Source organism: Lygodium microphyllum, chromosome 25 (genome assembly GCF_053477565.2).
Source record: "Lygodium microphyllum isolate KBCC chromosome 25, Lygodium_microphyllum_v1.1.10, whole genome shotgun sequence".
Taxonomy (NCBI): Eukaryota; Viridiplantae; Streptophyta; class Polypodiopsida; order Schizaeales; family Lygodiaceae; genus Lygodium; species Lygodium microphyllum.
In genome coordinates, this window is record NC_141159.1 from 103960557 (window position 1) to 104104735 (window position 144179).

Sequence of the window (144179 nt, forward strand, 5' to 3'; positions counted from 1 at the left end):
AAATCGACTAAGTTCTGCAACTCTGCAAGTCACATAAGTCTGCAACTCTGCAAGTCAGACTAGTCAACTGGAGTCTGAACTGATTTGTGCTCAAAACTCCTAGAAGGACTGTTCCTGCGCAGAAACTCCAAACTGCAAAGTTGTTCAGTGGAAGGTACTCTACTCATACGCAGGTTTGTTAAAGCATTTTCAGCATACGAAGAAGGATAAAACGCAGATTTTTTGAAGATTGTGAAAACTATACCCAAAAACACATAAGCCTTGTATTTCCGAACTTGAGCTACGCTCATCCCGCTAACTTGATTTTGAGTGAGAAAGGTCTTTTGAGTTTTGCAGGATGATGGAACCACATATGGATGATCTTATGGCTGAAGGCGACTTACCTAAGCCTACGATGGAGCAAAAGCTGGACTTAATCATGATGCAATTGGAAGAAGAATGAAGGGCTAGGCAAGCATTGCAAGTTCAACTGGCAAATTTACAAAGAGCGTCTACCGACAAAGAAGAACCTCAAGCTGAAGATCTTATTCGACGTACCATCGACGCAACTCTTGAAACTCAAACCATCCGCAAGAAATCAAAGATAAGTAAAAGAAGTTTCAAATTTTGTACTTTCAATGGCATACGTGAAGGAAAAACGGTTCTAGCATTCATTAGTCAGTTTGATGACTATTTCCATGAGGAATATGCAGAAAAAGATAAAATCAAGTGTATCACTAATCATTTAGTAGACAGCGCATCTCTTTGGTGGATTGTAGTACGCAAGAGCATAGATTGTCCTGATACTTGGAAGAATTTCAAGAAAAAGTTCATGCAGAATTTCCTTCCACCACAATTTCATGAGAAAGCTATTAAGCAATGGGATCTTCTTCAGCAACAGGATCATGAGCCTATTCCTCAGTATACAGAGCGTTTTTGGAATGCACGACTCCAGCTACGCATGCTTGAAGACGTACCTGAAGCGACACACAAGCGCAAGTATATGTCTGGACTCCTTGGGCATTACTACGCTGAAGTTAACATGTTCAAGCCTGCTACTCTTGAAGACGCCATTTCACGAGCTCACGATACTGAAGATAAGCTACAAGGTAGAGACAGACGTCCACAGCAATTCCAAGCCAATGGTAATTATGGATCTAAACAATTTAATTCCAATTTTAGAAGATTTAATCCAGGTCATTTCTCTTCATCATCTTTCCGCAAAAATTGGGCAAAACCACCTGCATTACCATCCAATGTCAATCAAAACCCTAAGCCTATTCAACAGCCAGATCCTAATGTCCCTAGACTTCCCGCCATTGCAAACAATGTAACCAAAGCCAAGCCAATAGTATGCTATAAATGCCACCAGCCTGGACATCTAGCAGCAAACTGTCATTCAAAGAAGCCACCTGCCCATATCAACTACCTTGGAGCAATGGACAAAGACGAACATGAAGATATGCCTGATTTCACTAAAGATTAGGATGATACTACTACTACTTCGGATACTTTACCAGGTATGCCTACTCCACATTCTTTATTGACTATGAAATGTTTGGTGCATGGAAAGGAAAAGATTATTTTGCATGATGATGGTAGTACTCATGATTTTATTTCAGCAAAATTAGTAAAAGAATTGAAGTTACAGACTGTACCTACGCATTACCGCATCAAAGCTGCATTCTTAAGCACTAGGTATAATGGTACACAGAAAGTGCATGATTTAGAGATTCAAATTGGTCAATACACTGAAAGAAGAAATTTCCTAGTTGTTCCATTACAGTTGAGTGACATTATTTTAGGTATGCCTTGGCATCACCAGCATAACCTAGATATAGATTATTCCACATACTCAATGAATATTAATTTTCAAGGAAAACCTATTACATTGTATGGTATGCATGCATCTAATGTTTTTCCATTGCTTTCGCATACTCAAGCTAAATGCGCATTACGCAAGAGTAGTAAATCCTATCTCATTTGGGTAAATGAACTGCAAGTTAAAGAAAATCATATGCATCCTAGGCATAAAGAATTTCTTGCATATTTTAAGGATTGTTTTGTAGAAGATCTACCACCTGGTTTACCTCCTTCACGTCCAAAAGACCATAAGATAGATCTGATCCCTGGCACACAACCACCTTGCAAAGCACCATATAGGCATAACCAGATAGAGCAAAAAGAAATTCGAAGCCAAGTTGAGGAATTACTAAATAGAGGATTGATTCGATCTAGCAGTTCTCCATTTGGTGCACCTGTTCTGTTAGTCAAGAAAAAGAATAATACCTATCATATGTGCATTGACTATCGAGCTTTAAATAAGATCACTGTAAAGAATAGGTATCCCATTCCTAGAGTTGATGACCTTATGGACAAACTGCAAGGATCTGCTATATTTAGTAAAATAGACCTTAAGTCTGGTTATCATCAGGTGAGACTAGATACGTCAGACATATTCAAGACTGCATTTAGGACACAGTTTGGTCATTACGAATTTTTAGTGATGCCATTTGGATTGACTAATGCACCTACTACGTTTAGTAGAATGATGAACCGTATATTTTTGAAATATCAGTATTGTGTAATTGTCTTCTTTGATGATATTTTGGTGTTTAGTCAAAATGAGAAAGAACATTATGAGCATTTGTCATTGGTTTTTCAGTTATTGAAAGAAAATCAACTGTATGCAAATCTTGAAAAGAGTGAATTCTTTAAAACAGAAATTGAGTATTTAGGTCATATTGTATCATCTGATGGAATTAAAGTTGATCCTAAGAAAATCGATGCAATATTGAATTGGCCTGTACCTAAAAACGTGCATGAGTTACGCTCATTCCTTGGTCTTGCTAGTTTCTATAGGAAGTTTGTACGTAATTTTTCATTACTTGCATTACCATTAACCAAACTTCTAAAGAAAGGTATTGTCTATCATTGGTCCGAAAATCAACAGAAATCCTTTGACTTACTGAAACATGCATTAACCCATTCCCCTATCCTACAGTTGCCTGATTTTAATAGACCATTCTTTCTAGTAGTGACCGATGCTAGTGGATCAGGAATAGGAGCTGTACTTATGCAAGACAATCATCCTATAGCCTATTCTAGTTGTAAGCTGAAACCTTCTGAACTGAAATATTCCACATATGACAAAGAACTATTAGCAGTTGTACAAGCATTAAGACAATGGAAACACTACTTAATGGGTTCAGAATTTATGATTAAGACCGATCAGCAAAGTATTAGACATTTACTTAGCCAACCCCAAATCTCTGACCGTCATATCAAATGGGCCTCCTTTATTCAAAGTTTTCATCCTATCATTCAATACCAACCCGGAAAAGAAAATATAGTGGTGGCTGATGCATTGAGTAGAAGACCTGCCATTCATAATATTTCTATTATATCTTTTGATTCTTTGATTGCTATGAAAGATACTTATCATCAGAATATTACTTTTCATGTTGATTGGAATAAATTAGTCCAAAATAATTTGATTCCTATTGATTCATTGTCATATAATGATGGATTTATGTTTTATGAAAAGAGATTGTGTGTTACAATTCCATTCCGATCTTTTGTTTTGAATGAAATTCATTGTCCCCCATATCAAGGTCATAGAGGTATCATATCTACCTTAGGTACATTAACTGAAGATTTTTATTGGCCGCATATGGACACTGATGTATCTAATTTTGTTTCTGAATGTTTGATTTGTCAAAGAGTTAAGACAGGAGGCATATTTCACAGTGGATTCCGTGAGGTTTTACGGTGGATTCCATAAACTTTGATGACCGGGGCTCATACACAAAGTGGATTCTTTGTGTGAGAAGTTGATGGGGACGCCTGTCCTTTTCGGGCGTTTCATTAATTTAGTGTGTACATGGGTGATTCCATAGCAGGTGATTCCGCAAAACGCATATTAAATTAATAAACGTTTATGAGTTTTGAGTGCGCACTCGTAATAAATTAAGGTTAGGATTTATTTCTAACCAATTGATTTATTTATGTAGCTGAAGACTACTAGGTATTCACTTTTGTCGGTTTAATTGTATTATTTTACTAACGATTATGAATGCTTCAATTAATGTGTAGAGATAGCAGCAGTAGCGGAGGAAAGCATTGGAGGATAGCGAGTATTCAATTTATGGATTATATTTTGATAGGCGCCACGCCTATATTTTGTCATGCCTATTTATTGAGGCAACGATTATTTATTATTATTTTGTATGCGCATGGGCGCATGGTTATGTTATTTCTATTTGGACATTGTATTGGGTGTGCCAGACTCTTTGGGCACTGTCCATTAGCTTTATTCCTATTTTTGTATAAAAGCAAACTCAAAAGCTAAAAGCTTGCTATTTTGTAATTTGGGCTATTATTTGAGCATGAAGATGAAATATACATAAAATACATGCTTTGTGGAGCGCTCACACAAGGCATGGGGGGAGATTGCACCCAATTGGTCTCTTGCTCTTGTCGTTCATGCTTTTTACCTTGTAATTTGTGCAAAAAGTAGAGTTCATTCTTCTTGGGGACCTTCTAGCATTCACTAAGCGAGCATACAACGTCTTCTGATCTGCGCACTAAAAAAGGATGTTGGGATTTGGTAACAAGAGTAGAGGCTAAACCCAAATTGCCTACTAACAGGAATCCCACTCTAGATCAGCTCTGAGAGCTCATAGAGCTTGGACGGAAAGAGCATGCAGGGTTCTACATTGGTTGTCATTACGTATTTCAAATGTTATGGTAATGCATATTATGAACTGTAGCTTTCCGAAGGATGCATGAAATACCTTGATCAGGTACTATGGCACTACCACAAGTGCAAGGAAGATACAACTGAAGCGTAAATTCAATAATATGGAGAGAAAGGGTAGGTCTATTCAGGACTATGTCACTGAAATCAAGACCATTGTGGACTAGTTAGCATCCATTGGCACACAAGTGGAGGATAAAGATATGGTTGCAGTTGCATTAAATGGCTTGGGACCTGAATATAAATCTTTTGATACTTCCATGTCTATGCATGGTAAAATGCCATATTTTAATGAGCTTATGGCATTGGTCATTCATGAGGAAGTCAACTGGGATTGGCTGTTGGTTCTAGCAACTCTAAGAGCAAGGATGTTGTCTTTTACTCGAATCAACGCGGCCGTGGCAACCATGGTAGGGGATTTGCTTGTGGTAGAGAAGCACCACAGAATATGTCTCATGGCAGTAATACACAGCAAGGTTCAAATGCACGAGGAGGTGGCAGTTTTAGAGCCAAGGGGAGATCTAGCTTTAGGGGCAGAGGCTCCTGGAAGCCACAGCATATCTCTAATAATCCTAACAAGAATAAGGATTGTCATTACTCTGGCAACTACAGACACATTACTAAGGGCTGTTGGAAGAAGCAAGGTAATCGCAAGGGCAAGCAGCATGGACATTATGCATCATCCAGCCATATTAGAGGATGATTTCACAGATTGGTCGTTTGCCATGACTTATGTGCAGAATAGGGCTGCTAAGAAGACGAACGCATATGATGTTTGGTTTATTGATTCAAGAGCATCGAATCATATGACACCTCATGGTGATTGGTTCACATATATGGTACATAACAAGAATGGCTATGTATGCATAGGTGACGATACGGAGCATAGCACTGAGAACAAAGGCATAGTACCTCTGGCAATTCATAATGGCAAGAAGACGAATGTGCATGATGTGTTTCATGTCCCACCCATTACAAAGAATTTGTTGTCTGTGGGTCAGATGATGTATTGCATGTCCCATCCATTACGAAGAATTTGTTGTCTGAGCAAAATTTGCAGGTATGTTTTAATAAGTATGGTTGCTTCATTGAAGAGGTTGATAATGGCTGCAAATTGATTGCTCGTGGTCATAGACATGGCAGGATGTTCACATTAGATGCCACTTTACCACAGCTGAATTCAACAATGTTTGCTCATGGTTTAGGCAGAATTAAAGACCTAGAAATATGGCATAAGAGAGTGAGGCATGTAGCTATTCAGTGGCTGCAATTGATCCAGAAGAGACAGCTTGTTACTGGCTTACCGAAGTTTACTTACAATGATCTTGGTCGTGTATGTGATGCATGTCAATTTGGTGAACAATCACGATTGCCTTTTGCCAGGCATGCATGAAATAACACGAGACCTTTGTAGTTGGTCCATTCTGATGTGTGGGGGCTAGCCCATAATGCATCTATGGGAGGATCTAAATACTATGTGACCTTCATAGATGACTTTAGCCGCTATACTTGGGGGTTTTTAAGTAGCTCAAGAAGCAGGTTAAGATAGAATTTGATTGCTACATCTCTTGTCTAAGATCCAACAATGGTGGGGAGTATGTATCACATGAGTTTGACAAATTTTTTGGCTGAAAATGGTATTCGTAGGCAACTTACATGCAGCTACACTCCACAGCAGAATGGAGTAGCTGAATGAAAGAATATGGTATTGATGGAAGCTACCCATGCTATGATGAATGAGAAGAATATGCCGCTTTACTATTGGGCTAAGGCTGTTATGACAGTCATGTACATTTTGAATAGGACTCCCACTACATGCATTCATGATGTGACACCCTTTTAGAAGTTGTATGGCTACAAACCTAATGTCAGTCACATGAAAGTATTTGGTTGTATTGCTTATGTCCATATTCCTGATGAAAAGTGAAGGAAGTTGGATTTGAAAGCACATAACTGTGTCTTTATTGGTTATGTGCAAGAAAAGAAGTCATATAAATGTTTTGATCCCTCTACTCAGGAGACACTTGTGAGTAATGATGTTATATTTGATGAGATGGCTACTTGGTATGCATCACCTATAGCAATACCATCTGACATGCCTTTTGCACATGCTTCTACAGTTGGTTCACAGCAAAGTATTGCATTGACAGTCCTAGTGTTACAAATGTATCATCCTCTGTATCTCCATGGATAGGGAGATTGCAGAGTTCTAGCTCATTGTCCACTGACACCACTATGTCAGTGAGAGCCAAATATGACATGATGGACAATAAAGGGAAATAAAAATTTTGTGATGATACACCTGGCCTGGTGACTTCAACCTATGATTCGACTGATAGTCTTGATAGTGAACTTGGTATACCTACTGTGTATATGCCTGGTAGTCAGCAGACCAAGTACATTCCACCTCATGAGAGAGAGAACCTAGTAGTGATTTAGGTGAGCTGAAATTCTTCTTGGGTATTGAGGTGATAAAGGTAGATAATGGTTTGTGGAGCTGATGCAAAAACACTATGCCATGGAAATGCTGAGAAAAAAAGGCATGGCTAAATGTAAACCACTTGATATACCTATAGATCAAAATGTTAAGTTAGACATAAACACTAGAGCTGAAATTGATGATGTAACTATGTATGTGCATATAGTTGGAAGCTTGATCTACTTGACCATCACAAGACCTGATTTGAGTTATGTTGTTGGGCTCATAAGTTAGTTCATGCAAAAGCCCAAAAAGCCACACTTGGATGCTGTTAGATGGATTATGCAGTAATGTAAAGTCCATTGTAGATCATGGGCTATTCTATGAGAAGGATAAGGCACTGAAACTCATTGGTTACACTGATGCGGATTAGGCAGGATGTTCATATGATCGCATGTCTACGAGTGGTTTTGCATTTAGCTTTGGAATTGGGATGATCGGCTGGAGTAGCAAGAAGCAACCGACTATTGCATTGTCTAGTATTGAGGCAAAGTACAAAGGTGTTGCTTTGGTAACCTATGAAATTGCATGGTTGCTTAAGTTGATGGTGGGGCTAATTTGGATATGTAGGTGGATGCTTTAGTGACAATCTTAGTAGTATACTTATGGCAATAAACCCAATTTACCATGCCAGAACAAAGCATATTGAGGTACATTACCATTTCATCCATGAGATGGTTCTTACAGGCAGAGTGGATCTTATGCATGTGAAGACGCATGAGCAGGTAGCAGATATCTTTACCAAGTCTTTAGGTAAATATAAGTTCAGTCGATTCTGACAGCTACTTGATGTACAGGTGTTATCTTGAGCTTGAGGGGGAGTGTTAAGGCTTCAAGCTCTATCTATCTGTCTATGGGTGAGACCGACGGTCTAATTGTATGTCTAGTTGTACATAGCAAGTGTGGGACATTTAATAAGTTGATGGTCTCTGACTTAACCACGGTTAGTACATTGGCTAGATGACCTAGTTGTAATTGTTCAACACAATGAGTTACGTGTGAGAATAATGAAAGATATGAGAGGAGCTGACTGCTCACTCTCAGTTGCTCCAATCCTACTCTGTCATCTAACAACTATGTGTATACGCTACTCAAAGTCTTATTATATGGGCTAAAGCACACACCAAGATCATGGCATGATATGATAAGAGTATCTTTCCTCTATTCATTTTTCATGCTAGAACTATGATCACTCACTTTATGGGCATCGTAGTGATAGGAACATTGTTGTGATCACCTTATATCTAAATGATTTGATAGTTGGGTTGATAATGTACAAGAGGTGGAGTATATGAAGTCTTCTCAAGCAAAAATTTTACATGAAAGATTTGGAAGAGCTGAAGTACTTTCTTTGCTTGGATATGTTGACAAAGTATGGTATAGTTGATTGTAAGTCAATCTCAGTGCGGTTGAGCCAGAATGTGAAGCTAAATAATAATATGAATGAGATATATCGAAGGATCCCATGCTGTATAGGACAATTGTGGGAAGTTTGATCTTTGTCACTATCACCATGTGAGATTGTAGCTACACATTTGGCTTGGAGAGTAAGTTTAAAAAAGTGCATTGTAAGTCTCATTTGGATAGTGTGAGATGTACCTTGTGGTACCTTAAGGCCACATTGGATTATGGTATATTTTATGAGATTGACTTGTGAAAGGTAAAACCTTAGAGGAAGCACACAAGCAGAAGCAAGAGCTATGGCTGATGGAGCAAGATAGAAAGAGAGAGAGATACTGTATGTGGGAAATCCAATAGTCACCATGTGTGAGTGACCTTCCCTTATTCAATAGTCATTGAAAGAATTAAGAATAAAGTGATAGTGATGGGCGCCTACTACCTACATTGTATAATATGCGGTCACAATGTGTATAGTAAATACAGGGCACCATAGGCACATGACCCTTCACCCCCAACAACCTCCCACTTAAAGGAAAACATGTGTCAAATGGGGAGAGAACAAGAAAAAGGTGACAAAGTATAGATATGCATAAAGTACAACAAGTTGAGGAATAGATATCATCTCATCTAATGCATATCCTCTTCCTACAACCTTTTTAGAAAAATAAAAACTCAATAAGGTAGATGAGTGTCTCTCTCCAAATTCATGCTCTGTGTGTGCGTGCACGTGTGCACACACACACGTGCATGTGTGTGAATTCAAATATGCATTGATTGCATGCATGTGAGTTACTTTATGAAGAGAGAATTCAAATACACATTGACTACATGTATGTGGGGTGCTCTAAGCCAATTTGAAGATGGAGAAGTAGGAGCAATGGCAAAATAAGAAGAAGGAGCTATAGGGACATACTCTCTCTCTCTCCTCCAGCCAGACCTCCGGGCTCACACTACAGCAGGCTGAGGACCAGCGTACTCGACGCCGCACGAGGATCCGTGGGTTTCGGACCCCACAGCCACACCGACAGGAGATCCAGAGGATTCTTGATCTACATCGACAGCAGACTGAGATCCGACGACACTCGACACATTGGATCTCAGATCTCCAGTTTGCTCTTTCTCCACCGCTGATGTACCACATCCTGCATCCAGGAGGGATCGCCTGCTATTAGCAACTTCGACGACTGCTACTACATCCCAAGATAGTATATCTCCCTGCATCTATTACATATACACATTGCACCACTTTATCACAGCCGACAGTTGTTCCCCTATCATAGCTGACATTTGTTCCCCCTTTGTAGCCATTATTTGGAGTACCAGAGCTACATACGCACATACACATACACGACACTTATCACACTCACAGCACCGTATTTTCAGTTTCCAATTTTTAGCTTTTCATTCAGCACTTTTATTTTGGATAGCTGGACCTCATCAGTTGTATCACAGTTTGTCTCATAGGCCAGTTTTGGTCTTTAGAAGACGTTAATATAACTTTCTTTCTCTCTCTCTCTCTCTCTCTCTCTCTCTCTCTCTCTCTCTCTCTCTCTCTCTCTCTCAATTCAAATATGCATTGATTGTACACTTGTGGGTTACTCTATGAAGAGAGAATTTAGATATGAATTGACTAAATGTATATGGGGGGATCTGAGCCAATTTAAAGATGGAGAAGTAGGAACAATGGCAAAAGAAGAAGGAGCTACAAGGACACACACACACACACACACACACACACACACACACACACACACACACACACACACACACACACACACACACACACACACACACACACACACACACACACACACACACACACACACACACACACACACACACACACACACACACAATTGGGTTATTGGCATGGCTTGTCATTATGATGGATGAGGTGCTAAGGTGTAAATAATGATATATTTTAGGGCCTTCCCAACAAAGCAAATGGATAGGTGATAGGACTGGTATATTGTATGCACACCTATTCTTGAGTAAGGAGTTCAAGCAATCCAAGCCTCCACTCCCCCTTGGCTAGTGGGACACATGCATAAGGGACCTTTGAGTAGAGAGGCAAGAAAATCCCTTGCTTAGGGTGGCTAGGTTGCCATCAATTTATGCTCAATGGAGGCATTCTCTAGGGGGTCATCAATGGTGTAGCTTAGTGATATTTGTGCCCCTATGCAAATAATGTAGAAAACTTGTTTGTGACTTCAATCCAATATGCCAATATGATCCAAAGTGGTACCAAACATATGCAATTGATATATTCACTCACCATGCCTTTGCAAATGCCTTGAACTACATGCCTTCTCCCACAATGGTAGCCCAACCATGGGAGCCATTTTGCAATATTTTGTATGAAAATCATTATGTATTTGTACCTAGGCATTTTACTAGACATGTGCATCAAATGTTAATGTCCAAATTTCCCCCAAGGTCCATCTTTGATATCAATAGGAGCATACGTAAACTTTAAGGAAGAGAGTTGTGTACACTCTTTCATAGGATAATGCTCTCTCTCTATCTCTCTATCACACACACACACACACACACACACACAAAAGAGCAATGAACCATTTTACCATTGCAAGTCTTTGATTTGTATATTAATTACAAACTTAGAAGTTAGTATGATCTTTTGCACGATGGGGCTGCATGACATTAACAATATTTAATTCTATAATTTTTGCACTTGAAGAGCACCACATTTTTCATATAAGAAACTTACAATTTTGATGGAGAGATTGGAGCTTTGTTTGTGTTTTTAACATCTATAATAATCTTGAATATTGCTTCATGTGACTACAGGTTTGTGGTTAATGTGGTTATATTGTCAAACTTATCTACTAGATGATGGAGCATTAAGGATGGTTCAAGTAGTTAAAGTGTGTGTTTTGTAGAGGAGGTAAATTGAGTGGGACTATTGTAGTGTGACATCAGAGCTTATATTACTCTACGTGAGATTAGAAACAAAAAGAATTTTCATGTATAATTTCCTATTATGAGCATGTTTACATACAAGAGTCAGTCACCAATAACATAGCAAGCCAAATGTTTAGAGAGTTTGAGAGAAGAGTTCAAAAACCTAGTAAGGAGATCAATGTGTTTCTTGGATGTTATAAGAACAAGCAATAAATCTCAAAGTGCATTTTAGACTCAAGAATCTTCTAAACCCAACAATTGGAGTGGAGAGAGAGAGAGAGAGAGAGAGAGAGAGAGAGAGAGAGAGAGAGAGAGAGAGAGAGAGAGAGAGAGAGAGAGAGAGAGAGAGAGAGAGAGAGAGAGAGAGAGAGAGAGAGAGAGAGAGAGAGAGAGAGAGAGAGAGAGAGAGAGAGAGAGAGAGAGAGAGAGAGAGAGAGAGATTACAAGAGGTATCTTGTGTTGTGATACTTATGCTTCATGCAAGCTTTAGTGAAGTCGAGCAAGTATCATTAAATTGAGCATTCATGATAATGAGTAAGATGATGCTTCTTTGTTCGGTAATAATCTAAACCATGACTATATCTATTTGCCTTGATTCTTTGGGCTCAAGATGCACTTTTAAGCAATCATACCTATTTGTTTTAAATTTTCAAGAGGGTAAACATGAGTGAACAGTAGGAAAAAATTGTAATGCATTGTGTAAGCATAAGTGCAAGCCCAATATAATGTATCAACCCAACAAATGTGAAATGGTGGGTCTCTTTGATGGCTTGCCTTTTTTTATGTGGAAAAGAGTGCCCTAAAAGTTGCACATTTATATTTGCAAATCATAGTGTTCCTTATATTATTGGCTGTGACACTATCACCAGGAAAGAGGTTTAAGATGACAAGGATAAATGCAACAAAACATGATACTAAAGAAGGAGGGAAAGATACTAGCAAGGTTTGTGTTTGATGCTTGGTGCACAACCCTTCCCTCTCCTTAAGGTTGTTTCACCTATTGTTGAAAGAGGTACTAAGAGCCATTAGCAAATTTATGGCCATTGTCTTTGAATGGTTGTTACATTTGCTTATATTTCATAGGATATGATCCTCCTCTCAATCTCATTGGTCCAAGAAGACAGATAAAAATGGTTCTTATGATTGATGGACTTGAGACCTTGAGGGTTCTCAAATTATCCACTATCAAATACTTGCATCAACTTAACTATGTTTTGTTTTATGCAACTAACGGTGCATCTTTCACATCAACTTTGACAAATGGAGTCAAGCATTTGCAAAATCGACGGACACTTTGCTTTCAATATTCCAAATTCTTAGTTGCTTGTGACTACTCTCTATATACATAACATTAAATGCTATCCTAACAAAATGTTACCCCACATGAGAAGAATGCATCAATCAACCTCCTTCTTGCTATAATAATTTGTAATCTCAATACCAATGGTAGTGAGATTATAAGAGGAAGAAAATTCCTTGGTCATGCATATTTATTTATTCGGATCTTTCATTGATGACGATTCATGCTTTAGTACCATTGGTAATTGGTAATGTGAATGAACAAGCTAAAATCGTGCATGTGTGCATGTAGGTGCATATATGTAAGTTTGATATGGACATCGGGCTTATTATGCCCATAGTTGTTGGCTCATATATCCATTGGTGCACAGAGAGAGAGAGAGAGAGAGAGAGAGAGAGAGAGAGAGAGAGAGAGAGAGAGAGAGAGAGAGAGAGAGAGAGAATATAAGTTGAGGGTGAGGAGTATATTATTTATAATTATATTTATGATTTATTTTTATTTTTATTTATGTACATTTTTAAATACTATAAATTTATTATTACTATGTATATTATTTTATTATTACATATAATGTTATTATGGTACATTAGATGCACATTATTATAATATTATTGTATTATACATTATATATATAAGATAATATACACTGTGTAATATATATAATATGTAATTTTGTAGATGATTTTTATCAATTATATAGAATCTACTATGTACTATTATTATTATTATTATTATCAGAAGCTTTTCCAAGGGGCCATGTGGTGCACATGAAGCCCCTCCTGCAAAAGCTTCAGCTACTTATGCCATGTGGCATTGCAACTCACCCACACACACTCACAACCTTGCCCACCGATTGCGATCAACTTCGGAGTCCCACTTGTGATCTCGCCCATATGCAATAAACTATTGCCATGTGCTTACCCTCTGGCCTTATGCAGATTAATATATTAATACTTATATTACATATAATTAACTTGGAAAGAGAGGTTAAATTTTTTTGGAGAGAGAAAATGAAAAAGAGAGAGAGAGAGAGAGAGAAGAAGGAAAGAAACACATATATGCAGAGACATAATAGACATTTGGAGAGAGAGAGAGAATAAAAATTTGAAGAGATAATAAAAGATGTTCAAAGCACGAAACTAAAATCAAATGTAAACTATTGGCGTAACACCCATGTGAAGCACTAGCAAAATACAAAGAAATCCTCCTCAACTCATAAAAAAGCATTGGGATTTCTCATAATTGGTTTCTTTGTGACTCTAAGCATGGATGTACTCTCTTGCCGTTTGAAACAGGCCTTTGAATCTCCATGTAAAGCAGCGAAGCATACCAGTGCTTTGGGACTACCGATGCGAAGCACTAGGAGAATCTAGGCATAGAGCACCTAGTTGAAGTGTAGAGAGAGAGAGAGAGGGGCATGGAAGCACACCAGCGCTTTGAGCATACCGGCGCGAAGCACTAGGAGAATCTAGGCATGGAGTGCGAAGGTGACTGCTTCGGATTCTGAGTCTTTGTGACTTGCTGAATGTGGAAAATTCATATTTTGGCACAGGAGTGCGAAAAGCTGATTACTAGAAGGGAGGAGGAGAGCCCGAACCCAAGCTCGAAGGATCAAATGCAGAAGCAGGAGGAGGAGGAGGAGGAGGAGGAGGGGGAATGTGGAGAGGGCAGCTCCTCGCCTGCCCTCAACTTCGTCTCAGTACGTTCTATCCAGTCGACCATTGCACGTCTTTACAATCAAACTTAAATCAATATTTGAGTCCTTTGATTCTCTGCTCCCTGCACATCAGTGGCGTCATCAATAATTTTAAGAAAATTCAGCGTGTGTGGATAATTTTTGAGTAAATTTGTTGCCTGCTGTATGTAGCCCCAGTTTGATGCATTGAAAGCTTTGGAAGCTGAGGATTTGCAACCTCCAGATGCAGCTGCGGAGCCATTGAGCAACCTTGAAGCATGCAGATCAATTCTACCGGAGGTGCAGTGTTGACCTTTTCAATCATTTCACAGCCATGTGCCGACTGCATCTTTTAACTGGATAAATTCCCAGTTTTTTTCACAAGATTCAAGCAAACTTTTTCATACTACGGTATCTTACATTTCTGCATCTTGTTAGGTGTTGTATGATGAACAGTCAGCACCAAAATTAGAGCTTCTTTAATTTTCTCATTTCTGCAATCGATACTTTCCTCAGTTTAAGCTGTTCATGCCATGCCTGAAAAGATGAGGCTGTGAAACTAGTAGTATGAAATATGATGGATATCGCTTTAACCTAGACCCCAATGTGCTCTCTGGTATATGAGATCACCATGATGTAAGAGAATCATCTGCCAAATGTTTAGACAATTGAAGACAACTAATGAAGCGCTTCCATTTGTTCAGTGATAAGGAATTTGAAAACAAACGTCATGGTTTCAGGAGTCCTATTCTCTTTTGGATGGTGTTGTAAAGGAGGATAGTGCAAACAAGGATATCGGGCGGGCCATAGAAATTGTAACGATGCAAGAAGAAGGTAAGGACATGAGGTGGTAATTGAATGGCTGATTTACATAATTTACTGTATGAATATTTATAATTGCAGACTTAGTAATGCTTTACATGAGGTGACTGAATGGCTGATTTACATAATTTACTGCATGAATATTTATACAGCAGCCTTGAAAGTTTTAAAGTGCTCAAATACATTATTCTTTTTCTCCATGAAATACATCCACAACTTCCTTGAATAATCGTCAATAAACGTAACAAAATATTTACTATCACCAAGAGATATGTTTTGCATAGGCCTCCAAATATGTGTATGTACAACATCAAGTATATTTTTGCTCACATCTTTGTTATGCGAAAAAGGTTGTCTTGCTTGCTTCACACACTTTATGAAATTTTGCATGCGGCCAACTCTTTTTTTTGTGATCAACTTGTACTTATCATTAAAGTCTTTTACAAAACAATCTTTTGCATTAAATCGAACATGCAACCCTTGCTTTACCATTTGGCCAATAGACACTAAATTCTTTGTGATTGATGGCACATGTGATACATTTGGAAGACTCTTTGTGTGGCCATCATGTAAGGACAAGGAAACCTTTCCAATGTATAAAATTGGGTGACATGAATCATTACCTGTTTGCACATAACTTGGATTGTTTGCCATTTTATAGCATCTAAAGAGAACATGTGGCTAACTGTACTTCCTTTTGCGACCAACTTACACTTATCATTAAAGTCTTTTATAAAACAACCTTTTGCATTGAATCGAACGTGTAACCTTGCTCTACTATTTGACCAATAGACACTAAATTCTTTATGATTGATGGCACATGTAATATATTTGGCAGACTTTGTGTGGCCATCATGTAAGAGCAAGGGAACCTTTTCAATGTGTAAAAGTAGGTGGCATGAATCATCACCCATTTGCACATAATCTGGATTTTGCAAATCTTGCATCTCTCCAAACCATTTAGTATGACATATGATTAGCTACATTTGAATTGACATACCATACATCATTATGTGTCCCCTTTCCTGTAATAACATTTATTATATGTTGCATAACAAATAGACGTTCAGTTTTGTTTTCATTGTCATAAAGAGAATGCATAATTTCCTTGTTACAATTTACCATTACGAATATCATTCTTCTTAGTATAACAATGGACTACAATCTGACCTGTTTTGCTATAATAATGACAAATAATATCAGAATTGTGAGAACCTCTATTTTTTCATTCACCTTTTCCTCTAGAGCTTCCCCTACCTTTAAAGTTTTCACGGCCTCTTGAAATCTACATTTTACCGAATTGCTGATGCAACTTGTTTTACTAGTTATTACCAGTATGTTCCATACCACGGCCTCTCGAAGAGGATATGCCACGTTCCCTTCCTGAACTTGAGTAAAATGCTTGCACATGTTCACCACTTCTTTCGAATGATTCACCTTGCATATTGATCTCTTTGGTGATTATGAGAGAGGCCAACTCATCAAAATTTGGAAATGACTTCTGTACATATACAAAAGTGACAAATGATTTTCAAACCTTCTCATTATTAAGGCCATCCAAAGTAGATGAAACCAAATCATAATCATTAGGCATTGTATTAATTGTTGCCAAAGCATTTGCAATGCTTCTCACCTTCAAAATATACTCATCGACAGACATTTTTCCTTTCTTAAAAGTATTCAACTCTTGCTTGAGTTGAATCTTCCATACCTTTGTATTTACTGAAAACATGCTCTAAGAGATTGTCCAAGATGGATGTGAAGTTTTTGCATTTTTAATATGCCCAGCATAGTATTATCAATGACTACAGATAGTCAATACATCATCCTTTTGTCCTTTGCATTCCATTCTTTCCACGTATTTAATTCATCTGAAGTCGTAGGGTTACTTAGCTTTGGTTTTTTTTCTTTACTTGAAACAAACTTGTAAAGGCATTTTTCAATAAGAAATTTGGTTAAACGGAACTTTCATGATGGGTAGTTATTCTTGTCTAGCTTCTCTATGATGGGTTTCCACTTTTCTTTGCCATTATTACAAAAATGATACAAAATAGCAAGCAAGTCTTCTACAAAATTTCACAAGTGCACAATAGTACACCAAGTAACCTTTTTCACCAATTGCTCAAGAGTATAAGTAATTTGCAATATGTTTGCAGATAAAACTTATATTTGCTTTCTAGTAAACACCTCAGATTTTACAGATTTCAAATTTGTAACCTGTGCATCCACTTTCAACCGACACAACTAAAATTGCAATATGTCTTGAAATTGCTATCCGCAATCTATGTGGCCCGAAATGGCCTTAGATGGCCAAAATAGCAGCTGAAAAGTCCTATAAGGTCAATCTACAGAATATGCAGTGCTTTGCTCGCACACAAAATCTCATAGCAATTTGAAATTTTTGCTTTGCTTTGCTTCCGGTGCCTCCATAAGCACTTTCCAAGAAAAAGATTAGAAGAATGTGAGAGCTTTTTACTCGTTGCTTGTTAATAGGCAAATAGTGCATAACTGACTTTACTAATCAATTGTCGCTAACTATACTAGTTATAAGTAGGTGCAACAAACTAAATATAATAAGTGATAAGTTAGTGATCATGTGAGGATCATAACGACCATCGACGCGCTAAGTGTAGACATATGGGCCCATCTAGCTAGGCAGTCGATCTCATCAATGTCTGTCTGCATGTGCTGAGCTTGCCATCTCAATAGTATAAAACTAGAGTGTAATTAGAGTATACTTAGAGAAATTGGAGTATAACAAATGAAGTTTGAGTATATGTAAAGAAATTAGAGTATCATTAGAAAACTTAGTGTATAAGTAGCCTATAATTAAGAATTAAATAGTAAAATCAAATAACTAGAGAAAGAGCTGTATGATAGTAAAATTAGAATTTATTTAGAGAAAGAGAAAGAGGGTGTAATCAAAGTATAATTAGAAAATTTAGTGTGTGATCGGAGTGTAATTAGTGAAAGCTATGAATGTATTTAGTGGTTGCTTAATGCTTTTTATTGTGTTAATTTTTGTTTTGCCGTAAATAATAGGGACCATGATAGAGGGAGGGAGACTAGGGAGAGGCAGGGAAGGGGGAGAGGGAGGGATGGGGGTGGGAGATTGGGAGAGAGGGAGTAAGGGGGGACCAGGGAAAGGGATGGGGGGGCAAGAGAAGGCCGGGGCTCAAGAGAGGGAGGAAGGATGCATTAATGTCTACTAGAAGCCCAATTGGCCTATGAGGCATTCATATACAACAATCCAAGAAAGAGTAAGCCTAGTGTAGTCCATATCATGTCTATGTCTATCTAGCATATGCTATAAGTCTACAATCATGATGAGCAATGAGCAACCTATCACTAGCTTCATCCAATGTGTATAACAAGATGTAATATGTCATATGTTAGGTAGGGGGCAAGAAGGGCTTTCATATCTACACTTCCTTGTTTTAGTTCCTCTCATCTCTCCTTCACTCTTCTTTGATGTTCAGCTTGGATGTGAAAAAACTATGCTTGATGGGGTCGTGGTGGTTTGCATCCATGCACTATGGGTCTCTTAGTTGCCTTGATATTTGATGCTCTTTGTACTGAGCCTTCATTGTTGTGAAATGGATAATTTGGGAGGAGGGGGGATATGCTAGTGGAATGTATGGCTTCTATATAGTTAGTTATAGCATTCGATGCCAGCTTTTTTGGGACTCGGAAAAAGTTCCTTCACTTTTAGATGTAACATTTTGGTCTCATACACCGATTTGGCCGTTTGTAGACTTTAATATAACTTTCTTTCGTTCTTTGTTTCTCTCTCTCTCTCTATGTGTATAGATCTCCTCATTATGTCTTTGTAGCTCCAAGAGGAAAACACCAAGGCATTTTAGGTCTTTGTTGGGTTTGACTTTGTGAGTGTTGATGATGTGCAGTAGGACACTTGGGCACTTTTTACTCTCCTTATAGGAGGTTTTTTCCCCTAGTTACATTATTTTCTATTTTATGTGTTTATGCTATATAATTCGGTCACTTGTTGTGTTTTACACCTTTTGGGCGTGAAGACACATTAATAACCCTAAGGTCTAAGGGTTGTACTTTGTACTTTCATTATATACTTTTGAAATTACATCGGGAGTCATGTTGTGTCTTCACTCTCACTCACTCTATTGTCAATTGTGTACTCTTAGCTGAGAGCTTCCATCTCCATTTTCACATTTATCCTTTGCTGGTCATTTGTCTTTATGTAGATGATCTTTTGCTCATAGGGACACATGCTGATCAGATTTCAACATTCAAGAAAAATTTGCAGCAAACTTTTGAAATATTAGATTTGGGGCCTTTGCATTACTATTTGGGCATTCAGTTCATTCATGATGCTAGAGGCATTGGATTGCCATAGTCGAGGTATATTGGTAGACTCCTTGAGAGGTTTGGTCTCCAGGATTGCAAGCCAGTTAGCATAGCGATGGAGAAGGTGTTAGCAGTCATGTTTGTCATGCCTTGTCATCTCCTGCCTATGAGCCTCAGTCTGAGTCAGACGAGGACATTAGGAGCTCTGACATGTCTGTCATGTGTTATGATGGGGGAGGCTAGTCACTCTTGAGACTGGCTGTCTTAGGATGTGTATTTCTTTTTGGCCTCTTTTAGTGGGCAGCCACTGGCTGCCCGGCCACTTTTTTGGTCACTGATGTGGGGCGCCCATTTTAGGGCATTTTTAGGGTTTGTCCTTTTGCCTATTTATAGGCAGCCCCCCTCCCCACTTGATCACTTGTCTTCTTGCAGATTCCGACACTCCTTCTCCCCCGTGGTGGTGCTGCCATCTTCATCAGCCTGATCTGGTGCCCTCACTGATGCTGTGGGCTACGTGCAGGACTGATCAGTCTCTTCCGCCTTTCCGTTTGTATTCAGCATTCATTTCAATCAGTGCAGATTTCTTTTCCTTATTTTCTGCTTTCTCTCTCTCTCTCTCCCTCCGTGTTCGTATTCCTTCTTCCGCAGCGCACTCTCACATGGTATCAGAGCCGAAGGAGAGTACACGGAGCTGAGATTTATGCGGGAGAACATCCACAACCTTGCGTTTGCTGGTCAAGATGTCTCCAACAGCTAAGGCGTCACCTTCTGCACCATCTCCTTGATCAAGGCGGCTTGTTTTGGTGTCACATCTTTGCGTTTGCTGCTGGCATCATCCCCAACAGCCAAGGCGGCCCTTCCAGGAGGTCCCAAATCTTTGCGTTTGCTGCTGGCGCCTTCTCCAGTGGCTGCCACGTCATCAACAACCTCTTCCTATTTGCGTTTTCAGCCTGGCCGGCCCTCCTCCAGCTGGACGACACTTCACCAAGCTGCGTTTTCAGCTTCTGTGGCTGCGTTCAACCTCTGGCGGCACTCCTCCAAGTTGGTGACCTCATTTCTACTTGCGTTTTGAGGCCAGAGGTTGTTTTTTGTGGTGATTGCATCGCTAACACTTGCATTTGACATCATCCTTGCGTTCTGTGCAAGGCGGCCAGCTCAGGAGCTTCTGGTGTTTGTGTTTCGGCACCGGCAACCTTCCCTTGTTGTGTTTTGGTGTTTGTAGATATCGAAGATGTCTTCTCATCAGTTTACGCGCTTTGATGACTCAGATGATGAGCTTTTGTCTCGACACTTATCTGAACGGAGACGTGATTTCTATCACGAGGACCGTCGTCCGGAGCTCTTTCCCGTTCCCCTTCTATTCATGTATCTCGGCGAGCCCCTTCCAGTGGGCCGAAGATGCAGCCTTTGGTACCCCCTGTACAGGTACTCGTACTTCCTCAGCTACCCAAAGAGGACCGGTTGGATGGCTCCAACTTTTCTCTCTGGTCCTGCAAGGTGGAGTGTATCTTGGACTCCTTCGATCTTTGGGAGCTTGTTTCTGTTTCTATTCCCCAGCCTAAGGTGGATCCCGCAGATGGGACATCTATGGATCGTGCAGCCTTATGGGATCGGCTTAATTCTAGAGCCAGATCTTTCCTCTTTCTGAGTTTGCAGGATTCTGTCCTTGTTCATGTTCACAGGTTGAAGACTGCAGCAGACGTGTGGAGAAAGCTCACGTCTCTCTATCAACAGAAGACGTTTGTCCACCGGATATTTCTCGAAAAGAAGTTGCAGATGCTCTCTATTGATGATAGTCCTTCCATGAAGGACCACATCAACAGATTACAGGATATGAGGGATGAGCTTGCATCCCTCGGTCGGACGATATCTTCTGAAGACATGGCTATGATTCTCTTGACTCAGTTGCGATTGCCTCGGTTTGATGTCTTCTACACCAGCCTTCTTACTTCGAGGACCTGTGCCCAGCTTCTATGGGAGGAGCTATCCCCGCTTGTCTTGGAGCATGACGAGTGACTCAGAGAGGTTAGTGCTAGTGGATCCGACTCCACTAGAGCCTTTGTTGCAGGTTCGGGAGGACAGAAGAAGAAGAAGAAGTTAAAGGCTACGAAGAAGGACAGTTCTTCAGGCTCTGACTCAGATTCAGAGAGACCGAAGTGCCCACACTGTGGGAAAGGGACACATCCGGAGGAGAAATGCTGGATGAAGTACCCTCACCTTCGTTCGAGAGCGAAGGGTGGATCTACGTCGGAGCCTTCTTCTGCCTCTACACTAGCTGTTACCCATGAGTTAGTGTTCCTTCATATCCATGCTTTGGAGGAGGATCCTTCTTCCGTGGCTGCAGTGTCTTCTGCGCAGCCTTGGTTAGTGGACAGTGGTGCTTCGAGTTATATGACTCCCCGAGGTGATTTGTTACAGGATCTCCGTCCATCAGAGGGTTCAGTCACTATTGGTGACATTTTATCGGTGCCTATTAGTGGTGTTGGCACATTGCCTTTGTTTACCGACCGACCTTTGAGCTCCTTTTCACAGGCCCTACATGTTTCAGATTTGGGCCTTCCCCTCCTCTCAGTTTATGGCCTTACGAGGCTTGGCACACGAGTGATCTTCACCGAGCATGCCGTTTGTATTGAGGATTCTTCTACAGGAGCTGTTATTGCGACAGGTTGGCAGGAGAGCGGGCTTTACAAGCTCCATTCCCCTTCTTTGATGCAGGGTCCTCCGCGGCAGTCTATTGCTACACCCGTTCTCGCTTATGCACCTTCTATTCCACAGGTTCCTTCCCATCCCCCACCTTCTCCTTCGGTGGTTCCCTCGTACCCCCCATCCCTTTTAGCGGGGGACGATCTCGGTGATGCGGCTATGGATTCCCTGGCCCCTAGTGTTTTAGAGGGGGATTCCCAGGATCGTGAGGAGCTCCTTCAGCGGCAGTCTACATCGACGGACTTCATCGATATTGGCATTCCTCTTGCCACCCCAGGATCTATTTCTTCTTCGGCCTTCAGCCACATCCAGGATCTGAGAGGGGGTGTTAGCAGTCATGTTTGTCATGCCTTGTCATCTCCTGCCTGTGAGCCTCAGTCTGAGTCAGACGAGGACATTAGGAGCTCTGACATGTCTGTCATGTGTTATGATGGGGGAGGCTAGTCACTCTCGACTGGCTATCTTAGGATGTGTATTTCTTTTTGGCCTCTTTTAGTGGGCAGCCACTAGCTGCCCGGCCACTTTTTTGGTCACTGATGTGGGGCTCCCATTTTAGGGCATTTTTAGGGTTTGTCCTTTTGCCTATTTATAGGCAGCCCCCCTCCCCACTTGATCACTTGTCTTCTTGCAGATTCCGACACTCCTCCCCCATGGTGGTGCTGCCATCTTCATCAGCCTGATTTGGTGCCCTCATTGACGCTGTGGGTTGCGTGCAGGGACTGATCAGTCTCCTTCCGCCTTCCCGTTTGTATTCAGAATTCATTTCAGTCAGTGCAGATTTCTCTTCCTTATTTTCTGCTTTCTCTCTCTCTCTCTCCCTCGGTGTTCGTATTCCTTCTTCCGCAGCGTACTCTCACAGAATGGACTCAAGCTGTCTTTGCATGGTGACAGTGATTTGTTTGACATTCATATATATGCTCAATTGGATGTCTCATTTATTTATGTAACACATGGCTAGATATTCAGTTTGCAATTTCAGCCCTGAGTGGATATATGCACAGCCCACACATGTCACATTGGTAAGCTGTGAAGCGTGTTTTTGGTTACTTGTAGGATAGTAGGACTCTTGGATTGCTTTATGCCAAGGGGGAACCACTGCAATTACATGCTTATAGTGATTTAGATTAGGCTGGTGATTTTGATTCACGTCACTCTCTACGAGTGGAAATTGTTTCTTTCTTGGCTCATCTTGTATCTCTTGGCTTAGCAAGAAACAATCCGTTGTTGCTACATCATCTTGTGAAACTGAATACAAGGTAGCTTTCACTACCACAATTGAATGTGTATGGTTGAGACATTTGTTGGCTGATCTTGATGTATCTGCCACGGAGCCTACTCCTTTGTTTATTGACAGTTAAGAGTGCCATTGCAGTGGCACGAAACCCAATGTTTCATGCACATACAAAACATGTAGAGATCCACTATCACTTTGTCAGAGAGAGGCTACATGTAGAAGATATTAGCCTTGTCTATTGTCCTACCACCAACAATGCGGTAGACATCTTTACCAAAGCTCTTCCTCGCGACAAATTTGAAGCATTTCGCAATACTTTGAATTTGATCTCCTTTGGTGGATGATCCTTGTATGCTGATCACTTTTCACTCGAGGGGAGTTAGTTGGGTTTGACTCATGCCTATGCTCATAGAGGAGTATTGGTGATCCGCAGTAGGGCGATAGATTTTTTCCCCTAGCTACATTATTTTCTATTTTATGTTTTATGTTACACAGTTTGGTCACTTATTGTATTTTACACCTTTCGAGTGTGAACACCCATTAACAACCCTAAGGTCTAAGGGTTATACTTTGTACTTTTATCACACTTTTGGAATTGCATCGGGAGTCCTACTGTGTCTTCACTCTCACTCACTCTATTGTCAATTGTGTACTCTCAGCTAAGAGCTTTCATCTCCATTCTCACAGTCATGATAGTCTCTCACTTGACTAAGTGGGCCAAAACTCTTTCCAAACAAGCAATGATATCTCACCTTGATCTCATAGTATACTGGGCATCCACAAATGTGGTGCTCCTTTGACCCCATTGTATAGCTTGCATATCTTGTCCTATCTATCCACTTGTGCTGTAGCCAGCTCTACCTCTCTTGTGCTACTCTACCTATCTCAATTTGGAGGGTCTGTGATGATGCTCTGATCTGGCCAATAGCAACCCTCATAGCATGGAACATGCACACATCTTATGTAGCTTGGTTGTTAGACCCCCATCATCTGTGAGTCTAAGAGTGATCTTTGTAGTGTTGCATCTTGGTGGATAGGGGGCCTGGATAGGGGGCCGGCAATTAGACGAAAACGTCAATTGTCTATAGAACACGTACGACGCTTCGGTGAGTTTCAATCTGAGATCATTGATCAGGTGATCTTAGATTTTGAGCAAACGGTAAGAAAATTTTATATCAATTATGCATTGTATTCGCAAGCTAATTGAATACCATATACAAAAAGATTGGGTGTGGCTGGCAAATTTTCTATCCGGGGAGGTGACGTCTCGTCCCAAGGAGGAGTGCACCCTTTGCGGCCAATTAGAAGAGTTCGTGGGCGTGCAATGGATGGAGTGCCTGAGCCAATACAATGGCTTAGACTTCTTCCCCATGGGAAGTCATGATACCTTCTCCGGTTTCTCCATCATTGTAGGATGTGAGGAGACATTATGGCCTCAACGAGGTGGACAATGCATCATCTTTATCTCCATCTTTACTAGATGTAGGGCTCATAATGAAAGCGGAGTTTAGTGAATTCATGTGTTGTCGGAGGGGTTTTTGTCGAAAGGTCGTATCCACCGGGGATTAGAGATAGAAGGAAGTAGAGGATAGGAGATGGAAGAGAAGAAAAAGAATAGACAAGAGGTAAACATGATAAAATACAAAGCACAATGAATCGAATCACTCTGTATTGACAAAACCTGAGGTTCCTTATCTGGCACTACTCAGAAACAATCTCCAAGCATTAGATCTCCTGGAGTTTCCTTGTAGACAAAAAATGTGTAATAAAAAAACAGCTTCCTCTTTGCTGCTCAGAATCCAAATCTGATGGCTCCGTTGGCTGCGAAAGGAGAGGTAAAACCCGAGGACGCTTGGTTAAGAATCTCCTAGTTCACTCCTTCTTCTTCTAGTTTAAAGTGTAGTTTGTTGCCTATCCACTTTGCAATCGCGACACACATGATTTTGCCCATCTTTTTTTTAAAATGAAAAATCCAAAACTAGCTGAAAAAGCAACTTGCTTTTTGCATGTCACCCTATTCTCGAAGTTTCTCTAGCTTTTTAGGATATTTACAATAAATAATATCCAAAATATACTAAAATTATTCAAAAATCTAGTATTTTTGAACCATCCATGTCACCGACACTAGTACATTGACTCTCTAGATCAATAAGAAAGTCGGATGATGATGCACTCCAGAGTTTTTTACATTGTGTCTGCATAGTGGCACGACATCCATCTCCTCTCAACCTGTATATCCTCCGGTATGTGCCACCGATGCACCACCCCGATCAAACACCCATAGAGTCAACTTGTCGCTTATCATGTATATAAGAAGGTATTCCCTTGAATCATAGATTAAAATACTTAGCATTTGCATAACTCTTGAGCCATACCTAGTACCCCCTCTAGGGTCATAAGGCCTTGGGTGCGCATCATGCACTAGAGGTTGTTGAATCTCTATATACATGCTATCAATACACCCATCAATAAATACATAGCAACATGTGTGCTCTTTCAAAGTCCAGCGCGCATAGAAATCTGCTTATATAGACAATTGTGTATCTCATCAAACATAAACTGAGCTTCACTTGCATCCAACACATTCTCACCATCACCAAAAATAGTGAAGCAATCCATATCTTGAAGCATCTTAGAGTTGTCTATCAAGGCCTTTGACAAAGCATTCAAAACATTTTTCAACTGCGGAGCATTACATCTAACATCCTCTAAAGGCATATCCTTGAGCTCATGAACTGTCTCAAAAACGATAATTTTATATTGCAAATCATATGCATCCAACAAGTAACTAATCTCCGTTACAGACCCTGCATCAAGTAAAACATGATCTTTATAAACCTCTTTAGATACATTAAGAAAATCTGGAGATGCAATGGCTGACTTTTCCACTACAAGATCTTCCAAGGCATCTGTGCCTGTCTCAATATTAGACTGCAACTTATATCTTAGTTGTTTGCCCTTTTGCTTGCTATCCTGTTTTTGCTCTTGCCCAATCTCTTCCATAACATGCTTAGGAGGTGGTTGATTTGCAGCTTTAGACAAATCCACACTTCTTCGTATCACTTCCTTAGATATCCCTGCATTATCTTCATCTCTCTTCTGTTTCTCTTCCACAAGTACATCCGTGTTTTGTTGCCCTTTTGTTGAATATGCATCCACTGAATATATGCATCTACTGGTGATTCCCAACCAGTTATGCGATGAATGTCTTGCCCTACATGAGACATTTCACTATCAGTAACTTTTCTCTTTTCAACAGCATGCAAAGCATGCGTCCATATTGCAGCCTTTGGACCAATCATCACTTGGCCATGCATTCTATCCAACTGTAGACCAAAAGTAAAAGCATGTACAATCGCTTAAGCATTTCGAACAGCCAAGTCTTCCAACAACTTCTCCATACCTCCCTTTCCAACATTCAAAGCAAGAGGCAATCTCGTTTCTTGTGTATGAATCTTGCCATCTTTCCAAAAGATGAGCTGCCGTGCCAAGGCCTCCTGATAAGCAACACAATCTTTTCTCTCACGCTGCAAACTATCACACCACATACATCTTTTTTCTAGTTTAGGGATTGCTGCGTGTCCCCTTTCCTCTTGTTCTTTTCCATCCAATTTTGGAAATTTCAATTGAAGATCCTGCACGCCTTTAACCAATTCATCTAATACATCTTCCCTAACAGTGAGAACAATAGCCATAGGTTTAGCCACAAAAGTGGTTGGCTTACTGGCTACATCAATTGTTTTGCCCGTAACAGTGGGCAAAGCTAGAGACATGCAATCTTTCTCTTCTTCTATGCTTTTTCACAAGTGCAGTAACAGCTTGCTTGACATGTCTCCACTCTATTTTAAGATCTGTCTCTATAGTCAGATCCTCTAGCAAATCATCAAGTTGTACTTGAAGCTCAGGATCTGTTGCTTGTAGAAATAATTTAATTTTCTGACTTACAAGAGCTTGTTGTTTTGCAAGATCTAACTGCTCAAATCGACTTTCAAATTCTCTTAACAATTTTGTAGCCACAAGACCCGTATTGGGTTTGTAAAATCCACTCTTGAAAAGTCTTGCGCGTAATCAAACTGGTATCTTCAATGTAAAATTATTCCCTGAGTGTCTTCGTGAAAGCTACCCAGTCAGCATCCTGCATGTATAATTCAGTAATTTGCGCTTTTACTTCATGTACAGTAATCCGTACAAAATACCGGCTCCATGCAAGTTGAGCCACTCCAAAGAATTTCATTTTTGGAGCATAGGTATGTACATATGTAGATACATTCTTGCCATCGAACAACTTCATCTCACTCTCAATTGCTTGTAGAGGATTCATCACAACCGTTTCTGTTTGAGCAGAAGCCTGCATCACCTGTTGCTGTTGTTGTACTTGCATAAGCATGTTCATATTCTGCACTAACTGTTGGAAAACATCACTGGAAATTGTGCTCGAAGGTTCTCCCATATTGTCTTTCCTTTTGACGACCTTTCACGTCAGGTTCACCAATGTCGGAGGGGTTTTTGTCGAAAGGTCGTATCTGCTCAGGATCAGAGATAGAAGAAAGTAGAGGATAGGAGATGGAAGAGAAGAAAAATAATAGACAAGAGGTAAACATGATAAAACACAAAGCACAATGAATCGAATCAATATGTATTGATAGAACTTGAAATCCGTTGTCTGACACTACTCAGAAGCAATCTCCAAGCATTAGATCTCTTGGAGCTCCCTCGTAGACCAAAAACGTATATAAAAAAAATAACTTTTTCTTTGCTGCTTGGAGCCCAAATCTAATGGCTCCGTTGGCTTCGAAAGGGGGGTAAAATCATAGGACGCCTATGGATGCCTGGTTAAGAATCTCCCAGTTCACTCCTTTTTCTTCTAGTTCAAAGTGTTGTTTGCTGTCTGTCCATTGCAATCGCGATGCGCGCAATTTCAACCATATTTTTTTTCATGAAAAATCCAAAACTGGCTGAAAAAGCAACTTGCTTTTTGCATGTCACCCTATTCTCGAAGTTTCCCTAGCTTTTTAGGATATTTATATTAAATAATATCTAAAATAAAATAGGCTAAAATTGTCCAAAAATCTAGTATTTTTGAACCATCCATGCCACTGACACTAGTACTAATGACTCAGATGACATTGACTCTCTAGATCAATAAGAAAGTCGGATGATGATGCACTCCAGAGTTTTTCACAGGGTGCTTGCGTAGTGGCACGATAGCATGTCAAATATTTTCATTACTCTCAAGTCACTCCTAGGAGCCTTCTGCATTAGTTAGGATCAATTGGTGAGGCTGGCTACCTCTCCACTCAAGAAGGACATTTTGTATTCTAGATGATTGGTGACAATCCTTTTGTATTTCTTCATCTAATGTCCAGGATCCAGATCTTGATAGGCTTGAAAATGTCAATGTCAATTGAGGTGGTGCTTGAAGTAGACATACTCCCATAGATATACCTTACATTGTATTATTTGTTTCATTTAAGCACAGAGTTGATGGTACTTATTCATAATTCTCTCCCTCCTGTCCCTCCCTCTTTTGTTCCTCACTTAGAATTTTCATCTGCTTACAAAAACTTAGATTTTATTTCATTTGCCTTCAATAGCTTTAGTTTAGATTCCACATTTGCATCAAGCATAATAGGATTAGTATCATTTGTTTCCATTCTAGCGCTTTTTCTTTTTCAGTTCTACATCTTAGCTATCCACCAGTGAATGCCACTTATTGGGAATACCTCCCATTAACACTGTTCCTTACACACACTCACAAGTGAGCACATTTGTCTATCTTGGGATGGCTATGTTGGGTATCTCCCTCATTCCATCTAGACATGCATTACCCATTCTATCGGCCTCTCAGGCATATGATCGTTTCCATGTGATCGAGGGTTGTTTACCCTTCGGGATCACATAATATAATGTATGATTTCAACAACGGAGTTTACTCAATGTTTTTCCAATCCAACTGTTACTATTGATATTTGTTTTGTTGAAAAAGTTTAATTGTCTAATAATCAATGTAATTTGATTACTTTTAATAATAATCTTAATATAAGTTTAAATATAAATAAATGTATGGATTTGATATTACATGAGTATGCTGATGTTTTTTTGTCTGAGCTACCTGAGCGACTTCGGTTGTTCTGTAGAACCTTAGACCATAGAATTGAAACTTGCTTAGTAGCCATCTTGTCTCTCAGCAACCTGATAGTTTTAGCCTGAAAAAGGAGGACGAGATGCTTAGGCGGTCTGGACGCGTAAAGATTAGCTACTAAGAGGAAGATGTTAGAACAGTCTTCTATTTAAAATGGACTAATTTTTAAACAAGGTAAAGTGTGTCAGGATATTTGCAAGAAAACTTTATATGAGTGTCATGATGTGTCGAGCGCTAGATACCCTGGCATACACTGGACTTTGACCTTCGTTACTCGTTATTTTTACTGGCCGCATATTAAGACTATGCTGGAGTCTTATGTATGCGAGTGTCCGCAGTATCATCTTAACAAAGCTGAATGGCATAGATAGGTGGGGATGTTGCATCCTTTACAAATCCCTGATAGGAAATGGAGTAGTATTTTTGTGGATTTTTTAGTAGGATTGCCTTGTACGAATCAAGGTCATGATGCAATCTGGGTTGTGGTTGACTGATTGATGAAAATTGCTCGATTTATTTCTACAAAGATGATTGTGAAAAGCCATGAGTTGGCCAGTCTCTTTAATGAACAACCTTGTAGACTTTATGGTTTACCCAATGAAATAGTCAGTGATTCGGATCCTAAATTCATTGGCCATTTCTAGCAAACTGTCTTTCAAAGTTGGAAACTTGATTGTTATTGTCATCCTTGGAACATCCAGAAACCAATGGGTAGACTGAACGGACAGATCAAACTATGGAGAATATGCTTTGTGCATATGTCTCTTGTAGACAATTTGATTGGGAGCGTTATCTTGCTTAGATTGAGTTCCCTTATAGCCCATTTATGCTTATATATGGTTATGAGCCGAAACCATTGATTGCCACAGAGCTTAGGGGGGTGAAAATGCAAATTGTAGTCGACTTTTTGCACCATATGTAGGAGATGTTGATGATTGCAAGGGAAAGCATTAAAACAGCCTAGGATCATGCTACGTTTTATACTAACCAACATCCTATTGCTAGAGAGTCCCAAAGGACTCCGATTTAGTGACTACCAGCAAGTGCTATAAATTATGTTTGAGGTATTGCGGTCCTTTCCAAATTACCAAGAAGATAAGTAGCATATCCTATGAGTTAGATTTACCATCAGAAATCCGAGTTCATCCTGTGTTCCACTTGAGTCGTTTGAAAGAACGATTGGGACAAGGTGAGTAGATTGTTCCAATTGAGGAAGTCCCATGACTTGAGGATACTGCTCGTTACATTCCACTTAAACCCACATTGGTTTTTGGCCTGAGGACTAAACAATCTTGTTGGATTGCTCATCTCGAATATTTGGTCAAGTGGAAAAACCACCTAGAGGTGGAGGCTACTTGACAGTCTATACGTTCATTGAAGAGTCGTTTTCCTCACTTCGTTCTTGAGGATATTGCTGAGGACAACAATCATTCATAAGGAGGGAAGTGTTATGTGCCTGGACATCCGGATGGGTGCTAGTAGCAGTGGTCACAGTGATCATGAGGTGACTTAGTGCGAATGCACTAAGGGTACCTTGGGGTTAGGGCTGATGAGTCCTATAAATAGGACTCAAGGCCCTATTGTGCACATTCATTATTGATGTTGGGGCACAAAGTGGCAAGTTTGGCAATGGATATATGTAGCACAATGTGTTTGGGACTCATGGTATCAATGCTAGTTATGCAAATGCTCCGTATAGTGTTCGTCATGAGGAAAAGTTTTGCTAGTAATACATGCAATGTATGGAAAAATGTATCTTGGTATGACTAGTAGTGCGCAATTTCCCATGCACAGTCATTTCAATGGTCCAAAGTATGCAAACAAAAATGTTTCCTAATGCATCTGGTGCTGCTAGTATGTCAAGTACACATGAGGGGCTAGTCAACTGGATGCAATGTTGCATATTAGTTAAGTTGTAATTGCAACAATGTGAAAGTATAAAGCATTGCAATGCTTAAGGGGAAGAAAGGCCTACAACCTAGTGGAGATTTGAGGCAAGTAAAACTAGAGGTAAAGTTTCCGTATTTTTATCGGTGAAGCTTCAGCATTGTTTCACCAATAGATGCAAAATAGATGGAAGAGGATGACTTGGTAGACCATCCTTAATGTTGTAGCATTACCTAGATGCCTTTCAGTTAGAGCCAACTTCATTTCGGGCTCAGTCAGGTTTAGTAGAGTGGGAATCCAGAGTATTGCCTGATGCTCAAGGGAGAGGTAGCACTTCCACTCCTCCAGTTGTGGAGAGCTCTTGTTTGTAGTGGATCTCATATGTATTTAGCATGCGTCCGAGGTATTGTGCTGATAGTATGCTTGCCATGGGGTCACTACTCTGTGTACTAGTCACAGTGAGATGTATGCAGATGAGTATTACTGTAGCTCTGAGACTATACTATAGGATGATGTCGTTGTTAGGGAAGGTCTTCGGGAATAGCCTTGCATTTGTCCTCATGGCTCCATTACAATTCCGTAGTGTGAACTTCAAATGTGTCTCATAGGCCGTGCCTCGTCATTGGCGCTTATTTGTGATAATGATATGCCCGTCTCTGCATACTGCCTATTTACCTGCTTTGTGGGCCTCCATAATCTATGGCATGCACTCCTTGCAATGGGCTACTTGGGCGGGTGGGAGATCATCCTCAAGTTATACTTTTTCTCCTTTGAGAGCCTTCCCTTTGGAGAGAGAGGCTCGTTGTGACTCTAAATCAGCAAATTTGATGATAAGGGGCCGGCCCTTTCTAGATCCTTCCCTACATGCCATGCGCTTTCCACTGTCAAGGGGTTCTTCACTCCCATTTTTCCACATATGCTCTTGGCATCTTTTAGAGGGCTGTCTCCCTCTTTCCATCTGACCACCCAGATGTGCATGGCTCTAATTTTCTATCTCTTCTCCTCTTCAAGTGCTGCATTTACGAGCTCTTTCTTCTTTGTTGGCGTCTTCTTTGCTACCTCAATCTATTTGGAGTTTTCAACCACCTTCACTTGTGCTTGTTTCACTGTGGTCGCCTATGTATTAATCTCCTTCGTCATGTGTGTCTTCAGCTCATCTATTTCAGTTTACTCATTGTTGGGCATTGCTTCTATGATTTCCCTCTCCTCCCTCTTAAGGAGGTCAAGCTGGTTCCAATATTCTGTGATCTCATGTCGGAGTTATTCAATTACCCTATTTCTCTCTTGGAGAGACACTTAAATGTCAGTTTTCCAAGAGGTGAAATATGCTGCAATATCCTCACGTATTTCGCTTTTCCATTCTTGCACCTTCTTAGCCATCTCCACTATGATTTGTTGTATGGATTCATCACACATTGCTGCCATCATCTCATATATGTGTGTGTGGGAAGAGAGAGAGAGAGAGAGAGAGAGAGAGAGAGAGAGAGAGAGAGAGAGCTGTGGGGCATTTGCACTATCTGCATAGGGAGCCACCTTGTGAGCTTGTGACTAGCTGCCTATTGCACGGTTTGAAGGCTCGTGCCTTGTCCTATTGTTTATGGCTGCATGAGGCAAGGGCTCCTACCCAACACAGAGGTACCTTGCATTGTGCTTGATTTGCGTGGTAGCTCCACTGCCTTGCTTAGTATTGACTGTACCCTGCCTCCGTTCTTAGCTGTGCTTTGTGCCCTTGCCCTTTTGGAGGGTATTGCTGTGCCTTCTTTATTCGGGGTTGATGCTACTCATGGATTGCATTGACTTGCTTCTCGTGGCCGAAGACTCACCGGCCATGGATGTTGAAGATGGTGTAGCTGAAGAAGATATGGTCCCTTGTATTGATGAGGTGGCTTTGTCACTCCATGATGATTGGCCTTCTATCAAGTATAGCAAGCATGATGAATTTTTTGTTGTCCCGGAGGCCCTTGATCGGGGCAAGTTTCCACTGTGCTCATATGCACAAGTGCCCTCTCCTTTGCCAGATTTGCAAGAGCCAAATTGGGAGTAGCTGTTAGAGTTTGCCAACTCTCTTTTGGAGGAGTTTTCAAAAGATGACATACCAGCAAGACAGTAGGGTTTGCGGGGAGGAACACGGAGTGAACTCGGCAAACATGGAGAAGAGAAGAGAAGAGAAGAGAGAGAAGAAACTTTGATGAATGGAATGATGAAGTTCTGAATCATGGAGTGAATGTGATACAAGGGAACAAGGGTACCATAGCACAAGGAAGATGATGATGACAGCCACGCACCACGAACCGCAATGTCCTCCTGAAGGGGTGTGAGGGTAGTGGAGAGGCTGGAGAGAAGAGGTGACGGATTGAATGAATTAGCCGTAAGGAATGGATGAGAGAGTGGCCTATAAATAGGCACAGTTAGTCTAGGATGGCGCCCCTTTTTGGGACTGCAAACCCTAAACGCAAAATGCAGAAACGCAAAAACACAAATTGCGGATGAAGGGTTTCTCAACACCCCCTCTCAGGCCCAAAAAGGGAAAACAAGAGGAGTGAGGTGGAGATGCAATGCTACATGCTGAAGAATGCTCATGTAGTAGGTGCCACTTGGATAGTGTCCCTCGTGGGAAAATTGTTCACTTGCCCAAGTGCTCTAGTACAAAGATGATGAAAACATGCAATGTATAGGAGGAATGTCAGACTTTGTGTGGTGCCGAGAACCATAAGGATATGTGCGTACTTGATCACGGGAGGTGGCTTCATGCTAACCAAGTGACCGAGGCAAGAAGAGAAGAGGAGGAAGAAGATGTAGAGGATCCCTAAGATCCAAGATTTCCATCAGAAAGGGAACCTGTAGTAAAGACGAGTAGATAGAGTGAATTGGAGAACCCGAAACACAACCTCGGGAGAGAAGCCACTAGCTCCATGCATCCATGCTGGAAGGAATACAAAGGCCTCATCACCAAGTTGCGGCTGAATCTCCGAGGTCCCGATCTAGGTGGTACCTGAAGATCCTGGGTATTAGTAGAAGAGATGACTGGTTGAAGATAGCCACCCCAAGAAAGTAGAGGATGGGTGAAGAACTTCATGTGGAGTAGGTTCCCCCTCTGAGGTGGGAGATGGAGCGGCCTCCGCTGAAGTCGAAGAAGAAGTAGATGCCCTCTCTAAGGGCAAAGAAATAACATCCCCCTTTGAATCCCCCTCTAAAGTAGAGAGGGAATTCAAAAACTCATGGATCATAGACTCCGAAATGTCTAATGGCGAAGGAAGCGTTGCCGGTTGGGCCGAAGAAGGTATTTGGGGTGCCGAAGAGCTCCCAGAGGTTGCCTCTCGAACCTGAGTAGTCGAGGGTGGGCAAGGGTAGGGCTCAGAATGAGTAAGAGGTGGGCAACAGCTGCTGTCTCTTAGTGGAACAGACTGGGTAGCCGAAGAAGAGGAAGGAGTCGAGCAGTCACTGTCTCTCGAAGGAGCAAATTGACAAGGAGACGGTATCAAACAATCACTGTCTCTCGATGGAGCGGACGACAGATCCGTAGGTCGTGGAAGCCACTGTACCTGAAAATAAGTGGGAGAAGACTGCCGCTGGCATTGCAACGATCTCCAGGAGGTCCTAGCGCCAATCGATCTTCCATGTGCTCGAAAGGACTTAGTGCGCATCGGATGCGTCTCATTGCCTTGAGCATAATACTCTGGTAGCCGATGCAGAACGATCTGTGTGGCCCAAAAAGGAGAGGTGGCACAAGGAGGGCCTGGTGGAAGACGCATGTACTCCGGAGGGGTGGGGATCAATGGAGAAGAGAAGAGAAGAGAGATGAAACTCTGATGAATGGAATGATGAAGTTCTGAATCATGGAGTGAATGTGATACAAGGGAACAAGGGTGCCATAGCACAAGGAAGATGATGATGACAGCCACACACCACGAACCGCAATGTCCTCCTGAAGGGGTGTGAGGGTAGTGGAGAGGTTGGAGAGAAGAGGTGACGGACTGAATGAATCAGCCGTAAGGAATGAATGAGAGAGTGGCCTATAAATAGGCACAGTTAGTCTAGGATGGCGCCCCTTTTTGGGACTGCAAACCCTAAACGCAAAACACAGAAACACAAAAATGCAAATTATGGGTAAAGGGTTTCTCAACAGGAGTATGTTTAGCATAATCATCGAGAGATTCTTGCTTGTACGAAGGAAGGGATTTTGGATGCATAGGTGAATACCCACAAGGTTCTTTGCTCCTTTTCTGCCTTTCATGAGCGAGGTATTATTCTCTTCTTTACAAGCTAGATCCTTGTCATCATCGGATTCATTAGTGGTTGGTGTCTCTTCTTCAGATTGATGGTGTGGAGGAGATTTTTGCTGGTCCGTGTGGCTTCTATGATGTTGTGCTTTGCTCTCCCTCAGCTCAGGATTTTCTTTTCCATCAATATCCTCTCTTTTTTGATAAATAGTTGGTGCATATTGTTTCTCGGCGTTCAATGGTGGATTTCCAATGTATGCTCAAGCAAGCATGTCTGGTATGGGTGGAAGTGGAGCGATGCCTGGCTCTCTATTGGACCCTCCTCAAGGATGCTATGGTTGCTATCAGCCATGTGTTGGTGCCCCCTAGTCTGAAGGCAGCCAACAGAAACAGGATGTGCATGCTTTGGAATAGAGCCAGAAAGAGGTCCAATTGGTTGTGCTTCAATTGCAATGGTATGCGGCCTCTTTGGATTTGCCTCAAGTGGGGTACTTTCGCTGGACACTGCTTCTCTTGTGGTTAGTTGGGTCACTTCTTCACAAAGTGTCCAAAATAGAAAGACTACCTTGGTAGACAAGCCTATTGATAAAGAGCAAAATGTGCCCCGTCTTGCTGAGCAACATTAAAAAAACCAGCTCCTCCTTCAGATCTTGGAACACAAGGGTGGACGGAAGCCCGGCACAACAAAGGAAAAGCCAAGGAGACTTCTGTGTGTGCAGCATGTGTTGGCCCTTCTTCATCATTGGACCAACCCTCTTTGCACTTATTCGTGTTATCGAGATGTGCTGACAACTTCTGTCTCTACTACTCCCAAGGATCTGCAGCCCCCCAAAGAGCAGCAACAACAATAGCTTGCATGCGATCCACCAGCCCTATTGGCCTTTGATGTGGATGGTTGAGTGATTACTCCGTGGGATTGCAAGTACTTAGGTTCTACCTCCCACCCTGTAGATGGACCTTCCTCCTCAAGGGCCAATCCGTAGAGGCCCAATCCTTTTGCAGTGCTAGGAGACTTCTTTGAAAATGGTGTATTGGAGATATTGGCAGTGAAGGCCCAGGCCCATGCGGCAAAATCTCGTCAACACTCTTGATCTTGTGTCTATTGAGTCCGAGGGTGCCTTTTGCACACTCGTCCTTATGTGTTTGTTGAATCCATTGTAATTGGTTTATACATGATGGCCGAGAGCCACTCTGAACTTTGTAATCCTGTGGTCCTGCACCTTTTTTGTAATTAATATAAACAACCCATTGCAGAGAGAGAGAGAGAGAGAGAGAGAGAGAGAGAGAGAGAGAGAGAGAGAGAATGTGTGTTTGTGTGTGTGTTAAAGTACATCATGTTGGCAGATTCTGGCCGAAACTGGGATTCTCTCAACTTCTTTTCTGTGAGTATAAAAATTCAGCCAATGATTATGGCAGAGATCTAAGTTTTGATGCAAGGTAAAGTGGTAATTGGGAAAATGTATAATTTTTGCTGTGCTGGCCTGATTTGCTATGGTGCTTGGTAGCCAGAATTCAATGCTCTTGAGGCATTGTATGCAAAGGATTTGACTCCTCCAAATGCAAGAGTTCGACCTTTAGACAATTTGACAAGATGTCGGCGGATCTTACCACAGGTTTCCCTTGGGCAAATGACTAAATTGACTTGTTTAACGTATGTTTGTTTCGTTTAATTTTCATGACATGTTGTCACACACAGTCCATTGTTGATCTGCCACAGGAGATACCTGAATCTATGGCTAATGTTCCACAAAGACCACCAAGATCTCTAGAGTCCATTTCAGCACAAGAAAGAGCCAAGGTGTTTGGTTGGATTTTATTGCTGTTGCATTTCCATGGCTTGGTGCTTCTTTGTAATCTCTTAAGCTAAGGAGAACAATGCTAGATTCATGTTGTTTTAAATGAAGAAACCCATGGCTTCAAAGATTGCAAGGGTGTGGTATATTGAATTATGGAAAATTTTTAGGTTATAGATCATCTACTGTTAAAAATGAGTAAGGGTACATTAGGCATGAAAAGAGCACTTAATTGTTCATGTGTGTATGTCTGGCTCTCTTAGTGCCTTTATGCCATAGCTACACAGATACCTTAGCTAACAAAATAGGAAGATTCTGGTCTCAGGTTACTGGAAATTTTCAAATTTTGTGGTGCAAGCCTATGTAGACTGCTCTTTCTTCTTACCCTAGATGATGAATGAGATATATGTAAGTTTTTCTAAATCCGAAATCTTTTCCTTTAAAGCAAGCATATTTGCCGTATGTACTAGGTGTGATAATTCAATCTGAAGAGTTGTTTAGATATTTTGCTCACTTAATGTGGATTACTAATGGCATACAACAAGCAATCCAGAATTTCAGGCACTTCAGCATGAGGAAACAGAAAAACAAGGAAGGATTGTGTTCTGTATGTCTAGGGCCTCATAAGTACACAGATTGCTCAAAATGGCAGCTAACAACATATTTTTCTTGACACATGCATCAGCCTGAATCCCAAATGTAATAGCAACTTAATTTCTCTTGAACTGTGTGGGTAGTCCAGGAGCAGAAGAAGCCTGATCCTATGGGAATCTACTCCAATTAAGATTTCCTAAGATTTGATTAGAAGTTCCTTCGCCATCTTCGATTACCAATTCCAACAAAATTGCTTTGTAGTTTCTTTTGCACTTGAGGGGTGAAGGGTTTCTTTTAGTTTTAGATTTGCAGAAATCTAGGAATATGTTTTGGCTTTTCTTAACTGGCTCGCAATATTATCTGCACATTTCTGCCATGTCATTGCTTTTCAGCCATAAAGCACCAAGCATCAGACACACGCCTGTGGTCATCTGCACATTTCTGCATTGTTGCTGCTTTGGTGAAGAGGCAAAGTTCGGTGGACTCCAAATTTTCTGTTTTTGTCTTCTTCACACAGTTATGTCAATTATTGAGCACATCGCAGTTCTAGACGAAGACTTGATGCCACAGGTTGAAATCAGCTTCTTGAATTTTGTTGTTACATAAGTAGGCTGTTAGATTCAAATGCAAAGCATAAGTTAAAAGAGAGAACACTACCTAAACATTACACACAAATGACACAAAATGTAGGAGAGTTTATATATCGTGAGTGCAACAGCAATATGCCAAGCACAAATGAGTTACAACCAAGAGGATGTTACAATGGCAGATGATTACAATGATAGCTGATACTTCCCAGCCTTGCCCTTCTGTTTGGAAGCTTCGATAGCACATAGAAAACAGGAGAGAGCAAAGGCTGCATGTGCAAGAAAGTGTGGTTGAGGCTTGTAAAATGAGCCACAAACTGATACACTAAATAAAGTGTTGTACTCGAGCCTCACATCTCCACAATTTAGCTAAATACTTTTTTTGAGCATGCAACCAAAATTGACCACTAAATGTGTATAATTTGGTAGGTCTATGAATCATGGATGGTATAATGGCCCTTTTTTCTAGGAGGGATTGCCCCACCTGGACCCTTGTAGAGGGGGGCTTCTCTCCCCTTTGTATGTCCCCTTTGGTGGGGAAAGCCCCCCTATGACAAGTCCTCCAAATAAGGACGAAGTGTAGGAATGACTCTACACGTGCATGTAGCCAAGTTGACAATGTGCAAACCCTTGTCTATCGTTTGTCTCACAAGGGGCCCAATATGTGAAGCTCTATACTAGTAGCAACTTCCTATTACACTAAGAAATCCTCTCTTTCAAAAGATGAGGAAATCCATCGATCTTTCAACCAATCTCTACAAAGATCCTATCTCATGCGGCTTCATCCTTGTCCAAATACTCATCCACCAAAGCCCAAATGTTCCATGAGAGAATCCTCATGGAGAGCATCTAGGTCTCTTAGATCCATGTGGCTCCACAACCCGCGCTTGACTCTTATGCCGCCTAGTGTCTATTCTGTCCTATCTCATCTCTTTGTAGCCTCATGAAGAGAGGGAAACTCGAAGGAGTCAAGGGAATCATCAAAATTGGTACCAAGCTCTTCCTCACTCCCTCCTGCCTCCCTTGATAGCTAGCAAGTATCTGTGTAAATCCACCTCTCTCCACGGAAGGGATCTCTCCCTCTCCTCTTGAGTGTCGTGAAGCTATTTGGCTACACTTGGTCACCATCTGATCTTGAAATTAAGACCTACTAGATAAATGTGCTCTGCATAAATGCCTTCTCCTCATGTGGGGGGCTCATAAAGGTAGAGTTAGCAATTTCCTACATAGTTATATGAAGGGTGAAGCATTGATCTCCAATAGGTAGACTATGCTAGTATCAGAGCTCCTAACGTCCTCATTTGATTAAGATTGAGGCTCACAATGAAACAAGACACATAATAACATGTTTGCTATCTAACTAAAGAAGAGAGAGAGAGAGGTAGAAAGGAAAGAGAAAGGCTACAGTACTGCACAAAAGAACATTTAGGATAGATTTTTGATTCAATATACATGAGATAGGCCTTAGTTAAATAGATCCATGTTTACACCAATACCCTTGACCTCATTTAATGTTGGATGGTTAGGTGGCATAGGAGGTGCACACCCACGCACACTTAAGTCTCTTAGAGTACATTCACACAGAGGATGGTAAATAACTAACCAACCTCCCTTTAAGTCAAGGGTGGCTGAACTTGTGACATGAAATAGTAAAGCAAATAGGAAGGTCTTACCTTAGAAGAGGCAATGTCTAGTCCTGTACAATAGATTCTTGTTAGTAGAAATAATATTTGTAACTAGAGCTAGAACATGGTCCTGTACAATAGATTTTTGTTACTAGAAAGAATATTTGTTACTAGAGCTAGAACATGGTACAAATAAGCTTAGGGACTGAAATTTGGCACTCTTTTATCCATTCTTTGATGTGCCAGTTGTAAAAGCATGAGTAATGACACTTGCTTCACTTGAACTTGTCTCCTCATGATGTGCATCTTGCTCTAGAATCATCGGCACTAACTCCAACCAAGGATGATATGCATCGTGCTCCACTTAAACTTGTTTCCTTATGATGTGTATCTTGCTCTAGAATCATCGGCACTAAGTCCTACCAAGGATGATATCTTGTGGACATGATGTGAGGAGGTTGGTGAGAACATTGTAATTGAGTGAGGGGAGATATGACTATGTCACAACCGTGTTGTTTGACTAGGTAGTCTTCCTAAGGGATACTAAATCATTCTGGATCTCCTCCATCTTGTCGGTGTGGTCCTTCATGGTGGTGGAATTTGAGATAGATAGCTGTCTTAAGCTCATCTTTTTTTTTAACCCCAAGAAAAGAGAGCTCTATTAATAACACCTTGGAGAATAGTCCCCCAAGGTAGATACAAAGGACAAGGAACTATGTGAAGAGTGACTAAGTACATAAAAAAAACAATGGTTGTGTGAATAACAAATTTGGTGGGCTAAAATTCCAGATCATCTGAGGGATAGTATGAAAGAAGGTTTCCGAATCCCAAATCTCCAAGAAAGCCTCTCTTTTCTTCCTTGTCCTCTCAGAGCTGCCTTGCATCCTCTCCCATCCCCTATGGAGCATCTGTACTATCTTTGTCCAAATCCTTGATAAAGACTCCCCAGTGGATGTTGGGAATAAAGGCTCACTGTGCCTTTTACCGTGTTCGAGTGTGAACGCACCCTTACACTTTGTACTTTATATATATATTCAAAACCTAAAATGTGGTACATTCGTCATTGTACTGAATACCCATTGTGTCGTGCTCGCCCACTCACTCTGCTGCTCTTTCAACTCTCTGCACCTTCACTCTCAGCTTAGCTCATGCACAGACTCCACAGCTACAAACTGGTATCAGAATAGGTGATAGGCGTGAGGTGACACGCTTGAGGTGATGAGTGATAGTTAGGGCGTGCGTTGTCAGGGCATGTGACAGACAAGTCACAAGTCGGTTGGATAGGCAGGTGTGATAGACAAGTCGCAGGCAGGCTCATGTGCAGACAAGCACTCCCCAGACGGGACGGACATGCTGCAACTTGGCAAAACAGGCAGACGGGACAAACAATGCTGACGTGACGTGCTGATGGGACATGCAGGTAGGCATTGACAGCACATGCGAGCAGGCGTTGACGACTCTAGGATAGGTCAACACGTCGGACGGACGTCTTCTTTTTCGTCAAAATTTTGTGAAATTCCTGAAATTTTTTCTTCTCCCCTTTGCCGGGCGTTCATATGCACAAGCAATTGCCCGTGAAATTTTGAGCCTTTTCATATTTCAGTGAAATTTCTTCAATTTCAGTGAAATTTGTGCACAGCGGACCCGAAAAATTTGGGGCTTTTGCAGAATTTCATCAATTTGTGCAAGAATTGCTTGGTATATGCTCTTGGGCACTTGAATTGATGCAATTTAAATAGATTATCCTCTTAAAAATTTGGGGCTTTTGACCCAAATTGTCAAATTTGGGTCACCGAACATGCCTTTGGAGCAGAAATTGCAGTGAAATTTTGGGGATTTCACATGTAACTGTTGGCTTGGTCTCTAATTGTGTCAGAAATTGCTTGAGGAGTGCAGCAAACGACATTTTTTAATTCTGAAAATTCATTTGCAGATCTGAAAATATCTGCAATCCTGGGATTTTCATTGTTGGTTGGTACTCTTGTGCAGTGTGGTCACTTGTGTCATATTTGGGCTTGCCTTTGGTGACTGGCTAGTCAAATTGGGACTGCAAATTATGGTTGGAAACAGTGATTGCAGTAATCTTTTGCACATGAAGCTTGAGGGTGCCCATAATTTTGCAATTTGGCAGAAACAATGCTGTAATGTCTTGGTGCAGAAGAAACATGTAAAGCCCATCAAAACAAAGGGAATCAAATCAACAGACATGGAACAAGACGAGTGGTATGACTTGGATGAGCTTGCTTGCTCTACCATTGAGCTCTCAGTGTCAGTCAACTTGCTCTTCAACATTGAGAAGCTGAATTCAATATATGCAATGTGGCAAGGACTTGAAGAATTGTATGCTCAGAAAAGTGCAGCCAGCAAGGTTTATCGGCTGAAAAAACTGATGGACTTTTGTACGAGCCATATCTGTACATTTGAATGAGTTTAACTCAATTTTCAATCAGCTAATTGCTTTGAATTTTCATATTGATGAAGAGTTCAAAGCTACCTTCTTTCTATGCACTCTACCTGAAAGTTGGGATACTTTCAGGACAGCTTTGAGTAATTCGAATGCTCAGCTGTTATACTCTGATGTGGAGAGTTCTTTGCTGATGGAAGAACTCAATAGGCAGAATAGCTTAGCAAACAAGTCTTCAAATGCATTAGACACTAGAGGTAGATTTCAGCATAAGAGAAGTTCTAAAAGTAGAGCACGCAACAAATCTTGTGGAAAGAATGTGGAGTGCCTATCATTGTGGCAAAAAGGGGCACTACAAAAGGGATTGTTTTCAGCTAAAGAAAAAGAAGGGCAAACACAAAAACAATAAAGCCAACGAGGCTGAAAACAAGGACAACCAGCACGCCAAAAAGAGCAATGTGAAAATAGAAGAGGTTAATGTAGTCACTCATGATAATGACAGTGACGGTGATGTACTTTTAGCTTCTTCTTTGGATGCATATGCATTGATTGCAGATTCTGAGGATGATATTCACACTTGGATACTTGATTCAGGTGCGTCATTTCATGTCACACCACATCATGAGTGGTTCTCTGACTACAATTGTGCAGTATGTGGTGTTGTCCACTTGGGGGATAACTATGCATGTAAAATTGCAAGCATTGGCAATGTGAAATTGGAATTTCAGCATGGCTCCGTGTTTGTTTTGCATAATGTGAGACATGTACCTCAACTCAAGAAGAGCTTGATAAGCACAAGGCAACTAGATGATGAAGGCTATCACACCATCTTTGGGGATAGCAAATGGAAAATATGTAAGGGCTCTCGCATTGTTGCTAAGGGGTCCAAAAGTGATACTCTGTATCCTCTACATGTATCTAGTGTGCGTGACCATGTTGTCACCATAACTAAGCAGGCAAGTGTTTCTTTGTGGCATAGCGAGTTGGGACACATGAGTCAATTTGGAATGAAAGTGCTCTCTTGTTTGGGTTATTTGCCGTCTTTGAGGTATGCTGATTTTGAACAGTGTGATCATTGTATTTATGGTAAACATGCTCAAACGTCACACAAAAAATCTCTTTCTCTAAAGTCTTCACCCTTAGAGTTAGTACATTCAAATGTATGTTAAATGCCATGATTATCTCTAGGGGGGAATAAGTATTTTATTACCTTTGTTATGATGCCACTGGCAAAGTTTGGGTTTACTAATCCGTTGCAAAGACGAGGCCTTGGATAAATTTAAAACATTCATGGCACTTACTGAAAATTAGACTAGCAAGACGTTAAAATGCCTTCACTTTGACAATGGTGGGGAATATGTGTCCAAAGCCTTTCAAGACTTTTGTGATAGCAAAGGGATTAAGAGGGAGCTTACTGCTTCTCATAATCCGCCCTAAAACGGTATTATAGAGTGTATGAATCGGATCATTCAAGACAAGGTCCGTACAATGCTGTCACATGTTGCTTTACCCCATGGTTTTTGGGCAGAGGCTGTTATGACAGCCGTACATGCGATTAATTGGTCACCAAATAGGTCTTTTGGGGGGGGGGAGGGAGTTCCCCAAGAAGTGTGGTCGGGCAAGCCACCTTCGTATGCACACTTGAAAGTATCTAGTTGCGTGGCATTTGTGCACATATTTAAGGAAGAACGCGGCAAACTTGAGTCAAAGTCATGTGAATGTATTTTCCTAGGATATGGTGATGAAGGTGAAATGGGGTATAGATTATGGGATCCCAAGAAAAGAAAAGTGGTACGCAGCAATGATGTCATCTTCTGGGAAGATCACATGCACAAACAGTCCGAAAGAACATAGGAGGTCCGAAGGGTTGTATTTCGGGAGGATATACCAATAGGACATCAAAGAATGCCCATTAGATAGCAGTAAATACTTGCTGCAAATGTCCCTGAAAATGTAGGGAATGATGCTATAAATGATCAACAAGATCTTGCCCATGATGTCCCATAGATCTAACAAGAACATGTGCATCTGGAACAACTTGAACCAGTTATACAGCAAGCTGTACCTGCAGAGCAACAAGCTGTTAATGCAGATTTACAGGCTGAACAGCCAGCAAATATTGACCACTGGGTTTGTAGGTCGACTAGAGTGCAAAAACAGTCAAATAGATTTATTCCTAGAGTAAACTATGTGGTTGATTATGTCATGTTAACAGATTGTGGTGAACCGTCGTGCTTCCAAGAAGCAATGGACAGACAAGATAGTAAGAAATGGCAAAAAGCAATGCTATCAGAGATGGAATCTCTCATGAAGAATGGCACTTGGGATTTGATACTTTTGCCAAAAGGACAAAAAGTGCTACCCTGTAAATGGGTTTACAAAATGAAAGTCACTTTTGGTTCTTTGCCCAAGTGTAAGGTATGGTTGGTTGCTTAAGGATACAAGCAAGAACATGGAATTGATTTTGATGAAATCTTTTCTTCTGTAGTCAAAATGACTACTTTGCGAACCATCTTGGGCTTGGTTGTATCTGAGGATATGAAACTCATATCGATGGATGTAAAAACCGCCTTACGTGAGGAAATCTATATGTAGCAGCCTGACGGTTTTGTTGCAAAGGAAAAAGAGCACATGGTATGTAAACTCAACAAAAGTCCGTATGGGCTGAAGCAGGCACCATGTGAATGGTATCACAAATTTGATACATTCATGCAATCTCAGGGATTTCATCGTTCTCAAGTTGATCATTGCTTATATACGAAGAACGTAGTAGATGGCAGCCTTATTCTCCTGGTTTTATATGTGGATGACATGCTAATTGCAGGCAAGGATGTTCATGCCTTGGACTCCTTAAAATAGAGTCTACACAATAGCTTTGATATGAAAGATCTTGGTGAGGCAAATCACATTCTTGGCATGCGTATACTCAGAGACAAATAAAAAAGTTTTCTTTATCTGTCACAACGGAAGTATATTACGAAAGTTCTGCAACTTTTTAATATGGAGGGGGGGAAAGCTATTAGTGTACCATTGCCTTCATATGTGAAACTTAGTACAGACGACAGCCCTACATCAGATGATGGTAAGGCTGAAATGGCCAAGATACCTTATACTTCAGCTGTTGGTAGCTTGATGTATGCTATGGTTGCTACATGTCCTGACATTGCATTTGCGGTGGGAGTAGTTAGCAGATACATGGCATATCGTGGCAAAAAGGAGTGGGAAGCAGTGAAGAGTATCATGAGATACCTTAAGGGCACAAAGGATTTGTGTATCTGCTTTGGTAAGCAGAAGTCATCTGTTGTTGGTTTCACGGATGTAGACTATGCTGGCCATCCTGACTGTAGAAAGTCTACTTCAGGATATGTGTTTATGTTCATAGGAGGAGCAATCTCTTGGATATCTAGGCTGCAAAAGTGTGTTGCACTGTCTACTACAGAGGTAGAATATGTGGCTGCCACAGAGGCATGCAAAGAGGCTTTATGGCTTTCACGTCTGGTGAGAGAGCTTGGGATTACAGAGGTTCCTATCCTCCATTGTGATAGTCAGAGTACTATCATGCTAGCACGAAATCCTGTCTTTCACGCAAAGACAAAGCACATACAGGTGAAGTATCACTTCATCAGGGATGTACTTGACAGCAAAGGCATTGAGCTTGTCAAGGTACATACAGATGATAGTCCTGCAGACCTTCTCACGAAAAGTCTTCCAGTCGAGCGGTTTGCTCATTGCCGCTAGATGATGGGGGTTGGATAGTATATGTGTCTTTCAGCTTTGTACATACATACACTTAGCTGATTCTTTCCTCTACCTTCAGGCACGTTGCCTTTAGGTGGGAGGTTGTTGGGAATAAAGGCTCACCGTGCCTTTTATTGTGTTTGGGTGTGAAGTTTGAACACACCCTTACACCTTGTACTTTATATATATTCAAAACCTAAAATGTGGTACACTTGTCATTGTATCGAATACCCATTGTGTCGTGCTCACCCACTCACTCTACTGCTGCACCTTCACTCTCAGCTCAGCTCACGCACAGACTCGACAACTACAGTGGATATATCATGAAGATCAATGACCTGATTACATCTTGCAGTCCATATGAACGAAGCTATAATGCTGGAAATCAGCTCCCATCTATGATGACGCCCCTGAGTCCATTGTGTCTGTGAGTAGTCTGGGGTAGGGATCCTACTCAGACGCTGTCCAATGATGAGAAAAGAAGTGCTCCCTTGAACGTCGTCATAGCTGCACGCTGGACCTCTGTCTGTTGCCCAAGCTACAGCCCCCCATGTCACCACCATGGACCCCCCTAGTGCCATGAAATACTATATCCTGAGACGAAGAAGGCAATGTTGAGAATGGATGGGGCAGCAAGTGCGATGGCTGATGGCTGCTTTTTAAGGCAGCCACCACAAAATCTGGCTGGCTGCTGCCCAAGTGGGTGGACTTACTGTCCATAAGGGCTGACATGCAGGTCAGCAGAAGACCATCAAGTGCTGCTTGGAAAATGCCCTAAAATGCATGATTAATGCTGGCATAATGATTGCAAGGTATTGTGTGAATCAATCTGAAAATGCAATGGAAAATGACAAAGTTAGACTGCCCAAAGTTCCTTTCAGATTGTGGTGAGGGCTCACAAATAGGAGATGACCAGCAGAAATGCAATGAGTGCTGACATGAGAGAGGGTGCTGGCAGTCATGTTTTGAAAAATGTCTTTTCTATATGTTATTTTCTTGTTGTGAGTCTTGTCTGAGTCAGATGGAGACGATTGGAGCTGTGGCACTGTCTATCCTGGACATTTTTGCATGTGTATGTCCAGCCAGGCATAGCACCACCTGTCCAAATATCATGGGGATGCAAGTCATTTTTTTTGGGCTGCCCAAGTGGCATCTTTTCCTGAAGCCAGTTTTATAGCTGTTTGCTGGTCCAACTAACATTTATGATCAGATCAATTCCCAGATTTCTGACGCTAGTCCTTAGGGCAATTCGCTCGTTCAATCTTCATTTTACTCTATAATTTCCTTATCTTGCGACAACAATGGGTAACTCAAATGCCATGCTGTTATATTCAGACGTGGAGAGCTCTTCACTCATGGAAGAGCTAAATAGGCAAAATAATTCAGCAAACAAGTCTTCCAATGCACTACATACTAGAGACAGATCCGAGCAAAAGGGTAATTCTGAAAACAAAGCACGCAACAAGTCTCGTGGGAAAAATGTAGAGTGCCATCATTGTGGCAAGAAAGGGCATTTTAAGCGGGATTGCTTTAAGTGGAAGAAAGAGAAGGGCAAGGACAAAAGCATTGATGATAGCAAGGATGAGAAAAAGGATAGCCAACATGCAAAGAAGAGCAGTGTTAAGATAGAAGAAGTCAATGTAGTTAGTCACAAGAGTGACAGTGGTTGTGATGTATTCTTTGCTTCTTCGTTTAGTGCACAATCATTGAGATTTTGATGATGACATGCACACTTGGATTCTTGGTTCGGGTGCTTCATTCCATGTAACACCACACCGTGAGTGGTTTTTTGACTAGTGGTGGTAGACATGGTGTTGTCCACTTGGGCGACAATAATGAATGTGACATTGTAGGGATTGGCAGTGTGTTCCCATTGGAACTTATCTTTCCTCAATAGGGGATATAGGTCCTTCGTATATGTGGCAATGTTGGATGCAAAGGAATTTACCCAATTTAAGCAACCTAGAAATTGCTGTAATTGTTTTACTGAGTTTAAGCTATTTGACATATCCACAAGTTTTTTCAAGACATGGTCTTGAAGTCTGATTTGTCCCTGAGAAATTTCAATACCAAGAAAATCAATGGAAGATTGGAACATGAGGGACTTGGTTGGTGATAGAATCATTCTGGCGGCTTCAATTGCAGTGGCAACCTGAGATAGATGATCTAGATGTTCTTGAATAGTTTCAGAAAATACTAGAATATCATGTATGTATGTTAGACAAAAAGGAAAATTCCCAAAGATTGCATCAGTCCACTCCTGAAATTTAGTGGGTGCAACCTTAATGCCGAAGGAAAGAACTGTCCATTGGTGGTGTCCATGGGGGAACACAGAAAGCTATTTTATACATTTCTTCCTTTTTTAAGGGCAATTGCCAAAAGCCAGATTTGAGATCAAACTTGCTAAAAACATTAGCCTTTTTGATTCTTTTTAGCAGTAGGTCCTTCAAAGGAATAGGATGACCATGACCTATGAGATACTTGTTCAGAGGTTTATAATTGATAACCATTTTCTTCTTGTCTCGTTTCTGCTATGAATGCTTATTGACATAGAATGCTTGACAAGCCCAAGGGGAAGTTGTTGGTTCGATCAATCCTTTTTCCAATAGGGATTGTATTTCTTCTTTGCAGAGCATTAAATCTTCTTCTTTCATGTCTTGGTGCACAGCTTTTGTGGGGATAGCATTTGGCTGAATGGATAGAGAAATAGCATATTTTTGTCGTTTCTCCTTGTACATCATGGGGTCTTCATGCATGAACTGTTGAAGTCTGTTCTTCATGTGTGATTTGATCTTTATGCTTTTTCATTTCTTGCTGTATCCAGAATTCTCTGGCAACTGTTTTGCCTTGGCCAGTGGTCTCGGTGATTGAGTAGATTGTTCTACCAATCCGAGGGAGTAGAGGAAGTTCTGCCTTTCGGTTTCGATAGGTGATGCCAAATTTAGTGGACCAGAAGGTGTATGGAACAAGATACTGTAGGATATTTGTGCCAATCAGAAGGTCATACCTCATTTGCCACATGAGCTGAATTTCAATGGGCACTTTGATTTTATCAAACTGAAGATATGCCTGTGTAACATGGATAAGTGTAATCTTCTTATTGTTGGAGAGCTCTACTATAATAGGTGTAGTAACCTTTATACATTTTTTGGGGAAGAGCTCAAAAGGGGCAATGGTAAGACTTGATCCTGTGTCAAGTAAAGCGTCAACATTCAAAGAGAATTGTGGCATGTTTTTGAGTTGAACACATACCATAGGAATGGGTCCACCAGTGTCTAGGGCATTGACTTTGAATGTGCGTGCCTTTTGTAATCTGATTTGGTTTACTGGAGTTGTAGGAGTAGGCCTTCCTTGGGAAGTAGAAGGTAGTTATTGTAGTTCTTTTAAGATACTAGTTGTATCTTCTGCTATATCTTTCTGACTAGAAAGAATTCTCCTGTAAACTTTGCATAGTGACCTAACTTCTTGTTGCATTAGAGAAAATGCTTTTAGCATTTCTTCACCTGTATGCTGAGTAGCAATGGTTGTTGGTGTCAAGGATTGTAACAATTGGGATGCAGTTCTTGGTTGATGTAGACTTTCCAGCTTATGTGGTATGAACATGTTTCCCTGATTCTTTGTTTCTGGGGCCAAAGTACTTGGTTTAGGTAAATCATAAGGGTTAGAGAAAAACTCTTTTCTTATTTTATCCTTAGTCTTTTTGGTTTTGGAAGAGGATGTGTCAGTATCTGAAGTGTCTGATGATTCGGAGGAATCATATTTCTTTTGTTTTCCTTTTAAGTCTTTGGGGTAGGAACGAAAAGCTGAAGCCATGAATTTTTGTTTTTTATCTCCTGGGAAATAAGACTTGTGAGCATTTACTAGGTGAAAGTTATATGATATGATTGTATCCTCATCCGAGACTTCTATTGCACAGAAACAGTGTCTCCTTGTTTTGCCTCTTCTTCCTCAGCTGTGTGCCAAGAATTTGAGGAGTCTATTGTAGCAAAACCTTCTAAGTTATAAGATTCTGTCTCAGTAACAGAATCAGTGTCATACTCACTATCATGAGAGTATTCAGTGTCCGAGCTGTCATATGAGTAACAGCTGTCATAGTCAATGTGATGTTGCAACATATTGACTTTGGCGGCATTTGCTTGTTCTTTCTTCTTTGGACATTTGTTAGCCGAATGAGACGGAATTCCATAAATGAAACATTTCAGTTTCTTTTTCTTTAATTCATTCATATACTCCTGGCTGTATTGTGGCTTTCCTTTTGGGTGTTTGTATGGCTTTCTTGAATGCCTTGAGTACCTAGGTATTGTATCATCTTGTTTATTAAAAAAGGATTTAGCATAAGAATAAGTTCTATGACACCTGGAGAGATGGCGATGTCTGTATCTTGGTACATTGTCACATCCGAAATCCATGTCAAATTTATGTGCCTGCTTGCAGATGGATTGGGGAAACCTTTGGTTTAGCTGAGTCATCTTCTGGTGGTGACAAACTTCTTTGATTGTTTGTTCTATGGTCTGAATAATCTGTTCCACACTATCTGTAAAGTCTCTATTTTCCGTCTTCATTTTCTGTTTGCAGTAAAATGGAATGGACTCTGGGAAGGAGCAAACAAGGTGTTTCTTCATGGTGTTATCATGAGCTTCTAAGCCTTCATATAAAAGATCTCGCATATAGATCAAATAATCTTTATACATGCGGGGGTCGCAAAGCTTGGACTTAAAGAATGCTTCACGAGCTTCTAAAACATCATCAAGTTTATTGCCTACTGGTTCTTCTAGTAGTAATTTAAAAAATATCTGTATAGGATCTGGGTCCCGTACAATGGCGGCTTTTACATGGGGATGGATAGATGTCCACCAATGCTTGATTTCACCGACAAATCCATGTATGATAGCATTTAGTTCATCAATTCTGTTGGTTTGTGGCTTATCAACTATCTTTTGTCCTGCATATGCATACATCATGTAGATGAGCAGTTTAATCTCTTCTGGTGTCTTTCCATCAGTAGACCAAATAGGAAATGGACTGACTTTCTCTAGAACGCTAATCTTTTTGTAGAAATTGTTATGGGATGGTTTGGATGTAGAACCAGAAGTAGTTGCATTCAATGAAGCAATTGGAATAACAGAATGATGTGCATTCATTTATGCACGAAGAATGCTAGTGGGAGATTTGGACCTGTGAGGATTAATGGGTGTGAATTCCTCCTCAATCGCACTATCACCATCTTCATCCGAAGATGTGAGGGTGTAGGCTATTCTTTCTTCAAAATAAGTCTGATCCCGAGCAGACCATGCAGGTATTTCTACAGAGGGTAGATCTGGTGGAGTCTGTTGAATACTCTCACCCATGTGTCTGGAGTTCAGTCTGTTATGAACATGTTTGGTAAGATCATCGTCATCCTGTTGCTCAGGGTCTATGCACAAGGGCATGTTTTCAAGAACTAGATTTTCTTTTCTTACTCTTCTGATCTTTTCCAGGTCAAGATCAATATCATCAAACGCTAATTTGTAGTCAGACTCTGACCAATCAGGGAACATGAATTCCAAGTATTCTTAGAGTTCTAATGCTGTTGAGCATGGTTGTATTGTTTTCTGGAGCAATGTTGTCCGCAACAGAACCTTCACTGCTCCAGAAAACAATACAACCAGGCTAAACAGCATTAGAACTGTCAGAATACTTGGAATTCATGTTCCCTGATTGGTCAGAGTCTGACTACAAATTAGCTTTTGATGATATTGATCTTGACTTGGAAAAGATCAAAAGAGTAAGAGAAGAAAATCTAGTTCTTGAAAATATGCCCCTGTGCATAGACCCTGAGCAACAGGATGACGATGATCTTACCAGACATGTTCATAACAGACTGAACTCCAGATACATGGGTGAGAGTATTCAACAGACTCCACCAGATCTACCCTCTGTAGAAATACCTGCATGGTCTGCTCGGGATCAAACTTATTTTGAAGAAAGAATAGCCTACACCCTCACATCTTCGGATGAAGATGGTGATAGTGTGATTGAGAAGGAATTCATACCCATTAATCCTCACAGGTCCAAATCCCCCACTAGCATTCTTCGCGCACAAATAAATGCACAACATTTTGTTATTCCAGCTGCTTCATTGAATGCAACTACTTCTGGTTCTACATCCAAACCATCCCATAACAATTTCTACAAAAAGATTGGTGTTTCAGAGAAAGTTGGTTCATTTTCTATTTGGTCTATTGATGGGAAGACACCAAAAGAGATTAAACTGCTCATCTACATGATGTATGCATATGCAGGACAAAAGATAGTTGATAAACCACAAACCAACAGAATTGATGTACTAAATGCTATCACACATGGATTTGTCGGTGAAATCAAGCATTGGTGGACATCTATCCATCCCCAGGTAAAAGCCGCCATTGCACGGGACCCAGACCTTGTACAGATATTTTTTGAATTACTACTAGGAGAACCAGTAGGCAATAAACTTGATGATGTTTTAGAAGCTCGTGAAGCATTCTTTAAGTCCAAGCTTTGCGACCCCCGTATGTATAAAGAATACTTGATCTATATGCGAGATCTTTTATATGAAGGCTTAGGAGCTCATGATAACACCATGAAGGAACACCTTGTTTGCTCCTTCCCAGAGCCCATTCCATTTTACTGCAAACAGAAAATGAAGACAGAAAATAGAGACTTTACAGATAGTGTGGGATAGATTATTCAGACCATACAACAAACAGTCAAAGAAGTTTGTCACCACCAGAAGATGACTCAGCTAAACCAAAGGTTTCCCCAATCCATCTGCAAGCAGACACATAAATTTGACATGGATTTCGGATGTGACAAATGTACATGTGACAATGTACCAAGGTACAGATATCGGCATCAGAGACATCGCCATCTCTCCAGGTGTCATAGAACTTATTCTCATGCTAAATCCTTTTTCAATAAACAAGATGATACAATACCTAGGTACTCAAGGCATTCAAGGTTCTCAAGGCATTCAAGAAAGCCATATAAACACCCAAAAGGAAAGCCACAATACAGCCAGGAGTATATAAATGAATTAAAGAAAAAGAAACTGAAATGTTTTATTTGTGGAAGTTCGTCTCATTCGGCTAACAAATGTCCAAAGAAGAAAGAACAAGCAAATGCCGCCAAAGTCAATATGTTGCAACATCACATTGACTATGGCAGCTGTTACTCATATGACAGCTACTCGGACACTGAATACTCTTATGATAGTGAGTATGATACTGATTCTGTTACTGAGACAGAATCTTATAACTTAGAAGGTTTTGCTACAATAGACTCCTCAAATTCTTGGCACATAGTTGAGGAAGAAGAGGCAAAACAAGGAGACACTGTTTCTGATGCAATAGAAGTCTCGGATGAGGATACAATCATGTCATATAACTTTCACCTAGTAAATGCTCACAAGTCTTATTTCCCAGGAGATAGAAAACAAAAATTCATGGCTTCAGCTTTTCGTTCCTACCCCAAAGACTTAAAAGGAAAACAAAAGAAGTATGATTCCTCCGAATCATCAGACACTTCAGATACTGACACATCCTCTTCCAAAACCAAAAAGACTAAGGATAAAATAAGAAAAGAGTTTTTCTCTAACCCTTATGATTTGCCTAAACCAGGTACTTTGGCTCCAGAAACGAAGAATCAGGCAAATATGTTCATACCACATAAGCTGGAAAGTCTACATCAACCAAGAACTGCATCCCAATTGTTACAATCCTTGACACCAACAACCATTGCTACTCAGCATACAGGTGAAGAAATGCTAAAAGCATTTTTTCTAATGCAACAAGAAGTTAGGTCACTATGCAAAGTTTACAGGAGAATTCTTTCTAGTCAGAAAGATATAGCAGAAGGTACAACTAGTATCTTAAAAGAACTACAATAACTACCTTCTACTTCCCAAGGAAGGCCTACTCCTACAACTCCAGTAAACCAAATCAGATTACAAAAGGCACGCACATTCAAAGTCAATGCCCTAGACACTGGTGGACCCATTCCTATGGTATGTGTTCAACTCAAAAACATGCCACAATTCTCTTTGAATGTTGACGCTTTACTTGACACAGGATCAAGTCTTACCATTGCCCCTTTTGAGCTCTTCCCCAAAAAATGTATAAAGGTTACTATACCTATTATAGTAGAGCTCTCCATCAATAAGAAGATTACACTTATCCATGTTACACAGGCATATCTTCAGTTTGATAAAATCAAAGTGCCCATTGAAATTCAGCTCATGTGGCAAATGAGGTATGACCTTTTGATTGGCACGGATATCCTACAGTATCTTGTTCCATACACCTTCTGGTCCACTAAATTTAGCATCACCTATCAAAACCGAAAGGCAGAACTTCCTCTACTCCCTCGGATTGGTAGAACAATCTACTCAATCACCGAGACCACTGGCCAAGGCAAAACAGTTGTCAGAGAATTCCGGATACAACAAGAAATGAAAAAGCATAAAGATCTAATCACACACATGAAGAACAGACTTCAACAGTTCATGCATGAGGACCCCATGATGTACAAGGAGAAACGACAAAAATATGCTATTTCTCTACCCATTCAGCCAAATGCTATCCCCACAAAAGCTGTGCACCAAGGCATGAAAGAAGAAGATTTAATGCTCTGCAAAGAAGAAATACAATCCCTATTGGAAAAAGGATTGATCGAACCAACAACTTCCCCTTGGGCTTGTCAGGCATTCTATGTCAATAAGCATTCAGAGCAGAAACGAGGCAAGAAGAGAATGGTTATCAATTATAAACCTCTAAACAAGTATCTCATAGATCATGGTCATCCTATTCCTTTGAAGGACCTACTGCTAAAAATAATCAAAAAGGCTAATGTTTTTAGCAAGTTTGATATCAAATTTGGCTTTTGGCAATTGCCCTTAAAAAAGGAAGAAATGTATAAAATAGCTTTCTGTACCCCCCATGGACACTACCAATGGACAGTTCTTTCCTTCGGCATTAAGGTTGCACCCACTAAATTTCAGGAGTGGACTGATGCAATCTTTGGGAATTTTCCTTTTTGTCTAACATACATACATGATATTATAGTATTTTCTGAAACTATTCAAGAACATCTAGATCATCTATCTCAGGTTGCCACTGCAGTTGAAGCCCCCAGAATGGTTCTATCACCAACCAAGTCCCTCATGTTGCAATCTTCCATTGATTTTCTTGGTATTGAAATTTCTCAGGGACAAATCAGACTTCAAGACCATGTCTTGAAAAAACTTGTGGATATGTTAGATAGCTTAAACTCAGTAAAACAATTACAGCAATTTCTAGGTTGCTTAAATTGGGTAAATTCCTTTGCATCCAACATTGCCACTTATACGAAGGACCTATATCCCCTATTGAGGAAATATAAGTTTCAATGGGAACACATCCATATTGTGGCCGTACAGCATATTAAGCAGCTAATTAGCAATCTTTCCCCTTTAAGATTGCTCTGTGGTCATCCGCTGATTCTCTATACGGATGCATCTGACTCCGGATGGGGAGTGTGTCTTTGTGAAGAAGAACAAGAACCTACTACACTGCACCCATGCAGATATGCTTCCGAGATTTTCTCACCTACCCAGAAGAATTATCCTTCGTACCAAAGAGAAATTCTTGCCATGATTAAAGCCATCAAAGCTTTTAGGTTCTTTGTGGAATTTGTTCCTTTCACTATTAGAACAGATTTAAAGCATGTCCCAAGCTACTTAACAAAAAAGGCACCTAATGAAATAGGGAACAAAAGGCTCCTTCAGTGGTCATTATTCTTTGATGCTCTGGATGTCACCTTCGAGCACGTACCGGGAATCCAAAACACTGTGGCAGATTTACTTTCCTGAAAACCACCCTGATAAAACCACCAGACATGTTGTACAATATTCTTTTTTACTTTGCAAAGCCCATTTGTTTGTTCCCGCCTAAAGGCATCAATGTAACTTTATTAGATTCTCTCCGCTCCACTTCTTAGCGGGAAAAAAGGTTTTGTCCCTCTCAGTTTGCCTATAGAGGGCTCTCATTTGTAACTCATAATACAACTTAAAGGCATAGAGATCCAGAGAGCAAGTTTCAAGCAACACCAAGTCTTCTCAGTTTTCGCCTTGACTCTTTACCTCCATCACTGCATCAGTGTTTACTGGATTTACCTTGCATCTCTCGTTTATACTCATCGCTCGTTTATACTGTGTTCACCTTGCATAATGTGAGGCATGTACCACAACTGAAGAAGAGCTTGATAAGCACAGGATAGCTAGATGATGAAGGCTATCACACCACTTTTGGGGATAGCAAATGGAAGATATGTAAGGGATCTAGGATTGTTGCGAAAGGCTCTAAGAGTGACACTCTGTATCCATTATATGTATCTAGTGTGTGTGATCATGTTGTTGCCATAACTGAGCAGCCAAGTGTGTCTTTGTCGCATAGCCGATTGGGGCATATGAGTCAAACTAGAATAGTGCTTTCTTGCCTAGGTTATTTGCCGTGTTTGAGGTATGCTGATTTTGATCATTGTGATCATTGCATATTTGGTAAGCATGCTTAAACATCACGTAAAAGTCTCTTTCATTAAAATCTTCACCCTTAGAGTGGGCACATTTAGATGTATGTGAGATGCCAGGGTTGTCTATAGGGGGAAATAATTATTTTATCACATTTGTCGATGATGCCACCCGTAAAGTATGGGTTTATTCAATCCGTCATAAAGACAAGGCATTAGATAACTTAAAAAAGTTCATGGCACTTCTTGAATATATGACTAGCAAGACATTAAAGTGTCTTCACTTTGACAATGGTGGAAAATATGTGTCAAAAGCCTTTTAGGCTTTTTATGACAACAAAGGGATAAAGAGGGAGCTCATTGCCCCTTATAATCCACCCCAAAACGGTGTTGTAGAGCATATGAATAGGACTATTTAGGAGAAGGTTCGTACTATGTTGTTTCATGCTGCATTATCTCATGGATTTTGGGCAGAGGTTGTTATGATAACTATACACTTGATAATCGGTCAAATCCTCAAGAAGTGTGGTCGGGCAAGCCACCTTCGTATGCACACTTGAGAGTGTTTGGTTGCGAGGCTTTTGTGCATATATGCAAAGAAAATGCAGCAACTTGGAGCCAAAGTTTTGTAAATGCATGTTTCTAGGATATGCTGACGAGGGTGAAATGGCGTATAGATTATGGGATCCCGAGACAAGGAAAATTGTAAGCAGCAATGATGTTATCTTCCAGGAAGATTACATGCATAAACAGCCCAAAAGTTTGAGGAAGTCAAAAGGGTTGTGTTTCGAGAAGAGATACTTGTAGGACAGCAAAGAGTGCCCGCTGTACAGCAGCAAATACTTGTTGTAAATGACCCTATAAATGTAGGGAATGATGCTGAAATTGATCAACAAGAAGTTGCCCATGATATACCACAGTTTCAGCAAGAAAATGTGCCATTAGCACAATCAGAATAGACAGGACAGCATGTTGAACCATTGGAATAGCAAGATGTTAATGCAGATTTGTAGGTTGAATAGCTGACAAACACTAATCATTGGGTCCGTAGGTTGACTAAAAATACCAAACAGTCAGATAGGTTTGTTACTAGTGTAAATTATGTTGCTGATTATGTCATGTTGATAGATTGTGGTGAACTGTGATTCTTCAAAAAAGCAATGGACAAAGAGGACATCAAGAAATGGCACAAAACTAGACTGTCAGAGATGGAATTTCTAAAGAAGAATAGTACTTGGGATTTGGTGCATTTGCCAAGGGGCAAAAAGTCCTACCATGCAAATAGGTTTACAAGATGAAGGTCACTTTTGGCTTCTTGCTAAAGTACAAAGCACGATTTGTTGCAAAGGGGCACAAGCAGGAATATGGGATTGATTTTGACGAAATCTTTTCTCCTGTAGTCACGATGACTACTTTGTGAATCATATTGGGCTCGGTTTCATGTGAGGGTATGAAACTCATACAAACGGATGTAAAGATTGTTTTCTTACATGGTGATACGCATGAGGACATATATATGCAATAGCCAAAAGGCTTTTTGGCTAAAGGGTAGGAAAAGATGACATGTAAACTCAAAAAATCTTGTATGGGTTGAAACTGGCACCGCATGAATGGTATTGTTTTGAGCGTTTCAATATGGAGGGAAGGAAAGCAATTGGCATACCATTGCATCCATATGTGAAATTCGGTGCAGAGGATAACCCTACATTTGATGATGAAAAGGTTGAAATGGCCAAGATTCCATATGCTTCAGTTGCAGGTAGCTTAGTGTATGCTATGGTTGCTATACGCCTTGACATAGCATTTGCGGTGGGAGTGGTTTAGTAGGTACATGGCATATCTTGGTAGAAAGCATTGGGAAGCAGTGAAAGGTATCATGAGATATTTTAAGAGCAGAAAGGATTTGTGCATCTCCTTTGGAAAGCAGAAGGTATCTGTCTTTGGCTTTACGAATGTAGACTATGCTGGTCATGTTGACTGCAGGAAGTCTACTTCAGGGTATGTATTCGCCTTCATAGAGGTGTTGAGCTAAAAATGCATTAACTTGACTTAAATAGCCCCAAAATATGCTTAATTAATGAAGAAAATATCTTATTTTAAAGAGGAACGTGATCTTAAAGAGTTATCCCACATGCAAAACCCTAATTTAGGTGTCCCAAACTTTCTATAAATAGACATGCAACCCACTATTCTTTCTTAATCTCGTTTTTGCATGCTTGAGGAGTCGTATCTTTATTGCCCACACCCCGTTCGCGGAGGACATCGCGATTAGAGCTTCTACTAGCCACCTGCTACCATCTGGTGTTTGATTCCAGCCTTCCATACCTATTTGCAGTTGTTGCCAGGTCCCAGGAGTTATCATCTATAGTTGGGTGTTGTCGCCTACAGTTGGTTGCTGTCGCCATTAGTTGGTAGCTGTCGCCATGATTTTCTCTCTCCTTTGAATGATGCGTTTGCAGTTTCTAGTTGTTGCCTTCATTATCTCACCTTTGTCTGCTATGTTTGTATCTAACAACTGTCGTGTAGATTTTCTCTCTTCTCAGGTACCTTCGTTTTTAGTCTTACTCTCTCATGCACTGCCATTTGCATCAGATTGAGCCTTCCTCGGTTGTGTTTATTGGTATTCGACACTTAGAGATCGCCTTTTCTACGATTCGATAATTGTTCGGAGTACGACATACTTTATAGCTTACAACCTCTACCTTGATCCCATAGGTACGAGAGTTTGAGGTTCAGTATTCATTGCATAGTGTGTTTGCTGAATGAGCAATGTACACTTATTATTCATTCACTTTATTATTCATTGTGTTGACTGTCTCTGAGTTACCCTAACTCTAACCCTAATTGTGTTTTGAGTTTATTAGTTAGTGCTTTGTCATACGATTGGTTTTATGCTTTTTGCATTTAGAGCATTTCTTCACATGGTATCAGAGCTAGGTACTCTTTGAGAAAACCTTGGCCTTTGATAGGAAAGCTCATTCGCGAAAGCAGGAACAATAGAAGGGTTAGATGACTTTGAAGACATTCACAAAACCGCTCTAATCTTTGCAGCGAAACATGGATAGAAACGATCAAGAGTAGACCTCCGAGCTTGCTATTGTTCGATCTGACATGGGTGGAGAACCATTGGACTACTACAGAGTCCACAACTATATCAAATTTCTATCGTTGAGTATGATCTTGTATCCTTATGCATAGGGCTTAGCAGGAGATTGAAGGTAAGCTTGAGTTTTCTCCTTTAGATTCGGTACACGGAACTAATGATCTTGCAAGACCATCAGAATCTCCCCTATAGACCGGCCATCCGCAAGTCAAACCTGGCTCCGGTTACACATCACTCCCATAGTTGCCTTTTCTCCAATGCCAAGTACGAACCCTATTATTTCAGATTCTATGCCAACTGATTCTGTATTTTCTGTTGGATTGGGAGATACTTATCAAGAAGGGACTCTTCAAAACAAGCTTTGGTTTGTGAGTAATGAGGAAGATAGGTATTTCTTCATGAACTCAAAACTAGGTAAGAAGCCAAAAGAAGAACTTGTAAGTATTCCTACCCTTCCTTTTCCTTCAAATGATTTTACACCTCATGGTCAATATGGAGTATGTGTATCTTTACCTAATGCATTTAATGGACAAAAGGAACCTATGATGTTTTCCACAACAACATCCATTACAAATCCATTTGGCCTATTCATCCCTCGTCTTCGTTGCATCGTCCTTTCCGCTTCCATTAAGTGCACCACATTATCCATCGTCACAGCCGTTAGGACCTCTACATATTCATTTCTAGTTGGTATACCTATGGCAAAGGTTTGATCTCCCACACACACACTTTCGGGCTATTTCTTTGGGAGTGCATGCCAGACATACTCAAGTTTGGATTGTTTGGTACTGCAGTTTACCTCAATGGCATTACCTAGTGAACCATCCAATCATTGCATAGTATCCCAGCCAACATTTGGACAAGGCTATGATGTCCTAGTGCCTCTACCTACACCTACGGTATTATGTGGACCTATGTCTATTTCGGTACCTCCGCAACATTTGGTACTCAGTGGACATCAACAATCTATTTCTTCCTATTCACCTTTACCCCCTCCTACTTATCCACCACTACCACCATCTTATCCTCCATCTTATCCCATCTATCCATCTTGTACTTCGAGACACAGTGATTCAATGGGACGAAAATTGATTCAAAACCATCACTTAATGCTAAATCTTTTGAACAGATCACGCCAACAACCCTAAAAAATTAAAATTCACAAAGTCCATTGTTGATTGCATCCGCCTTTGTAGGACTTGGTAGACCCCTAGGTAGCCGACGTTGAGTACCCTTGGTTCGATGCCTTGGCCTCTCTAGGGTGATCACTTGGGCTTCCTTGGTAAGATAACCATTGTCTCTATAGTCTTGGTAGGTCACTAGGCAGCTGGTGTGCACTCTTTGCCCGATGCCTTGGCTGCTTTGGGGTGGGACTCCTTGGGATAAAGAAAATATATATCAAGGGCTGATTTCTTATGGTTTAGTTTTGGGCTTGAGAGGGGATGTTGAGCTAAAAATGCATTAGCTTGACTTAAACAGTCCCAAAATATGCTTAATTAATGAAAAAAACCTCTTATTTTAAAGAAAAATGTGATTCTAGAGAGTTACTGTGTCCCACATGCAAAACCCTAATTTAGGTGCCCCAAACTTTTTATAAATAGGCAATGGGCATGTAGCCTACCACTCTTCCTTATTCTCGTTTTTGCAGGTTTCAAGAGCTATATCTTTGTTGTCCACATCTCGTTCGCGGAGAACATTGTGGTTCGAGCTTCCACTAGTCACTTGCTACCATCTAGTGCTTGATTCCAGCCTTCCATGCCTATTTGCAACTGTCGCCAGGTCCCAGGAGCTGTTGCCTACAGTTGGGTGTTGTCACCTACAGTTGGTTGCTGTTGCCATCAGCTAGCAGCTGTAGCCATAATCTTCTCTCTCCTTTGAATGGTTCGTTTGCAGTTTTTGGATGCTGCCTTTACATTCTCTCACCTTTGTCTGTTGCGTTTGTACCTAACAGTTGTCCTGCAGATATTCTCTCTCCTCATGCATATGCATTTTTAGTCTTTCTTTCTCTTGCATTGTTATTTGCATCAGATCTAGCCTTCCTTGGCTGCATTTGCTAGTATTCGACACTCAGAGGTTGTCTTTGCTGCGATTTAAGATCCGTTTTGAGTATGACACACTCTACAACTCATAACCTTTGCCTTGATACCAAGATACGAGAGTTCGAGGTTCAATATTCATTGCATAATGTGTTTGTTGCATGAGTAGTGTATATTCATTATTCATTCACGTTATTATTCATTGTGTTCATTGTCTCTAAGTTATCCTAACCCCAATCCTAACTGTGTTTTGAGTTGATGAGTCTGTGCTTTGTTGTACGATTGATTGCATGCTTTTTACGTTCAGAGCATTTCTTCACAAGGGGGAGTAGTTTCCTAGATTTCCAGGCTACAGAAGTGTGTGTTGCATTATCTACTATACGGGCAGAGTATGTGGCTGCTACTGAGGCATGGAATGAGGCTTTATGGCTTTCACATCTGGTGGGAGAGCTTGGTATTACCGAGACCCCAATCTTCCATTGTGGTAGTCAGAGTGCTATCATGCTAGCACTAAACCCTGTCTTTTATGCAAAGATGAAGCACATATAGGTGAAGTATCACTTTATCAAGAATGTACTTGATAGCAAAAGCATTGAGCTTGTCAAGGTACATATAGATAATAATCCTGTAGCTCTTCTTACAAAGGGTCTTCTAGCAGAGCGGTTTGCTTATTTCCAATATATGATAGGAGTTGAATAGTATATGTATTTCAGCTTTGTACATACTCAAGACTTAGCTGATTCTTTTCTTCAACCTTAAGGCACACTATCTTTAGGTGGGGGGTTATTGGAAATAAAGGGCCGCTGTGCCTTTTATACGTGCTCTGGTGTAAATGTACCCTTAGTACTTGTACTTTACATGTATCTATCACAAAAACCTAAAAGAGGTACAACTCATTGTATCCATACATTGTGCATCTCTCACACTCTCTACTCTCTACTCTCTACTACTGCTCACACCTCTCTCTCTCTCTCTCTCTCTCTCTCTCTTTGACGGGATGCTGTGACGTGATGCCTGACAGGATGCTGTGACATGACGGGAGCTCTCTGACGCCTAACGAAGGACGCCTCTCTGACGCTTGACGAATGACAGACTCCCTCTCTTTGACGAATGATGCTTGACGCCTGACGAATGATGCCTGACGGAAGATGCCTCTCTGACACCTGACGGATGACACTTGATGCTTGTACTAACTATTGACAGACGTGTCGTGAGGACCTGATGCGATGTACCTGGCGTGACGTCGGACCTATCGTGAGGCAGACCTGTCGTGAGGCAGACACCTCTCTAGCATGAAGCAGACTTGTCGTGCGCAAGAATGTACCTGGCGTGAGACAGACCTGTCGTTAGCAATATAGTGTTGCAGAGATGTATTGAATGCATTGACGCAGGCGTACTGTATGCAGTAATGTACTGACACAGACCCAGATGCCAATGTACTGAGGTTGTAGATGTAATCAGATTGATATGACACAAATGTACTCAGAATGACATGAATGCAGACCTAGGTGAATGTACTGATGCACTGGCTTGTGGACCAGGGAATGATGCATTGACTTTGATTTGATCATATCCTGGAGTATGCAGTAATACACTGATTGGGGCTACAATTTGTATTTCTGCAGTGACTGTAAACAGTGTGAAAGCATTTGGGCTTGTAAAAGATTACTGGGCTTACAAAAATTTAGTGAGGGGTTCGGGAAACCCTGGAAATTTGCAGGAATCACAAAAATTGCTTTGATTTGACAGTACAAAGTACAAGTTGAGTGGCTTTGCACAGTGTGTGAGAGATGGATAATTAGACAAATGCAAGCATCAAACCGTGGAAAATGAATATCTGGGAGACGAATCTGATCAAGAACTAACACAACCCTCTATGGAAGCAATGTTCAACACCCCTTCTAAGAACACGGTACAAGATGTATGGCTGTGGGGTCCGTCTCCCCAGCATCTACAGTCATGGAAAGACCTCTCGCACTATGAATGAAAAGAAATACAAAGAAATTCACCTCATGATTCGCTCTGAACTATGAACTATGAGACAAGAATTGGAGAACGAAATACGAGAGCAGATCAAAGCTGAACTGATGGTAAATCAGAGGGCAGAAATGCAAGACATGCACATAAAGATTAAGAATGACTTATAGGCACAAATGCTGTCTGAGATGCACACGCTGAAAACTGAAATGCTGAATGTTGTAGATGCCTACAAATCTGAAATCTTAGAACTGAGGGAAGAATTGAATACATTTAAGAAAAAAGAAATGAACGTGCAAGAAGAATTACAAAAAGAGAAAGAGGCTTTGAAGGGATGTGAAAGGGAGGTTCACTCATGGGCAGAAGTGGCAAAGACAACACAGAAGTAGATAGAAGAAGCTAGCCCATGGATTGAGGTAGTAAAAAAGAATAAGGGAACATCAGTGAACAAAACTGAAGTAATGAATGCTACCTTGGAAGAAGAGGCTAGGAGACGGGCTAGGGTTTTACATATATGGGTAGTAGGATGGGAGGAGAAGAGCAGCCCGCAGGAAGATGCTAAGACACTTGCTGACAAAATTGAGGCTTCTGACGTACCTATTGTCAGTGCTTGGAGAGTGGGGAAAGAGGATTCTAAGTCCAAGGCTCTAATTCTTCGCTTTGGAGACAGTGAAAAAAAGGCCTTCCTCTCCAAGAGGAGAGCCCTCAAGGGTGAGAAGATTTATTTGGATGAGGACCTTACCCCAATACAAATAGCGCATCGCAGAGAACACATGCCCAAGGTATTGGAGGCTTGCAAAGAGGGAAAGTGGGCTGTTTATAGAGATGGACGAGTCATCATCACTGACAAAAGGACTTCATGACGGTATGAGGCCTATGAGACACTTCGGATGTCAATATGGAATTGTAATGGAGCCCTACGCTTGGATGCTGGTTACTTTGAAGATAGCTTCCGAAACATAGATATAGCAATGTACACAAAAACACACCAATGTAAAGGCAGCCGACTACCAAACGTGTGGGGATACAGGTGGGAAAGTGCATTTCGTCAAGCAGCTAGAAAACCAGGAAGCACTAGGGGTTCTGGAGGTGTGGCCATACTATATCGGGAAGACCTCAAAGGGATAGTGCAAGTAATGAAAAGAGACGATGATGCACGATATTTATGGATTAGGATACATGCAGGAAGACCACAGGATATATTCATCGCAATATGCTACTTTCCTCTTGCAAATTCTACCTATGCCACACGAGATGGATCACCCTTTGATGTACTTTATGAGGATATCATGAGATATGCTAGCATTGGGGACATATTATTAGTAGGAGATTTCAATGCATGCACTGGAGATAGATAGAGTAACTTTTATATGCATGATAATGCCATGTTCAAAGAGATCGACATAGATGAAATAGGCCTACGCAAGAGACCCAGGATAAAGAAGTGAGTACCTATGGAACACACCTATTGACTTTGGGAAGTGCACATAGACTAGCCATCTTTAATGGTCTGCCACAATGGCCAGGATCTGACAATTTGACATGTTGGAATCACAAAGGAGGGGCAAGTACTGTGGACTACTTGATAGGCTCACCAACATTGATACCAGACATCCAAAACTTTAAGATATCTAAGAGACCAATTGGCATAGCAAAAGATCATGCTATTTTGACACTCGTGCTCTCTTGTGTACATATGAAACATGAAACACCATGCCTCCCTAAATTTCCCAAGTACTACTTTATAGAAGACACCTCACACGTCTACAGTGGTTCTCTGCAGACCAGTTTACATACATTGCACTTGAGTAGATCGTTGGAAGAATGTACAAGGGATTTGCGCAAGAGACCCAGGATAAAGAAGTGAGTACCTATGGAACACACCTATTGACTTTGGGAAGTGCACATAGACTAGCCATCTTTAATGGTTTGCCACAATGGCCAGGATCTGACAATTTGACATGTTGGAATCACAAAGGAGGGGCAAGTACTGTGGACTACTTGATAGGCTCACCAACATTGATACGGGACATCCAAAATTTAAGATATCTAAGAGACCAATTGGCATAGCAGCAGATCATGCTATTTTGACACTCATGCTCTCTTGTGTACATATGAAACATGAAACACCATGCCTCCCTAAATTTCCCAAGTACTACTTTATAGAAGACACCTCACACGTCTACAGTGGTTCTCTGCAGACCAGTTTACATACATTGGACTTGAGTAGATCGTTGGAAGAATGTACAAGGGATTTAGCAGACAAGGGATTTAGCAGAGGCCATACATGGATCAGCCATGTATGCATTCCCACACACCTTGCCCCGATGTAGACCCACACGATCTACTGCTCCCCAAAATAGCTGGTATGATGATGAGTGTAGAGTCACACGAGCTCGCCTATAGAGGGAAGTGGAGCTAGGCACTCAGACACATCGCCAAGCAAAGGTGTTCTTCAAACGCCTTGTGCGGAAGAAGAAACGAGACTACTTAGCGAAAGCAAAAGCAGAGATATATCAGCTATTTTTGGGGCGGGATAGCAAAAGCACATGGAAGATGTTCCATGAAAGATAGCCCCCCATACAGATTACATCACTAGATGCGTGGCTTGACTATGGGAGACATTTGTATAACCTGCCAGGACAGCCACCTATGCAGCCCCCACAAGCTTGTAGGCCAACACAATGGTCATTCTTCACATGGAAAATGGTTAGGGATGCAATTTATAGATTACAAAATGGGAGGGCACAGGATGAAGATGGACTAGTAGCAGAACATTTCTCACATGCTTGTGACATATTAGCACCCATATTAGCACATATATTCAATAGAGCAGTACGTGAACGTTTCCCTATGAGTTGGTCAGACAATACTATAATCCCGCTATTTAAAAATGGTGATCCCCTGATTCCTAGCAACTACAAGACTATTATGATCGGTCATACTTTGGCCAAGATATATAGATCTATATTGGAGCATGAACTCAGTGAATGGGCTGAAATGCAAGGCAAGAGAGCACAAGGACAGGCAGGTTTCAGACGAGGATATACCACGCTGGACCATATTCTCACACTTAGAGCCATTATTGAGGAGGGTCGAACCCGAGACAAGAGGATTTATTATTGCTTTGTAGACTTTCGCAAAGCTTTTGATACAGTGCCTCGTACACACGTCATGCAGAGATTGCAGGACATTGGAGTACCAGAGGGTATACGATGGGGTGTCTATGCATTATATGAGGCAGTGACAGGTCATATACGAGCACTTGGGGGGCTATCAGAGAGGATTGACAGTACCATAGGAGTGAAACAAGGATGCCCACTTTCACCCACATTGTTTGGTCTATATATAGATGAAGCGTCTGATTACATAGACCGAGGAGGAGGAGTTGGAGCCAACCTGGCAGGGGTGCTGATACCGATATTACTTTATGCAGATGATATTGTTCTCATTTCAAATTCACCGGAGGGATTGCAGTGCTATCTAGATGCTTTGCACATCTTCTGTAGAGATAAAGACATCACAGTGAACCTTGGGAAGACCAAAACCATGGTTTTCAATACCTCAGCAGCATGGGTGACTAGATCTATGTACCAGTTTACATTGGGGGGAGACATACTGGAGCATGTGAGGGAATATGTCTATTTGGGAGTCACCTTCTCTGGCCCACGTTTTTCGTTGAGAGGGGCATCAGAGGCACGTCCGGCACGTGGATATACAGCACTAGGGACACTCGAGAGTCAATGTGCTCACATACAATTCCAAGAGCCCCGCACCAAACTCTCGTTGTTTGACACCCTAGTCACACCTACATTACTATATGGAGCAGAGGTATGGGGTTGCAGCTTGTACCACAGGTGTCTTAGCCCACTCACTAATCAGATTGGAATAGAGAGGGATTATTATGATGGTTGGGACAACGTGGAAAGGCCATTGATCATGATGATAGCACGCATGATTAGGAGTAAGTCCACTCCACATCCCATTGTCAGAGCAGAGCTAGGGGCAACACTATAGTTACGGAGGCACTCTTCAGGGCAGTGACCTTTTGGCATAGACTATGGGAACTTCCACGCCATAGATACTCTAGATTGGCACTAACCTCATCTAGACAACTAGCAGCCGGAGGCGAGAAGAATTGTTGGTTTTCACAGATGACTATTTGGATGATCCTACATGGTTTGGATATTGATTGTCTTCCACCTTTGGATTATAGCCTTGACTACCCTAGATCCATCCATCACTCCCTCTAGGATCAAGGATGGAGTTCTACAGGAGTCATTTCTTATATCTCTTTGAAGATGGCTTCTCTATTCGGCCAGCATATATGGACACTTATCTCTCCCATAGCGTATGGGTTGCTATCGGACAGATTCGCACCTCCTCACATAGACTTCAGATGGAGACAGGTAGATGGAAAAATACCCTAGCAGAGGATAGGACTTGCCAGCTTTGTGGTCGAGAGCATGAGACGGAGGAGCACTACATATGCAGATGCACAGTATACTATGACATACGAGGACGGTACCACTCCCTCTTCCGTGATGGATTTGAACCCCTTTGTCACGTCATGGAGTACGAGGACCAGAGATGCCTAGGTTTTTTCCTCCTAGAGCTCGAGAGGCGCCGAACTGCACTACTACGAGACAGGAGGCCAGCTCACCCAAAGGGACACACACAGAGAGCAGTGAAAGACTTCTTCTACAGAGCCGACCCTACTGACACTACCAACCTAGTAGAGACAGAGCCACCCCTCCAGACACCTTACATGCCACACCGTGGTGTCACATTGGATAGAGCCACTTCCCTTCATCGAGCACGACAACCCCGTCTACTAGGACAACGTCCGAGGAGGCCACACCACAGTCGGATTAGAGCCATTATCACGAGACACCGTAGACTCACCACTAGGCATATCAGTGAAGCAGCTAGGGACCGCATCATAGCTGAGATCATGTGCAGATCTTGAGATCACCTACAGCCTGAGGAGGCCACACCACAGTCAGATTAGAGCCATTATCACGAGACACCATAGACTCACCACCAGGCATATCAGTGAAGCAGCTAGGGACCGCATCATAGCTGAGATCATGTGTAGATCTTGAGATCACCTACAGCTCATGTCCCACCACACTTTTGTACATGGTTCTATCAGATCTGGTTCTCCTTTCCTTTCCTTTTCTTTTCTATTGATGGAATAACACTACACATGGTTCAACCCTAGTATAGTCCCATCATATAGTTATTTTCAGTATTGTTTCATAGGCCACCCACTTATTTGTAATGTTATCTTTACCTTACTGATGAGATGACATTAGACATGGATGTACTCTGGATTTTGTCTCATAGGCCACATTGGCCTTATGTAGACGTTAATATATCTTTCTTTGTTTCTTTCTCTCTCTTTGTCTCTTTGTGTCAGCTGGAGCCAGAGACAGAAGAACATTACATATGTAGATGTCCAGTGTACTATGAGATCAGAGGCCGCTTCCACTTTCTCTTTAAGGAGGGATTTGGGCCACTCTCCCAAATACTAGACTTCCATGACCAGAAATGCCTCAGGTTCTTTCTCTTGGAGCTATGCCGACATAGAGACCACCTTCTATGGGTCTGGGACCAAACAACCGGAAACACACAACAACACACCCTCCAAGAGTTCTACAGACCCTTGGCCACCCCCTCTACAATGAGGACTGCAGCCAATCGACTAGTGGCTCTACCTTGAGGAGTCACCTTGGATAGAGCTACAGAGAGAGGCAGAGCTCGCCGCCCACACCCAGCAGGCCCATGCTCCTATAGGTGATATCACCTATAGATACAACGGATACTACAACACCACTAGGGAGCCATACCCCGCCGCTTCAGCCTCTCCATGCTAGACAGGCCCATGCGGGACATCTTAAGATGACCACGCTCCATGAGCAGTTCCACATTGCACTTGAAGTGCATCTAGATTGTATTGAGTCTGTATACCATTTTGTACCTACTCACCTAGTTCACCATAACACTAGATAGTAGCTTTACTGGGACTTGGAAAACTTCCTAAACATTTTGTATGTAACCTTTTGGTCTCATAGGCCAACTTGGCCTTTTGTAGACGTTAATATAACTTTCTTTCTTTCTTTCTTTCTTTTCTCTCTATGCCATTGCCATTGCTGACCATTGCATCTCCATTGTGTATCTGACACTTAAGTTTGCTTGAAGAATTGACATTGAAATCGACTGGTTGGTCTCTTGAATCTCCTTGAAACTTTTCAATTCCAGTTGTTGGAATTCAAGTCCTAAGCCTTGAATTTTGATCACACATCCCAAAATAGTTGTTAAAATTCTAATTTGTGCTATTGTAAATTAGGATTATAGCTAAGATTGAGTGAAGTCTCTTCCTTCGATGGCTCAAGCTGTTGAAAAATGTTAAGATAACTTGAGAGATGGTTGGAGGATGAGAGAGAATATTGAAGAGAGAGAAAATTAGACTTCCATCACGAGAAAATGAAAGAAATTAGTTGGTTGCCTTATCTAAACAACCATGAAAGTTGTGTTCATTGATGAAACACCCGGAATATGTTGCCTGACTGAAATAGCTCTCGAACCATTGTCTCCTATTATTGTAGTCTGTTCTGAGCATGTCACCAGCTCTTGGAGGGTCTCTTACTGGTTGGAAATGGCCTATCAATTATTGCAGCAGTAATGGTAGTCTTTCTCCCCCCCCTCTCACACACACACACACACACACACACACACAGCTTGTAGAAGGTTGGAATGATTCTCTCTCTCTCTCTCTCTCTCTCTCTCTGTGTCTAAAAAAAGCAACAACTTTTTAATCCCATTTTTCAGCAATTTTCAGAATATTAATTGTAAAAATTAATTTAATAATTATTCTAGTGCTTAGAAATAAATTTCACTAGCCAATAATTAAATTGGCTAGGCTAGTTTGTCTCGCAAATATCCCTGAGTAGTTATTGATCCTTAGGCTGGCATCAATTAATTGATTAATGCCTAGTGTCCATACCACCTAGTGCCTATCAAGCATAACTTATTACAACTTTTTCCTTTGGCATCAACAATTGATATGTCGGGATCGTGGGTCTCACACTGAAATAATGAATGTGAACCTCACATGTGCAAGTCACATTTGTACATTTGATTAACTTTTAATCAAATGCTAAGTAAAGCAATAAAAATTCATGTTCTCGTTGTCAAACCTTATCGTGATTTTATTCAAAACATGATAGTCAATGCACATACTCCATGAACCAACGTTTTTCTGCACCAAAAGCACTGGAGAATAAAAGGGAGATGGGCATGCCCGAATTAGCTCTTTTTCCTTTAGCTCATTCACTTGACTCATTATCTCCTCCTGTTGGGCTGCCCTTACCCTATAGGATGGCTTATCAGGTGGGCTACTTTCAAGGATAAAATCTATACCATGATCTTTTGGCCTTGTAGGTGGTAGTTGCCTTGGAAGTGAATGAGAGAAGCAATCAATATACATTTTTAGAAATGCAATGTGATCCTTCTTTAACTTTGATATGTTCCCAACATTTTGATTATCGTTCTTATCTTAATAAAAACCAAGTACGTTGAAAGGTTATTTTTCATTTCTTTGAAGATGGCACAATAGGGATAGGTTCCCCTTTCAACTTTACACCCAAAGTATGAATCTTACCCCTATGCCGAAAAGTGATCACTTTAGTATGTGAATCAATCACTGCATGCATATGATGGCACCAAGGCATACTAAGCAAGACATTATAACCCTTAAGCAGTGTAATGAAAAACTCTTCGCTGTCCACATATCCTTGAATGTGCAAACAAAGCTTTTCAATGAGTGGTGTGACAGGCTTGGTATGGCCCTTGCAAGCCATATCGACTTCTCCCATGGGTCCCATCTCATCCTCTCTGATGCCTAGATGGGATGCCATGTCCGTAGAGATAAAATGGGCTCATGATCATTACCAAAGAAAATCAAATCATGTTGATCTTTGATTCTGCCCCATGCTCTGCATAATGTAGTAGCATTATCATTGGGTTGATCACTAACATCATCTTGCATCAATCCAAGTAATGTTTTGGGCTTCTTATACTTGGGAGCTTCTTGATTTTCTAATTTTCCAACTTACTGCCTATTGGGATAGTCCTTAGCCACGTGACCCTCTTGTTTACAAACGAAACATTTATTTGCAACTCTTAATTTCCTATGTTGTGCAATAGATTTCCAGCCCTTTTCTTGCTGTTTTGACCTCTTTTTAGGCTGATTTTCAGATCTACCCCTTTTCTCAACCTTTGACAACTTCTTATTCAGTTTCTCCCCACTTTCTTGGAAACCTGAATCTTTCCCACGCAGCAATGTATGAGCTGTAGCAACAGTCTTAATGAGTTGAGACATGCTAGACAGGATGGATTCAATGCAAAAATCCCTAATTTCCTTAGGCAGCACACATACATACTTTTCCACTTGCTCATGAAGAGGAATTGCACGATAAGAAGTTACTAGCAGCAAGGCATTCCGAAAATTCTTATTATATAGTTCCAAGTTTTTGGATTGTGTTGCATCAAGCTTGTTCCAAGCTATCATGATGTCCACCTCAAAGGTACTAGTCAACCAATTCGATGTGAACATTTGCTTGAATTGTACACATGTTGACGTTGCTTTGCCTTGCATTAAGGGCATGGACCACCATTGCAATGCATTCCCCTTCAAGAAAGTGGTTGCCTTCCAAATCTTAGAGGATTTGGTGGAGTTTCTTCTCGAATAGGCTGTATCAAACTACCAAATAAAAGTCAAGCTTTTCAATCTATCTTATGCACCACTAAAGGACTCAAACTTCACCTCTTTTCTAGCCTCATCATAGTCTTTTGCAGCCCCTTTGAGAGTCAAGTTGCCATACATTGTTTGTTGTAGAAAGGATGCAGTTCACCCCTTTTTCACCCTCTTTTGCTACCCCTTTGAGAGTGAAGTTAGCAGACATTGGTTGCTGCAAAAAGAGTGCATTTGTTGTATTTGCATTATGACCAATACCAAAAGAAGTATTTGCATGACTGCCACTCATTCATTGAGCCTCAAAAGCATATGGGGTTGTAGATGCATTATTAAACATGCCACTTTGTGCCCCAAGCATCATGTCAATGTTGTTATGCATATTACTAGCCATACCTAGAAACATTGGGTCTTGCACACCATGTACTTGTTGTTGCATACCATAAGGAGTTGTGCCATACATTCCAATATGTGGTTTCTCTTTATCTTTTATTGCAAATGGATGGAGTACTACTGAGATTCACCAATCGCCTTCACTAGTCTAAGTGCTACTTGCTGTCGTTTAATGACCATCAAGTCTTTAAACCAATTTGCCCTTTGGTTTGCTTAGGGAATTGACCTTCACTCTACTCCTTGTGAGACAAATTTAGTCCTAAGTTGAAATTGGCTGGGTGGTCTCTTGAATCTCCTTGCAACTCTTCAATTTGAGCTATTGGAATTCAAGTCGTCCTAGTCCTTCAATTCTAAGCATGCATCTTGAGGTAGCTGTCAAAACCCTAATTTTTACTTTAAATTTGAGTTTACAATAGAGATCGATTGAAATCTCTTCCTCTGATGGCTCAAATTATTGCAAAATGCTGAGATAACTTGAGAGATGATTGAAGGATGAGAGAAAATGTTGAAGAGAGAGAAAATTCAAACTTCCATCCCGAGAAAATGGAAGAAATCAATTGTTGCCTTGTCTAGGCAGCCATGAAAGTTCTCTCTTGATGGAACACCATGAATGTGATGTTGCTTAGTTGAAATAGTTCTCAAATTGCTCTTCTATTAATGTAGTCTCTTTTGGGCATGTCACCAGCTCTTGGAGGGTCTCCTACTAGCCAGAAGTGGCCTGTCAATTGTTGTAGCAGAAATGATAGCCTTCTCTCTCTCTCACACAACTTGCACAAGGTTGGAATGACTCTTTCTCTCTCTCTCTCAACTTGCAGAAGATTGGAATGACCCTCTCTCTCTCTCTCTCTCTCTATGTGTGTGTGTGTGTCTCTCTATCTTTTGGCCTCATAAATGTCTTTTCCACTTGCACGGGCAAGTTTTGCAAAGTGGCAGCCTTCTAATCTTGTTTTTCAACATTATCCAACTTATTAAATTAATTTTCACAATATTAATTCTGAAAATTAGTTAAATAATCATTGTAGTACTAATAAATTAAAATGACTATCCAATAATTAAGTAATCCACGCCAATTTGTCTCCCCAATATCCTTGAATAGTTATTGACCCTTAGAGTTGCATTAATATATTAATTAATACAGTCTCTAATGTCCACTGCTATTAGTGGCCAATAAATTGGTCTAGGCCGAGATTTGACACCAGGTACCACCTAGTACCTATCAAGCATAACTTATATAACAAATTTTGCCTTTGGCACCAACTAATATCTTGGGGTCTTGAATCCCATACTGTGAAATAATTGATGTGCACCTCACATGTGTAAGTTACATTTGAACATTTGATTAACTTTTAATCAAATGCTAAGTAAAGCAATAAAGTTTCATGTTCTCATGAGAGTTCCACTACCTCTTCTATAGGGAAGGATGGTTTCATGGTTCCATTGTGAGGATACATCAACTCTCTCAAGTAGGTGGACTCGTGGAACTTGATTTGTAGGCTAGGATTACAAGCTATTCGTTGAAATTCTATTCAATTGTTATAAAGTTCAGCAAGCATGTTTGTTCTAGCAGTGAAGAATTGCATTATGTTGATGTTTTATCCGAAAAAGGAAATAACCTATTGCTTGTGTTAGAAATTTATTCATCCCCTGGATAGGCATTGCCAGGCTACTATTGTACAATTAGTTCTCTCGGGCACAATTACACATTTCTTTTTATCAAGTTGGACAATTCTATGGAGTTGATAGATGCTTTCCAGCTTTATTGGGCAGTTGACAAGGCACATGATGTTATGTAGAGTGTCATCTGCCAGTTGCTATGCTGGCCGACCTGGTTATTATATTGAATTTTATTTCTTAAGGCCTATTTATAGGCTGATTGTTTGTTTTAGGTGGAGAGAGATCGGCTCGAGGAGATACTCTGACAGCTTGTTCGTACATCTACCTTCTTCATTTCAGCATTCATTCACTCCATTTTTCTGGGTTCTACTGTCTCTTTTCTCTCCCTCTTCTCTTGTGTTCATTGTCTTTCAGCCTTGTCCATATGCTTCCGCATCTGTTGCACTCTGACATGGTATCAAAGTAGTGTTGAAGGGCTGATTGATTGTGGGCAGACCTGAATGGGAGATTTCAGTGCAACAAATGTTTATGTTTTCAGCATTCAGAGGCTGAGGTGAATAGATGAAGCGCAGGATAGGAGTGAAGTTGTAGTTTTTTGCAGGTTTTTCCTGTTCGTGAAGAAGAAAAGGTTGTGTTTTCAGCCTTTTGGAGCAGATTTTGAGTTTTCATTGCCTCTGGTAGTTGAAACATGCACCATGTGTGGAGTCAGAGGGGGCTGCCCTTGTTTTTGTGCAACTTATTCAGGAGACAATGTCTTTCAAGATTGATGTGGAGTTTTAGGCTATTATGGGCCGTAAGGTCCCTATTTTACCGGCTCTTCTTTCAAATCAAAAGCTTGATGTCCCAAGCATTAGTGCATCTGGCAAGTAATGAATTGGGATAAATTGAATGTCCACATCTGCTCTTTCCTCTTTCTTGCTTGCACTTCAATTGTTATTGCTCACATTGAGCACTTGATTGTGGCTTGGAAAATATGATTGGAGTTGGATCAAATGTACAATCGGATGACGTTTATAAAGCAAGTGTCTTTGGAGGTTCAGATGCGGACTTTGAGTCCCGACAAGTCTTCTACTATGCGGGAGCATGTCAATAATCTTTGGCAATTGTAGATGTAGGTCCAAAATGCAGGGAAGGTGATTACCGTGGAGGACATGGTGATATCTCTTCTTTCACAGTTCCCGCCCTGATTTAGTACATTCTCTTCCTCCTTGATTGCTTAGGGTGGACAGATACACTCAAGTGGAAGGAGTTGGTTCCGATGGTCTTAGACCAAGAGGAAAAGTTAGAGGCGTTGATAGGTCAGTCTTCCTAACAAAAGGAGGAGGAGGAGAAGGAGGAGAAGGAGGGGGGGGGGGATGATGATGATGACAGGTTGGTCTCTCGAAGCAAGATAAAGCCAAGGAGTCTACTTGCCACATTTGTGGCAAGACAAGTCATTAGAAGGATTTCCCTCGACAAGGATAAGAAGAACACCAAGAAGGGGAAGACTACACAGGACTCAAGAGTGATGGCTACTTCTTCATTGGTTGCCTTGTTGAGAAACCAATTTCATTTATAGCCCCAAAAAGGCTTTATTTGGATAATTTTTAGTGTCGGGGCACTATTTGAGAGAGCCAGGTGCCACTCTTGAGAGAGCCAGGGTGCCACTTGAGAGAGTTGGGGCACCACTTGAGACAATTTGTGCCTATAAATATGGCATCGACTTCGCTCGTTCTTTATCCCATACATTTATTCTTTTTGACACTCTGGCACTCTTTTTCATATTCTTCTCTTCTTTCTCCATCCTCTTATAATCTTGCATTTGCCCAAGAGGGAGTATAGCGATCCTCCGTAAGGATTGACTATAGTGTCGGTAGGGACAAGCTCATTGGCATTCACACCTTGCGAGGAGGACATTATGGTTCATGGCTACTATATCCAATCTCCACTTGGCGATTTGCAACCCACCTCATCTGGCATCAATCCTCCTCACACAGTGTCATCATTAGGCTTCGTTTGCAGCAGATATAGGCTGGTTATAGGGTTACAACCTTTTTATTAGCCCTACATTAGATACTTGCGTTTTTGTCTTTTGTTCACTCTTGAAGGGCCACTAGCAGTTGCTTGTCTGTAGCAACTTATACGGAGAGATCTTCATCAGATATTCTCGAGTTTTTTTCTCCAGCTAGTTGCTCAGTAGTCGCCTTGATAGGAGCCATTATCTTGGAGAGATTACAATATATCCTTCATCTTTGATAGCTCCAGAGGAATGCATTGCCCTCCCTCTATAAGTGGTTGTCCTTTCCTTCATCTTTAGCATTACCTTCCATACCCTACTTGCTGAGGACTGCGTTTCGCTCCCTCTATAGTGTAGATTCCCTTCAGGTGTTGTTGCTTGATTCAGAGAGGATATTGTAGTTATCTTTAGAGTGTCGGCTCCACTACATCAACTTGATTCACTTAGGACGATTCAGTGATTCATCATTCATCATCTTCTTCTTGTGTGTTTTTTGAGTTTCTCTTCTCTCTTAGTGTTTGTCATACACACCCTGTTCCTTGCAAACCCTACTCTCTCTTTGGTTTGCTCACCGTAGTCATATTTTGACATAGTATTAGAGCGAAAGGCACTCAAAGAGCCAAGAAGATCCTCTACATTGGAGAAGGCAAAGCTAGGTTGCGGGAGCAACAACATCTTTTGATTATCTCCCCATTTTTGCTAAATGATTGGGAATTATTCTTATCTTCTTCTCCCTCCCATTCTCCTTTTATAGGTTTGCTACACCGGTGCTATGGTCTCTACGAAGATAGGACCAACTACTAGGTGCACCTCTTGTGGCAAGAACATACATATTGCCAAAGATTGTCGATATTGACCTTTGCTCCCTACCACACCAAAGTATATGCGTCTTTCTTGTTAAAAGTATGGTGTTAGAGGGAGTGCTAGAGGCACAAACAATGTATGATTCAAAAGTGACAAGTGTTTTAGGCAGAAAGACTATATCCCTTAAGCAAAGAGAGGGAAGACTAGCATAGCTAAAAGGCTATAAAACAATGTACTTGCTTCACTATCAAATCAATCAAATCTACCTTGGGTCATCATGCTTCTCCGCTTGTTCTTCTTATTTTAGAATGATTGAGAAATGCTAAGAGAAGGTGTGAGAGAGCTATAAATAGAGAAATTCCTGAAATTCTTTGCGGAGAAGCCCTGGAATTGGCTGTTGCCCTGCTTGGATCAGCTTCAAGGCTGTTGCTTGCAGTGTGGAGAGGCCAAAACTGCTGTGACCCTACTCTAATTGCTGTCGCCAATAGTAGGAAGACTCATTAATCCTGTCACTTGCTTTCTTTGGCCTCCTGACTGCTATCTCTTGCCTCCAATGGCTGAAATCAGGCCTGAAAACTGATCAACAGCTCTCCCTCTCTCTCTTTCCTAAGCTGAATGAATGAAAAGCAGCTAGCCCAAGAAACGTTTTTCTCTATTGCATGGATATTTGTGTCAAGTGGCAGCCTTCTAAACCCATTCTTCAGTATTATCCAATTATTGAATTAAAATTAATTTTAGCCCTTATGGCCTTGCCCAAAATTAAATGTGTCCATTCATAAATAAATTGGCTAGGCCATTTGCCACATGGAGTGGTTCCTAATCTCTATTGACCCTTAGATTGACATTAATTAATTAAATAATGCGTAGTCCCTTGTGTCACCACTACTAATACTTAATGGCCAAACAATTGTTCTAGGGTTAAAACCAAGACCGATTGACAACCAAAGCCCTGTTGGCATAACTTGTCACAACTTTTACCTTTGACACCCATTACATCCTTGGGGCCCTTGGCTTGTTACCATGAAATTATTGTTATGTGCAACATATACGCTTAACAACCTTGCACATTTGATTATTAAGTTAATAAAATGTTACTAGCAAGATTAAAGCATCTAAAAAAAATTTCACGTCCTTGTGATAGACCTCCCCCTTAAAATCCTTGCAATCGTCCTTGATTGCACTTCATTGTGCAAGAGCAAAAGTGCATTGCATTGGAATTTCCATAAGGCATCACAATCACAACATTGGCCATTGTTGTCTAACCATGTCATATGGCAAAAACTTGCTGAAAATTTTTAGCTAGCATAAACATAACATAATTTGAAAAATAGTCTAGAAATCCATGTTTAGACTTCACAACCATAGCAAAGCCTAAACTTAGCATGAACCATGGCTGAAATTGTCAATGGTATTCATTAACATGTTATTGTCCATGGAACCGGTTGTAAACCATTGAAAACTAAGGATAAATTGATCATTTGCTGATATGAGAACTGATCATAAATTGTTTCAAACATGACCTCAAACTGATCACAAACTAATTGTAAAAACTGATGCAAAATTGATCCCAAAGTGATCATAAACTGTTCTCAAATTGATAAAAAACTGAGCTGAAATTGATTAGAAATTGATCTCAAAACTAAGGTAAAAACTCATGCCAAATTGATGGAAATGTATAGTTTTAGTGCCGTAGTGAAAACCATACTCATTTGCATACATCTCACAGTGACTAGTACATTGAGTAGTGATCTCATGGCAAACATATTGTTAGCACAGTACCTTGGATGTATGCTGAATACATCTGAGATCCACTACATATGAGAGTTGTCCGTAACTGGAGGAGCGGAAGTGCTACCTCCTCCGTGAACATTAGGCAATGTTGCGGACCCTTGCTCTACTAAACTTGATTGAGCATGAATTGGGCTATATTTGAAAGGCATCTAGGTAAAGCTACAAAAACTGAGGATGGTCTGCCAAATCATCCTCTTCCATCCACTTTGCATCCTTTGGTGAATAATTCGAAAATCTCACCAAATATCTCCTTGAAACTTTAGCTTTGACCTTTCTTTCTTTATGTGCCAAAATTTGCTCGGGTAGCAAGATCTTATCTAGCTCCTCAATCTCAGGCTCAATTTCAGCAAATGCATCCTTTGGCACATCACCATGAAAAGGCCTCAACAAATTGACATGAAAGGCATTATGTATCCGCCAATGTGCATGTAATTTCATTCGGTATGCCACATTGCTGATGGTCTCTTGTCTTGCCTTTTCAAAATGCAGCAATACATAATCGCTCTTTTCAAATTGCAAAGTACGGCTATGGCGATTAGCTACCTTCTTTTGCTTTTCTTATATGATGTCAAAAGTGCATATTTTATCTTTGTATAGGCTGTATCCATGTTTTCCACATAATGATCAACATCAAAGATCTTATCCTTAGTGTGCAAGATAGGTGGTACCTTCTTGCCACCCTTAACCACCTCAAATGGAGCTTTGCCAATGGAACTATACACTGTGTTATTGTAAGCACACTTCGGCAGATCCTCAGCTATCTCCATTGGTGGTTCTTAACCACCTTAGCACCACCTCACCATCCTTCGTCATCCTTTCCTTGATCATCGATAGTGGACATCCTTAAGTAGTTGGGTTAGCTTATTTGTTTCTTGATATGTTGGATTTAACCGTTCTTTTTCATTCTCCCTACGGGGCACAGTTACTTGAAAGGCCACAAACCACATCTATTTTCATCCATTGAAAAGAAAACCCAAAAAAAAAGTTCAATGTGGTTCCATCCGCCTTTGCGACACTTGGTGGGCCATTGGGCAATTGATGAGCACCCTTTGTTCTATGCCCTGTCCTCTTTGGGATGACTACTTGGACCCCCTTGGTAAGATAACCATGGCATCTATAGTCTTGGTAGGCCACTAGGTAGCTGATGTGCACCCTTTGTGATGCCATGGTTGCTTTGGGTTGGGATGCCTTGGTGTAAAAATGGGGTTGAGCTTCTCTTCCAGAACCTTCTTAGTTTCAGTTTTGGGCCTGAGAGGGGATGCTGAGCTAAAAATTCATTAACTTGTGATTAGCTCTTTAAAACAGCCCCAAAACAGCAAATTACCAAAAGTTTCATTAAACGGGGAGTGGTTTTAGAGAGTTTTTGTGTTGCACATGTAGAACCCTAATTTGGGAGGTTCCTTTCACATATGTAAGTAGACAGGCTGCCCACCATTTAGTGCTATCCTTGTGTTGTAGGTTTCAGCCCATCGGCCCTTTTGTACGAGCTATCCAGTCCCTATCAATTGCTGCTATGCGGTGTATGCTATCATTCGATCTTCCATTGTTGCAGGTGATCAATTGCCATAATCTTTAATAGGTCGTTTTTGTGTTTTCAACATTTTTCTTCATCAGCTTTTGCTCCAACATGTGGTTACCGTGCACAAATCCATCTCCAATGGACAACACACAGAAAACACCTCCCTTAGCCTGCTTCCACAAGAGCCTTTGGTTGTTGGAGAGCTTTGCCCTTGAGCATTTTGTACATTCTCTCCTTCATTTACAATATTGATTCATTCACTTCAAAGTTCTCTTTTTTATGTGTTTGTGTTTGTGTTTTTGTGTTTTTCATTTTGGGTTTTGAGTTTTACACATCATTGTCTGAGTCTTTGTGTTTCAGTTGTGGTTATACTTTTTGTGTTTCCTTAGTGCAAACCCTACTATATCTTCATAGGGTAGACTCCAAAGAACTAGGCAAGAGGGGGCCATAATGTTATCTTTTCTTGACCTTAGCGTTGTTTGACTTGATCATGCCAACAAGGCTTTGTTCAAAGCAAGAGTGGTGATGGTAAAACCTCTCATTCGAGGAGAATTGTTTCTTGTACAATGTTGCTTGAGTTTCCAACAATCTTAATAATGGTGTCATCTTTTCTCGACCTTGATGCATTGAGGCCATGATAAACAAGCGTTGTTTGAATGGATGATCTTACAAGGAGCAAGGCTAGGATCTTGCTAACAAGGCTTCATTCAAAGCAAGAGTAGTTATTGCCTAACTTTATGGTGGAAAGAAACGGAGAATTGCTTCTTGTACAATGTTGCTTGAGTTTGCAACAATCTTAATTACAGAGGGGTCACTAGCAGGGCCCCTAGTCTTTGGGATAATTCTCTTCAAGGGAAGTTAGAATGGTTTTGAAGAGGATCCCAAAGTGGTTATCAAGGTTCTATACTCCACTATCCACCTAGGGAAGAGGAGCTTACTACTACAGAGTAAGTTAGATATGGACCTTCACAAGCTCCTCCATGTTGAAGAATGGTGATCCATGCTAGTTAATTGTAGTCCTATAAGTCTCTTTATATTCTTTGTTGCTAAGCCACAACGTAAAAGTAGAATAAAAATCCCTATAGAGTTTGTTTCAACCATCTCTCATGCTTGGTTTTGAAGTGATTGTTCCATGTTTATAAGTGGATGATTGCATTGGATTGTCAAAATGTGCTATGTCAATTGTCATATAAACTTGAAGCCTCAAAGGTAGGTCTTTTTATGAAAAATATCTCCATTAGTTCATGGATCTATAACGAAGAAGAGATATATGGTGACCATTGATGCTTGAAGCAGGCTCACAAGTCTTTGTTAATGGAAAAAGCAGCTGAGCGTGCACGACAAGTCAAGATCTTTGACTTAATAGCAGGTACATTTCCGTTAATTTTATTTTATTTGTTTCATGTATTATGCATGGTGCATTAACAATCATGCCTTAGGAAGAAAATTTGATTGGCTCAATCATAGATATGAAGCTCGATCAAAGTATTAATGGATGAGGCATGTGATAGTTTTTTTCTAGAGTTAATTGTTTTACATGCATGAAAGAGCAGAATGGCTTTGATTTAGCAATGGTAGAGAATAACAATGATTTTCTTGGCATCCTTATCAGTGAAGAAAAATTGGATGGTATGAATCACTTTCTTTGGATTTTGATGATTAGAAACCTTCTTCTAGCCAAGAATGGGATTCTATCACGGATGATGAAGTTCGACCCATAGAATTGCTCATGGCACACCTCCTCTTGCATAGGGGGGATAGAGAGGACAACTTACTATTCCCATTGTTGTTATTCTTGACCAGAAAAGGTGGGATTCTAGAGATACACAAGCTTTGTCTTTGATAGCTCTATCAGTGAAAAGAGCCATTATACCTAACATTTGATTTTCCAAAACCTCAGATATAGCTTGGATTGTCATGCAGTAGATGTTTGTAGCTAGGAATAAGGCCTGCATCTCTTTCTTGTGAAGAGAGTTGGCCAATGGTCACATGAACAAGGGGGATTCTATGATAGATCACATCACATACATTCTGGATTTGTGTGAGCAACTGCTTATTATTGATGAGATGATTGAAGATAATGGGATGATGAACATCACTGTGAATCCTTTTTTTTTCCAGAGTTGTATTTGGTTCACACTTCATTGAATTTGTCATTGAGAGGGGCAGCTTAGCCTCTCACAATCATGGAGTTGAGCGGCCTCTTGCTTTAAGAGGAGCACACTTGGAAAAATATGGCTCTATATTTAGGTGATTCAACCATGCTTTCTAGGTACAAAGGCAAAGGAAAGCGACATGCAAATCAGCCCAATGTTGATGTTGGCAATCTTCAAATAAGGGCAACAATGATGTAGATAAGTCAAAGAAGAAGGGAAAATGCCACTATTATAAACAGCTATGTCATTACATTAAAAAATGTAGATTGTGAGTGTAGATCTTTTATATACTTTGATACAAAAGAATATTAAACCCCTCCATGTGAGGTATCCAATGGAAAGATTGTAAGTGTAGATCTTTAATATACTTTGATACAACAATGCAAGAACAACTCTCTTCAAGAGTGGAGGACATGGAGGGTAGCAAGGAGTGCCAATTTTGATTGTGTTACAAGTAAAATAAAAAAACAAGGTAATTCTTGTGTATAATTCCATTTGGTCCATAGTTCTATGTGATTAATTCACATGCCAAAGAGAAACACTATATTTATGATGGAGAGACATATGAACCTTGATTGTATCCACATGTGCCTATTTTGGGCAATTGGACACTTCAGTTGTGGTCATCCAGAATTGATAAAGGCCATCTTCTTGATTTGTGCCAATCCCACTGAACATGGCTGTCCAAGTGTTGGTTGTGGCTGATCATGTGTTTATCCTAGACAGGGCAATAGGTGTACTTTGAAGATTTGAAGCATGTGAGAATGAGGATTGCATTCTGGGATGGAGTTCATGGATTACACATCCATTCTAGTACTGCAATGTATATGGTACGAGGGATCATTTCCATACTGGGTTCTTTTATCTTGTCTTTGAGTTGTGTATTTAGGAGACTAGTCTCTTACATATCTCCTCTAGTTCACCACATTTGACACGAGCTACTAGGAACTTGCCATAGATAAGCCATGTGTCATTTGCTAAACGTTGTGTGCTGCTAACTATAGAAAGAGTGAGATCTTCGTAGGTTTGAAGCTTCTCATCTAGTCTCCAACCGTTGGTCAATTAAGGTGAAAAGAGGTCTAAAACTCATTTTCTCCTGGCTTTTATGATTATATACTGTCCATATGAACTAGATGACATAAGTCACCTTAGAAAAACCTATTGGGAATGCTACTTGACAACAATATATCGCCCATTTTCATGGTATAATGTTCTCTACTTGTAATCCTACCATACATATTCGACCCAATCTTATGGATTCTTTCAGTTAGATGCTTGTCTAGATGAAGATGATACAGGTTGTCAAAGCAACTTCATGGCATTACTAGAAAACAAGCCCCTATAGGAAGTGAATGAGGGCCAGGATGTCTTAAATAACGGATAACTTGATTTGCACTGGTACTCTATGCTTCATGGACCATGAAGCCATGGAAATCCTGTTGGAGTATATGGGTGTATGAATGCAAGTATATTTGAGGATGCTTCCATTTCATCAATCTCTATTTTGGTTATCGCTTGTTCTACCTTGTCTACATATTGTTTTTAGGTTTCACATTTTTACCTCATCAATGCAGCCATGGAACATTTATTGGTGTTCGTGAACTGCAATGTCCCTATTTATTAGTAACATGTTTTGAAGATTATGAGCATGGTTGAGGGGGGATACATATCTATTTTCCTATTTGGCCTGTCCATGTAGGGAAGAACCTCTGTTTAGGGGCTTAGGTTGCGCTAAGAAGATACTTTTGTGATAGTAACTTTCTTAAACTATATAAGGTACTTGGTGAGCATGATCAATTTTGTGTTCCAAGTGTCTTTACTAATGAAGTACAGTTTGAAAAGGAACACAGTAACAAGGTACTTGCTTTTGCATGGATGGCCTCAAAACATAAGGATATTTGAAAAGGATGACCTAAAAATAGGGAAAATTGTGCAATTTGAGATATAAAACAGAATAGCCTTGTCACTATGTTAGTATTTTGTGTTTGAAGATGAAAATGCTGATTACTGCTCAGAAAAACCCATTGAGTTTAAGGATTTCTTCTGAACATGCAGAGAAACTACAACATGGTCCTTTGGGGCTGTTAGCTGATTGTTACACCAAACAGATAAGAGTGAAGGTCTGGACCAGACATTCTCATGGTGTTAGAGGCTCACTTACTGGAGTTCTAACGGCTTTTGATAAACATCTTAACATGGTATTTAGATATGCATTTTTAATGGTGTGACACTAAACCCTTATATGTAAAGATAAGTCAAATACGTCCTTTTGGTAAGACTAACACACTAAATGATTTTACAGGTGTTGTGTGATATAGTTGAGGAATACTCAGGTAAGAACTCTGTAAGTTTGTGAGATTGCTGTAAGATTGGCAAATAATATAAGATCGAAGAATTGCGGTTGTGTTTGACTTCAAGGAGTGCATTTTTAAGTGCGGCGTTGGGTTCCTCGACTTGTGCGCCGACGTGGAAAACTACGAGCAGCGCATGAAGCTGACAATATTGAACCTGAGTATTCATCATCTCTTTCTAAAGACACCTGTAGTATTGATCAGGCTGTTGAGGAAATCACAACAGAATTAAAAGAATTGCGCTTGTTTCCTAAACTAGAGCACCGACGGCGGCACCTTAATCAGGTACTTTGCAGACAAGATCTTGATATTTTTCAATGTGAGTCGTGAATGAAGAATGCTTGCCATGAATATGAGCACAAATTATGCTCTTGGCACATCAGGAATATCGGCTCAAAACTTTGAAAGTAATTTAATACTGACTTCTGTAATGAGTGAGTGAAGAATAGCCAACAATTAGTAAATGCTTCTTTGTAGACTTGTTTCCTGCTAAGATGAGCACATTCTCCACTACTAGCAATTGTTATAGACTTAAAGATTTGGTGAAGCAGATGATCTGAAGAGCCTGAAACTTGCTAATGAGGTTAGGGAAAATGCAAATCTCTTGGATGGAACGGTCTGGCATAAGAAATTTCACACAATATTTTCCTTCAGTTGAATACCCTTTACTGTTGATAATTAATGAATCAAGAGTTGTGTTGTGGCTTTGTCTTTAGAAACAGGGGCTAGTTAGAGCAAGGGTGCAGTCTGAGTACTCCCTAGAAACAGCTCTCTTGCGAATTTTTGGACTGTTGTCCTAGCCTCTAGGCCCCTATTGCACTTGTGCCAAGTGGGCATAAAATCGTCATAAGATAATCTAATAGAGGCTCAGAAAAAATTTGAATAGGGATTTGCAACAGGCTCAATATGGATTTGTGTGAAGATAAAGATGGGGATGGGTCCACTGTATTTTTCACATGATTATGGCAGCTGTGGAGGATGATGATGTAGAATCTGCATGGATTAATGATAATGCTAGTGGCTACAAGAAGTCAGCCTACAGGATGGTGGATGGAGAGTGGATGTAATTCTTCCTTCACATAGGCTGTATGATGATGAGCATGACAATCCTGCACTGTGTTTCACCATAAGAAAACACATGCCAATGCAGCAAGGTGCCACACTGTCATCATTAATAATCCTAAAACCTTACAAATCAAATTTCCTTCCTTTGACATTGAAAAAAAACCTGGTCTTTAAGTAAATTCTAGATGACCATAGTTCCCAAATGGCTACAATACAATTGATGCGAGTGCAAGTATCTCAGCTAACTCTCTAAAGGTGACAAGTGCTCCACACAAAGATGACAATGCCTATCAAGGATGTCATATCTTGTAGCATTATTTCAAGCAGCCAGTGCTCAACTGTACACCACCATGGCTTACCATTACCCTTGCATCATGCTGGACATTGTAACACATGAATATATAATTGGTAGCATGTGAAACCATGCTATTCATGAGAAATCTCTAGGGGACATTGTTTGTATAGCAAAGATAACAGAAAATGGGATTTCAGCAATAAATTGTGCCAACAAAATCAAAAGAACCAAACTTCTCTATCTAGCTGGGGCTGTCACATTGCATCTAGTTGTATAGGTCTATGTTCCAGCACCTTACGTAGGTGTTGCCAAACATGTAACAATCTGTGCAGAAAAGAGGATCAAAGAACACTGGTTATTGCAGCACTGATGATCCACCTGAAATGGGCTTCCAACTCCCCTTAAGGTGTGGTCGACATTCCTGGAAACCTTCCTGAATGTGAAGCTTCCAAGTTTGCCCACATGGCATTAGTCACCTACATATCTCTTCATACTTCATTGACTCCCTTACAAGTAGCTAAGTGCAAGCTCTCTATTTTGTGATTTGCTCTTTAGGTGCTGCCATGACCTTCTGAAGCTGCCCACACCTGTGTTTGGTTCCAGCTCATTGTCATTACTTTATTGGAGCACATGTGTGGACCTCAGTAAGTTGAGGTTGTCGATGTTTCGGGACGCTAAACGAATACTCATCATGATGATTTAGGTTGTTTGAATATGTTCCTGCTTGGTGTGGTCAAAGATGAGGATGATGTTGAGCTATGTGACCCATAGTCGCACTTGACTACTGGTTTGGAGGGCACAATCCACTAGTGTTTGCCCCTTGCAACATGAAGTGTACCTCCACAGCCAAACTGTCAAGCATGCCTTTGACAAATTGGAAAACCAGATTCAATCATATCCATGGGAAGGTGCAACTGCTATATGATCCGAAGGATCTACTGAGATGAGAGAAAATTCAACTTGCTAATGAATGTCCATCATGCAAGTTTCTGAGAGAAGCTCTAAGCCTCCTACAACCAATCCTTATGACACTTGCTTTTTGATATGACCCTCAATGACCTCTAGTACCTTATTAGACCAATCACTAGTGTGCTTGGCCCAACTTGTTAGGGGGATCTAACCAACTCTCTAGGGGGGACTGAAAGACAGACCTTGTGGTCCTTGCTTGGATTTGCTAATTACAAAAGACACCCCTTGTGGTCCTTTCTTGGATTTGCTAGTTACAAATTCCCCACCTCCAAAGGGAGGGGAAACTCTACCTAACCCACACAAGACTCCTAGGTATGACTGACACACTGCAAGGAAGCCCTTGTGGTGTGTTTTGAGGGAAGCCCTTGGCACTCAAGATTGCTGATCAGCCTAGATGGCGCACTAGGACAATGATGTTGTTTATGTGAAGTGGTTGATGTATGTACCTTATTGCCTCCAAGTGGGGAGGGGAGCATTAGTACTAGCAAGGGTGCAAGGAGATGATGGCTGGTGGTATGAGTCAAGAGAGTAAGGGAAAATACCTTGTCCCTTGCCTCAACATTACACGATGTGCCCATGAGGAGAGTGAAGTGAAACCAATCCTTTAGAGAGGGGTAATGTCCCAAAACTTGTTTGAAGTCCCTTCCATGGAGGAGGATTCCGGTGGTTGGCCTTCAGGGGAAGACATGGTGTCTGGACCCTTATGTGTTTCGGGAAGAGTTCCAGGAGTGGTGCCTCTAGATATGGGAGAGCAGGCCACTTGATGAGCTGGAGTGGGACCGTGGAGAGTGGCTATGGCCTGCCACTGTGGTCGCCAAGAAGCCACTGAGGTTCTTGGAGTACACAACTAGTTTTGACAGACATGTATTGATGCAGGAGGACATGGACTAGGCACCTTCGCGTAGCAGATATTGGGTAGAGCACATCATCACGGATGCTTTCCGGCGGACCTTTTGGCGCCGTCTATGGGATATCTGGAGGCCGAGGAGGGTATCGTATTTCTTATGGCTGTTGGCACATGAAGGCGTGGCGGTGGGGAGTTAGCTAGCCTAGATGTAGAAGGATGGAGGGTATAAACGTTGCACACAAAAGTTTCTGGAAACTCCAAAGCACTGCCTTTGGTCGTGTGAGGCGGTGCAACTCGTGTGGAGAGGAGCATGCCACATTCTCCGCTGTCTAGCACCCAGCCTTGGATGTATCTCATGGGGAGCTTTCTGTTGGCAGGTAGTCAGCCAGGGCTGTCACCTTTTGTATGAGGTCGGGATGTAGTAGGATATTCATCATTGAGGCTGGGTTGTGTATAGTGGTCGGCTTGGAGGCTCTACCCATCCGCTAGGTATTGGAGCCCATAGCAGACCGCTTTGAGGTATGGGAGATTGTAGGGAGTCTTACTGGATGGCACATCTGGAAGGTGCGTTGTCAGGAGGTTTTTGGCAAGGAGAGACTTTCAGTACAGACGACTCATAGTTGCCTCTATACAACGTACGGATCTGTCCGTACCGTATGATTCGTACGGTATGTATCCGTACGAATTCGTAAGAATTTCTGGGCCTATCTAGGCCACTTGGTCTGCGTCATCAATCCTACGTCTCACGTTTCCTGCGCCCCGACCTTTACTCTTGTGTGTTCCGCCTGCCTGCGTGGCACTTTTCGGGGTGTGGGAAGCCTTGGATACCTCATCCCACCCCCTTTTCCAGCCATGCATTTTTCCAAGATGGGGGGGCAAGTTGCTCCATGCAAGGAGATCCCTCAAAACATTGTGGAGGAGATTCTCGCCAAGATGAGAGGGGGATCCACAAGAGGAGGAAGTGGCTTATCGGCACCAACTCCTATGCCTACTAACGAGGAAGCATCCAATGTGGGCGTATCTTCAACCGATGCGGGAGAGGTCTCTACCATCGGTTGTGGAGGCTCCACATCCGCATCTGGCTCCAGTAAAAGATAAAGAGTGGAGGCTCATGCGGTTCCGGAGAGACAATCCTCTCTCTCTCAAGCTCCTGGTTATGTGTGTGGATCTGTTGCTTTTCTTAGAGAAAGGCAATGACTTGCGGACATTAAAATTGCACGCACAGTGATTGAGTGCAATCTTGCATTCAATGTCCTAAAGCAAGAGTAATGGAAGAAGATGGTAAAAGCCATTGCCAGTGTGGGTCCATGTGAAGGATGGACTAGTGTTACATACAATGACATGAGGACGAAAAAAGATTGATGAAGAGGAGAGGATTGATAGAGCCGTTGATCCTATTCGGGCCGCATGGATAAAATATGGTTGCTCCATTCTCACCGATGGATGGAGTGATCGTAAGAAACGGGGCATCATCAACATACTTGTCTCATGTCCACTTGGCACTTACTTTTTGCGGGTAGTAGATACCGGCAAGAGGGGGAGAAAAACGACAGGCGTATTCATCTACTGCCACATTCAACAAGCTATCATTGAGGTATGCATTGCAATTTGCCTTTTAAATTTGTTTCACTTTATTTCATTACGATAATATCATGATTCATAATTGAAATTTGATTTATGCATAACTATCTATCTCCCTATTCTAATAATTAATCTCTCTCTAGTATCTATGATATATCTCGATTTTCTCTTTCCCCCCAGGCCGCAAGGCTCCCAACCCCCAGGCCCTATCTCTCTTCATTCTTGAATCTTGAAAGTTGAAAGGCTCAAGTTTGAACTCTCTCTAGACTCTTTCTCTCTCTAATCTCCAATTTCTAAGTATTGTTAGTAATAAGTATACTTGTAATTTGTAAATTGTGGTTGTAGGTGGGTCCCTCAAATGTGGTGCAAGTTGTTATCAACAATGCATCAAATTGTTAGCGCATGGGCCGTTTGTTTGAGGCCGAGTTCCCTACGATTGTGTGGACTCCATGTGCAAGTCATTGTTTGGACTTGCTCATGGAGGACATTGGAAAGCTCAAGTGGGTGAAGAGGGTGGTTTGTAAAGCTACATCAATTGTCACATTCTTCACGGTAAAGGTAAAGGTGCTTGCGATGTATCGTGAGCATAGCACACTGGAGTTGAAGAAGTGTTCTTCAACTGGCTTTGCTTACATGGTGATTGTTGGAGCGCCTTTATGAGGTGCGGTCCGCCGCCTTGCGCCAAACAATGGTGTCCACTCTATGGAATGAGTGGGATGAACATGAGATAGAGGAGGCCAAAGCCATGCAATGCTTGTGCCTTAATGAGTAGTTTTGGCAAAAAGTCCGTGCCGTTGTCATTGTTGTGACTCCCTTTTATAGAGTGTTATGCATGAGTGATTGCGAGGGGTCCACCATGGGTCTTCTCCTTCACTTCTTTAGAGCGGCATTGGTGGAGGCACGTACTTGTACAATGATCACAGAGACACAGCGTGCACATGTTTTAGAGATAGCAGAGAGGAGATTGGCGTGGATGCATAAGCCTATCCATGGTTTTGCCGCATTGGTACATCTAGCCTACAAGTCACCGGCGGCCATGGATGATAGAGAGTTCTGTTCGGACCAACTTGCTTATTTGACTCGTGTGGTCCCTGTGGATAACCACAATACAATTTTGGAGGAGCTAGGATGCTATGCAGATTAGAGAGGGCATGTGGCTTTTGCTTCTCCCACTTGTTGGAGGAGAGAGTCACTTGTGAAGTCTTTATTTTGGTGGCAAAACTTTGGATACGCATTGGAGATCGTTTAGCCCTTAGCCATGAGGGTCCTTGGCTAGGATTGCTCTTCGAGCGCATGTGAGAGAAATTGGAGTGCCTATTCTCTCATTCACATAAAGATTCGCAATCGGCTTAGCACACGACAGAGTTAGAGTGGCTAGTCTATTGCCGCACTAACTTACGCATGATGAGAGCTATGATGAGCATGTGTAGTCCGAAGCAAGTAAAGTTTAAACACTTAACCATAACATTTAAATTTTAAAATTTGTTGTTTTAACTTTTAAACTTTGAACTTTGAAGTTTATACTTTACAATTTAGACTTCAGCATTTACAATGATCAATCTTACGTGCATCATTGCATTGTGTAGGTGAATATTGATACATTCAAGTTGACAGGTGATACTCTTCCGAGTATACATAAAGAGGTGGATGAGGAGGAGGTGATGATTTTTGCAGAACTCTATAGAGAGCTTATAGCAGCAGATACTCGTGACACTCTATCAGGGTGCTCGTGGATGAGGAGTTCGAGTAGGTGATAGTAGGGGCATGGTCATTCGACGCCCTCCATCATCAAGGAGGGGTGGTTCGAGTGGCTTGCAGACATATGTAAGGCGGGGCTCTAGTAGCTCACATCCTGTGTCTCATGATGACATCCCCCCCTTGCCTACACAGCCGCCACCTAGGGAGCCATCATTTGATGATGATGGTAACCTCATCAGTGAAGATGAGTATGAGCGTGTCTCATCATCGAATGCCATCTTCAGACTCTCTTGATGAGCACTCAGATGGTTCTGATGATGATGATGATAGTGATGCCTCATCATAGATTCATATGACATAGGTCTCTCTTTTTTTGTATCAGATATACTAGATTGTAGTTGTATCGCATGTTTTGCGCAGCCCATGCGACCGCGATGGTCACCCCATGTATTCATCTTATTTTGTAATGAAATGGCTATTTCCACTTTAAACATGTATTCTATGATCTATCATTTAATGATTTATGGTTTTTGTTATTTAAAAGATTATCTTAAATTTTTTTTCGTACTAATATCATACCGTACCTTATAAAATCATAAGGTACCATTTAGTATTGTATTTTATCGTACTGTACCGTATCGTACCTTGAAAACTATGAGGTGACTTTGGCAGAGCTCTAGACCTCCATCATCCACTCCCTCTGCGGCCGATGGGATCAGGTGCAGGGTGAGTCTCGAGCTTGTCGGGAGCTCCGTTTTCACTTCATGCGCACTTGGGGTGGCCAAGACCTGTTCTTCATGATGCAGGCAAGCAGCCTGAGATGGCGATACATCCCCCTCCCCCCCCAAATGGCTTCTTGCCCCCAACGTCCCTAGTCCGCCTTGAGAGCTTATACACATGATGTATTTATGACCTTGCACCAGCACCAGCTAGTCTGTCGAGCATAAGCATTCCGTTGTAATCAGTTTTTTGAGTAATATAATCAGCCACATTTTACTTACAAACAAAAAAACTTGTTTGAAGTTTGTCACAATTGAAGTTTCTCCTCGGAAAGAATAAGGACGTTTCCATTGTGTGTGCTTGATATGTGTCTTGGGTGAAAAAGATTGCATGCTACAAAGCTTCTACAGGGATGGCAAGTAGTGAAAGGATTCATTGAGCGGAGAGGAAACATTGAAGGAGAGGGAGCAAAACCAGCAGAGACCAACACATTGCTTGTTCATGCAGCATCAGGCTTGGGAGAAAGTGGCATAGGAGCATAGAGAGGGCGCACTGGCCTTCTTTGGCCAACTTGCCAAAGAGGCCCCCCTATGAGGGAACAAACTATGAGCAATATCTTGTTCTAGTCAAAACCTCCCATCATGGGCCTAAAAGTTGGGCGTATTGAGATACAAGAGAATGATACTTGCCAAGAAACCCATTTCCATTAGGTAGGAAACATTAGAAACACTTTTTGTAGATGAGGCCATGCATATGCACTTGTGATCACTATATTTGTTAGTCGATGCATCTATGGCATTAGGAAACATTGTTCCCTTACAAGAAACCAATATATTGTGGATGTTTGTATTTCACACATTGTGACAATCCATCGCAAAACACAGTACATCCATACTTCTCCCATGTTGCTGTAAAAGGCTCTAGCTCTTTTGTCAAGGTTTCTTTCTCATTGGGAAGGTCCTTGGTATGTAATCTCTCATACTTTTGACCCTCCCATTCACACCCAAAGTGAGAGATGGTACAAATTGCTAACTTTCGTCAGGGAGTCTGAGTCATTTGAAAAGATAAATGCACATGTGATCTCTCTAGTAGCTTCCTGAATCATTGCCTTTTGGAATGATGCTCTCATGTCTTGTTGCTTGTGTATGGGAAGCGTACTTTTCTTGGCTGAGGGCATGGAGCTAGAACCTACAGCCGGAGACTCTTGTATAGTCTGAGCATTAGTGTCCACATCAATAAACTCCCTTTGAGATCCTGGGATTGCTGAGGTTTATCTTTGGCTCATCCCATATATTTATCTATCAAACAGAAATGCCCAACATTTGGGCTTCTCATGACTCGAGACTCTCAAAGATATTTTTGGTCATTCTTGAAAAAGGGGCAATCCCAAAGCCCTTTGTTTGCCAAAAAATGGGCTTTCAACCTTGATCCCATGCTATTGTGACACTAGACACAGCTTGCACACCTATTTTGATGTTGTAACTTCCACCATATCTTGTAGCATACATGGTCATATTAGCCCACAAGGGATGTTTAATGCATAGAGCAAGGTTACATACATACATACATTCATGAGCATAACTCGTGAATGATGAATCTTGATGGACCATGGCATCGTGGTTGTATCCAAAGTAATCGAATAGGGAAAAAAGAAAGAATCGGAAAAGAAGAATACAAATAGGAAAAGAAGTATGTGTAGGCTTCTCAATGTTGCATGTATGGTGTGAGTTGTGATGTACATTGTAGACTTGTAGAGGTACAAGATTGGCTCAACAATCAAGTCACTTTTACAAGTAGTCATGGAAAACATGATTGCTGTTGAGTTGTTCCTTTGAGCAAAGAATAGGAAAAGAAGTAAGAGGCAATCAATTGTCACAATGTGACTTACATCATGTTGGTATGGTTATACCATGCTGCATGTACCAAATGCAATCAGGAGTTAGGTTGGTTTTGTTATACTGAATACAACTGTTGTCAATAGGTGAAAGTGACGTTTTTGCTCCAACTAGGAAAATTTTAGTGGACCTGATTAGTTTCTGATGAAAATTCAAATCTAGTATTTTATACATTTTGGAAACGTGTACCTGTTTCTGAAATTTCTTGTGTGAAGGACATACGTTCCTTTGCTTTTTGGGGGGGTGGGGGGAAGAGGGTCGAGGATGGCGATGCTCATAGTGAGGACTTTCTAATACAAGAGCCTTTTTACCCAGATGTTCCTTTGACAAATAATAGAAAAAGAAGATTTAAGGTTTTGTTTTGTTGGCCACCTCTAGGTTTTGAGGTTTTGGAAAATGGTAATCATAGTTTTATATTTATATATATATAAAATTAGTACCTAGGTCCTAGATCCTAGACTCTAGAGTAAAAAGTTGAAAGCCTAGAAAATAAATATCCATCTCTTCTAGATTCTGCTCATTTAGAAATTAGCATTCATGATTCACAAATCACAAACTACAATGTATATACTACACCATGATTCATGAATCATTATATGCCATAGCACATGTATAATACATTTAATATGTCTAATACATTGTGGGGGAGAAGGAGATGGAGGAGCACAAACCGTGAGAAGAGCATGGAGAAGGATGAGAAAGAGGAAGAGATGGAAGTGGAATTGGAAGAGAAAGAGATGGAGGAGGAGAGAGAGTAGAAAGAAATGGAGGCAGAGATGAGTGCAGCTGAAACGGGCTAGAGATAGGTGAGCTGTATGGTGACAGGTGTCCGAGCTGAAACGAACGAGAAAAGTGAGATGAGATGTAGCCAAAATGCGCTGTGGATAGAAAATGACTTGCAGGATGGTTCAGGACAAAACGTGTTCCCTGAAACATTTTTTAAGAAAATAAATAAAATCTTACTTCAAAAGTTCTACTTGCGGGATGGATCAGGTCGCATTGGCTGTTGCATGCTGCATGTACAAAATGCAGTCAGGATTTTTTTTTTTTTGGTTACCATGATCAGGTTGCATTGGCTGTTGCAAGCTAATTAGTTTTTGATGAAAAATCTATTCTAGTATTTCATACGTTTTGGAAACCTGTAGTTGTCTCTGAAGTTTCTTGCTTGATGGACACATGTTTCTGGCAATTGGCAATTGTTTTTTTTCTTTTTGTTTTGTGTTTGGGTTTTTTATTTTTTTGGGTTTTTTTGGAGGGGGCAGGGAGCGGGAAGGGATGATGTCTGCAGTGAGGAGGGGTCTACTAGGGGGACCTTGCTGACCTGATGTGCCCCCTCCTGAGGTCCTTGCTCTCAGCTAGGGTTGCTGGATTAGTGCTTGGCCCTTACCATGGTGATGCTGGACTTTGGTGAATCTGTTGTCGTTCATGGTAGGGTGGGGTTTGTTTGGCATGCTGGATGGGCTTATTCTCAAATTGTGTACTCTCTGCTGATACGTAAATGCATGGCATTTGAGACAGTCACCAACGGGCTCTTTGAGAATGACCTGTTGAGGAAATGAGGAGTTGTTGACCATGATCGTTAACTTTGTAGGTATTTTCTTGACATTAGTTGACTGTCACCCATACCCTCAGTATCCCTGCACCTGTCACCACTTCTGCAAAGGATGCAGGAGCACGTTATCAAAGAGGCATCCGAAGTCCGCCAGCTGGTGCTACTCCACCATGAGGAGTGGAAAGAGGAGAGTAAGAGGATGCCTAATCAAATTCTAGATGAACACAGACCTGTGGGTTGTGTCCAGCTTCCGGTGCACCAAAGCGCAAGCATTGCAAACAAGTGTGTGGGTGAGATGGCCTGCTTCTCCCGATACTTGATGCAGGTTAGGAGCAGTCCCTAGGTGTAACAAGTCTGGGATCGATTTTGACTTCCTCTTCATTTTCTTTGCATCTTCGTGAATTCTTTTTGTAGACATCTCAGCTTTGTGAAAGCATTCTAATTGTTTTATGGCTAGATGATTGGTATGCATTACAGTATCTCATGTTTCAGCTCATGTATTTGAAACTTGTATATGCAGTACAGCATTTGAAACTTGTATGTTTGTATATTTGGAACTTGTACGTTTGTATTCCATTTTTGGGTGTTTGACATTAATTTTATGTGTATATCTTGGTGGATGGAAAACCTGACATCATCTAGGCTCTAGTATTTTAGCCAGAGATAGTGAAACATACCTTTTCAGTAAAACAGTTGGTGAACGTATGGCCTTCGATTGTAGGTGTTCCTGAGAGGAGACAGTGTTGTTATGGTGCAGAAGCTAGCTCGAGCTTAGAGACAGAAGTGATGCGTATGATCTGGACATTTGAGTTCCAAGCTAAAAGGGTTGAATGTTGAATTCAGGTAGTTTTTTGGTCTTATAATGAAGCATGCAAGATGGTCTTGTTTAATATTATAATTCACGTTTCTTTCTTTGGGACAAGAGATGTTAAGTTTACTCAAATCTTTAGGTCTTACTTAACAGTAGGTGGCAGTACTTAATTTCTCCTACATTTTTAGCACTAGTAATAAAGAGTGACACATTTCGACTGGACAGTGTCAGAGTTTAATTGCTTGTGTAAGTGTTAAGGTACTCAAGTCTTAGGTCTTACATAACAATAGGTGGTAGTACTTCAATTCTCCTACACAAGTAATCAAGAGTGACACATTTTGACTTGAAAGTGTCAGAGTTTAATTCCTTGTGGAAGTGTCCTGATAGATGATAATGCTTTTTGTGCTTTTCTGAAAGACTTCCTTCCTGTTACTCTCTTGCAGGGGTGGGAGATTTGCATCTCTAGCATGTTGCAAAATCAGATCACTAGCACGATACAGATAATGGATCATTAGCATGAGTAGAAGCTTCCTTTGAGCTCCCCTTATTAACCAGGTGAAGTTTTTGTTGATGCCCCGAGCATCTGATCAGCAAGGTGGGAGGTGCTGAAAATCCCACAAAATTTTACATCTTAGATACTACTGGGATTTGTTCCCCAAGTCAATGTGAATCATTGAACAATTTGATGGAAGAATCTTGCTGTTACATGAAAACCCTAACAATTTGTATATGAAAAATTCGATAAAGAGCTTTCTTGTCTATAAACAATATCTTCCGCAAGCAGAGGTGTAGATCTGACTGTGCTTGCCTTCATAAAATGGGCCTGTGCAGTTTGGGTGTACATAGTGACCTTACTAGATATAAGAGCTGTACTAATGACTCACGCAGGCATGGTTGATCAAGTCAGGTGCCGTTTGATGCCCTAATGACTACTTTCCAAGTCCATATGACAGCTAACTTGTATAAGAGCTATAAAGTGGAGGCTATAGATCCACACTCCGTAGTTCAACCCAAGGTAGACATTAGAATTTAAGTATGTGTATTATGATAGCAATTGATTCATTATATGTCACTCTTGTGTTTGCCCATATTGAGTTGCACCAAGGTTGTTCGGATGAGAAGAGCAAGGAAACTTGTTTCAATCTAGACAATCAAATGATATAAGATGAGGTGCCTAGGTTGGTAGTTGTATGCATCATTCACACTTTGAGATTTGGTGGGATGAGTGTATAGCCAACATTGTGTTATGAGCATAATAGTCAATTGGAAGCAACTAAAGTATAAAGATGAGTACTTTAAGGAATCAAATAAAAGAAAGATTCACTATGTATGGTCAATATTTGTAGGGATTGGGTGTGACCAATGCTTATGAATAAATATTGCTAGAGGTTCTTTTGACTAGATGTCAAGGAAGCTTATTTGCACAATTTATTTAATTGTAGGTCATGGATATATAAATTTTTTGGGATGCTTGTACAAGAAAGCTACAAACTATGTATGAAACTTTGTTCAAGCATCATTTAAGAATGTTCACATGATTACTTGGGTGACGTCACCTCAACCTTGTGAAGTTTTATGATTGGTTAGCACTTATTTGTAGAGTTGTGAGTAGGAGTAGGAATCTTCATTCCTGAAGAGATCCTTTCTTGGGCTAAAAAGAGTTCAACAACTTAAAGCCAAAATGAGATTGGTGAATCCATGTTTCTTGTGTTGGGAAATTTACAAAGCACAATGTGGCTACTAATAATAGCGAGTACTTAAATGAAGGTAACTAGAAGCAACATATGCAATCATAATGTGTTTCATACACTTACTACTTTCTAGTTGTTAAGACTAACTAGTCTTTTTGTGGGTATCGATGCCTACTAAACTATGAATTCCTTTATCAAGCAATTCACTGCTTGAGGCTTATTAAACTATGAGTTCCTTTATTAAGCAATTCTCTCATATATTTAGTCTTGCTATATTCAATCTACCTTCTTTTTGGTTATTATATTAGCTAAAGTTATTGTGGGTATTGAAGTTTGCCAAAGTATGAACTCCGCCAAGTGTCCATATGTTCCTTTAGTAGTAGTGATAATTGTACTTTTGAAACTTGTCATGTATATTCTTTGAAATGTTGACTTTAAAACAAATGGATAAAGAAATAAAATAGGCTTAGAAATTGTGAAAGGGTGAGAGGATTGAAGCAACTCAGTTGACAGTTGTAGTAGATAGTATGAAGAGTGAAGCACGAGACCCAATGCAATCGATTGAAAGAGTGTCAATTGAAAGTTAAGTACAACCCTTAAACCTTAGGGTTGTAGGGGGTGTTCACACTGAATATGATAAGTGCTTGTAAGTGTGTAACATAAGCACATATGAAAGAAGATTAAGTCTGGGGAAAAAATCTCTCATACCAAGAGTAAAAAGTGCCCCAGTGTCCTGATCACATAGACACTCTGTGAGTGTAAGCATGAGTGAAACCCAACAAACCTCCCATGGAGTGAAGAGTGATCAAAAGTACAAGGATCATCTGTCACCAAAGGAGATCAAATTGCGAAATGCTTCAAATTTGTCATGAGGAAGAGCTTTGGTGAAGATGTTTGCTACATTATTGTGAAAGGGAGCGACGGATTGAAGGTTGAACTCGAGAGCTATGGCGGGAGAGCAAGAGCAAGAAAGAGAGAGACTAGAAATGGAAACTCCAACAGTCACAATGTGTGATCGGGCCTTCCTTTATTCAAACTGTCACTAAAAGAATAAAGAATAAAGCGACGGTGACGGGCGTCCGTCACTTGCAGTGTGCAATGGCGGTGATTGTTAGTGTAGTAATACACAGGCGGCTAGGCAGAGGCCTCTTTATCCACAATAACCTCCCACTTAAAGGCGAATCTGTCCCAGTGAGGAGTAAAAAGAAAAAGAAAAAAGACAGTACAACATGTACATATGTACAACAGGATGAGGAAAGACGCCATCTCATCCCACGTCCATCAACCTCCTGAGGAAGGCAAAGCGCTTTGTAGAGAGGCTTTTCGTGAGCAGATCTGCAGGATTCTGGTCAGTCAAGATCTTGACAAGATCAATAGACTTGTCCTCAACGACCCCACGTATGAAGTGATACCTCACCTCGATGTGTTTCGACTTCGCATGGAAGACTGGATTCTTGGCTAACTGAATAGCACTCATAGAATCCGAATGCAGTGTAGGGATAACATCAATATCAAGGTTAGCAACTAAACGACCCAACCAAATGGCCTCCTTGCAAGCCTCAGTGGTTGCAATATACTCGGCCTCTGTAGTAGAAAGGGCCGTGAATTTCTACACCCTGGACATCCAAGAAACATCTCCAGCATAGGTGAATACGTAGCCGGAAGTGGAGTTCCTACTATCTGCATGTCCTGCATAATCAGAGTCAGTGTACCCCACGACTCCTGTATCCTAGCTGCCATAGCATATGCACATATCTGCAGTGCCTTTCAGGTACTTCATGATACCCTTCACGACATCCCAATGCTTCTTGCCAGGTGTAGCCATATAGCGTGCCACAACACCAACTGCAAAGGCAATATCTGGACGAGTGGCTATCATGGGATACATAAGACTGTCCACTACGGATGCATAGGGAATCTTGGCCATCTCGGCCCTCTGCTCATCTGTCTGCGGACAATCAGCTTGTGATACCTTCACATAAGAAGGCAATGGACAACCAATAGGCTTTACGTCTTGCATGCGGAAGCACTCAAGGACTTTGTGAGACAAGTAGAGGAGTCTCTGATGCCTGTCGCGTCTAATGCACATACCAAGTATGTGAGCGGCCTGTCCCAGATCTTTCATCTCAAAGCTCTTCTTGAGCTGAGCCTTAAGAGCATTTAGCTCATCATGAGCTTTCCCTCCTATCAGCATATCATCCACATAGAGTACCAAAATCAATAAAGAACCATCACGAGCTTTCTTCGTGTAAAGACACGGATCCATAGCACTCCGGTTGTAGCCCTATGACTGCATAAAGGCATCAAACTTATGATACCACTCCCTAGGTGCCTGTTTCAAGCCATAAATACTTTTTTTTAATTTGCACACTAGGTGCTGCATGCCAGGTTCTGCAAAGCCCTTAGGCTGCTCCATATAAATCTCATCATGCAAGTCTCCATGTAAGAAAGTCGTCTTGACATCCATCTGGTATAAATCCAAGTCAAGCTGAGCAACCAAAGCCAAGACTAAGCGCAGGGTGGTAATCTTAACCACAAGAGAAAAGACATCGTCAAAGTCCACACCATGCTCTTGCTTAAAACCCTTTGCTACCAATCTAGCCTTGTATGCCGGCTTGGGGTGTCCAGGGGTACTTTTTAGCTTGTACACCCACTTGCATAGCAAAGCCTTCTTGCCCGTAGGCAAGGAAACCAAATCCCTGTCATTCTTATGCAGGGAGTCTATCTTAGATTGCATAGTCCTCTCCCAGGAGTGACTGTCACCCCTGCGCATAGCCTCATCATAGGTGAAAGGCTCTCCTGCATTTGTAACCAAGACATAATGCATCGAGGGATGAAATCTATCAGGTGGACGTCTATCTCTAGTAGACCGTCTCACGGCAGGCTCTGTTGCCTGCCTAACTACCTGTTCAACATCCTGACCATGAGCATCTGTTACAGCTATAGGCTGTTCAACTGGCTGTGCGTGGGAGCTCTCGGCTCCTCTTGAAATATGACCCTGCGGATCTCAACAACTCTCTTAGGCTGCCTATGCATTTTGTCTTCATGGAAGACTACATCATGACTGCGGATTACTTTTCGTGCATGTGGATCCCAGAGACGGTAACCCATCTCACGTGCATCCCCATAACCAAGGAAAATGCATTTGACACTCTTGGGATCTAGCTTACTTCTCTTGTCGCTGAGCACATGGCAAAATGCCTCACATCCAAAGATACGGAGATGCGCATAAGAGGGAGGTTTTCCAGTCCATATCTCCTCTACAACCTAGAAATCCAAACCACTAGAGGGTGATCTGTTTATGACATGCACAACTGTACTAACTGCCTCAGTCCAAAAGCTCTGTGGTAGGCTTGCATGGCTAAGCATACTGCATACACGCTCCTGGATGGTTCTATTCATCCGCTCAGCCAAACCATTCTGGGGGGGGGGGGGGGGTGTAGCGGGCGGTCAACTGACGCTTAATACCCCTCATCACATAACTGCTCAAAAGCACGTGAGACATACTCACCCCCATTATCTGTCCTTAGGCATTTTAGCCTATACCCAGACTGGTTCTCAACCAATGCAAGCCATCTCTGAAACACAGCCAAGACATCGGATTTTAGCTTAACGGAATAAGCCCAAACTTTTCGTGAAACATCATCTATGAATGTAACAAAATACTTTGCACCACCTATAGATTGACAAGGCATGGGCCCATATACATCCGAATGTACCAATGCCAAGGGCACACTCATGCGTGGCCTACTAGACTTCTTATGCATAGACCTAGCTGCCTGCCATAAAGACAATGCTCACATGAATCAAAACATGTATAATCAAGGGGTGGTAAGTATTGCAAACCAGAAAGCATTTTCATTCCCTTCAAAGACATATGGCCCAAACGGGCATGCCAAAGAGATACATGTGGGATAGAACCCACAGACAAAACATGATCAAGGGAAGAAGCTGATACAATCAAGGGGTAGAGATTGCTAGCCTTGGCATCTCTCACAATCACAAGTCTGCCACGAGTGATCTTTCATGCAGAGTCTCCAAAACACACATGATATCCTGCGTCATCAAGCTGTCCATCTGACTGTCAATGCTGAAGACACATACGAGAGGGCTGCGTGATTCCACCAACTGTAAATGTTGGTCCTGGGGCTGCAAAAAATGGTGGCCAAGCTTCGGAGGGGTCCGGTTAAAGCCAAGGAAGGCCTTAAACAAGCTCCAGCAAGTCTTGTTCAAAGGTAAGTGAGATATGAAGCAAGGGAGCTTCAATGGTGGCTGCCCCAATCTTGTTTACAGCTTGTAAGACCTGAGAACTAAAGTAAACCCTGAAGAAAATGATCAAATACCCTTGACGTAATGCCCTGAAGGTGCCCAACAATGCTGGGAAGGTGCTCGGGAAGTCGGGGAGTGATGGGAGCTTGAAGGAGTCGGATATGGCTGTCGGGAAGGAGACCCAATACAAGTAGGGAGTTGATGGGATGCTGAGAATGCCACGAACCAAGCTCAAGAGTTAGAAAGCAAATCTCTGATACCAGTTGAAAGGGAGCGACGGATCGAAGGTTGGAATTGAGAGCTATGGCGGGAGAGTAAGAGCAAGAAAGGGAGAGACTAGAAATGGGAACTCCAACAGTCATAATGTGTGCCCGGGCCTTCCTTTATTCAAACTGTCACTAAAAGAATAAAGAATAAAGTGACGGTGATGGGCGCTCGCCACCTACAGTGTGCAGTGGCTGTGACTGTTAGTGTAGTAATACATGGGTGACTGGGTAGAGGCGCCTTTACCTCCAACATATTGGTGGTAGGACAATAGACAAGGTTGATATCACTTGCATGTAGTCTCTCTTTGACAAAGTGATAATGTATCTCAATGTGTTTCGCGTGTGCATGAAATCTTGGGTTTCATGCCATTGCAATGGCACTTTGACTATTAGTGAACAAAGGAGTAGGCTCCGTAACAGATACATCCAGATTAGCTAGCAAGTGTCTAATCCATACACATTCAACTGTGGTAGTGAAAGTTGCCTTGTATTTAGCTTCATATGGTGATGTGGTAACAGTGGATTGTTTCTTGTGCTAAGCCAATATATGCAAGATGAGTCAAGAAAGAAACAATTGCCACTAGTGGAGTGACGCGAAGCATAATCACCAGTCCAATCAGAACCACTATAAGCATGTACCTGCAGTGGTTCCCCTTTGGCATAAAGAAATTTAAGAGATCTAGTACCTTGCAAGTAACAAAATACACACTTAATAGCTTGCCAATGTGACATGCATGGTTGAAGCATATATTTGCTTAGGACTGAAACTGTAAACTGTATGTCCGGTCTAGTGTTGCATAAGTAAATAAGGCATCCAACTACTAGAGCATGTGTGTATATCAAACAAATCACTGTCATCATGTAATGACAGCTTTAGTCCAGGTTCCATTGATGTACAGATTGACTTGCAATCTTGTAAGTCTATTTTCAAGAAGTTTGCCAATGCATCTTGGCTATGATAAACCAATACCTCTAGCATCATGTATAAACTGTTTGTCCAAGTAATAATGCAAAGACCCCAAGTCTGACATCTCAAAAGTTTGTCGCAAATTTTGTTTAAATGTTGAAATTTGATTAGTATGAGTCTCTGTAAGTAAAAGATCATCAACATATAGACAAATGATAAGCATGGATCCCCCTCTTTACATACATAAAGGATAGACTCAGATGAGCAATTTATAAACCTTTGGTTGAGTAAAAAGGCATCAATCTTTGCATACCAAGATGTAGGAGCTTGTTACAAGCCATAGAAAGCATTTTTGAGCTTGCAAACCAAGTGTTCGGATCCCTCAACTGCAAAACCTATAGGCTGCTATACATATACTTCCTCATGAAGTTTCCCATGTAAAAATGTAGTTTAAATATCTAACTGATACATAGTCCATCCATAATGGGCAGCCAAAGCAACCATAGATCTGATGGTAGTCATTCGGGAGGTAGGAGCAAATGTCTCCTCATAGTCAGTGCCTTTCTTCTATGCATAGCCTTTAGCTACAAGCCTTGCCTTATATTTATTAATGGATCCATCTGCATTCTGTTTCAGCTTGTAGATCCATTTTGTTCCAATGGCTTTCTTCCTCAAGTGCAAAGACACTAAATCCCATGTTTGATTGTTAATGATAGAATCAAATTCAGCTTGCATTTCTACCATCCAATGCACACTTTGTTGTGCATCCTGAAAACATTCAGGGTTCTCATCATTAATTGTACTTGTTGCCATAACAAACTCCATGGTATGTGCAGTATCATGCATATGAGCTTGCCTTCTAGTACGACCAGCCATGGGTGCATCCAAATGACTATCTTTCATAGTCTGTAAATACCATCTAGGCATTTGTCTTGCCTCTTAACTATGCATAAGCTCTTGTTGAATTTCATTTTCAGCACTTTGATGAATATTTAGATAAGCCAATGGTTGATTTTTTGCATTTTCCAGTGGAGCAGTTGGCATAATATTAAGTTCACTTGCTGAAACTCCAGCTGAATCACCAAATGGAATGGGCAACAACCCTTCAAATACATCACGGGTAGCCTCATATGTGTCAAAACTAGCAAGGGACAATTCTGATTTTTCATCAAATAGTACATCCCTCCCTACTGACAAACATCTTTTTAGAGACACGATCATAGAGTCTGTAGCCTTTGGTCTCACTGCTATATCCCACAAAAATGCATTTAATAGCCTTGTTATCCAACTTTTTTTTGAGTATGTGGGGAATGTGTGTATATGCAAGACACCCAAAGGTACGAAAGTGCTCACTCAAGAATATAAGAATAGAGATGGAGGTCAAAACACTTTCTTGTTGGTTTTTCTTTTTTCTTCACACACTATACAATGTACATAAAATATGATAGGATAAAACATATAAAAAAGTGGCATACCATGTTTAAAAATGCATGATTATACTAATCGATTGATGCTATAGTTACATGAATTGTAGGTAGATATAACTAACCAAATACAATAAGTGATGAGTCAGTAGTCGAGTATATATCATAATGACCCACTGACATTGTAATTGTAGATCGGCAGATCCATCTAGTGAGGTAATCTACAAGCATCTCCCTAATGAAGTGATACTTCATCTCAAGGTGCCTTTTCTTTGCACGAGAGAGGATTTCATGCCAAATGGTTGGCACTCTATCATAATGCAAAATGGGCATCTCTCTTGCAATACCCAAGTTTCCCATTAGATGAGCAAGTTATATAGCTTTTTTGTGTAGCTTTGTGGCTACAAAAAATAGAAACCTTGGCCATTTCAACTTTCTACTCATTCGATATAAGGCTATTGTCTTAACTTGGTTTCAAATATGGAGTTAATGGAATATTAGTAGCCTTCCCCCTCCATATTGAAGCATTTAAATGCCTTCCAAATGTACTCCTTTTGAGACAAATAGACAATCTTCTTGTCTTTGTCATATATGATCTGCATAGCAAGAATATGATCTACATTCCCCATGACTTTTATGCCAAAGATTTCATGCGTCACAAATTGCATAGTGGGGGACTTGCTCAAACTGTTGTATTGAACACACATAATACATGTAAGAAAAAGCTCACTCAAGAATACAAGAATAGAGATGAAGGTCAAAACACTTTCTTATTGGTCTTTCTTTTTTCTTCACACACTACACAATGTATAGAAAATATGATAAGATACAACATATAAGAAATTGACATACTATGTCAAATAATGTATAATTGACTATACTGATCGATTGATGCTATAATTATACAAATTGTAGGTAGATGTAACTAACCAAATACAATAAGTGATGAGTTAGTAAGCATAGATCATAATGACTATTGACATTGTAAATGTAGATGTAGGAATCCATCTAGCAAGGTAGTCATCATTAATGTCCGTACGTGTTTAGCTTTACATCTCAACACTCGCCCTCGAGCTCAATGTATCTCTATAAATCTAAGTAAACTTCAAAATCTTCAAGCTTTCTACATCCAATGCCTTTGTGAAAATGCAAGCTATCTAATTTAGTGTGTTGATATACTACAAGTCGCGATCTTACTTGCAAGTATCTTATCAGTCACAAAGTATCTTATCTAGCATGAAACACATGGTTCTTAGCCAACTATATGTCACTTGTATTATCACGATGAATGACAACTGGACCATCTACTTGCACATCCAAATCAACCAACAATTTTTGTACTTGTACCACTCCACATACTGTCATAGTAGCACCTTTGTACTTAGCTTTTGTACTTGAAAAATCAATTATAGATTACTTTTTGTTGCTCCAAGTAGCTGCTACAATACCAACAAAAATACGAATTAGGTGGGCCAATTCATGTTTTGTCTAGTGTCCACCTAAGGAGCGTTAATTTGTAATCGATCAAAGGTGAGAGTGGGATAACATCACACTTGGTTCAATGAGAGTGAGGAAGGAGAGGGAATAAGACATCCATCCCCTCGGCCCGTAAGGCATAGTCTCACACTAGTGTCCTAAAATAGTGTTAGGCTAGATATCTATCTATCTAATTGATTTGAAGGCTCATGCTAACAACTCTTTTAGTGTTTTAAAAAATCTACCCAACTTATTGGGTCCTCCTAATTAGGTGATTGATTGTTGAAACCAGGCCTACTTTTTTAAAAGGGTTAAGTTGAGTTATCTAATTAAGTAAGGCATTTCACCACATTGTTTAATATATAAAACTAGTATTCTTTTATCAATGTATTCTTAACACAACCTTTAGTACAAATCAAACACTTTAAAAATTAATCTATTGTTAATACAATTTTAGTGCAAGATAAATACTTTAAAAATTATATATTTCATATTAATTCAATAAATATATACAAAATCATCACTCCCACAAGAGTTGTACAAAATCTATTTGTACAAAATCTATTTATCTCACAAGAGAAGATAGTTCTCCAACCTAGGATGGGACCTTCCAACTCCATAAGGTTGGGCGGTATGTGATTGCACTCTTATGTACACACGAGAAACTTACTAGCTCAGAGTTCCACTAAACTTCTATGAGCCTCCAAAGCCATCCTACATAGCAAGGCCACTTACCACTTAGTCCTATTAGGTGCTCGAGAGTGATCTAAAAAGAAAAACCACCTAGCTTCCATAAGAGTATAGGATTCTCACTCATAAGTGAGTTTTTCCAAGCATCCCCCAAGATACTAAGGTGCCTTGGTATAGGGATCCTAATAGCCTAAACCACCATCATACAAAAGTAATTATGCAAAATCTATAAGAACAATACTTTCAAATACCTTTTAACCATATTGTGCATGAAAACTAAATTTTTCTTCCCTTTTCACTCTTAAAAAGTAACTATCATTCTAAGGTTGATTTATGTTTTCTTGGGATTTCATTTAATTGATTCTTAGCCACCATCATGATCTATAAAGCTAGAATAATGATTCTACATGAAAAATTCCTTCAATTTAAGAACCATAATTTATCCAAACATGATTCTCTTCATTAGGTTATTCGTTGTTTCATGGAATTGATGCGGTTTTGAGTTGGTGTGTAACTATCTCTATTTTAGGTTCCACAGGTTTCATGGCCTCCTTGGATTACACTTCAATGAGTCTCATCTTTAACAATGGGTTTGTTGATGGTGGGAGCATGCACATTCTCCCTATCTCTCTTTAAGGCTATTGAAAAGGGTCTTCGAGTCATGAATTTCATGTGCACTGGTGAACGGCCTCCAAACTCAAGTATGTTATTCCTCATTGCAAACCAAGGATTCAATAGTACTCATACCTTTTTTGGAAGACAATTCAAAGTCATGTGCTTAGTTTATGAAAATAAGGGCTAAAATAAGTGGTTATGAGTTGAATGATAATGTAAATAGACTTTAGAGATAGTGTGGCATGAAATTGGCTAATATGTGATGCAAATCAAGAAGCACAAAGTAGCCATATTTTTGCGATGTTAGAGAAGATTGTAGGCAGTACATTTTCTCTTGCTCTAAATGAATAGTGCAGTTGGAATCTTCTTGCTCTCGAGCTCAACACCTCTAGGAGTTCGACCTCTCTCATAAAGACTAAAATCCTTCTTTTTTAAACATAAATGAAAAGGTTTATATTGATGTTTGGGAGAGAGAGGGGAAAAGAGCCTTGTTGAGGGTGCCTTCTTCCAAACAAGGCAAATTGTTTTTAGCCCCTATATTTTCATCCAAAAGCTAAATTTTGAATTTTTAAAACTCTATTTTTTTCTTATTTTATTATTCCAATACTCCAAAGTGACATTTCCTTCATGTTTCTTATTGATAAGGCCTAGTATGCTCTTGATGTCAACTTAATATGCCATAAAATCATAAAGTGCCTAATTTTTAAAAATGAGCACATCTACACAATTAATTTTTCATGGCTTCAATATTAAACTAACTGTTTCAAAATATGTAAGTTTTTTTAAAAAATTATACAAGCTAAATTGTATTAATTGCAGTACTGTTTAACAATGAAAAAATGTGCAAATATGTCAAGAATTCACATTTTATTGATGAAATTACTTATCCAATATTTTTCACATATGAAATTACTTATTTTGAAAATCATATTGTTTTATTGATTTGAGGTGTGTAATGTGGATATTATATCCTCCCCCTTTTAGAGAAATCGAGTTTCCTCATCTTGAGACAAACTAAGGGTACTCTTTAACACAATTGCATCATCGACCCAAATGGCATCTTGTTTAGGATAATCCTTCTTATGTACAAGGTGTTCTCTTAGGATTTGACTTCTTAGAGGTTTTTCCCTTGTTTCAAGGAACTTATCTAGTTGCATGTCTAGAATTCCTTTGGTGGGGATAACTATTTAGTAATCATTAACTATGTGTTTCGGACTAAGTCCATAGGGCTTAAGTAGGCTTACATGAAAGATACTATGCATCTTAAGATGAATTTGTAGTATTATAAGAATGCTTTCCCATCACTTTGATTATAATGTAAAACGTAACTTGGGCCAACATTCATGTATTTTCTCAATGATAATGAGCTCCTTTTAGGCCTCACTAGGAAAATCATATTTTATTCCTTGAAGTTTTGTATGGTTCTTTCAAGGTCTACATAAGATTTCTCCCGGTCTCGGATGACTTTGATGTCGTGTCAGATAGCTCTAGTCTATTGACCTATTTCTTCAAGTGTGGCTTGGGATGTCTTCACCTTGAGAGTGGAGCTTGAAAAGCTCAAGTATGTGCAATATTCTTGTTTATACAAAGCTTGAAATGGGAATATCTTGATTGTATATTGATAGGCTACATTGAAGGTAAATGCTATGAGAGGTAGGCGTTCAATCCGCCATCTTAGTTCTCTACCATAGTAGGATCTTAGGATGTCTTTAATGGTTTGATTCATTCTCTCAATTTAGCCCCATCAATTTATGGATTATCAAGATACACTAACATATATATGTCTTCTGATGGCTTGGGTAAGTTACTCATGAATATATTTGTGCATCACATGGGCTCAAAATAAGATATTTTTAAAATATCATTTTAAAACGTTTTTTTACATACAGAAGCATGTAATATAAAGGGGTTATTTATAGATTGAATAGAAAAGGATTATGTTTTATTCAAGAAAAATTCATTGGTAAGGATATTTAAAAATAGGCCTTGAACGCACGTGATGTAGAGGATATACATAAAGTAACTTCCTCGAGTTTGATGGCTTGAAATAAACAAGTTCAAAATTTTGAGGTGAATTTAGAGTGTCTATTGCATACTATACTCTTTGATAGTCCATGAAGTCTAAATATCTCCTTGTTGATAAAGACTTAGGCAATATCAAATGATTTATAAGTAGATTGAAATCAAGTGAGCAACTTTGGTCAAGTCTAGCCATGCTTATCAATTCTCATTTCATCAATGGATATCCAGGGAAGGGTTTTTGTTCTCTAGTCATCTTGATTCTTTTTGCCTTAGCCCATTGGCAAGTTAAGCATTGGATTACATATGTCTTTACAATCTTAGCCAAAATGATATGTTTTTTGAATTGCATTAAGAGTCTTTGTATATCTTGGATGTCCAACAATTGGGACATCATGTGCCTCCCACAAGATTTTGATCTATCTTGACCTAACTTCCCTAGGTAATCTTAGTAATAGAGACACCCATTTCTTACATGATAGTCTTCTATCTTGACATTTGTTTATCAAAACCTCCACCTTGGAGTTCCTTGGCCATTAATAGCTCATATTCTTTATCGTAAGGAATGGATCAATGTACAAGCTCTAAGATAGGGTTTTCAGGTGGTGGTGTTGACATAGTTCTTAGGCTTTGAACTTCAACAATATTATTTAGAATCACTTTCTGGCTTAAGGCATTTACAAATGCATTATCCTTTACCAATTGATAATCTCAAAATCAAAATCTTATAATGTTTCTATCCAACTTATTTGCTCTCATCTTTATGTAAGATTGGATGAAAATTTGCTTAAGTATCTTGTGATCTTTTACTAGAGTGAACCTTTTTCCCAATACATAATGTCTCCATAGCTTCAAGGCATGAATCAATACAAGTAAATCGAGATCATATGTGGCATAATTTCACTCATAAAATTTCAACTTCCATGAGGTATAAGCCATAGGCCTTCTTACACCAACATTCCTTTGATTGCAAGTCTAGTTGCATCAATGACTACATCAAATGATTGGGTGAAGTTGGGGAGTATTAGTACTATGGAAATAGTTACAACTTCTTTGAGTTTATCAAAGTTCTCTCGGTATTTGATCACTTATATGATTAGGGTTTTCTTCCTTAAGAGTTTCATCAGAGGTGTTGCATTAATCATTTTAATGTTGTTGGGATATTAGTCAACTTGAATGCCATGACTAAGAATTCATAGTGTCCATGTGTAGCACTAAAGGCAATCTTTAGGATATCCTATTCCTTGATTTAGATTATCTAGATTGTAAGTCTATCTTTGGAAAACCTTGGCTCCACATAGTCGGCTCATCAATAGGATGGGCTACTTATCCTTAATAGTCACTTGACATAGCCCATTGAAGTCAATATAGATTTGAGGGATCTATCATGTTTCTTCTTCCAAAAAAGAATAGATGTACCCCAAGTTGAATGGGTTAGGTAGATTAGTTTTCTCAATTGTTCCTTAAGGTTGATGGCTTTGAGTGTAGACATCTTGTGTGCTCATTTCGATACCAGTTAGGTTGCAAACGTTAGTTCTTTCATGGTTAGCTTCTCATTTGAGGGAAATTGAGTCATATGACTCTTCTGGAAAGACATCATTGAAGTCATTAATCCAAAAAGACAACTTCTCAATTTGAGGAAAATTGAGTCATATGACTCTTCTGGAAAGACATCTTTGAAGTCATTAATCCAAAAAGATAACATGCATTATTTAGCCTTCTCAACCTTGCTTATCTAGATCATGTAGAATAGTTGGACTTCAATTCTTTTGGAGTCAACTTGCCTTGGCCGGTTGGACTTTGATTCTCCCAACTTTTCCATGTGTCTTTATAGATGGTGTCTCTTTTCCAAGTCCTTTTGGAGTTGGCTTGCCTTGGCCAATTGGACTTTGATTCTCCCAACTTTTCCATGTCTTTATAGTGCCTTCATCCAAGTCCAAGAAGATAACTTTGTCTTTAGCACATAGAATTTAGGCTTTATTATTCTTGAGCTAGTCCACACTCAAGATTTAGTCATAGCATTCCAACGATACAATATGGAATTTGGCTTTTATTCCTTAGTTTTCTAGTTTGAATTGAACTTTCCCTACAATTTTAATGGAGGAAATTTCCTTTCCACTATCCCCATTTTCTTAATTTCTCGAGATTCTAGATGCAATATTTTAACTATCTTTGTTGCAAGAAAGGAATGGATACTTCCATAGTCGATAAAAAATCTAAATGACCATAAGAGATTGGAATCTAAATGGCAAAGCATTGGTAGTCCACTCCTTTATTCTCAACAACTGCATGTATAGATCCTTCTTCAATTTTCTCAACCAAGGTACATTTTTCAAGTTGGCCTATCATAGTGTTCACTCAAGCCTTTGACGGCTCCTCCACATCCACCACCTTGGTTGTTGTTATTGTTTCCATGGCCTCTTTCTTCTAGCTGGTTGATTTGGATTAGGTTTTTGAGGATGGTTTGAATAGTCAACTCTCATGTATCCACTCCTTTGGCATTGGTAGCACTACCTATTGCTCGGTCTATTTATTCCTTGAGTAAATGTATTAGCCTATCCATTTCCTTTGGCATTGCCCATATTAGACTAGGTAGTTTCAAGGGTTGTTAGACTCATCAGTGTCCAAGGGTGGATTCAACCCTTGGTAGAATCTTACAAATTTTTGAGTTTTTGTCTTTAGTGGAGTATACTTGCAAAGCTCACAAATTTCTAATAATACCCCTCCAAGGTCAAGTTTAATTAACAAAAGATGTTGAACTAGTTCATATTTATCGATTCAAATGATGGGAGCAAGTATCGTCATTTCATTGCTTCCTTAATTTCTCCCCAAGTTTGGGAAGCTTCAATTACTCCCTTATCATCTCATATCATCATTGTTTCTACCAAAGCTTGGCTTTACAAGTGAGACGAAAGTAAATAATCATGGACTAATTGGCAACAATAGTTTCAAAAGCCATAAAATAATCATTCGTGGCTGCAATTCATGCTTCTACATCTTGTTCCACCTTGGATCCTTCTCCATTAAACTTTTGTGGTGGTGTTTGCTTCAAAAGTAATTTCTTCTATTATATCTCCTTGTAAGTATCATCTACTCATAATGCTTACCAATTTTGATAAGACATTCCTCTTTTAAACACACAATAGTAATACTATAATACAATTCTTATTTTGTCAAAATGAAGGTATCTAAATATAATGGATTCTCAATCACAAAATTCATGCAATGTTACAATTACAAAAGTTCAGGGTTTCTCAATTATTTCTAAGGCTCTATATGATGTATCCTTTGATGCCACATCCATTCCAATACTATCTTCCATGAATCACATTCAGGAAGTATAACTTCGTTGACTTGAACATAAACCAATTACGCAAGATCCTTTGTCCTTTGAATATGAAGCAATGAGAACTAGTTTTAGTTCCTCCATAAATCTAATTCTCTTGAAATCAACTTGAAGGTTGCCTGTTTGGTTGCAATTGAACATCAAGAAGCTATGATAAATTCTCCACAACATTCCTTTGCAACCATCCCTATTGGATTCAGGTATAGTGTGGATTTGAAAGGTTCTCAAGTATTGCTATCATGGTCTTAGAGGAGTCAAGAATTGTCATAATTTGAGTATAGTTGGATTTGAGAAATTCTCAAGAATTGTCATTGTGGTCTCACTGATCTCAATGTCCAAATATTAACAAGAAATATAGGACACTATTTACATACTATAAATTAACTATAAGCATGAGCAACATCTTGAAGAACCATAATATACTAAAGAAAAGTAAAGATCTCTTTATTGTCATGGATAAGTATAATAATTCAACAATGTATCTCATCAATCTCTTTCAATACAAAGGCTGGTGGATTAGCCGTAGTTTCCAAAAATCAATAATAATGACTTGGAAGATTGGGATACTCAAGAAGTTCATAGTTCTTTGACTTTTCTTATCTAATGAGGGAAATTCTATTAGGTGTGATTAACCTTGGTATATTGGTCATATACCCACCTATTCTTCATCACAAATTTTTCATCTATGTACTTCATCTTATACCTTTGGAGAATGTCATACTTTTAGAGTCCGATTAGTTTAAGCTCCTTAAGACACTTGAATAGTTTAAGATGAGTTCATATATTAGTCTGTAATATAGACTCACATCCAAATATATACAAGGATCAACCCTTCTCCCAGTTAGGATCTAATCAAAGTCTTTTCGTAAACTCAAACAAGTACAAAGGTGTGCCCACTAAGGTAGCCATAATGTTCTCTTGAAACTCCAAAAATATTAAACAACAAATAGTTGCATAAGCAATCTTAAAGATTAATCACATGTAGTCTATCTCATCATTAGCTATTGAAATAACTTAGTTATTAGGTACATGTATACTCCATGTATAGTACTCAAATTCTCTAAAAATTAATAAGGGATCTCTTTTATTATTGAAATAGTATTTGCAAAATTCATCATCACAGTCAAGCTACTAGAATATTAGTGTATGAATCTTTTCTACATAGAAATAATCAAGATCTAGAACCTCATAGGTTGGTGGTTTCTCTCGGGTATGACAAATAATATGTTGCACAAGTTGTACCCCAACATCTTGTTCCAAACATAGGCCTTCTTGGCACTATCACAACCCTTTCGCATAATCATATCTGCAGTATTTGCACATAGATCCACAATGTTTTAGGCACCAATTCATGTACTTTTCTTGATGGGATTTTTTTAGTTATCTAATTAAGCAAGGCATACTACTTCACTATTTGACATATAAAGGTATCTTATTCTATCAAAAAATGTATACAAAACCATTGCTCATGCAAGAGTGTTACAAAATATATCTCTCCCACAAGCGAAGATAGATGTCTTGCTTAGGATGGGACCTTTGAATTGCACAAGGTTGGAATGTACATAATTGCAATCCTTCTATGGACATAGGGAATTTACTAGCTCAAAGTCCCACTAAGCTTTCCTAAACCTCCAGTGCCATCCTACCTAATAGGGGTACTTATCACTTGACTTTTACCCTATCAACATGTGCACTCACCCTATCAACATGTACTTGAGTGCAAAGTAATAACACCTAGCTCTTACAAGAATGTAAGGACTCGCACTAGCAACAAGTGCGTTCTTTCAAGCACCACACAAGATACTAATGCATGTTGGTGTGGGGATCCTAATGGCCTAGACCACCATAATTACTTTTTTGTTGGGATGTTGGAAGCTCTGTTTTCTAGGGTAAGATAGCATTTCAAATAGAAAGGAAATGCCGTTGAATCCATAAACATAATGCTTTTATACATTTTTAAAACTGTGCTCTATATAAAAAACCACCCTTTTCCTTCTCATCTTACATCCCTAAAAGACAAGTATTATTTTAATGTTGATTTCATTGTTTTCTTGGGTTTTCATTCAATCAATTCTTAGCATCATGATCTATAAAGCCATAATAATGACTCTATGTGACTTTTTTCTTTATCTTAGTTTTATCTTTTAAAATCCTCATATCATGCGTATATCCATCTATATTATTTAATAAATAAAAATCAAGAAATTTTAGGAATATTTTGAGTAAAATTTCAGGAACTATAATTTTGCAAAACATGGTTCTCTTTGTTTTAGATCATTTTTTCTTTCATGGAATCACTACCACTTTAGGTTGGCATGTGACCATCACTATTTCAGGTTGCATAGGCTTCATGACCTCCTTGGGTTTGCACTTTAGCTTTAGGAGGAGTCTCATAATCAATGGTGGATTCATTAATGGTGGAAGCACGAATGTTCTTCCAACATCTCTTCAAGCCATTAAAACTGGCCTTTGCAACATTAAGTTTAATGAATGTGCACAAACATCCTCCAAACTCAAGTTTACTATTGAAATGGGAGCATAGTAGACTTTTCGCAGATGAACTCTGAACTTCTCAGAGATTGCATTTTTAGAACCTACCCTTCAATATTGCCTTCCATTGATATATGGATTTTTAGGGTTTGGAAAAGGGACCATGGATTTATATAAGAGATTCCTAGGGAATATTACCATTACTTCCTGGGAGAAAAGGAATCTTTGGTATAAATCCATGGTCTCACTTCCAAACTCTAACAATCCATATATAAATAGAAGGTTCTTGAAGGCTAGGTTCCAAAATATAGTCCCTAACAAGTTCAGAGTTCATTTGAGAGAATATTTCCATGTCTCCATTTTTTGAGAGAATACTTTGGCTAAACTCCCTTACAAGGCTATTTTTTTGAAAACTTTGTGTGTTTTATACTATAAAAGGTTCTAAATCAAGTCTATGGTCTAGATGTCAATAGAATTAATTAGTGTTACATCTCCCTAAGGGCTTCGATGGTCTCTACACCTGAGTTAGTTATTATCTACCTAGAGTACATGACCAATATCTAGGTAGGAGGTCACATGTAGCACGATCCCCCGTATGGTAAATCAAGAACAAATGAGCTCTAGTTGGTTTGTTAATGCTCATTGTCAGTCCTATGATAGAAAAGAAACATGTACGAGTATGATATAGTGGTATCAAGGGTTGAGACTACATGCAAGGGGATAGCTCTATAGCAAGGTAGACCTTTTTGTTATTATGGCACTCTACGAGCAGATCTGGCATTATAAGTATTGGAAGTATCAAAAAAATATTTTTCCAAGGAATGATTTACTTGCCTTGGTGTACCTCCATTTAATGAAGATGTGAAATGGATAGAGTGTTAAGGGTTAACTAATAGGGCAAAAAGTATCAAACAATAAAACTACATAGAAAAAAGTAATGAAAGGAGCTATGAAGTTGTTTTTATGTGTCAAACAACATGCATAGTGTGCCATGTTTAGAAAACTAAAGAACATTGTGTATACAAATGGGAAGTAGGCAAGCAAATTTTCTTGATGAAAATGCTTGATGGCTATGTGGATCGAACTAGTTGTGTGCTTTTCAACTAATGGAAAATAGGACTAGGATCGAGAATGATGAAATCATAGACTCATGTCTTAGATTCTAATTAAAGGACATTTTAGGGTGCTGGAGATAAGATTAAGCCTTATGGGCAGATGGGTCGAGCCCAAGTTCGCTTCATCTCTCACTCTCTTTGAATCAAGCATGGTGATTAGTTTGATCCTAACCTTGATTGATTACAATGTGATCTTCATGATTGAGTGCTAGAATGTTGCTAGAGATTATTAGGTAAGTAAGTTCCCAAAGGTCAATCCTTGTGGGTTGAGGCCAAGGCGGATAGCCATCCAATTGATGAAGTTTGAGATTTTAGTGGACTTCAAATGGTGATGATCGGGATTGACCTTAAGCAGCTACTAAATGTTAACCTAGGTTGAGGTTTGCAAGTATATTACATGTGATATCAAAGCAAGTTAAAAAAATCTCATTTCAATAATAAAACACAAAAAACTTTTTTAACAAGATTAAAGAGGACCCAAAGTGCTTGTGGATGCCAAGGAGTAAATCTTAGAATCATCAAGATGGTTATGGCTTTGTCTAGGGAAAATATAAACACATAGAGTTTAGCAGATTTTTGGAAAGAAGATTTGAATAGAACTCTACAAGTGCAAGTCACAATAAAGTGATTGGTTAGTGGCAAATGAATTCTAAGGAGAACTATCATAAGATAATGGAGTAGAAATCTCATTAGAATGAATGGAAGGTAGGCAAGAAGATCTTTAGATGAAGAAATCATGACAAAGTAAGCGGAAAGTAAATTGAATACTAGATATTGTTGTGGAAAAAAATTATCTAAGCTAGAAAGAGAATGATATCCTGAAGAGAAATTTCTTCTCGCATCCTTCCTTATTATGTGTAGCCTTAGGTTTACAGGGGAAGCATGCCTATGGTGGAAACGGTGTTGCCATGATAAGGCAATTTCTAAGGCTACTCTAACTTGGGAACATATCAAGGCCAAGGTCCGAGACCAATATTTATTGCCCACCTATCAAACCTTGAAGATGAAATTTTTTAATCTTAAGCAACAAGGGCTGATCCTAAAAGGTTGCTACTTCCATTTTGTGATGTTGCAGAAACATGCTCCCCACATGTCCATGAGTCAATAGGTGGCATGTTTCTTTCTATCATGTACTAAATCTACCTCTCAATGGTCAATTTGAGGTGATGACATCTATTGATTTGGAGGATGGTTTAATGGGATCACAACAACTAGTAGCCACTCTTTGTAAGCACAATAACATGTTCAATTGCAATGTCAATAATTTTTCATTATCCCAAGAGAGCTTGAGTAAATTAGTAGCAAGGGAACAACAATTAGGATTAAGCTTGCTAATACTCCCCATAACCATAACAACAACAAAAATGGGAACAAAGGAAATGAATCATAGTGCTAAAATGTAATCGACGTGGCCATTTTCGAGCTCAATGTCCCACAACAAGTGAATGTCAATATAAATGCTCCTCCTCATCTTCCAAGAGGGAAGAACTTCAATAAGGGTCTGGGAATGGAGTATGGCATGGAGCAAGACATGAAGTTGGAGCTTGCATATATGCCATCATGGGTAATAAGGTAGATCCTTTTCTTAGGGATGAAGTTGAAAGAGGTTCTATCCATACCATTATAAGTAACCAAGGCATTGGGCATCAATTCTTTATCATCCAAATTCCAACATATCATCAAGGTATTCCTTTCCAATTCCTTATTGATTGTGGAGATACCCACTCATTTATCTGTCCTAAGTGTGTAAAAAGATAGAAGTTAAGTCCTAAGACTACTAGGAAAATTTTGGTAGAACTAGAAAATTGAAGGGAAGCACTTTCATCTTAGACAATTAATAAGATCCAATTTCAACTAGGAGGGGAAAGAACAAAAGCAAATTGCACGGTTATGCCACTAGGAGTTTATGATTGTCTCTTAGGGATGGACATGCTAATTCAAAATCAAACAAGTATACCATAGGAAAGAATATGCTACATACAAAACCCTCTTTGTTGAAGTAGTCCAATCACAAGGGAAGCTGGATAAACCTAGAATCTAGCTAGCCAAAGCAAGCTGAATCCTAAAAGGAATAAGGAAATGAATTATTGTTTATCTAATCAAACTCAATATAAAGTGGCACATACTAAGGATGAGAGTGATTATATAGATATCTTCCTCATGGAATTAACTAAGATACCCCCTAAGTGAGAAGTAGATCATGAGTTTAAGCTTATATAGGGAGTAGAGCTTGTTGCTAAAAGATCATACAAGGTTTCTATCTATGAAGTAATTAAACCAAAGGACTAGTTGAAACAACTATTAGACAATGGATCCATATGTCCTAGCAACTCATCCTAGGGTGCTCCTATCCTTTTCCAAAAGAAAATAGATGGAATCCTTAGGTTTTTCATTGATTACAAGGGTTTAAATTAGGTTATTATCAAGAATAAATATCCCATCCCTTAGAATGAAAAATTGCTAGGGATAGTTGCAAGGTGCCGTTGATATTTTCAAAGGTTGATTTAAGATTTGGGTATCACCAAATTTTGATCAAAGAAGGTGATATCCCAAAACCAACTTTCAACACTAGCTATATAGCCATTACAAATTCATTGTGATGTCCGTTGGGATAACCAATGACCCTACTACATTTAATAGATTAGTCCATCATATTTTCAAGCTATATCTTGATGGATTTATCCTCACCTTCTTAGATGATATCCTCAGGTATTCCAAAGAAGAAGAAGATCATCCACATCATCTTTGGATTATCTTAGAGATTTTTTGTGCAAACAAGCTCTTTGCCAAGAGGACCAAATGTGCATTTTTCAAAGGGAAAATTGAGTACTTGGGATTTATCATCTCAAAGGAAGGCATGCTGACCAATCCTATGAAGGCCAAATATATCCAAGTTTGGCCACCACCATAGACTATCAAAGAAATCTGAGGTTTTTTGGGCCTCATAGGATGGTACATGATCTTCATCAAGGATTATTAACCCTTGATAGTTGCACCTCTCACCAAGATGGCTAAAAAACAAGTAATAATCATATGGATACTGCGAGAGAAGAAAATCTTTGACAAGCTAAAGAAATGCCATAGTTTGAACCCATCTTGAAACTGCTTGATTTCTCAAAATATTTTGAGGTCATCATCCTGATGCCAACATTATAGTGCTAGAAGGTTTCCCATTAGCATATTCCTCTTTTAAGCTCAAACCTTATGAGAAGAGTTATGCCACATATGATTTGGAGCTTTTAGCAATCATTCATGTACTAAATCCTTGGCATCACTATTTGCTTGGAAGAAGATTCATGCTTGTGACTAGTCACAAAGTGGATTTTCACCCAGCCAGATCTCAATATGAGGCAAAGAAAAGAGATTGAAGTACTTCTGGAATTTGATTTTGAAATCAAATATCACTCGAGAAAGGATAATGTGGTGGTTGATGCTCTTAGCCCCAGAAGGCCTTTTTGAATTCTTTACTCTTGGATGAACCCCTAAGTAGAGGATTTCTTGCAAGTCTAATTTCCATGCCTAGCAATCCCATTTTTGAGGCAACAGGCTATTGCTAAATTCCTCAATGATACTTGATACCTTGAAATAAATAAGGTTATGCAAGAAAAAGAAAAAACTCGTCAAGGAGAAGGCCAAGTCTAAGACTACTATAGAAGGTGAACTCTTTTATTATCAACATAGGTTGTGCATATACAATAGTTAGGACCTCAAAAAACAAGATCCTATGGGAAGTACATGACAATATTGTAGTTGCACATCATGGCTATGAAAAGATGATAAATCCAATAAAAAAGATCTACCATTGGGCTGATACTGAAAGCTTATGCATTGACATACATGATTCGATGTATGAGGTGCTAGTGAGTTAAAGCCCAAAGAATCAAGCTATAAGAGAGTTGCATCCTCTTGTAGTCAATCTTTCAACCATTCAAGGAGGATAGAATTCTGTCCAGTGATTATTAATATGGTGACAAAGATAGCACATGTCATCCTTGTAAAGGCTACCTTTATGAAACATATCCGACTCAAAATCATAGGAAGGGTAGTTTGGTAGTTGTCTAGGGATATGATCCTAGCCATCACTATCCATGCTACTCACGAGCATGAAAACTTAGTTGAGTTGGTGTTCGTTGGTCTACCTTGTAAGCGAAGCATCTGGCATCATCTCACAAGGTTCGACTTGTAGGTTCTTAATGGCCCATCTATGGTCTCTACGGCATTCTAGCATCAAATATCACTATTGCATGAGTCATTAAAGATTTAAGGTAGGGCAAGCATCACACTTGGTTCAATAAGAGTGTGAAATGAGGGGGAGTTGAGCATTGACTCCTCTACCCATAAGGCATAGTCTTACACATTGTCCCTCTAAAGGGGTACTAAACCAATTCTAAGACTCAACCCTAGAATGACCATAATTTATGCCTCTTTCCTAATTTTTGGGAGGAGCCATTTGACCAACCAGGTCCACCTAGCCATAGGATGGTTTCGTTGGGAAGACCATCCACTCACTTTTGATTTTTAGAAGTAGCTTATTTGAGCATTCTAAGCAAACATACTCCACATGCTATGAAACAAATAAAGATAACCTCTTTAATTAATCTTAGCACAAAGTTCGTTTGTCATGTTTTAAGTACGTACATAAAAATATTTCTTTGGAAAATATAGTATCTAAATTATTGTCATAATTACAATTGCTCCAAAGAGCAAAACCAACTCAAAATCGAATTGCAACCTACCATGTTCATGTGAGGCCTTCCAATGTCAAACTACATTGGGCTAGTATAGGTTTTCTTCCCTATCAAAGGACTATGTACAAGATTATAAGCTAATTCTTGCCTACAGTTGTAAGGGAGGACCTTCATGTAAAGACATCCATGCATACATAAGCAATAGTCGGACACCTTAGGTAGTTTATTACAACTTTGGGTGAAGAGTTTTTGGGTGTGGCCCTAAGGATATCACGTCTTAATCATGTCCCTTTGTCGAAGTTATAGATGTTATTAGAATCATTTTCATGATTTTGCTTCAATCAAGCAAAGTAATTAGTAAAACAACCATTTACAGATAATGCCCAAAGTAACTTTTCTAATAGAATCTCAATAACTTCCATTCAAAATAATAATCAACTTACAACTTGAGTTAGTCAATTATATACGTGTATGGACACACATATTTAAACTTTTCAGGTGTTTTGATTTATTAGAAAATTAAAAAAAGGAAAATAAATGATTTACTTATGGTCTTTGGCTAAATTTCAAAAAAGATAACTTAGACACATGTAATTCATATATTTTCCTACTAACAATTTAGTAATTTAGTGAATTTAATGTTAATAAAAAAGTAATGAAAAGAAGGTAAGTCTAATTGTAATTGATGAGAGTTTTTAGATTAATTTCTAATTAATATAATTTATTCAGGAATAATTAATATATTTATAACTAAGAGTAATGTATTTAGGAATATTTAAGATAAGTTTAAATAAATTATATTAAATTTTAATTAATATAATATTTAGGAACCCCCCAGCCCGTAGCCTTCTTATTAATAAGACTTATTAAGGGTTCCTTCTTTTCTTTATTTTTCAAATAATTAATGTTATTTTCTCTCCTTTTCTTAATAATAAATTAATCCATCAATCAATTAATAATATTTTTAAATTAAAAAAAGTGGTATGAAAAAATTAGAAAAAAATTTCTTTGAAATCTTGAAAAATTAGTTCAATAATTTCATTAAAATTAGATTAGAATTTAGGACAAATGAAAAAAAAATTGGATAAGAAAATTTGCAAGGTTTGCACTAGAATAAGTTAATAACAAAAAAAAAAAGTAAAATTTTCATAATAATTTCAAGAATCTATAGTAATTCTTGATAAATTAAGAAATTAAAAATAAAGCAAAATAAATTAGTATTAAATTGAAATACATCTAAAAATAATTATTAATTATTAAAAATTATAGATAATCATGATAAATTTAAAAAATCGATAATTACTTTCACTCTCACTCTCAAGAGCATTTTCTTTAATGTGAATTGAATTAGTGTGGGGGGGATGTTTTTTAAACTTATGGAGGGATACAAGTGCATGCGCAACGTGTAGTCCCCTTCATGGGATCCCCCCCCCCCCCCCCCCACCCCCCCCAATGTGTATGTGTGTGTGTTTAATCAAAATTCTCAAAAAAATGAGTTTAATAACTTCATTAAATTTTGGATTCAATTTTAGGACAAACATATAAACCTTTTGGTGTTAAAAACATTGAAAAATTTTCATCAAAATATTTTAGTTAAAAATTAAATAATGTAAAATTGATACTTATTTCTAAAATTTTTATAAAATTTCTTAATAAATTAAGAAAAGTAACAATAACTTAGAATAAGTCAAGAAAATCAGTAATGAATCATAATAATAAATTTATAAAATTGATAGATAATCATGATTAATTAAGAAAAATAATAATAAAGTAAGAGAAAAGTAATATAAATAATAATACTCAAAATAAAATAAGAATAAATTAAAGTAAATCTAGTTAAAATTATTTTATTTAAAAATAATTTGATTTAATTAAGAAAAGTTAAAATTAAATCATAAAATTATTTTTAATTCAAATAGATAGAGAGTTGGGTAAAATAAATTAGTTTAAGTTGTTCTTAAGTATATGAATATATATAAAAGCAAAAAAATTCAGTGGTTCAGATATAAGGAAGTGAAAATAAGGCATAGTTGCGCATTATTACAAGAAAAATTTTGGCATGTCATATTCTCTTTCCCTTAAGGAAATCGAGATGTCCTCATCTCAAGGGAAACTAAACAGCTTTTCTCTAACTTCCAATACTATTTTTTATTGGACCTCAAGTATTTATTGAATCGACATTATGATTTGTCTATCATCAAGGATATGATTGGGGTTGAACACATAAGATTTTAGCAAGCTTACATGAGCTACATTATGAATCTTTAGATAAGGGAATAGATCTAGCTTGTAAGCATGTTCTCCAAGGCATTTTAAGATTTTCTACAACCCACAATATCTTGGACTAAGCTTTTTTAATTTCCTAAGAGATAATGAACTCTTCTAGGGTAAAAGTGTCACTATCACTAATGATCCTCTTCGAGAGTGCATGTAATTAGAATATCTCCTTGATGAATATCCTGGCAATATCTGAAACCTTATGCATTGATTCGACTGAGATCACATGAGCTACTTTAGTTTTAGCATATCCACAATCACTAGGATGGAATCATATCCTCCTTACAACATAATGGGTAGACCCACTATCACTAGAAAGGAGTAGGCCACATGTGCCTTGCCGTTTTCATAGCCATCGATCATAATCCGTGCAAGTGTATCCACATTGTTGGAGTTGAGGTAGAAGAGTTGAATAAAAAGCAGTTATTGATGCATTTTTTTAACTATGGAAAAAAATTACAGGCATGTCTAATTTCATGCTAATGTTCACTTCCAAAGACCCCATCCAAATTCATGTGTATTTTCCAAAAAATAAGGGTGACCCATAATGCAAAAATATACATGTTTCCTCTCTAAATTTCACAACAATTTAAATGGTTGCTTAATCACATTCTATGTACAATTTTCATGCAGAAGTTTTATAATAAAATAAACACACTTGGTGCATGAAGAAAGTGCCATGGAGCTATTGGTTGTTGCAAACATGTGGCTCCAACCCACATCTGCAACCAACAGCTCCTTGGTTTTTTTCCTATACTTTCTTGCATATTCATTGGGCATCTATATACAAATTGAAGCCACATTCCTTTTAAAAAAACACACTATAGTAGATTTTGACACCATGAAACGTTGAATGATAATATGAAATGAGAATGAGAATGACCAAGTCTAGCTTGTGTTACTATAGGTAGACAAGGCAATATAATAAAGTGTATACATTTGTTTGAAGTCACCTTTTTGTAAATATTAGTATGAAAAAATCTATGTACCGTATTATGTACATGGATCATATCTCATGGGACGAGATATTTGTAGAAATTACACTACACAGTAGGACATAATTTGAGCAAGGAGTAGAGAACACATAGCAAATATGAGAAGAAAAAAAACTGCTTTAATTTCAAACAAATTGATACAAAGATGGCTCTATCCACCTGTGTGCTTTCCACTGTGAAGCTTAGATGGTGATCTAGATAGGTGATAGGCGAAGAGCTTAAGGGTAGGTAGAAGAACTCTAATTGGGTGTGAAAGATAGATTGATGATGGCTTTGGAGGGGTCTTCCTTTTATAGCCTAAAAAGGTAGTCTAGTCAACATGTTCCACCATTTTATGAATCTTCCCTAGTTGGCCAAGGAAGTGAAATATTCCCTTTACCATCGAGTTGTGGGGCACTACCCTTGAACCCCCATCAAGGGGGCCATTGGCCCCTCTGAGACCCCCCAACCAACTCCCACATCCTGCAACACTCGGTGCATTGTGCTTCTAGTTGCTATCAACATAACTACTCTATCTAGCTCAAAGGCTAGATCCACAAAAGTCACTCTTTTCCCATTTGGTCACTTAGACCTCATGTGACATACAAGTCAAGCCCCCAACCAATGTTTGTGCTCACACATGGCTTCTCCTCATAATGGGGGCCTTACAACTTAGAGCACCATGGATCATCGGTGGTACCTTACAAGGGTGGGTCATTGAGTATATCTAACACCCCCTCTCACTCTTCATTCATAGGTGAACTACATTCTTGGCCTAATGCCAAGTCTCTAAAGATAACCTCGAAGCAGATCCTTCGTAAGAGCTTTGGTGAGGATATCTACTCCATTGGCCAACTCTGCTATCCCATCCTCAATCAAGTCACACACGTAGTGATACTAGATCTCAATGTGTTTGGTGCGTGCATGAAAAACTGGATTTTGGGCAATGGCAATGCAAATCTAATTGTTATATTCTAGCACTACTAAATATTCATCCTATACTCCCATATGCTTCCAATAGGATCCTCCTGAATCATATTGTTGCATATGCAGCAAAGCAAGCTTCCTTGTACTCTGCTTTGGTAGAAGACAATGCCACAGTTGGTCACTTCTTATTACTAATCCAAGAGAAGATTCGTGAACCTAAAGGAAAATAATATCTAGAAACTAATTTTTTGTAATCATTATCACTTGCCCAATTTGAGTTGCAGTTCCCTATAAGTACTTTCAGAACTATATGTGATACCATATTCAAGAGTTCCCCTCAAGTATCTAAGCACCCACATCCCAACTTTCCAATGAATTTATCGTGGTTTGTTTGAGAACTTGCTCAAAACACCAACAATAAAACTAATATTTGGCTTGGTGTTACACAAGTAGATGAGATTGCCAACCAATCTCTTGTACCTCCCAATGTCTGCTAGTGTTGATGTATCCTCAATGGATAACTTCACATTGACCTCCACAGATGTAGCTATCTCCTTACATTTGATCATGCCAAATGCTTTTAAGATCTCCCATGCAGACTTCTTTTAAGAGATGAAGATTTTGCCAGAGGCTCTTGCTAGACTTTAATCCCCAAACTTTACGTCTCACATACTCTTCACTCCTGAGAGCCCCCTGGGCTCTGTTATGATGTAGAAATTACATGGCACAATAGAAAAAATTCGAGCAAGGAGTAGAGAATACATAGAAAATATGAGAAGAATAGAAACTACTTTAATTTCAAAAAAACTAATACAAGATGGCTCTGTCCACTTTTGTGCTTCCACTGTGAAGCTTAGGTGGTGATCCTCCACACAGATGATAGTCGAAGAGCTTAAGGGTAGCTAAAAGAATTATGTTTGGGTGAAAGATAGATTGATGATGGCTTTGGAGGATTCTTCCTTTTATAGCTTGGAAGGTAGTCTAGTTGGCATGTTTGACCATATTATGAACCTTCTCTAGTCGGCCAGGAAATATTTCCTTTATCGTCGAGTGTGGGTACTGCCCCTAAACCCTCATTAGGGGGGACTACTGGCCCCCTTGATAACCCCCAACCAAGGGCGCTTGTGCATCACTTGGACCCCAAAATAAGGGTCTTTCATAACTCCCCTAACCCACAACTCAATGCATTCTACCTTGAGTTGCTACAATCACAACTACTCTATCTAACCCAAAGGTTAGGTCCACAAAGGTCACCTTTTGCTGAGCATATCTAACTCTCCCCCTTGCTCATTACCCTCTTCATTGTCCTTCTTATCATGTTTTGCATCATTTTCTACTTGACTCTCTTTCTATCTTTTCACTTCATTGTGTTGTTTCCCCTATAAAAATTGCATATATATAATTAAAAACAACTAAAAATCTATGCCGTAAAAGCTTTTTAAAAAAGCTTAATACATTTTACTAATTGTCATTTCTCGCCACACCCTATTATTGATTATGTCCACTACATATACTTGTCTCCATGTGGTGCGCAGATCGGACGCAGATAGCTCACGTGGTGAATCCCGGAAGGTCCCCAAGAACAAAGTACTCTACTTTTTAGCACAAAAACCCATGTAAAAGCAAGCACGACATGAGACAAGAGACAAATTGGGTTCAATCTCCCCCATGCCTTGTGTGAGCGCTTCACAAAGCATGTATTTAATGTATATTTCCAATCTTTATGCTCAAAAATAGCCCAATTACAAAAATATGACAAGCTTTTAGTTTTTGAGTTTGCTTTCTACCAAAAATAGGAAAATAAAGCTAATGGACGGTGCCCATAGAGTTTGGCACGCCCAATCTCAATGTCCAAATAGAAATAACATATCCAGGCGCATAAGCGCATACAAAATAATAATAAATAATCGATGTCTCTATAGACATAACAAAATATAGGCGTGGCGCCTATCAAAATCTAATCCAAAGTCGAAAACCCGCTAGACTCCAATGCTTTCCTCCGCCACTGCTGCTATCTCTACACATCAACTGAAGCATTCACAATTGTTAGTAAAATAACACAATTAAACCGACAAAAGTGAATACCTAGCAGTCTTCAGCTACATAAATAAATCAATTGGTTAGAAATAAATCCTAACCTTAATTTATTACGAGTGCGCACTCTAAACTCATAAACGCTTATTAATTTAATATGCATTTTGCGGAATCACCCGCTATGGAATCACCCATGTACACACTAAATTAATGAAACGCCCGAAAAGGACAGGCGTCCCCATCAACTTCTCGCACAAAGAATCCTCTTTGCATATGAGCCCCGGTCATCTAAGTTTATGGAATCCACCGTAAAACCTCACGGAATCCACCGTGGAATATGCCTCCTGGCATCATACCCCCGGGGTGGGATAGCAATTGACCTCAATTGCTATTAGCTCAATGTGGAGCTAACAGAGTGGGGAAAGCATTTAGGTCTCTAGCGTGCATCCATTGTGCTTCCTCTACAGGATGGTTCTTAAATTTGACTAGATATCTAGAATACCTTCGGCCAGTTCTAGTGGTCATGTAGTCAGTGTCTATGATGGCTTCTGGTTTAAGTATTTCAGTCTCTTCTTCTAGTAAAGGTGGGTTTTCATAGACAGGGTGAATAGGTAATTGTCCTCTAAATGGTCTCAATAAACTAATATGAAATGTATTATGAATTTTCCAATGGGATGGCAGTTCTAACTTGAATGCATTGTCATTAATCTTATGAATGATTCTAAATGGTCCGTAGAATCTAGGAGCTAATTTGACAACTGGATGTCTATCTACACTTTGCAGTCTACGCTTTTCTATTCTAAGCCAAACATAATCATCAACTTTGAAATTCATGGCTTGTCTTTTCTTGTTGGCTTGTTTGGTATATGATTGTTGGGCTTTAGCAATCATATCCTTGACCTCATCAAAAATAGTGTTATGCATAACAGCAATATCATCGGCACTTTGTATTCTATTAGACAAAGAGGCAACAGGTGTAGATAATCTATATCCATAAATAACTTCGAAAGGTGCTTTCTTTGTAGATGTGTGCGGTGTATTATTGTAAGCAAACTGTAATAAATGCAAATGAGTATCCCATGTCTGAGGTTTAGAGATAGTGTATGCACGTAAAAGATCTAGAATAGTGCTATTTGTGGCTTCTGTTTGTCCATTTGTTTCTGGATGAAATGCAGATGAGAAATCAATCTTTGTGCCTAGATTTGCAAACAGTGTAACCCAAAAGTTATTACAAAATCTAGAATCTCTATCTGAAATAATCACTTTCGGCAATCCATGGTTAGTAAAAATAGTTTTCAAAAATAACTGTGCTGCTTGTGATGCTGTTAAAGTTTTCTTACATGCAATGAAATATGCTTGCTTGCTAAATCTATCTACAATTGTCCAAATCATGTCATGGTTAGATTTAGTATTTGGTAAGCCAGTAATGAAATCCATAGATATATGTTCCCAAGGTTTAGATGGAATAGATAAAGGCATTAATAACCCATACTGTTTACCATGATGTCTTTTTATTCTTTGATAAATCAGACATTCAGAAACAAAATTAGATACATCTGCATCCATATGCGGCCAATAAAAATCTTCAGTTAACATGCGTAATGTAGAAATGATACCTCTATGACCTTGATATGGGGGACAATGAATTTCATTCAAAACAAAAGATCGGAATGGAATAGTAACACACAGTCTCTTTTCAAAGAACATGAATCCATCATTATATGACAATGAATCAACAGGAATGAAATTATTTTGAACTAATTTTTGCCAATCAGAATGAAAAGTAATATCCTGGTGATATGTGTCTTTCATAGCAATTAAAGAATCAAAAGATATGATAGAAATGTTATGAATTGCAGGTCTTCTACTCAATGCATCAGCAACTATATTTTCTTTTCCAGGTTGGTATTGAATGATAGGATGGAAACTTTGAATGAATGAAGCCCATTTGATATGGCGGTCAGAAATTTGGGGTTGGCTAAGTAGATGTCTAATGCTTTGCTGGTCGGTCTTTATCATGAATTCTGAACCCATTAAATAATGCTTCCATTGTTTTAATGCTTGTACAACTGCTAAGAGTTCCTTGTCATAAGTGGAATATTTAAGCTCAGAGGGTTTCAGCTTAGAACTAGAATATGCTATTGGATGGTTGTCTTGCATTAGCACGGCTCCTATTCCTGATCCGCTAGCATCGGTCACAACTAGAAAGAATGGTCTGTTAAAGTCAGGCAATTGTAGAACAGGGGCATTGGTCAATGCAAGTTTAAGTAAATCAAAGGATTTCTGCTGGTTTTCAGTCCATTGATAAACAATGCCTTTCTTAAGAAGTTTGGTCAGTGGTAAAGCAAGTAATGAGAAATTACGTACAAACTTCCTATAGAAACTAGCAAGACCAAGGAATGAGCGTAATTCATGTACATTTTTAGGAATAGGCCAATGCAATATTGCGTCAATTTTCTTAGGATCAACTTTTATTCCTTCTTTTGATACAATATGACCTAGATATTCTATTTCTGTCTTAAAGAATTCACTCTTGTCAGGATTTGCAAACAATTGATTTTCTTTCAGTAATTGAAAAACTAATGATAAATGCTCATAATGCTCTTTTTCACTTTGACTGAATACTAAAATATCATCAAAGAAAACAATCACACAATACTGATATTTTAGAAAAATACGGTTCATCATTCTATTGAAAGTGGCAGGTGCATTAGTTAATCCGAATGGCATGACTAAGAATTCGTAGTGGCCAAATTGTGTCCTGAATGCAGTCTTAAATATGTCGGATCTATCTAGCCTCACCTGATGATATCCAGACTTAAGGTCAATTTTACTAAATATAGAAGATCCTTGCAGTTTGTCCATAAGGTCGTCAACTCTAGGTATAGGATACCTATTCTTTACAGTGATCTTGTTTAATGCTCGGTAGTCAATACACATCCGATAAGTATTATTCTTTTTCTTGACTAAGAGCACAGGTGCACCGAATGGAGAACTGCTAGGTCGAATTAAACCTCTATTTAGTAATTCTTCTACTTGACTCTGGATTTCTTTTTGCTCTATTTGATTGTGCCTATATGGGGCTTTGCAAGGTGGTTGTGTGCCAGGTATTAGGTCAATCTTATGGTCTTCTGGACGTGATGGAGGTAAACCTGGTGGTAGGTCTTCTGCAAAACAATCCTTAAAATACGCGAGAAATTCCTTATGCCTAGGATGCATATGAGTTTCTTTTGCGTGCAATTCATTCACCCAAATGAGATATGATTTAGTATTCTTGCGTAGTGCACGTTTTGCTTGAGTATGCGAAAGCAGTGGAAACATATGAGATGCATGCATACCAAATAATGTAATAGATTTTCCTTGAAAATTAATATTCATTGTGTGTGTGGAATAATCTATATTGGGATTATATTGGTGTCTCCATGGCATTCCTAGAATAATGTCGCTAGACTGTAATGGGACAACTAAGAAATTTCTTCTTTCAATATATGGACCAATTTGAATTTCTAAATCTTGAACTTCTTGTGTGCCATTGTACCTAGTACCTAAAAATGCAGCTTTTATGCGATAGTGCGTAGGTACTGTATGCAATTTCAATTCTTTTACCAATTTTGCTGAAATAAAGTCATGCGTACTACCGTCATCATGCAATATAATTCTTTCTTTTCCATGCACCATACATTTCATAGTCAACAATGAATGTAAAGTAGGCATACCTGGTAAAGTGTCGGAAGTAGTAGTAGGATCATCTTCTTCTTCAGTGAAATCCGGCATATCCTCATGCTCGTCTTCGTCCATAGCTCCAAGGTAGTTGATATGTGCTGATGGCTTCTTTGAATGACAATTTGCTGCGAGATGCCCTGGCTGGTGACACTTGTAGCATACGATGGGCTTGGCTTTGGTCACATTATTTGCAATGGCTGGGAGTCTGGGTATATTTGGATTTGCTTGTTGGATAGGCTTAGGATTTGGATTGACAGTGGATGGTAATGCAGGTGGTTTAGGCCAATTCTTGCGGAAAGATGGTGATGAAAAACGACCTGGATTAAACCTTCTGAAATTTGAATTGAATTGTTTAGATCCATAATTACCGTTTGCTTGGAATGGCTGTGGTCGTCGATCTCTTCCACGTAACTTATCTTCAGTGTCATGGGCTAAGGAGATGGCGTCTTCAAGGGTAGCAGGCTTGAACATATTCACCTCAGCGTAGTAATGTCCAAGAAGTCCAGACATGTACTTCCGCTTATGTGTCGTCTCTGGTACGTCTTCAAGCATGCGTAGCTGTAGGAGTGCATTCCAAAAACGCTCTGTATACTGTGGAATAGGCTCACGATCGCGTTGTTGAAGTAAATCCCATTGCTTGATTGCCTTCTCATGAAATTGCGGTGGAAGGAAATTTTGCATGAACTTCTTCTTGAAATCTTCCCATGTAGCAGGACATTCTATACTCTTGCGGACTACAGTCCACCAAAGTGATGCTCTGTCTATCAGATGATTAGTAACACACTTGATTTTATCTTTCTCAGGATAAGTTTCCTCATGGAAATAGTCATCAAACTGGCTAATGAATGATAAAACAGTCTTTCCTTCTCTTATGCCATTGAAAGTGCGAAACTTGAAACTTCATTTACTTATCTTGGATTCCTTGCGAATGGTTTCTGCTTCAAGAGTGGCGTCGATGGTACGGCGAATCAAATCTTCAGCTTGAGGTTCTTCTTTATCAGTGGACGCTCCTTGTAGCTTTGTCAATTGCGCTTGCAAAGCTTGCCTAGCTCTTCGCTCTTCGTCCAATTGCAGCATGATAAGATCCAGCTTTTATTCCATGGTAGGCTCGGGTAGGTCGTCTTCAGCCATAGGATCATCCATATGTGGGGTAGTCATCCTGTAAAACTCAACAAACCTTTCTCACTCAAAATCAGTTAGCGGGATGAGCGTAGCTCAAATTTGGGGTTACAAGGCTATGTATTTTTGGGTATTTTCTTCTTCAATTTTCAGAAATTCTGAAATATTTCTGTCTCCGTTTGCTGAAAGTACTTCAACGAACTTGTAGATAGGTAAAACAGCTTGCTGCGAACAACTTTCCAGTTTAAAGTTTTTGCATACGAACAAGTCTTCTATGAGTTTTAAGCGTTAGTCAGTTCTGATTTAGTCTGACTTGCAGAGTTGCAGACTTAGCAGACTTGCAGAGTTGTTGACTTGCTGGACTTAGCCGACTTGCAGAACTTGCAGGACTTGATTCCAAGTGACTTACTGAACTTGACTTCTGGAGTGCGAGACCCGGAGTTTGCAGACTTGTTTGCCTTCATTGACTTGCAGAGTTTGAAGTGTCCTAAGCTTAATGAGTTAAGCTTAAGCTTAATAAGCTTAAGAAGGAGAAAACAGGCCGCCGTTTTTTCGTGAAGGGGGGGGGGGGGCCGTTTTTTTCTTCACGCAAAAATTTCGGGCTGATCTTCTTACACCTCGAGACGATTTTGAGAAGCTTAGGCTTCTCTTAAGCTCTTAAAGCTTTGTAATTAAGCTTTTAATGAAGAAGATTAAGAGCTTTCTCACTGTTTTTTCAACGACTTGATGAAGAGAATTGATGAGTGGTCCTCCGCCGACAGAGATTGGTCCTTCGCGATCTGACAGTGGAAATAGGGGTTCTTGATCGCCAGAAGTCTGCCTATATCGACGGTTCGCGACAAGATTGACTGTAGAGGCTGTTTGTTCCTGGAGCTCCGCCTTCGCCCGAGATTGGTAGCGATTGGAAGCCCTTGATCTCTGCTCCGCTCTGATACCACTGGTGCGCAGATCGGACGCAGATAGCTCACGTGGTGAATCCCGGAAGGTCCCCAAGAACAAAGTACTCTACTTTTTAGCACAAAAACCCATGTAAAAGCAAGCACGACATGAGACAAGAGACAAATTGGGTTCAATCTCCCCCATGCCTTGTGTGAGCGCTTCACAAAGCATGTATTTAATGTATATTTCCAATCTTTATGCTCAAAAATAGCCCAATTACAAAAATATGACAAGCTTTTAGTTTTTGAGTTTGCTTTCTACCAAAAATAGGAAAATAAAGCTAATGGACGGTGCCCATAGAGTTTGGCACGCCCAATCTCAATGTCCAAATAGAAATAACATATCCAGGCGCATAAGCGCATACAAAATAATAATAAATAATCGATGTCTCTATAGACATAACAAAATATAGGCGTGGCGCCTATCAAAATCTAATCCAAAGTCGAAAACCTGCTAGACTCCAATGCTTTCCTCCGCCACTGCTGCTATCTCTACACATCAACTGAAGCATTCACAATTGTTAGTAAAATAACACAATTAAACCGACAAAAGTGAATACCTAGCAGTCTTCAGCTACATAAATAAATCAACTGGTTAGAAATAAATCCTAACCTTAATTTATTACGAGTGCGCACTCTAAACTCATAAACGCTTATTAATTTAATATGCATTTTGCGGAATCACCCGCTATGGAATCACCCATGTACACACTAAATTAATGAAACGCCCGAAAAGGACAGGCGTCCCCATCAACTTCTCGCACAAAGAATCCTCTTTGCGTATGAGCCCCGGTCATCTAAGTTTACGGAATCCACCGTAAAACCTCACGGAATCCACCGTGGAATATGCCTCCTGGCATCACCATGTGTCTAGTTTGCTATGACAACATTTATAGGCTCTCTCATTATGAGTAGAATTTCAACCCACAATGTTAAATTGCAAAATAAAACCACCATCAATAACAAAAAAATTAAATGCATATTTAAGCACAAAAATATTTAGATGAAATGTAAATACTTACAAACTTTTCCTTCCATGTATTAAAACCTCCTGATCCAAAATGTGATGATTGAGATCACTCCATTTGGATTCTTTGTGCCTCCCTCCATTGTGAGCTGAAGACTCTGTGCTCCATCCTACTTTGTCCTTTAACCCACTCTTGACCATGTGCAAAAATTGGCATAGGTATAAGACCCAAGCCTTGTGCTGCTTTCTTCTTATTTTCCACTACTCTAGCTTTAACTAAGGTTCTCTTGTTAGTTATGATTTTTCGAGCCTTATCTTGTGCCCAGTAGTTGGTAAACCTCAAATGCATGAGATTAGGAAACTTCTCATATTACATAAGTGAAATCAATACTTGGAGCTTAGCAGACAAGGACCTAAAATAATCGAATGCGTGTGAGAAGCGAGCTTTTGGAGCGAGCTTTTGGGTGAGCTTTTGGAGCGAGCTTTTGGGCGAGATTTTTTTTGGCAACCTGGAGTTTTATTCCACATAGTCCACTTGTTCCTCTTTTTCTTTTGGGCATATATCAAGCACCAATGCTGCTCCTCTATTGCCACCACCACCTCCACAACCACCCCTACCACCACCACTACCACCACTTGCAATGCCACCATCTCCTTGATATCTTACTCTCCCCCTCCTCATTAGAACCGCAAACAATTCTCCTCTCTCTCTCTCTCTCTCTCTCTCTCTCCTCATATGTTGGGGACAAACCACCAACATATCACTCCCCTCAATAACATTACCACCCCTAGCACCACCACTACACCACCGCATCTTACTCTCCTCCTTCTCATCAGAACCACAATCAATTCTCCTCTCTCTCTCTCTCTCTCTCTCTCTCTCTCTCTCTCTCTCTCTCTGTCTGATATCTTGGAGACCTACAACATGCATCTCCCTCTCCTCCTCCCCCTCAATAACACACACACACACACACACACACACACACACACACACACTCTTCTCTCTCTCTCTCTCTCTCTCTCTCTCTCTCTCTCTCTCTCTCTCTCTCTCTCTCTCTCTCTCTCTCTCTCTCTCTCTCTCATTTATCATCTCTCTATCTCTCTAACGATGCATTAGTAGTTCTCTCTCCCTAACTTATTTACATCACTAGATTAAGCTTATCTATTTATCTTTGATAGTATTATCAGAATGTTAATCGTTCAATCATGCATACATATGAGATATCACACTACATATACATTCACATCCCTCCTCGTTTCCTTCTTTGCACGTATTTTATGATTACATCTTGATGATTTGTATTTAATTATATACACATGAGCAAGCTACAAACACATCCACTTATACTTGCACATTGTTCTCTCTTCCTCTTTTGATTAGACTTACATATGGATTAAAGTTATGCATTCATTTGCATCAGACCCTTGCAAACAATTGCTTCACAATCTCCATAAAATATAGCTCCATATTGTTCTATTACTTATAGCTATTATTCCTTTCAAGAATTCTTCATTTTAAACAATCAAATATTTTAATATACTGATATATTTCACATTGTACTACACAAACTTACTCTACAAAAACTACAAAAAAAATACTAAATCCACAAAATGCATTTACAAGTTAGTGAACTACTATGTGCAAAGCAAGTGAACATATTTATTGCAAACATTAAATATCAATCCAACTGTCCATTGCTAGAGGGTGAAATGGGTGTTCTCTAACAAACTCCTAGACTCCGCCGTGAAAACCTGCTAGCTCAGTCAAACATGGAAGCATGTATTCCAAGAAGATAGTATTGAAGGGATTTTCCTCAATCAAATAGGACAGCATGTGTTTGAAGAGAATGGTATCCATGGGATTTTCTTGAAATGTAAATGGATATGTAAAGGAGTTAGGTGGGTTACATTGCATCTTCTTTATGCTATCATCCACAAAAATAGTATCATTGTAGGGCTAAAGTATGGCCAATCAATATCATCAAAACATTTTAGAAATTGTGGCTTCACCTTGACTCCTTAACGAAGAATGAGTTACAAGAACAAATGCACTAGTACAATTAGCCCTATTCTCTTTAGAAGAACATATAAAAGTGTGATATATTCTAAGGAATACATGTGGAATTACTTACCAAGAATTTGGATCCTTATGTCTCTTACACATTTTTTTCTTCGAATATTTTTTGTGTAATGCATTCTTGTTGGAGGGGAATTCACTTTTAGGTAGTCGAGGAAGATAAAACACCTTTAATATACCTCCTCATTCCACTACTGCTCAATTTGGTGATCCTTATATATGAGCTACTCCTCCTTCAAGTGCACATAATCTGTGCATTTCCCTGGCAAAGTTTGAAGCATCCCCTTCTCCAATTGCCCACACATGAATCTACCATTCTATTACATATAGAGAACACATTGAAAAGATACCATTGCGAATATACTTCTATAGAAGGATACCAAGTTATGCCTATAGAGAAGTCACCATGCTGCTAACTTGCATGACTTTTGAGACTCAATATCATCATATTGTTTGAAATTCTCTTTATCTTCTATGTGAACTAGAAGAACAAATCTTTGTTCACTTGAATATTCTAGTAGTTTCCTCATAGAGAGAGAGAGAGAGAGAGAGAGAGAGCGAGAGAGAGAGAGAGAGAGAGAGAGAGAGAGAGAGAGAGAGAGAGAGAGAGAGCTTTGAATCACAACTCCCCTCCATCATCTCTCTAAGGGGACATGAAATTTTTTGTCGCCAAACAAGGGTTGATGGCAAGCCCTTCTCGACAAAAAAAATTGACAAGTTTCCTCCATCTCTCTAAGGGGACTAATTAAATTTTTTTTGGTTAGGAAGGGGTTGGTAACATGTCCATGTTTAGTGAAAAAAGTTTTTAGAGAGGACTTGTGAAAAAAAATTACGTTGAGAAGGGATTGTCGGTAACCCCTTGTTTGGCGAATTTTTTTTTCACAAGTCCCCTTAAAGAAATGATGGAAGAGACTTGTGAAAAAAAAAATCATCTCGAGAAGGGGTTGTAAGCAACCCTCTTCTCGATAAGTTGCTAGCAACCCCCTTCTCAAGCAAAAAAAAGTTAAAGCAAGTCACATAATCTCTCTCTCTCTCTCTCTCTCTCTCTCTCTCTCTCTCTCTCTCTCTCTCGTTTATCTCGCTTTCTCCTTCTCTCATTCATCTCTGTCTATCACTCTCTCTCCTCTCTTTATATTTTTATTTAGTAATTAATAAAAAATAATTAGCAATTAAATTATTAATTAAATAATAAATTAAGAAGTGCATGTGTATATATGGGTTGTAAGCAACCCTATTCTCGACAAGTTGCTAGCAACCCTCTTCTTAAGCAAAAAAAGTTAAAGCAAGTTACATAATCTCTCTCTCTCTCTCTCTCTCTCTCTCTCTCTCGTTTATCTCGCTTTCTCATTCTCTCATTCATCTCTGTCTGTCACTCTCTCTCCTCTCTTTATATTTTTATTTAGTAATTAGTTAAAAATAATTAGCAATTAAATTATTAATTAAATAATAAATTAACAAGTGCATATGTATGTATGGGTTGTAAGCAACCCTCTTCTCGACAAGTTGCTAGCAACCCCCTTCTCAAGCAAAAAAAAGTTAAAGCAAGTCACATAATCTCTCACACACACACACACACACACACACACACACACACACACATTTATCTCGCTTTCTCCTTCTCTCATTCATCTCTGTCTGTCACTCTCGCTCCTCTCTTTATATTTTTATTTAGTAATTAATAAAAAATAATTAGCAATTAAATTATTAATTAAATAATAAATTAAGAAGTGCATGTGTATATATACCTCTCTTTTTATGTGTGTATGGCCTCTCTTTTTGTGCATGGCCCTTATCTTCATTTCTCACTATGTGTATCTCTCTCTCTCTCTCTCTCTCTCTCTCTCTAGAGTTATTAGGATCAATAGAGTCAATAGAGAAAGAGAGAAGAGAGAGATATAAATTTAAATACTTTTTTGATGAGAGGAAAGTTTTAAAATAATATTTGATGGGAGAAAATAGACTAAAAATAATTATTAGTTAGGAAGATCAAATTATGTGTATATTTATGATACGTTTTAATATGAGACTTAGTGGATTGAGAGTTTTTTAATGAACTATATTGAAATGTTTGGACCTTATGAACAAAAATCATTTCTCTCTTTTGGGGCTTTTTTTCTCCTAACATAGAAAACTAATAATTAACATAACATATAATGGATGTTGTCTTTTGCATTGTGTATGTGGAAAAATAAAGACTTATTAAAGATTTAAAAAAGTTTTGTACTATTCAAATTAGAATCAAAATGTGACTTTTTAGTCTAATTGTACTTGGGCCAAAAACTTTTAAATAGAGGAAGTTGATCTCAAGTTGGAGAGAGAGAGAGAGAGAGAGAGAGAGAGAGAGAGAGAGAGAGAGAGAGAGAGAGAGAGAGAGAGAGAGAGAGAATGTGTGTGTGTATTTTGATAAAGGTCCAAAGTTATTAATGTAAGAGAAGCCCAAAGGTAGTATTATAGGAGAGAGTTGCTATCATTTTTTAAAGCCATATATATATATATATATATATTGTGTGTGTGTGTGTGTGTGTGTGTGTGTGTTGATAAAGATCCAAAGCTATTAATGTATAGGAAAGGCCCAAACGTAGTATTGTAAGAGAAATTTAAAAGATTTTTTTTAAAGCCACACACACACACACACACACACACACACACACACACACACACACATAGAAAGAGAGAGAGAACATACATGTGTGTATGTGTTTTGATAAAGGTCAAAAGCTATTAATATAGGACAAGTCCAAATGTAGTATTGTTGCATTATAGGAGAGAGTTGCTAGAATTTCTTAAAGCCACAAGGAGAGAGAGAGAGAGAGTGTGTGTGTGTGTGCGTGTGTGAGTGAGTGATTGTGTGTATGCATGCTTTGATAAAAATTCAAAGCTATTAATGTGTAAGAAAGGCCCAAAGTTAATATTGTAGTATTGAGAGAGAGAGAGAGAGAGAGAGAGAGAGAGAGAGAGAGAGAGAGAGAGAGAGAGAGAGAGAGAGAGAGAGAGAGAGTATGTGTGTGTAAAGATCCAAGGCTATTAATGTAGGAGGGGTTCTAAGGTAGTGCCCCCTTTCTTTGGCTTCAAAAATTTCTAGCACTCTCTTATATAATACAACAATACTACTATTGGGCCTCCCCTATATTAATTTGAAAAAGGTATCTCTCTATCCAGAGTACTTTTCACATTTCTTACTCTTCTCTCTTATCAATGATTTTCACCAAGCAATATCCCTTCTTGCCACCAAACAATATAATCCACAAATGTGCAATATTTAATAATGAGTTTTTATTTTTTAATCAAATTTTAATGAGATTGCTAGAGCCATATTTAAAAAAAAATGTTTAATGAGTATTTGGAATGGATGCAAATTAGACATGTCTATACACCAACCCATGCTTACCGTAGAGGACTTACATCTCATATTTGTAAAGAGAACTTTTCTAATGTCTCCAATAGTGTGACTAGCAAAGTAAAGACTCTGCTAATTCTTAAAGCAAATGCATTTTCTTTTGTTGAGAAAATATAGACATACCTCACTTGGTTAACTATGATCAAATTTATAGTAAATCTGTTATTATCATTGTCTATCAGTTTGTGGAATAGTAGTACACTTGCAAGAGGTCAATGTAATACAAATCTAAATCTGGATTGCTTGAAAAAATTATTTTATATTGAAAATGTGTGTGTGTGTGTGTGTGTGAATTTACATGTAAAGAGCGAAGTATTTATTGCGACACATATTATAATCCAATGTATAATAAATTATGTCAAACCTAGAGTACTCGCACAAATACTTTTGTGTTATATATATATAGAACTATTCATTGCAACACATATCACAATCCAATATAATACAAGTTCTATCGATTTAGAGTGCTTGTACAAATGTTTCCATATTGCAAACGAGAGAGAGAGAGAGAGAGAGAGAGAGAGAGAGAGAGAGAGAGAGAGAGAGAGAGAGAGAGAGAGAGAGAGAGAGAAGGTGGTGGGTGAAGGCAATGATGGTGGTAGAGCTGGTGGTGGTAGTGGTGGAAGTGAAAGTGGAGGTGGGTACATCTAAGGCTGGAATAAGTGAACTATGTGGAATAAGAATAGAGGGGTTGCCAAAAAAAACTTGCTCAAAAAACTCGCTTCTTGCTCTTTCCCAAATAATCTTTATAGTGTTCATGCACTATGCTTCACATGAAGCTCACGAGTTTCTTTCCCCAATGGTCTTGGAAGACTCCACTCGTACGAGTTATGTGTAGTACATGCATGGTCTATGTTCTTCCTACTTGGATTCACTTGGTCTTTCTTTATGTGGTTGGGCTTGTGATGTAGAGAGGCTATGATCACTCTCATCCAAACAATTTGCTACACATCTCCTACCATGACCTTCCCTTTACGCTTGCATCTATGGCTACTACTACTTTCTTAGGACTATTCACGTGATATAGACATGGATACAATCCTAGTTGGGGATTGTGAGGCTTTTTGTGGCTAAGAAGACAAAGGACTAGTCATATACTCATACAAATTGATTATAAAAGGGGGGTGTTCCAAAAGCACATTAACAAATGTCATAAATTTCTCATGAGCTACTTTTTCTCTCTCAATGTGAAGGTTAGGATTTTGAGATGACGATCCCTTCCATATCAATATTTGCAATAGGGCGATCAAATACATCTACAAAATCACATCATGTTAGAGTTAGTGGCATGACATTATGTATGCATATATGCATGTGTGGCAAACATAGAGTACACGCATATAGCCCAAATACACATAGATGACACACATACTATAGCCCACGTATAAGCTATACATAGCCCATGTGTACCTTGGGCCATGCATAAGTTATGCATAGGCTATGCATAGATCACGCATAGACTAGGCTACATAGTCTACATGCATGGGCCTTGCGTAGGCTATGCATAAGCCATGCATAGCCTATGCTAGGTATGCTATGCACATGCATTAAATACATATATACACATTCACATTCACATAGGCTATGTGTAGTGTATACACATATGCCCCCATATACACATAGATTACACATATAGGCAACACATACGCATAAGCAACATATAAACTATGCATGGCCCATGCAGAAGCTATGTGTAGCCTATGCATGGGTGATGCATAGTCTATGCATGGGCAATGCATAAGCTATGCATGGCCCATGCAAAGGCTATGCATAGACTATTCATAAGCCATGCACATGCTACACACCTACATACACAATGGTTACGCATATAAATAGGTATAGGTATGCACATATGCACATGCGTAAGGTATGTGTAAACAATGTAAATTTGCGTGCATGCATAGTCGTGCCATAAGTATATGTATTGATGCATACACATATATATATATATGTAGAAACATAAACTATTAACTATAAATCTAATATTTACAAATCTAAAATCCAAGTTATTGTATTTCCAAACATATGGGTGACTATGTCACCACATAATAATTGTAGGGTCCTCTTGGACAATTGAACTACCATGGCCTCTAAAATGGTCTTCACTTGTGGCTTTAGGGATTACATACTTGACTGCCCCATCTAAGCACACGAATGTCACATACATACAAATGACACATCCTCACATCAATCCCCAAAATACTTTACCCACCCAATCAACACAAATTTTTAACAACAATTAATACTCAAAATCAAATCAAACATCAAAGAAATAAAGGCACTTGTACATTTGATGTTTTGCTGACTTTGCCTCTTTCTTCTTCTATCCTTTTCTCCACTATAGAGCATGTGATACACAATTATCAAAAGAGAGTTTTGACATTAATAATAAGGTATAAATGTCTGCAACTATCGCATTTAGAAACACATTAGAAATTGTGTTCAACAAGGACCCTAAATCATTCAAAACCGCATGACAAACCACGTTCACTATGCAGGAAAAACCCATTCTCTATGGAAACCATCATGGCAACAAGCTCGTTTCTCATACCATTAATAGAGAAACAAGGATTCATAGCACCAAATTAAGAAGACTCCATATCTTTGAGAGAGAAGCAAATGGCTACTTCTTGTTTACCAAATGCTTCACAAATTAGCAAGGTGAAGGGCATTGAGCCTTCGTCCCTCCCTCCACCCCGTCTCTCTCTCTCTCTCTCTCTCTCTCTCTCTCTCTCTCTCTCTCTCTCTCTCTCTCTCTCTATGTGTGTGTGTGTGTGTGTGTGTGTGTGTGTGTGCAAGTTTACTTTTCTTTGTTTGTTTATCTTCTAAGAATAAAAATGCAAGAATCACACTCTCGAGGGTTTAAATTTTGGTTCGGGATATATACGTGTTTAATTTTGTCAGAAGAAAAACCATTTTGGACTGTGGATATGCTCAATTTACAAGATAATGATTTTGTCATTTTGTCTCCTGAAATTGAATGGAATTTTCCACACAAATTTTGATGTGCCTATAAATTTGTGTCATGTTGATGCAACTTTGCTTTAATTCTATTGTAATGAATAAGGTCCATGCTGATATATTCCCATTTCATTTGAGTAATATCAAGAGGGCGTAATTCACCAGGTAGTTTGAACGTTTTGATCTTGACCCTTTGGTAGCCCAAGCACTGGATCACATACCTAAGGACATTAGCTTTCATTCCTAACATAGCAGCTCCTTCTTATAACGTTGAGGTCTTTGCATAGCTGGGATGTCCATCCATTAGGCTATTGTGTGCTTTCCACCACAAGATCTTCTTTTTCAGCTCTCCCAATTTTGGGTACATGTAGCATCTACTGGTAGTACAAAAGTTCATTTTGAAGAGGATAATTCTTGAATAATAATCAACTCAAGACTTAATTTAAGTCTATATGCATATGGAGCACACATTTTAAATACTAAGATGTTTCTTTTTTTTAAAATTTATAAGAAAAAAGTAAAAAATAATGTACTTATTATACTTTGTTTAAATTTTGAAAAATGCCATTTAGAAAATTAAATTATTTTTTAACTAATGCATTATACTTTTATGCTAATTTAGTAAAATAATTTTAAAATTTCAACTCTAAATTGTTAGTTTTTGATAATTTTACATATTTCTCACTACTAATAGTTTAGTTATTTTAGTTAGTTCAACATTAGTAAAAAATTAACAAAGAGAAGATAAGT

At 39.6% G+C, this 144179-nt stretch overlaps 1 protein-coding gene across 5 annotated transcripts; it reads left to right on the forward strand.

Moving 5' to 3' along the window:
* The first annotated feature begins 14097 nt into the window (after positions 1-14097).
* LOC148014580 (uncharacterized) lies at positions 14098-98297 on the forward strand. Of its 5 annotated transcripts, none has more exons than XM_087666407.1 (13): positions 14098-14312; positions 14393-14539; positions 14708-14815; positions 15256-15349; positions 37191-37228; positions 37352-37459; positions 37564-37644; positions 82396-82468; positions 85311-85453; positions 85558-85588; positions 85689-85891; positions 96950-97071; positions 97483-98292. In XM_087666407.1, the coding sequence occupies exons 2-12, from the start codon at positions 14456-14458 to the stop codon at positions 97001-97003; spliced, it is 1017 nt and encodes a 338-aa protein (XP_087522533.1). In that variant the 5' UTR covers positions 14098-14312; positions 14393-14455; the 3' UTR covers positions 97004-97071; positions 97483-98292. The 5 variants fall into 5 exon arrangements, with proteins under 5 accessions (XP_087522533.1, XP_087522532.1, XP_087522531.1 ...); XM_087666406.1 differs by having other exon boundaries at positions 14098-14327; positions 97483-98291; XM_087666405.1 differs by having other exon boundaries at positions 14098-14539; positions 96986-97071; positions 97483-98297.
* The last annotated feature ends 45882 nt before the right edge of the window (positions 98298-144179 follow it).

Bases quoted from the DNA above. Each gene is read 5' to 3' on its own strand.
- LOC148014580 (XM_087666404.1), top strand. From the start codon at position 14,366: ATGTGGAAAATTCATATTTTGGCACAGGAGTGCGAAAAGCTGATTACT. The intron at 14,540-14,707 runs GTACGTTCTATC...TGCTGTATGTAG, and splicing joins CTGCCCTCAACTTCGTCTCA to CCCCAGTTTGATGCATTGAA. The intron at 85,589-85,688 runs GTAAGAACTCTG...TGCATTTTTAAG, and splicing joins TATAGTTGAGGAATACTCAG to TGCGGCGTTGGGTTCCTCGA.